Source organism: Alnus glutinosa, chromosome 8 (genome assembly GCF_958979055.1).
Source record: "Alnus glutinosa chromosome 8, dhAlnGlut1.1, whole genome shotgun sequence".
Taxonomy (NCBI): Eukaryota; Viridiplantae; Streptophyta; class Magnoliopsida; order Fagales; family Betulaceae; genus Alnus; species Alnus glutinosa.
Window position 1 is genome coordinate 28,929,732 of NC_084893.1, and position 128,634 is coordinate 29,058,365.

Genomic DNA, 128,634 nt, shown 5'->3' on the forward strand with positions numbered 1-128,634 from the left:
CTCATTTCATTCTCCAACGAATACTGATTTAAGCATTGACGATCGCTGCTTGTTCGTATTTTTTACAAATTTTCTTAGCGTGCGATCAATTGATTGTTCAGGCCTGTACAAATTTCAACCCTTCTTCGAAATTATCGTACAGATTGATAAGTTGTGAATCCCTTGAGTTTTTCTAATGAATTTGCTTAAAGAAAAGGGGGTAAGTTACCACAAAGGCTATGAAGTCATTATGGGCACACAAAAAAGCCACAAATATTACATAATTGATAATAAAAGAAAAAGAAAAAAAGTAGAAGAACTAAATTGTCTTTTAGAATAGTCTCCTCTTTTTTTTCTTTTTCTTTTTTTGCTTTCTTAATTGGCAAGTATATGCTCTCCGACTGGCTTTGTAATTGACTGTAGAATAATTCAAGTGTAATTAATTATGAATACAAGTTTTTTCCTTTAAAAAAAAAATTACCCAAATTCAATGAGAAGGAAAATCATGGGCACTATGGTGAATGAATGAAATTCTTTGCTGGTATGCAGGGGAGGCCAGGGCCTGTTTTGGCTATACGTTGGGGTCTCCTTAAAAGAAGCCAAAAAGAAAAAAGGGAAAAAAAAAAGGACGCTCTCTGTGAGCAAAATAGAGGGAGGAAAATAAAAGGCCTCACTCTCCCACCTTTATTTTGATCAACTTTGTCGAGGGAGAGAGACAGAGAGACAGAGAAGGTGGTGTAGAAAGTAGCAGAGTTTTGAGTCAGTGACCATGTCTCTGGGGTACGCAGAGAAGCTTTCGTTCATAGAAGATGTGGGCAACGTTGGAATGACGGAGCATTTCGACCCACCTCACGTTTTGCAAGAAAAAGTGGGGGGTTTTTCTTTTCTCTTTGCCATTCACATTCTTGCTCTTTTAAATCATCTTTTGTGCTTCTGCTTTGCATGTTGTTTGTCGTTGTGGTTTGGTGGCTTTAATGATCTTGTGGCACTGTCATACCCCTGAATGTAACTTGGTCTTCTGTGCTTAAACTTGGCGAAAGTGTAGTTCCTTTTTTGCGCTTCTGCAATAGCTTGCTGTGGGGCTTTATTCTGTGTGCTATTCTGGCTAGTTTCATGAGATCTCATATCTGGGTTTTTCCATTCATATCTACTAGAATTGGATTTCACTTGATTTGTTGCTGATTAAGCTGAAATTTGTATGCTCATTACTGGTTTAGCTACAATAGATATGATGGTTAGGTAGCAATTGTGGTTTATTTGTGTGACATTGTTGATCACCAACATTCTTCTTATGGGAAATTGCAAGGGTCACGTTCATGTCTCTGGGATGCCAGTTTTTTTTTTGATAAGTTAACTCCGCGATAGTTGAAGGATTCTGATGGAATGAACAGTTTTGTGGGACTTTGGATGTTTAAGAAATACATGCCTAGGATTGTGGCATTTATAATTGAATTTTGTAGATAGTTGAACAATTTTGCGCTCCTTTGGTATTTACTTTAGGTATATCAATCCTGTCATGAAGATAAAAGGAGGGTAGTAGTGATTAATCATCAAGTATGTAATAGAAAGATGACTTTCTTATTAATGAAGTGAAAAAGAAAAAAGAGAAAGAAAAAAAGATGCAAAAGAATTATGGATTTAGAGAGGTGGGATGAGTAAAAAGGTTTAATGATCCTACCCCAACAGAAAGTGGTTGGATTTAAGAGAAGAAAACATCTGGCGTGAATTGTTCTTTTAGGTGATGTAGGGAGAGAAATATGCATTTTTGTTTTTTGACGACTCCAGATATAGTTTTAAGCTTAGGATTCTAATACCTGTTTTCCCCCCTTTTCATCATCTTCTTGGCAAACAAAAAACCCAGAGGACTCTCAGAATGTGGGAATATCTTTGTTCTTCCTCCTTCAGTTTTAATATTGATGCAGCTGTTGGCAGATCTAGTATGATTTATATTCTTCCCAGTAGGAAATCCTTTTTCCCCCCTGATTACTTTCATGCCAAGAGGAAGATGTTATGCTTTCTAGCTGCTAATTCAGTTAACCTTATTTCAAATTTCTTCACTTATGTGTTTTTGGTCCTCTCAAGGTTTTCTTCCTGTGTATATTGAAATGAAATTGCTGAAGTCTTTATTCGTTTTCTAGTTATGCTAATCTCAACTGCTTTTTTTTTTCCCTCTCGACAGATTGAACGGCTTGCCATGATGATAAAAAAGGTTTGAACTTGCAACATGTCACTTATCTCATTGATGATAGATAAGTCCTTGTTTTGAGATTTTATATTGATCGGCCTCTTTAAGTCATTTGTTTCTACTTGCAGAGTAAGCATCTAGTGGTGTTTACAGGTGCAGGAATATCAACTTCTTGTGGTATACCTGATTTTCGAGGTCCCAAGGGAATATGGACACTTCAGGTGAAAATTGCGAATTCATATAGCCCAGGCCCCTGGAGTTTAATGAGCCCCTTCTTCTTTTTGCAAAGCGCATTAGTTTAACAATCCTTCCTCCCCTGCCACAAAATTGCTTCTATTGAACTTAGAAAGGGCTATTTAAATTTAACAAACAGCTTAGTGGAGTTTTTTAACAATTAATTTTGTGTTCTTAATGATCCACAAGTGATGATTTATTTTTTGTTCTTATTGTTGGAGTGTTAATTATTAGCTGATGAGCTGTCCAAATGAATTCTATGTGCTTGGAAAAAACTAAAAATGGAAAAAAAGATGAACACGGTCCTTTAATTTGTCAGCCTCTGCCATTCTTTATTGTAGTCGCTTCTTATGTCATGCAATGTGCACCTTACCACCATTTGTTTTAGCAATCACCAAAATAATTATCCCATTGTAAATCCCTTTGTTTTAGCAATCATCAAAATAATTATCCCACTGTAAATCCCTTTGTGTGGTTCTTCATCCTGAATTATTGTTACAGCGTGAAGGCAAAGCCTTGCCTGAAGCATCACTGCCGTTTCACCGTGCAATGCCAAGCTTGACCCATATGGCTTTGGTTGAACTAGAGAAGGCTGGTGTTTTGAAGTTTCTTATTAGTCAGGTATGGTTACACGATTTCATTCTTTAGCTATATACTGATATTATCCCACTGGGAGATTCTTTAACTCGAACTTTGATTGATGAGTGCTTAATCTAGTTTCATTCTCCTTCAAATTTTTTCTTTCTTTTGATGCTCGCCTGAGCCATAACTTCATGCTATTAATTGTTATTTTTGAGAATATTTTTGTCGTCCCATGACTAAAATGGGCTGAGAGGAATGTTCATGTATTTTTGCTATTTGGAACAGCTCAGACATAATACTGACACTATGTTTACATTCTGGGTTTTTGCTCACCTTGGGTTGGCATACATAATTCTTTTCTCAATCATGCTAAGTGCAAAATAATGTCAAATGGCATAAATACTTCATCCATTTCTCGTGTCTTTTAGCGTTGCATTCCGTCATATGAGTCATTATGTAGCATTATATTAAAACATATGAATTTTTACTTTTCTGATTTCATCTCTTACAACTTATTGCATTTAAATGCTAGAATGTTGATGGCCTCCATCTTCGGTCTGGAATTCCAAGGGAGAAACTTGCTGAGTTGCATGGGAACTCCTTTATGGAAGCTTGCCCTTCATGTGGAGTCGAGTAAGACTAGATATTTTGGTTGAAACTGATTTCGTAATTACATTGTGTCTCCATTCTTTGAATGTTTCTCCTTTCTTTATTTGGGGCTCATTGTATTCTGCTTAAGTTGATATTTGGTTTGAAAAAGTAGTCACTTGTTGATGCTCTTATTATTATATTTGGAAATCTGTCTTCCATTTGTGAAGTTCCAAAATTATTAGCGCATGTCTAGGTACTTGCGGGATTTTGAGGTGGAAACTATTGGTTTGAAGGAGACATCAAGACGTTGTTCTGATGTAAAATGTGGAGCAAAACTTAAGGATACAGTTCTGGACTGGGAGGTACTATATTCTTTATTTTCTTTGTTGCATTTTAGTTGAGGTTCAAAATTAAAAATTATAATTGGTTTTTAGTGGGTTGCTTGGTTATGGCTTTTCAAACTAATTGATTTGTTTGTAATGCAAATATATTAAATACTGGGAAAGGCATGTTAGACATAGATCTTTTTAGGTTTCAAGGAATGTAAAATCTAATCCAAATATGAAGCAGTGACCTCAAATTTTAATATTAGTAGACAATGGAATGACCTTTTTCAACTGGTTTGAGACAAAATATCTTGTTCTGAAGCTGGATTATGGGCCAACTTAGTTCAACTTCAATCCCCTAATATCAAATAACCAAAGATTGATTATAATCGTCATGTTTTATGCAGGGAAGCATTCTCTTCTTGTACTTACTATATGGAGTAGTTTCCCTAACTGCCTATCTATGAAATTCATGAGTAACAGCTTATTTTTGGACAGTCACAATTCCCTTTTGGTTAAGCTTTGCCATTGTGCCATTTCTTTGAAACATTATAAAAGCTTTTGAGGTCAGAGCATGAGTAAAAGTTCATATTTGATTCTCCATTTTTTGCCTAACCTATGAAATCTAGTTTGAGATACATGAAAGTAAAAAGGTTGCCAAAGTCCCATTGACATCTTTCATTCCTGAAGCTCTTTTTATCAACCTTGAAGCCAATAAAGCATAATTAGTAGTCTGTATTAAATGCTCTTTTCCCATCATTTTAAATTTATGTAAAGGTTTGTATAATATTGTAGGTAGGAGAAGGATGAAAGAGTTAGTCGTATTTTAGTTATTGAATGGAGTTGTTCATGCCACACTGGTTGTAAAATTATTATCATGTAAAGAGGAATTGAACTTATTATTTTTATATGAAGTGACAATAGTATACTATATCATGTATAGGAATGGATAGATGTTTTGGTTCGACAATTAAATCATTCTGAGAACATTCTATAGCCAAGTTTGAAGAAAAATTTGGACACTGGATACTCACTATGCTTGCATCAAGTCTGTATAGCATTTGTTTTGTGGTTCTTTTGCAGGGGGAGGTTTTGTGTGTTGACCCATCTAAAATAATCTACAGGCTAAAAAATAGGGAAGGAAATTGGATGGCACCAATGGCTAATTTTTTTAATTTCTTCAAAGCACATTTCGCTGAGAAATCTCTCTCTCTCTCTCTCTCTCTACAGGATGCCTTACCCCCAAAGGAGATGGATCCTGCTGAGAAGCACTGCAGGATGGCTGATGTTGTATTATGTTTGGGGACGAGGTAAGAGCACGGTTCTTTACTTGACAGTACTACATTCTCTTTTTCATTCTCAGCTTGTCTTGTATGAGAAATTCTTAAAGCTGGGCCCCATGATTGAAGAGCCATTGAGCCCCTGTTCTGAATCTTTTCAATTCATGTTTTGTTTTTAATTTGTGTGCATGATTTCTCCTTGCAGTTTGCAAATAACTCCAGCATGTAACCTTCCTCTTAAATCACTCCGTGGTGGGGGAAAGATTGTAATTGTGAATCTTCAGGTACTTCTTCTTTGTTCCAAATGGGTTCACTGCTTACTCAGACAAAGAAAAAAGTGCATTAAAAGCTCAATTACTTCCAACTAAAGCTCGAATGTTCTTGAGTGGTTGAGGCTTGCACATATAAACTCATCCTAATATTAGTACCTCAACTTTATTAATATTTAATAATAAGTAGTTATTATCATTTTATCGACTCTGGGTCAAGTAGCAATTTCTTACCAGCGCTCCTAAAATTATCTAGTCCCACAGTACTGCTCCTGATAGCATTAGATGACAGATCAGTATGTATGCATTTATCTGAAGGTTTATACTGGCTGACGGTAGGATAATTTGATAATTTTTTACTTTAACTTATGCACCGTGTAATTCCTTTGCTAAAATTCTAAAACCCTTAATAAATCTTTTTCCTTCTTGTTCAGAAGCCAGTTCCAGATATAAGTTAGTATAATGTGCAATATTGAATTGTTACTCTCTCTACTTTTTCCTTCTTGCCCGTTCAATATCTTTGAGATGGCATTTTACATATATGCTTAGCAATCTATACTCTAGTTGCCTAAAGTGTGTTTTCTTCAACTTCACAGAAAACTCCTAAGGACAAGAAAGCAAGTATAGTGATCCATGGGCGTGTAGATAAGGTATTGCAATTTGTGTCTTTTGAGAGCAGAGAGATTTTTCATGTTTGTTTCTCCCCTGTGGCTCTGAAATAGTGAAAATAGCATCAAGTGGCATTGTTTGAAATTTATTTTACCTGGCTGAGGTTCTTTTGCCCTCTTAAGTCTGTATATAGGATGTATGTCTTAGACTTCAGTCTTGGTAATAAAAGTATATTTTATTTAAAGTTGGGCAGGATCCGTACAATGTAAATGTATTTAGATATTAATTTCTCATTATCAGGCATATATTCTGGCTTGACTTGGTCTTCTGCTATATATAATTTATTTATTTGAAATAGAACAGGTTGTTGCAGGTGTCATGGACTTGCTTAACCGGCAAATTCCACCATTTGTCAGGATTGATCTTTTCCAGGTCATTCTTACTCAAGCCTTGAGTATAGGTAACTTTATTTGGATTTGTAATCGCTATTCTTAAGGATACATTCAGCGACATGAACATGTGTATTACATATGTGAAGCAGATCTATTATCTTTCTAATGGGACCATTTTTAGGCTAGTGTCTAACTATGACAAATTTAAGTGGCGGCGATGGGCCCAACCGTCTGCATATTTTACTGGATGAGTAGTTTGACCTTGGCTTCACTATTAGATTTGGCGGTGAAGCCGATCCCTGGCATTAGGGTGTCTTGCTTTTATGAGCCTGTGTTTTGTGGCTCATTTTCTAATGCATATCCCATCATGATGAAATCTGTCTCTTTCTCATTGCGTTTCTGTTTCAACAGATATAAGAACTTCATTTAAAGACTTTGAACCAGGACCTTTAGGCCTTTTTTGGTACGAGGAATGGGTATTTCTTTAGGAAAATGAATAGTTCTTACTGGAAATGGAGGAGGGTGGAATGGGTATTCCTTAGTTTGGTAACAACACATATGCTCTAATTGGAATTGAACCAAAATTACTAAAAAAACTCACATTATTTATTTTTTTAAAAAAAAACTATACATTTCAAGGGTTTTTTTTTTTTTGGAAAACGTTGTCTATTCCTCTAGAATAGTTATTTTTCTTCGTAAGGAAATAATTATTCCCATAGGAATAGCTATTCTTAGGAATAGGCCCTTACCAAATAAAAGAATAATTTTACCATTGGAATAACCATTCCATTCCAGAGGCTATTGGCAGCATTTTTCTTGTGCAATATTATATATATATATTGAATTAACTTATGTATCCTGTTCTCTGTCAAATCAATTAACCCCGTGTGTGAGAAATGGTTGTGTTTCCTTATGTTATCCATAATTCTAGTTCCTAGACATTATTTTGAAGCACAAAAAGCAAGGAGTTACAGGACTGACTTCTAATTATTTGAGGATTTGGTCTTCTACTTTTCTTATATAGTCTGCCTTCTTGGACTACAGATAAAAAATATGTGAACTGGACCCTCCAAGTAGCAAGTATACATGGACACAGAGCTCTATTGCCATTCGTCAAATCTGTTGAGGTGATTTTTTATGTTTAGAAATTCATGCTGCTGTTCATTTCCCTTGAACAAGAATACCCGTAGTCTTTGTAAGTTTCTGTGGGAGTCCATATTTTAACAACAAAACCAAGGATGCAATGGCCTCCACAAGCCCATATTTATAGTTTATTTGAATACATACTGCAAGGTTGTTTGCTTGTCATTATTAACAAGAAATCTGTTTTAGTAATTTAATTGCTTTGATATTTTACAGCTTTGCCTCTCCATGGTAATCAAATAAACTGTAAAATTGAAAGGCAATGACCCTGGCTTTAAAAAATTGACTAAATCTCAAGAGAGGCCCACTTTTTTAAGGATTTTCCCTAGTGTAGCAATAGGGTGGTTATGATATCCCGTGTCACATGAGATATTTTAATTACCAAGTCATTTTGTTCTTATTTAGCCACATATTCCAACTGGGGTTAACCTTTCTACTGCATTGCATCCAGGTTTCTTTCTTGGACAAGCAGGATTATAAAGCAGCTATTTTACATGAGCAACCATTTCGGCTAAAAAGGTGTCCAATGCTTTCCCACGTTGTGTAGTACTTATTGTGCTGGGTTTTGCCAAAATAAAAAAGAAAGAAAAATGCAGATGAGTGCTATTATATCGATACTTGGCAATTTTGAGTGCCATAATGTTTTCTACTGTATATAGTTTCCACCAGGGATTCAAAAAATTGAGGTAGATGGGTGATCTTATATGCTTTTTAGCCTGCCATAAGCTTTCTGTATCTAATGTAGAGTTTCTTCAAAATGAGAAAATTTGGCATCATGGAACTTATTGTATATGATCTGTAAATGATGCATGATCCTCGCCAGTGACTTGGATTGTAGTCAAGTTGCTTGGCCTTTTATGAACAAAATGTGAATGGTTCGAATTGTTGATTCTTATTTCTGTGAATTCAGCCTGGAGATAGGAGTAATTGAATGGGATATCTCATAGGTTAGCAAGTGTGCTATCACTGATCGGTTGGCTAGGCATTATTTAATTTGTGCTTCTTCTTTTTCTTCTTACATTGTTGTTATTGATATGTGTTAGGAGAACCATGCGGACGAAATCATTTGAATTGGTTTTAAGACTCAATTTTGGTGGTGGTTGTGGCTGTCAGTCTGTTGAAATTAATATCCCTGTTGATTTTAAGGTGAGAAGCCAGATCTATTCTATTTATTTCTTCATCTTTTATATTAGTTTTTTTGTTGGTAATTTTGTACACATGCACTCAGTGGTACATGATTTTTCACTTGCATGATAAATCAATGCTACATGATTACAAGGCACTTCTTCGGTCTAGATAATGTTTATATTTCAGCAAACTGTAAGCCATTTTCCGGCTTTTCAGCTATAATATTTTTTGACCACAAAAAGCTTTTCCTTTGACAATTTTTCTTTACGCCAAGAGCAGGAAAATGTAGAAAACATTTTCGAAAAAGAGTAATTCTATACATCAACACTCCCCCCATCCAAAGAAGCATTGAATTATATGTTAATTACAATTAGCATGCATAAGACAAATATCTTTTTTGTATTCACAATTTGCAATTGGCCAATCTAGTTGACTATTCTCAAGCATGCTACAAATAAATTAAATTATTTTGAATAATTTCTGAACTATGCCATGCTGTTCATTGCATGCACATCAGCCATGCTTTTGTCGGCAACTGTTAGTTTATGCTCGTCTCTCAAAATTGAGTAATCATATATGAGAAAGGAAATGTGTGTGTGTGTGTGTGTGTAGACACACATACATAGACATGTTTCTACATAATTCTGTATGTACATTAACACATAGCAGAAGAGCAGATGATTTTCTATATGTATGTTGATTGACCTTTGACCAAGGTATTCTAGGTGGACTGAATAAATACTCATTTGTTCTCAAATTTGTACCTTGTCACTTTGCAGGTTTCAACTGACTGTTTTAATCTTGAAAAAGAAGCTGTGCTTCAAAAGCTTAGCGACACGGCAATTCAAGATTTATGTTGCGGGCAGAATGCGGTTATTGAGAGAAACACTATCTTGACCCCGAAAAGTGAGGTTACTGTCTATGCAATCGTAACAAACATTGTTCAGCACAGTAAAACCTCCAAAGCCTTAGCTGATTCTCTCAGTAATGGCAATGTTAAAAGGCGAAGAGAAAGTTTAAATGAGACCGGAACATCTAGGAAGCGGTCGAAAGGGCATACGCGCAAATTTAGATCTTAGAGAATGTAAGGTTGTGATTTGGGTTTTGTAGATATGTTATTCATTAAAACTAACAAAAACTATAGTTTGACTCTTAATATGCAGGGACTGGGTGAATTTTGTTAGATACTGCACACAGTCTCCCCAGCTATATATGGATAGGGGAAGTGTTGTTGGTTGCTGGGTTAGCATAATTTACTTTTTTAAGTCATATTTTTGAGATCATTAAGTGTTCCATAGTGAGCATCTCCGATTAGCTTCTCTATCTGTCTCTCTCTCACTCTCTTCCTTTATTTATTTATATATGTACGTTATATTAGCACACTAGAATCTGTACGTAAATTGCTTCTTCAACATCTTTTCTGTCATGAAGAGCCACACCTTAACCCTCCCTGAATGCATGGCTTTATTTTGATTATTATTATTATTATCTCTTTATCAATATGACAATATGTGATAAACAAAACATCAGAATGGGCTCAATTTCAAGGGGCCATTAGCTCAGTCTCTAGATAGGATACCCACTGTTTCTCCCATTCCAACTGGTTCCCCTTGGTAACTGCCTTCCTTTTTAAGGAATGTATCCTACTATTACCCTTATGTGTTCTGTAAAACATTGTATAGGATTTTGTTAGCTCCTCTCCTTCTGTAGTTCAAAATCTTATTTACCTCCTATTCACATGGTCATTTAGTTATACATGACCTATTGACCTTAGATTATTATGTTCTTTTTGATCTACAAGGGCTATGGCCCCCATAGTTTTTAATTTTTTCCGTAGTTTATATATATATCTATAAATGGTTTAAAAATTAGATTTGGTCTTTTATTCATATTTTGGCCCCCTTCTGATGAAAAATCCTGGTTCCGACCCTGTATACAAAGGACTAGTCCGATAGATTATACCAAATTCATATCCCACTATAAGAAAGGTTAATAAATAATGCTTCCACCTTTATGATCAATCCGGGAGAAGTGAATTTAGATATTTATGGACTAAAGCATATTAGATGTCAAAGTCTACTACATTTAATGAATTAATATTTAGATGTCAATATCACAATTCTACATCTCAAGAAAACTACAAGTTATGGTAATCTCGTAAATATGCATAAGATATAGTATCATGCAAAAATCACAAGTTATGATAACAAAATATACAATATGTTAGCACGTGAGAATCACATATTTTAAGAATATATGTTAGTTTAATAGATTGGGTTGAAATAATGGAAGAAAATTTTGTCCAATAATAATATAAAACCATCTTGAAATAAGCAATATATATCCAAATTATATTGTCAATTAAAAAAAATGCATGAGTTATCAAGTTAGGAGTGTTCGACATACCATTTTTGGTTTGGAGTAATATTAGAAACCACACTTTTATTTCATCGTATTGACGTGTCAGTGCCAATCAACCTTTGAATTTATCCATATTAAAAAAAATAATCTGAAGGTTGATTGGCACTGCCGTGTCAGCAAATGTGTGATAAAAATGTGATTTCTAGCATTACTCTTTGGTTTATCATGCTACGTAGCCTTAAATTTTTATTTTTATTTTTATTTTTTAAAAAAATAATAATAAAAAAAAAAAAAAAAACATGCAAAGGGGAGAGGAGATTTTACAAATCTTATGGGGCAAATTTGAAATCTTAGAACTTGAAGTTAAAAATGGTAAATTTGTTGTCTCAACTCAATTCATAAATGCATTTTTATTACTCATAAATGTACAGTTAATCATGGCAAGTGAATTAATGATTCTCTATTGAAGATATTTTACAAAGTAAAGAAAAATTGGCATGAATATATTCGTGGAAAGTAAGATAGAACATTGATTGCAAAGGCATTGCAATAATCCTTGTGAAAAAACGAGAAATTATTTATATTTTGAGCAATATTCTTTCTCTCACATGAATATTAGATCCATAAGAATTACTATCATCACTAAAATTCTTTTTTAGATAACTAAAATTATTCTTTCTCTCACATGATATCTCATTTGCTTTCTCAAAAAACGCTTATATATATATTTAGAGCTATTTCTAGTGTTTTTCTGAAGTCATTTTATGCTGACATGACACTTTTTTTTTTTTTTGATAATAAAAACAGGGGAGAGAAATCAAGCTGTATTTTTTTTATTATTATTAAAAACATGGTGTCATGTCAGCATAAAAAGACATAAAAAAAAAAAAAAAAACTAGAATGAGCTCTAACATTTCACACACACACGAACTGTTACAACAAATATTTTCAAAGAGAAGTAAAAATTTATGTAGTTTCAAAAACACATGAGATATCAATAGCTTCCCATTTTAGTTAATGATTTTATGACAGGTTTATCTAGATGTGGAAATAATAATTAATAACCGTTCACTTCAAAGATAAGGATAAATATATATATATATATATATATATATATATATATATATATATATATATATATATATATATTTGCTTGAGTACTTGGGAACCAATTATGAAAACTCATGAAATATCCTTAAGTGTCATACCTTCCCAGAAGTATTAATTATATTACCATTTTTGTCTCATCAGGCTAAAGTTCTACACAAGCTAGCTCAGCTCCCTCATTCTCATAAATACCCTTGCTAGAACATTTTTCCTTGGCATACTAAAAAGAAAAAGAAGGAAATTAATAATTTGAACACTGCAAACTCTAGGAGTATTGCATGGGCTGTAGTTGAAGAGAAGTCTAATTCAAGGGGTGGTAAAAGAAATGAAAGAATTACAATACATAGGGAGAAAGAGAATTAACAACTAATTAAACCAATAATCATGAGGTGGGAAAAATATTATATATAGAATTTTGATGAACATATCTATGATTTTGAATGACTTAATTTTTGAGATTCGCAAAGATTCAAGTGAAATGGAAATGATTTATTTTATGGTTCAGATCTTATTTTTCTAGCATCTAACGGCGTACATGATGTCATGTCATTTAAAATTTTAAATGATGTGACACCATATTCAATATGGGTGGCAACATATACACCACTAAATTTGTGAAAGCTAATTTAAACCATAAAATAAATTATCTCTTTTTCACCTGCTCGATCTGAAAATAACGAAAGAGATCACACCTCGCTACATTTAAGAATGGATAGAGATCCGATGCAATACCCCTTCCCTATTGCAGTACAACAAGGCATGGGTATGTGAGTGTACGTAGGAGAGGGCGACCCCCGCCTGAGCAAGTGGGGCGTTCCCTTGCACTCACAATCTCACATATCCGATCCATACCTTATTGTAGTGCAACAAGGCATTGATATTGCACTGAATCTTAATCCTTTAAAAATAGGAAACAAAATCAATCTATGTAGTTAACCTAAATTATAAATTGATCGTAGCGGTATAAAAATCTCGTGGTAGATCAAAATAACAATTTAGTTCATGCACTCAAATTCTGTCTATGTGTCACGTCAATACCAATAAAATAAAGTGACACTTAAATATCGTGAAATTTAACATAGCCATAAAATGATTGATTTCCATATACAGTCTTCATAGGTATCATTAACTAAGATGCAATATTAGTGCGATTTAGTCACCAATGCCCTCGTATTCAAGCCAATCTCTTAATTGAAAGGCCAACACACGGTATTGACCAGCCTGTCCAGCCACCTGTTAGTCCCGGTAAAGGTAGCCTCTTGGCCAATCGCAGAAGCTGCTACAACCGGCAATACTGGGTTCCTCGTTGAAAACGCCGGTGTGCCACTTGGACTCCACCACCACAACTCTATAAAACCCCATTGGAGTACTGGTCCAGTGCCCATTCAAGAGACAGGCTTTGGCAACAAGCTAGCAACAACAACAAAAAACACAGTTCTTTTTAGAGAGAGAGAGAGAGAGACGACGTCAGAAACAATGGAACGTGGGGTTGGGTTCCATCGCTATCGCAGGCATGCAAAATCAAGCCCTGGTAAAGTATACAAATAATGCTTTATTGGGTTTCTTCTTCGACCTTTTTTTTGGTTTCCTTTGCTAGCTTGATCAAAGACATATATATGTAGGCCTTCTTTCTTGTTTTTTTTTTTTTTGGTTTCTTTTTAGTATGTATATGTTGCATGCATGGAGGATATAAATATTTTATCTGAAAAAAATTGTTCAAATGGCCTTCTCTGATTTTTTTTTTTTTTTTTTGGTGCAGTATATGAATATTCTTGCATTTTTAGTTAGATTCAACCTTGGTTTTTGCATGCAAATGTATATTCCGGCTCGATCTCCTCTTTTAGTTTTGATAAGAAAGCTCCATTTTTTAATTTCGTTTGCTGTTTGTAAAGGATCTATATATATATATATATATATATATATATGCAGCTTAATCTTTGATCAAGGTTTTAACATTTATTTTTTCTATATATATATAGAGAAGAAAAGAAAAGGAAAGAGGAAGGGTAAATTAATCCATTATTTTGGCCACCTTTTGACCATATCTTCTTGTTTTTCCATTGACTATAAGTTCTATAACGCTTGCTCGAATGGTTAGTACTGAACATGGTGTGAGATGAATCATCGATCTGTTTGTTCTATTTTTCCTTTTGAATATTTTCAATGACGTGGCATGCATGCAGGACTTCCCTGCAGGTGGGTCCATCCTATTTAGCCAGTCCTGGACAATAGAAATGAAAAATTAAAAACCATTTGGTTCTTTTAAGCCCTATATATATATATATATATATATATATATATATATATCTTCCATTTCATATTTAAACAATAATAATATCAACAACAATTATATGATGAAAAAATAATTGGAGTTTTCTCTCAACCTTGCATTCTTCCCCAACTCAAACTCGATCAGCTATGTCTATTGCTCACCTCCACCGAGTTTTATAACATTTTTTGCTTTCTTTCTTCTTTTTTTTCTCTTTTTAAAATAATTAAAAACATTAACAAATAACTTAAAACACAAAACATTTTAAACTATTTTTATCATATCAACACTTTTTTTAATTCAGTTGAAGAAATTAATATCCAAGCTAGCTTGTGTCAGTAATGGGAGACATGGTGCTCACAAGGCTAGGGTTCAAAGTTCGATCAATTCAAACTTTGGTCTCATTAAAGATGTGAAAAAAAAGAGAAACCTGGAGGAGAGGAAACGGTTCTGACTGGGAGAGAGAGAGAGAGAGACCCATTTAAGACTGGTTTAGATTACCAAGCAGATTATATTATATTACAAATTACAAGCAAAGACCATCTGAACAGAACAAGAGCAGTGAAAGCACTTTTTCTCAGCCACGGTGGCACGTGGGTCATGCAAGGGTTCTTCCACTGGGAATTTGTCTGGTTTCTGGCTTGTCTAGAGAAACAGACAAAGTTTTAGCAGAGGAGATGCTTCTCTTATAAATGCCTGGACCCTTTTCGTTTAACTCTCTCATTCTTAACTCTGCCACCTAGCAAACCCCACTCCTTGATATAATTACTACCCAATTCCCTTCTTTTCTAATGGGATTTTTTTTTTTTTTTTTTAAATAATATTATTCTTTACACTTATTTATTACATATATTCTATGTCAGCTTTAATAAATATGTGTGAAGAGAGTACCACTAATTTTCTTCCTTTTTCGGTTTCTTTGGGACATGAATAGCTAGGCTGAGGCAGTTTTTCCTTTCTCTTTTTCCTTAATCTTTTTGTCAAACACTCGATCGAGACGACTCTAATATATATGAAGCCATGCTTAATTTTGTTTCTTTTTTATAGCAGCTGTAAATAACTAATTCTTAAATTATTTGTTTAATGATATTAATTAAGTAATTAAATTCATTATAATCCGATAATTTAGCATGGTATGATAGCAACCGGTCTTAATTAAATAAAACTCTAACCTTATTTATCTCTTTTTAAAGTTAAGATTATATGTATTAAGTATCATTTATTATGAGGAAGTATTAAAATGTTTTTCCTAGTAAGTTATAGGGATCGGGATTCTCTCCATTCTAAATCTATTTAATGGTCCAAATTAAATTTCACAAATTTGATAATTTAGACTCTAGGGATAAGAATTGAAGATTCATAGATGGTTCATGTAGATATGAACAATTTTATTTTTGTGTTTTTACAAGCATTTTTCAAGATAAAAATTTCAAGCAAATTGTTGGTGATCCGATATTTTCTTTTAAGGAGTAACACTCTTATATTAATATATATTATTCATTTCAGCCTCGACCATGGTGTTACCTAATGACTCAAACGGCAACACTCCAAGCAAAAACGACGCCTATATCAACACCAACACCTGTAGTGATGATCAGCATGCCTCGCAGCCATGCATGCAGCTGGTGCGTGAACAAGACCAATACATGCCCATAGCCAACGTGATTCGTATCATGCGCCGCATTCTACCGTCCCACGCAAAGATCTCTGACGACGCCAAGGAGACAATCCAAGAGTGCGTGTCGGAGTACATCAGCTTCATTACCGGGGAGGCCAACGAGCGGTGCCAGCGGGAGCAGCGGAAGACTGTCACCGCAGAGGACGTGCTTTGGGCGATGAGCAAGCTGGGTTTCGACGACTACATCGAGCCGCTCACTGTGTACCTCAACCGCTACCGTGAGGCGGAGAATGAGCGCAACACTTCGCGTGGGGATCAGCTGCTTTTTCTTAAGCGTGGGATGGATATCAATCATGGCCCTATTGGGATGCCGCCGCCTTATGGGTCTGGGTACCCTATGGGCCATTTCTCCGGGATGCTTGATGCTGCTGCCTCAATGGGCGGCGGGTACTATAGGGATTTGCCTGGCGCCGGAGCCTCCTCCGCTGCCCAGAATGCTTTGGCTGGCTTTGATCCTTTTGTTCAGTTCAAATGACCAGGACTAATCCTGGGTAGCAATTAATCAGCTATAAGGACTTATTGTTATATGCATGCTATTATTATAGTTTATGATTTTTCGATCGATGGCTTTCAAGTTTCATCCCATGACATATTTGGCTCTCTTTGCGTAAGGTGTCTTTTGGCCATTTTTGGTCGTGTGGAAAGAGTCACTCTCTGCTTTCATCTCTGTTTAGAGCTAAAATGGAACTCTTAATTTTTATGGGGCTAAAATGGTTTTGAACTTTTGCTTGGCCAAAAGGCTATCAATTTTTGATATGATCTGTTAACTAGACACGAACCAAATATGAAATTAAAAGGTTAGAATTGAAAAGTTTAACCCGTTTAATTAAATGGGCTAAGCTATATATGGTTGATCTATATAGTCTTATACCTACGTCTTGAATGCGAGTTGAACCCAACACGCAATATTTAAAGATATCAATTTTTTACACACAATTAATAGGTTAAGATTGAGAGTTTTGACCAATTTAATTAAATAAGTTAAATTATGGCTAACTTACATAGTTTTATATTCGTGTCTCGATACGATTTAAACCCGACACTCTAACACGAATTGTCACTCCTAAGTTGGCCCTTTTATAAGAGGGGTAAGTAGGTGTTCCATAAGAAACTTTTAAATGGGTGTATTAATATTCTCAATTACATTGAATCTGTAGTTCCTGCATTAGATTACCATCGAGCCCTGACGAGATTTCAGCAATTTAAGTGGTTTGACTACATTTTTGGACGGGATTTCACAGGTTAAATTGCCAATTACAATAGACAAGAAAATGGTTTTAAGTGTAAGTAAAATCGTTGTTTACTCTTTACAGTAAGGTATGAATGAATCGCCCAGACACCGAATTCTTCGTCTCGTAATCAATCTCTTGGAGCTGAAAGAGAGACTACAAAGATTCTTTCTAAGAAGATGAAATAGGCTTTGTGTTAATCAAATAAATTCTAGAATGCCCTGCAGAAGGAAGGCACAGGATACCCTCGTGTAGGCTTGGAATACAAATCCTGTCCAGTTAGCTTGCACATGGAGTCAAGTACAAATGTTGTTCCCTTATATAATCTATCACTTCGTCTACTGTCAGATATTTTATGGACAATCCCCTTGAAATGCAGTCCCTGATATGCATTTAAATTATAAAAATTTAAAACAAAAGGAAAGCCACGTTAGATCAGCCGGTGTTAAATGGGTGTGAAAATGAGCATTACTAAAATTTATCAGTTTGAATCCCCTTTAATATTGTAAATAAACAAATACTGTTTACCTTACTCTTGTTGAGCTGATTTGATTTGGTATAAGCTCATCCACGACTTTAATGTTACCCTGCAAAAACAAATCCATGCAATATTAGAGTCAATGCGTTTAGGATGGACCAACAACCCTTGGAGTGTGTAAAGCAGCCATGAATTAAAACAGTTCAGTCAAAAAAAGCCTCTAGGGAAGGTCCTATGCGCCTAGGTATTCAAATTCTGAAGACAAATGGAAATTTGGACCAGTTTAACCATTTTGGATCATTTCCAGAATTTGGTTAAATGCAAAAATGTGGACATTTTTTTACATGCATGCAACAAGGGACATCCATAGTAGTACAAAGTTCAAACAACACCCAAAAACATGGGAATGAATCGAATATTCTGGTTACCCTGCATTCATTTAGAATTTCATCATCAGAAATAATTTTCTCAACATCTTGTCCTTCTCTGCGAATGCAAACCACGCCATAATCGCTGCATATGGCCCTGACCTGGAGAACAATCACAAGATTTGTAGATAATTATAATCTATTACAATGAATGACAGATCAATTCAAAAAGGCTTGACCCATATCCCCTAAAGACATCATATCTACATATACCAAAGAACTTCAACTTCTCCATAACTATACAATGCATTTCTGTTCAAGTATACACTCCTAATAATGAAGAACATTTAAATAAATCCTTATAATCAAGCTTATACACTACCTTTCTATGTAATTTGCATTTTGAGATTCTCGTAAACTAAAGAACTAAAAACATCCATATCTTATGACGGGCATTGTCTTCTATAGTAATACAGTAGTCTTCCAATATCAAATGGCTCAAATGAGATGTTTATCTCATGATAAGCGCCTACTACATATGAATCATTATATGTTGAGAGTATATACCTGGTCAGGAATCCAGACTCCAGGAATGCCAAAAGAATGGAGCAGATCAGAACCGCAGACAAGCATAACCTTAAGGGATTCTACAAGGAGCAGGAGAAAAACAAGTTAATTTTTCCATTTAAACAAAAAATGAAATGCTTGGGACCCAGGTCAGAACTGATATACATTAAAATGATCAATCAAAGACATTAAATACAAAAATAAAGTCAATATCAGTAACAACTAATATATTTTCAATCCAAGGTCGATAGGAAGCTACCCCATTAGGGATTGCATTTCCCTTCACCTCCCCCAAATCCCTTTCCTCCCATCGGTTGAACCCAACTTCCAAGACCTCTTCCTTTTAAGGGCTTTTTAGACAACAGATCCCTCCATGTAAATCCAAATTTAAATTGATAAAGCATTCCTGATAAAGTTCCTAATATAACATTAACAGCCATCCAATTTTGTTATATGTAAATGTGCATGTGTATATGTGACAGAAGGGCAATATTCAGGAGGATGTAATCACAATTGTGTAGCCTAATCACTCAAAAGCAAAGAAAATATACCACTTTTTCTTTACATACCTCTTGATACCACTCCACTCTCGCATAAAATGCTCTTCACTCTAGATAAAACAGTTAAACTGCGTTGAAAGGTACTTTGGCTTGCCTGTAACAAGGATTTAGAACTTCCAAAATTAGATTTCAAACTTTGCAAACATGATGAGCTAAGACCACAGTAGACTTATACGCTTGTGAATGAGAACACAATATATCAGAATGAACCACAATTCTATTGAATCAAGCATCAGCGCTAAATTCCAAGAAATTTGTAACAATGAACGTGAGGGAGATTAGGAGAGAGTAATTTACCTCCCATGGATCAACCATTACAAATTCGGAACTTTTGCAGGCTAGATGACACAGCTGTATACGATGCTCAGCAGATAAAAGGCCCTACACAAATAACTCATGTGACTGCTTTGTCAGGCCATGTTGATGTTTGGTCACAGAAAAGTAGGGGTATATCACTTAACAAAGGCAGGATGATGGTCACTAAAACATAGAATAACTTAGTAGAAACAAATTCAACCAAGTAACCGATGCAATGATGATATGAGATAATTGTCAATCATGATTCTAACAATGATTGTTTAGTATCAACATCCTCTTCCATGGGAAAAAGATTTTAAGAAAACAAAAGGAAAAGATTAAAAAAAAAAAAAAAAAAAGGAAGCTAAAGGAAGAAGAGGTTCTCCAATATGAGTAATTTTCTGTTAAAGAAGTCCACTGAAAGCAGCACTCCAATTAGATAAGGCTCCACAGAATTACTCCAATTAATTTGAAAAGTACCTCTTCATGTTTGCATTTGCGAGTGTGTGTGTGTGTGAGCGTCAGTATGTCTATAAGTGTGTCAGTTTTAATTTCTCTATCCTGGAAAATGGCATGCATTGGGATGGGGAAGTTAGGGTTGTTGGACTGTTTAAAAAAAACCGGAATAGAAATTTATGAGGTCCTGGAGAAATTGAGATTTGTAACAAACTTCCTAATATGGCCTTTTGCTTTAATGGTTTAGAATATGTTGTGTAAAATGTGCATCACTATCCATTTGCTGATGAAAGCTCCTTTTACAAATTACGTGTCCATCAATATGCTAAAAAAAACAACATACCTCTTTCTTGTATGCATCATTAACGGGTGACATATAACCTCCAATAACACAATAGCCTTCTGCATTCAATGCATCTCTTGCCAGCTCTAAGAATAACATTGAAATTAATCAAATTGACGAAATGCCTACGAAAATAATAAATTCCACCAAATTCAAATATATATATATATAGTACTGCTAATACTTCCCACAAATTTCATCATTTGTTAACACGGATTTTAGACATAAGCTCATCCTGTCCCAACTAGCAAGAGCTTAGGTCAATAATGGTATGCATGAAAGAGTCAGTTTATAAGAAATGGAGGAAGATGTCATCTTGCTAAGGCATCATAGTCTAGATAAAAGGGGAAAATACTTTTATTATTTCGAGAACATGTTTTTAGCAACAAAGACCTTCGCTAGCCAGTAGCCAACTCAAGACAACAAAAGATAGAGAGGTAAGCATGTGAGTTCTTGTTTCATATGTATGAAATAATATCTAGAACTGCACATAACGAACAGATCTGCTCAATTATTGTCTTTGAAACTACACTCTTGAAATGCTTAATAGATGACTTAGCATGTAATGCCACTAGTAATAATTATGAGTTGTGTTCAAAACTTCGGACATACTTCTGATTAAAATATATTTTTACTTATGTTCCTGCCATGAAGCCATCAAAGTCAATGAGGGTTCAAATATGCATAAATAAGATAATTCCAAACATGATTTGATCCATAAGTTGAGTAATATTGGCAAAAAGCACTGCAACTTACATAATCAATACTTTGTCATCAGCAAAGTATTACAAGTGCATGTTTTGTAAGGATAAACCAGTATGTATGTATTTATGTGTGTGTGTGTATGTTTTGTTATAACAATAACTAACAAAGTTGTACATTTACGTTTCCATCTACGCACAAACCTAAATGGTTGTCATTCAACAGTTGGCTTAACCTTGTATCAGCTAAATTATAATTCTCGTTAAAAAAAAAAAAAACACCTTAACTTGTAAAAGAAGATTCACAAATCAGCCAATGAGCTCTAGTTCATATGGCACCTCCTCCTCTCATAGAACAATGGAGGGTGAGGCCGTGGGTTCGAGACCCGAATTACTGATCCGCAAAAAAAAAAAAAAAAGAAACAGAAAAAAAAGATTCATGAATCGTAGCCTAGCTTGTATTTCTTTTTTACTTGCCCAAGCTTGATTTACATTTCAAACCGGTATAAAATTGCCATGAAAGCAGCAAGAGTATCAAAAGCTTCAAAAAATCGGGTTGATTTAGTTTCTCTCTTGCCTGATAATACTACCACTAAAACCCATGATCCATCTCCCAAAGAAGGGTCCAATTTGCATAAACATAAAACAGGAAACTATGACCACCAAAATTAAGAGACAAAATTCAGTTACTCAAGAACTTACCAAACATGCGTAAATGCATGTATGTAGGAGGATTGAAGCTTCCGTTCGCTACTAGAACTACATATATCTTCTCCCTAAGTTTAAAATAGTTAAGTTACCACATTTTTACAGAAAAAATAAAAAAATAAATAACAATCAAATCATACAAATAGAATTGACATCCATTATTTACGTTAAAACAAGGTGTATATCAGTATATGTATTACTAATTGTAACAACATAAATAATAATAAAATAAAATAATTTTTTTTCCCTGTTTGGGAATCTGGGTGTCCCAAAAAAACACATATTATTTTCTTAAATCAAATATGTAATTGAGACAATTAGCAAATGAAATTATTTCTTGTTTCAAAAAGTAATTGACCATGTAATACTTACTTGGCTGTGGTTCCTGAAGAAGCGTCCTGATCAATCAATCCTAAAGCTAATTTGGAGAACGGCAATGGGATATCCATGAAACCTATGAATACAACAGTCAGATTTGCAGCGAGTCTAAAATTCAATGTGGAAGGTGGAAGGAAAAGAAAAGCCAACATACCAGGACGAGAGAGAGAGAGAGAGAGAGAGAGAGAGAGAGAGAGAGAGAGAGAGATATTTGAGATGTGGGAATTGGAATGTGTATGTGGGTATGTTAGAGAAAGAGCCAGAATTGGAATTCCGCGGGGAAAGACCGCGGGACTGTGACCGTGACGGACGGGAATAGAGTGAGGGAGACGGCGATGGACCGAGTGACGATCACCTGCGGAATGTTAAAATGAGTTAAAAGTTACGCCAATTCTAACAGGCCACGTCACCAAAAGCAAACTAAGAAAATGAAAAGCCGATTTTCCTATCCCAAGTCATGCACCAATCATATTATGAAATAAGGTAAGGTTGAATATAATATTTTAATTTTTTTTGACATAATATTGTAAAATTTGTAAAATAAATAAAAAATAAAATATTGTACAGTTTATCTTGAAATGTTTTCTTGGAATTTTTTAAGAAATCCATTGTCATTGAATGAGATATTTGGACTCAAATTCCATCTATATTAGTGGAGAGTCTATGTAATTTACAAAATGATAAACTTATAATGTACCAAAAAACGTCACAATTTAAATAAATAATCACATTAATTAAGGTTGAATTATAGTAGGTTGGCTTGGATTAAAATGCTTCCCCCAATATATAGTGAAAGTACATTTCCTCTCCTTTAACAATCAATAAATTTGTAATTTTCTCTCTAATTTTTCAATTTTTGCAATGTTTTTTCAATCTATCAGTGTGCTTGCAATGTCCCCCATCAGTGCCTAAAATTACAAAAATAAACCTAATAACAATTTTTTAAAAAAAAAATATTCGTTTTTTCCTTTATTTTTTTTACTTATTTATTTATTTATTTGTTGTAACCTTGATGATAGATCCAGGAGGATATTGCAAAAATTAAAACATTAGAGGGAATATTACAAATTTGTTGATAATTAGATAGGGTAAATACTGTTTCTCCTAAAAATATTTATACATGACTAAGCACTAAGCAGGTTAAGAACTCAAACATGAAATTAGCATTTTAAGATATCTTTGGCTTAAATTTGACCAGCATAAATCCCATTGCTTCAAGGATGAAAAGGACAGAAAAAAGAAGCACAGAAGGAAACAAAGACCATCCATGCAATTTTGCTATTACATAGAACTTTAATTCAAACTGATTTACAGTAAAAATCCAATTAATCAATAAGTATTTTATCAATTGATATAAAATATAAATATGACCTAATACCCTGTTGCTTTGGTTGTTTAATTAGTAGGATATATCACTGTATAGTCGGACGTTTATTAACCGTTAATAACTGCTAACCGTGTAAATATATGGGTAGGTAATTGGCCTTTTCAAACCAACCGTCCAAGAATTGTATAAAACAAGCTCTAAAAAGAGGTCAAAAATACTAAAATAAGCCCAAAAGACCCATATCTTACATGTGATTATCGCGGTGCAGTTTAAGCATCAATAACCAATAATCGACAGTGATGATAGTTGGTAATCACTCGTTTAGTTTCTCAAAACTGTTAATCGCTTAAGACGGCGCAGCTACTTGTTAGAGATAATAACTAGTTACCATCACCGCCTATACAACCCTAGTAGGATATATCCTATATCGATCCCATTATTATGACTAATTAGGTTCACGAGGGCAATCAAGCTAGATCAATTTATGTCAAATTTGGAATAAATTAAGTTTGAGGAAATTCTTTTAACCTAATATATTAAATTCCTGTATCCTCATCACACTTCTATCACACTAGGTTGATGTGATAGTTCTCATCAGCCCTTATAATTTATTTATTTTTATAAATGGCTAATAGGTACAATCACATCAATCCAATGGAATAAATGTGAGACGTAGATGTAGCATATACATTACTCTAAATTGAGATATTCACATGCTCTAAGAATTCATGTTAATTGAATAGATTGAATTAAAAACAAATTATCCAACCCGATTAAATGATAATTTTGTCATTGAAAGATTATGTTGCCAAAAATTGAAAAACAAAGGCCCTAACTGAAAATATGTTTGCAGAAAAAGGATCCATAACAACTTGAAATAAAAAAGGGAAAACTTCACAAAACTTTCATCAATTTCTACTCGTTTTGAAACCACCCCTTAAAGTTTAAAGACTCGCAATTTCAACCATCGAACTAATGGATGCCTTGCAAATGACAAAAATACCCTTATTATTTTTTTTTTTCATTTAATAAAAAAAAAAATGATTAGCCTATGACTTTGGGTTACCTTGTGACCCAACCGTGGGTTAATTTTATTTTATTTTATAATTTTTTTTAGATTGAAATTAAGGGTAAATTTTAAATTTTATAAAAGTTTCAGGGGCATAAATATTATTTCACTCATTTTGTCGTATGACCCTAACGAACAATTGAGGTATACTGCATTAAATTAGAAGTTTGATTTCAAGTAACCTCAATTGTGGGTCAACTTTTTTTTTTTTTTTTTTTTTTTTTTTTAAAAAAAAAAAATTTTAATTTTAAAATGGATAATTACATCATTGGTCTTTGAGGTTGACCTAAATTACAAATCACTCAATGTGGTACAAAAAGTTAATGGAGGGTTCCTATGATAAACTATAATTACGAATAATTCCCTGAATCCGTTTTGCGTCTACTAAGTTAACAGATTTAGTTAGTTTGACACGTTATACCCAATAAGAAATTGACATGTTTCTATTACAATAAAAAAAAATAAAAAATAAAAAATAAAACTTCAAAATTATTTTATTTTATTTTATTTTTTAAAATAGAAAATAGCATAGGGGTGGTTGCCGGGGGTGGCTAGGGCACGTTTTGGGGGTGACGCACGTGTTGATTTCCTATTAGGTATAATGTGACAAACTAACAGAATCTGTTAGCTTGGTAGATGGAAAACAAGTTCAGAGAGTGATTTGTAATTATAGTTTATCACATGGATCCTCCATGAATTTTTTTGTACCACAATGAGTGATTTGTAATTTGGACAAATTCCAAAGACTAATGATACAATTATCCTATTTTAAAAATTGAAATTAAGAGTAAATTTAAAATTTTATAAAAGTTTAAGGGGAATAAAGGTTATTTCACCTATTTTGCCGTATGGCCATAGCAAATAGAGGAGATACATTGCATCAAATTAAAAGTTCGAAGGTTGGAATTGAGAATTTTTTTGAATTTTAGGGGCACTTTCAAAATTCCACTCGGGGTTTCGTGATGTTAAAAAAAAAAAAAAAAAATCCAGATTAACTAGAACGTAAAACTTTTCGTACCGTTCCAAAATTTGAAATCCAAGCCGCGCTAGAAGCCAGCCCCGATTCCCACCGTTCATCGCAGACCCCAAAGCCCTCTCTCTCTCCGAGAGTGATTTTCATGGATATTCTCTGAAGAAGAAGAGGAAGAAGAAGATGTCGACGATAGAGAAGCTGTTCGTGCAGATCTTCGAGCGGAAGCGGTGGATTATCGACCAGGCCAAGCACCAGACTCATCTCTTCGACCAGCACCTCGCCTCTAAACTCCTCATTGACGGAATTGCCCCTCCTCCCTGGCTCTGGACCCCTCCGCTCCACTCCCACACCTCGGATCCCAATGGTAATTTCACACCTCTCCCTCAAAGCTGTCGTTTCCAATGCATTCAGCTTCTTTTGAATTTTGTTGTGGTTTTCTCAATTTGTTGGATAGCGTTTTTTTTTTAATCAAAGTAATTTTCGGATTCACTCTGGATTTCGTTAAATTTTTCTAGTTTCATTATTTTATAGAATTGTTGTTTTTGGTTTCGAATTCACTGGGAATTGTTCGGTTAGCGTTTTTGCGAGCAATTTCTAATGCATTGGAGAGAAAAAAAAAGTTGCCTTCAATCTTTCTTTCAATAGGAAGCAGAAAGAGATAGAAACCAGACAAAAATAGTTAGACACGATTTAGTGGAGGCTTCTGTGATTTGGACTTGGAAATGTACATTTTCTTGTTAACCAAACAGGGTTTAAAAAGTTCCGGCATTGCCGTCATATAACATTTATTTGCTATGTTTCACAATTTTTTTAATTTGTAGTTAGATAACTTTTAATAAAAGATTTGTTTAAAAAATGCCGGCATTGCTATCTAGATATAACATTTCAAAATTTAAGGATAGTCTTAGCGCGCTATGAAGCCCTAAAAGATTGATTATATGGCTTCGTTACTCTGGAGTTTGACTGCAGTTGAGAAGTGGACTCACAGGTTATATTGCCATAACATTATTCTATAGCTCAAGCTGGAATTACATGAAATAGTGTTCACTCAAAATTCTTTGAAGATACGTAATTCAACTAATACGGAACCTTTTCAAGAATGGAGTTTATGAACAATATTAAAACTAATGTAAAGATTAGGTATCAGCGTTAGAGAACTAGATGTGCATGGCTTCAGTACCATGCCATGTACAATTTCTTAAATTACCTAGAAACGTAATGTTGGATAATGGTTTTGAAAAGTGTTTTTTGGTTTTGATTTGAAAAAGTATTTTGATGTGATATAAAGGTGAGAAATGTTGTTTAGCGGGGTCTATATTTGAAAAGTATTTTGTGTTTTTAACTATTTGTTAATGATTTTGAGAAGAATGGGTATTTTGTTTTGAAAACAGAAAAGTGTTTTCAAAACCATTACCAAAGGAGGCCTTAAAGTCCATGGCTTCATGATGATCATTTTTGTCATTACAGAGTTCAATAAAGAAGAGCTCATTTCGGGAGTCTTGCTTCCACATCCACAACCCGTCATCCCTTATTCCAGTAGTCACTGCTCTCTGTACAACAAACCGGTTTTTGCACCTGATAATGGAGAGTTACCAAATGGTATGTGTATGCAAGTTCATGGTCCAGACAAAGGCCTTGATGCTGGAGATAGGCCATTGCCTTTGCCGCAGTGTTCTGTCAGTGATGCTGGATGTGCCTTTGATTGTGTCCATGAGCTGGATCATACTGCTGTCTCTCCTCTAGATCGGGGGGATGTGGGAATACCAGAAATTCACCATGATCCAGCTCTATCACTGGCAAGGGTTCAAAGGTCCAAGTCAAGACAAAGGGCTATAGAGTTTCGCAATAGTGGAAAAGCAGCCAAAAGCTGTTCAAGGGATGAGAATATTGTTGATACTTATGCTGGTGGAATTTCAGGGTCAGCAATTTCTTCCCTCCAGAATGATCATGTTGGTGAGTCTGTGTTTGTCAATCCTGTCGATACCGCTACTGATAGTTGTGCAATGGGAGAAGTAAAAGTAGGTGATTGTCAGAGCAAGGTAAATGGTAACGATCTTTACTCGGTTAGAATGACAAGATCTAGAAGCTCTAGCCAAAAACTCAGCACTTTGAATGTGGGTAACTCTTCTTATATTTCAGGCAAAGATGGTGGTATAATTGCAGATTCTATTGACAATTCAAATGAGCAGTCTAGCCATGATAATGAACTATTGGAATTAATTGAAATTTCTCGTACCATGAATGAAAGTAATGGAGGGACGAACGCAAAAAGAGGAGATGATCAGAGCAAGGACATGGGAAGCAATGATTACCTTGGAAGAATAACAAGATCTAGAAATTCCAGTCAACTGCCTAACCGCATGAATAAATCCACAAAGCTGGATAGCTCTTGTGACAATGACAAGGTGGATGGTCTTAGCAATCCCAAGGACCGTTGCAACAGTGTAGATAAGTCAGTGGAATTGGTCAAACCCTCTCCTATCACTGATGACAGTTGTGGACTGAAAGAAAAAGTGGTAGACCACCATAGCAAGGAACAGGAAAGCAATGCTGATTTTGGTAGAATAAAAAGATCTAGAAGTTCTTGCCAGTCATTCAACAATTTTAATGGTAGCACACAGACTCAGTCTGTTGGAAAATCCACACAACTGCCTCAATCCCCAAGTTGGATTGGAGGAGATGCTGCTTTTCAGAATGTACAGGGCCCTCAAATGTATGAAGTAGGGTCCTTGCCAAGTCAAGAAGATCAATATTTATGTGGGGAAAATGCAAGAGGACACTCAAGTAAGGGGAATTCTGAAGTGGGACATGCCAGAAATTTAGAGTCAGAGGCTATCAATGGCATTAGAATAATTTCAAAAGCTGTCTACTCCAGTATCTCTGATCAAAGAGTTACACAGTCCAGATTTGCTGCTTCCAGCAATTCTAACAAAGTTCAGGGTACTCAAATTTCTGCTGGAAGGTCTTTGCCAAGTCAAAAGGATCAAGAGCCATGTACAGTTAATTCAGCATGTTATTCAGACAAGGAGAATGTTGCTGATGAGTATCCTGGTACTAACATAAGGGGAGAAACTAGAAGTACCATTGAAGGAATATCAAAACCTCTCAACTCCTCCCAGGCGTTGGGTTGTAGAGTCACACGCTCAAGATCAAATGCCTCTAACAAGCCTTCACTTGCACAATCTTTAAAAGGGTCTGAAGAAATTGACGTTAAGAAAGTGTCAGGCTCTAAAATAAAAGTCCTGCCTTGTATTAGCAACAGTGACACTGCTGATGTGGGGAGATGTGCTGCAAATGTTGCAGAATCTGAGGTCGACTCTGATGAGCATGTTGATGCTCGTTCTGGTTGTCCTGGGCCTAACTTGGATGTCGCTAGCCTTAGAGTTGGATCAGAAGCTTTAGCCTTGAGACCACCCTCTGATTGTAATATATTTGTGAAGCTCAAGCAACCTAATTTTGATGATGTGGAAGAGTCCAGTTTGAATGGAATTTCATGTCCTACATCCAAAAAGGAAATACAGGGAAGATCATCTGAAGAGTTTGCTGATCTTGCAAATTTAACGGATAAAATAGCATCTGTTAGTTACCAAGCTAAGTGCAGCTCATCCCCAGAGAAGCCTTTGCTGAATGAGCAGGAAGATTTGTGCAAAGAAAAGGAACCTCAGAGATTTTCATCTGAAGTCCATGTGGAGACATATGAAGCCAGCAGAAGTGCAAATGGAATTGCTGTACCACCAATAAAACAAACATCTGAGGTTCCTAACAAAGAAGTTACTCATACATTGCTAGAAAGTGACAATTACAAAGAGCAATGTTCTTCGGTAGATCATTTATCTATCTCACAAGTTGCCTGTGAAGATTTGCTTGGAAGGGTGCCAAAACTAATGGGGTCCAACCTGTCAAATGTTAGTGCTGATAGAAGGACGGATCTTTCCTTGAAGAAGGTTGTTGTCGAGCATGATGGTGGACAATCTACCAAATTGGTTTCCGAAGACAGTAAACTTGACAGTGACCTCTCTAGTGATCCTGGACAATCAACAGATGCTGATTATGGTATTATTAGTGGATCTGGTGTTTTTAAAAATCCAGATGTAATTTTAAGAGATTCTACGGTTGAGCTTCCTTTTGCTCTTTCGGTGGATGAAACCAAGGGTAATTTGGTGCAGCAGATCATAGATTCAGGCATTTCTCAGAGTCGAAATACGGACTCCTTAGGGAGATGTATGCATGAAGAGAAACATGTAGTCTGTTCAAAATCAACTGAAGACCATATTGCAAAGAATGCCATGCCAAGAGGAAGTTTTAGCTTTGGCTCGGAGGATTCCTGGCCTCAGCAGAAGCGAAGAAAGATTGAGGGTCAACTTACTGACGTCCTATCTGCTTCACCAAGCTTGAGAGAGGAGGGACTCAAATTGATCAACAGGGATTCTATACGTGAAAGCCTGAATGGTGCAGAAGATAATCCAAATGCTGTCCTAGAATCTCAACACTTATCCTTATCCGATGAGGAGGATGTTGCACAATTAGACATCAGTAAGATCCTGCTTGAAGAAATGCATCAAAATGAGGAAGGCCACATGATAGAAGGTTCTGAATCTTCACCTAGGATGCAAGTTGAAGAGGTACTTGTTTTTCTGTTGTACATTCTGAAACTTTTTAGGTTGCTTTATGTCAGGTCAGCAATTGCAGAGAAATGATACTGAACCAGGCCAGTGTTTGATTTGATGTTTTGATGGTTGTTTCAATGTCATAGACGAATACCAGGTTAGGTAGGTCACTTAGGAAATATTGACCTGATCAGATGATCTCAATCTTTTAGTTGAAACACTCAAACTTTGTAGTCAGCCCTTTCATTGTTTCTGGGTTGAGGAAATTTCAGCTTATATTTCTGAAAATGTCACCAACACTTCTTGTGTTAGTGAGGATATTTACTTCCCCCCTCCCACAAAAAAAAAAAATATTGACAATTTAGATAATTAAAAGTTTACCCATAACCTCGACAAAGGTGGTCAATGAATCCAAAAACCTCTGAGAGGACCAAAAAGAGCATGGGTAGATGCGGTGAGGAAACACATGGCTTTAGCTAGAGCTGAATGGCGAAGAGGATTCATGTCTCAACCCCCAGTAGTTGGGATTATGACTTTGTTTAAGTTGATATATTTATCTGAAGAGATGGTTCACTCTAGATGGTAGACTTTCATTTTAGTCTGTCGTATAGGTAGATCTTAAATCACCAATCCACGTTCATTCCTAGTATGAACCAATTATGAATGGATGGAGTTTGTTTGCCCAAATTTTGCATGTCTAACTCTCTGTTTTATGGTAAGTGCTCCCAGGTTCGAAACATAGTTTTTTTTGTTGTTGGACTCCACAGGTTGCTTTTTTGCTTTTGTTAGGGCTATTCTGATGATATATGTTGAAAAATTGTCTGACAGGTTGTACATAGCGTCGAAGGTAGGAGTGGAAGTGCAAACACGCCTTTCACTTTTATGGATGATGGGTTAAGGGTGTCCTTTATCTCAAGTTTAATTAACCGGGCTGCTGGTGATTCTCAAGGTTGTTTCACAGAGGAAGTGGGAGCGGCTGGTCCAAATAGCGAAATCGTTGATGCAGGGATGCAATGTTTTGTACAAGAGAACGAAGTTCCTATGCATCTTGAAGATAAATTAGGACTGGCAATTACAGAACATTTTTCTTGTAGTGAAAGAACCCTGCAAAAGAACAGATCTAATTTGGAAGGGAATGACAAATTTTTATGTTGCTCCGTTGGTTCTCCACATAGCCAATCCTTGGATTTGACTCAGGCTGATGACGCTATGCCTGTGCTTGAGGGGTTCATCATGCAAACAGATGACCACCCGCCATGCATTTCTGGGGAGGGAATTGGCTTTGACAAATTCGACCTTTCAGAAACTGCAATAGAACGTGCTAGTATTCTGGAGCAGCTTTGCAGGTCTGCTTGCATGGATACCCCATTATCCTGTTCTTCAACCACATATCATTCGCACACAATACAAAGCCTGTATCAGTCTGTTCCAAATGGGCTTCTAGAGGGCATGGACTGGAGAAGCACTTTTTCTCTGAATGATACTGGCAAGCAGCTTTCTAGTAGTTGCTTGAGTGAGGAAGTTGACTGTTTTCATGGAAGGTCCTATTCTGATTGCCTACCGAAATCTAGTCATCAGTCTACTTGGAATATAAGTAATCCTTATTCATCTCCAGTTGGGAAATTCTGGGATAGAATCACATCAAACTCTGGCAGTTCAGAGAAGCGAGCAAGCTTAAATCCAGAACTTCCCTGTATTAATGAAGAAAATGAGAATGCAGATGAGGTAGCTGAGACTTTCCCAGAAGGCATTTGTTCAGAAATGACTACTAGCTCAGTAAAAAGAGAACCACTTGCTGACATTACAGAAAATCCAAACCCTCCTGCATCAGTTTCCGAAGGGGTGATAAATACTGACAGATGTAGTCTAGATTCTGTTAACACAGAATTTAGCTTTACTGGGACTCATACTAGGGTAAAACAGAAGCTTGGAAACCAACACGGTTGTGGGAAAAGATACGCAAATAAGGCAAAAGAAAACCAGAATGTATCCGTTGGAGCAAATGGTGTAAAGAGGGCCACAGAATCATATCATAACAGGTTCAGTAAGCCTAGATTACCTGGAAAAACCAGTATGAGAAAAGGGGGCCCTAGTTACTCAGAGAGAGAGTCCAAGCCTAACAATATCATCTCCAATATTACTTCTTTTATTCCACTTGTTCAACAAAAACAAGCAGCTGCTGTTGTCACAGGTAATTTCTTCTTCCTCTTCTTTTTCACAAAGAATCACTTTTTTTTTTTTTTGCTGACAAGTGGTTACCCAAAAAAATTAGATCTCCTCATTTTTTTTTATCTGGATACACACACATCCTGATGCTTAAGTTAATGTATAGAAGATTCCAAATTGATTTTGCCTGGAGTACATACTGTTCCATTGATCACACAACTTCATATTGGCTACCTTAACCGTGACCATAAGAAGGTCTGAGTTTTCAGTTCAAACTGCTTTATTGAACTGAATTTGTGTGGTCAATTTGATTGCTTGTGTTTTTGTTTCCTAAGCAAGGTTTATGCCATTAAAGTCAGATATTTTTCTATTTGTATCTCTTGATCTCTGGAACTGAAGAGCTGTTACCAAGCTTGATCCCCCCCCCCCCTCTCTCTCTCTCTCTCCCTCTCTCATTATCTGTTTATTTCCTATAACTTTTCATACATTGCATAAATCAGGCTATATAGAATTCTTTGCCATTCTCTTTATGTTGTATCAGAGAATTGGATGCTGATATCACTATTCTTAAAGATTAATAAATTTAATGTCAGAAATCATTGATGAAATCGAGTATCCTAAAATGGTGAAATCTTGAGAGCCCTGGAATGAATCGTTTGAACATTTTTAAAAATGCCTGACTTGAACACTTAGTTTGACTTGAAGAAATGCAATTTTTGTTTTATTTAATAATGGGAAAGTATGCTGACACGGAATCCACCTTTTATTGCTCATATGCTTAGTAAAGGTTTCCTCTTCAAGTTGTCTAAGAAGCTGTAAGTGCAACTTGTGCATGTCTCTGATCATGGTTTTTAAGATTATGGTTGCAATGAGATTCCATCAGTTCGATTATACTCCAGTGTGTGTTTGCTGAAAATCCTGTTTTTTATTTATTTTTTATTTTTTATTTTTTGTTTATTTTTTAATGATGACATGGTATATTGAAACTTCTTTTGCTTCCTCTTAGGGAAGAGAGAAATCAAAGTGAAAGCCCTGGAGGCTGCTGATGCAGCAAAACGTCTTGCAGAGAAGAAAGAGATTGATCGTAAAATTAAGAAGGAAGCTTTGAAAGTTGAGCGAGCCAGATTAGAGCGGGAAAATTTGAGGCAGTTGGAGTTGCAGAAGAAAAGGAAAAAAGAGGAGCACAAGAAAAAAGAGGCTGATATAGCAGCAAAGAAAAGGCAGAGGGAAGAAGAAGACAGGAAAGAAAAGGAGAGAAAAAGAAAGCGTGTGGAGGAATCACATAGGCAGCGGCAAGAACATGACAAGAAGTTACGTGGTGAGAAAGAAGAAAGAGAATTGAAATACCAAACAAAAGTAAGATGCCTTATGCTCTTACACAATTTACTATTCTGTCTGCTTGCTGTTTTAGGAATAACATAAATTACTGGTTTGTCTGCTATAGGATACAAGAACAAATGAGAGGAAGGAATATAAGGACGAAACAGATAAGTATAAAAAGACGGAAAAATTTAGGGAAGCTGACAATCTTGGGAAGGTTTCAGAGACTGAACACAGGACTACCAGGATTCCATCAAGTGACGCCAGCAAAGTGAGCACTCTCCTTGAGGATTCTGACTCTTTGAATGATGGTGGCAATAATCAGAAGGTATTTTGTAGTATTTTTTCCATAATTTTTTGCTATAGACTTCTCTGCCTTCAAATATAATAGAAACGGATAATAGATGCATTTGATTCTGAGGTACAAATCAGACAGCAAGCAAATCTGTCAGATATAAGATGTTAGAATTTCTCTTGTTTGTCATGCTCGTGCTAGACTACTCTTCCAAGTAAAAGAACTTCATTTTGGTCGAAGTTTAAATAGCTATATAATTGTTAATCTCAAACACCTTGTGAACCATTCTTAACATATTTTGAATATATTAAGTTACATGTACGGCCTCATGCTGATACTTGCCACATTTTTTTCAGGTAACGAGCAATTTGGACAAAGTAATAGAAAATGCAGTCTTGATTGCCAACGCCAATCAAGAACAATCATATGATATTTCTCCGTACAAAGTTTCGGATGATGAAGATGAAGAAGAAGATGATGTACCAAACAGTAAACCAATTCCTTCATGGGCCAGGTGTGTAACTCAATTTTGTCCTCTTAAATGAAATATGGTCTTCAAACCTCAAAGCACACAAATCACTTAACATGCATTTGCAGCTGAGCAACCCTGTGATGATGATTCTTTCTGCGTGCCTTGGCAAAATGTTGACAAGTTCGTGTCTTCTCTTTTGCAGTAAACATTCCGTGGCTCAAGTTGTTTCTTCGCAGCAAAGAGTAAACCCAGAAGCCATTTTTCCCCCAGAAAGCTTTTGCAATATAGCTGAAGGTAATATCTTTTTCAATAATTTAAAGCTACGAATCAGCTATCTCTAGACTGAAAAAGAAATATATGCTTCTGTAGTGCTGTTACCTCGAAAGCATCAGCTGAAGTAGCTGGCTAGAGAATGGAGATGGATTTAAAATATGCACGTCTTCAGTCCTCTGGTATGAGAGATTTTGTCAAGAAAAGGTGTGGTTCCTTTAGATTTGTTTTTCATTTTCTTTCCCTCTGGAATGGAGCATCATGTCTGCCTTTAGCTTTCCTTGTCTTCACATTAAACAAAACACTCAACAAATTAATCTACTTTTTCCCCTTAATGTGGCAGATTTCTCAAGAACATGCTGTGGAGAGTTTATGAACAGGTTATTTCTCCAGCCATTGTTATATTAGACCTTTAGCAATCTGACCGTAATTTCTAAGTTCCATGAAATGTTTCATAGCTGCCAAAGCAGCTAAAACGATTCTGGCATTAGTCCTCCTGCATCCCCTCCTTGCTCAGCACTTACTCTTCTAATAATAAAGTCCCAGTTCCAGCAGTGCTACGGATTCTAGATATAATTAGTTTCTGACCTTTTGATGTACCTTTATCTGTTGTTTCCAACAGTGGCTCATTCTCTAAGGGCCAAAGCAGGAAGACATTAGTCCACATGGAATTGTAAAAATAGTGAGTTTCTATGTATTTTATTATAACCTCTTCTTTAATGGAAATTGAAATTGTCTTTCCAGAAATTCAGGGAGCCTCAAGTTGTTTTAGACACAAGTATGAACTTATTAGAAAGGTGAATTTGTTGAATGGAGTTGGACAAGTAATCTTTGGTGGATTATTTGCACTCAAGTACAGTGAGTTTGAGTGCAGTATTCAGTGGATTTATTTGTTAGAGGATATCTCAAACCTTATCAACAGGATAAAAAGATTAGATAAGGCATGCGAGAAGCTTAGTTGATCCTTTTGAAGTTTCCTTTACTTCTTGTAAAGATGTTTTCTTGCTTGTTTTCTCCTTCGTTCCTATGTAAAAGAGCAACAACCTTTTCGAATAAGAGTAATTCTAGGAGTAGTATATTAAGTGTCCATAAAAAAAAATGAGATAACTTTTAAAATTACTATTGAGCGTGTAATTGATCAAATAATAATTTTGATTTTAAAAGTCATATCATTTTTTGATGGAGACTTAAAATTATTTTGTCGTAAAATGGTTTCGGGGAAGTCATTTTTCAGAAAAATATTTTCCGTCGAAATCATTTTTCGGTGTTTGGCGCTTATGGAAAATTACAAATATTTTTTATATTTTAATTTAATCATATTAATTAAAAAAAAAAATTATTCACAAAATAAAAAATATTAATATAAAATAATATAAAAATATATTTTTATATTTGCCAGATTCAAATTTCGGCAAAAATTGTCGGAATTTGGCCATTTTGTCGGATTCCAGCACAAAACGGCCGGATCCCGGCCAGTTGACCGGAAGCCAGCCATCTTGGCCAGTTTCCGGCCAGCTGGCCGGAGATTCGGCTAGAACGGACGGATCCCGGCCAGATGGCCGGTGATTCAGCGTTTTGGCCGAATCCGGCCAGATAGTCGGAGATCTGCCGCTCCAGCTAGATTCCGGCCAATCTGGCTGGAATCTGGCACGGTATACCCGGAATCCGGCGACATCTGCCGGACGTCGCCGGATTCTGGCCTAATATGTCAGATTCCGGCACCGACCGGAGTCGAAATCTGACTTGTTGAAATTCGGCAATAGTCCGCTGTTTGAACGTAAAGGTCGACTGCATTGTTTAAAAGAGAGTTGACTGCATCTATCATCTACGGAAAATGATTTACGCTTTCCGAAATTTATTAAGCATTTTTGGTCAAACATAAATCATTTTCCGGTTGACCATTATTTTCGCCCTTACCAAACACCGGAAAATATCGAAATCATTTTTCAGAAATCATTTTACATCGAAACAAACGGAACATTAGTAATTTTTCTAATAGTAATGATATGTATCATACTTTTATCCTGTTTTGTTAATGTGGTACTGCTAATCAGAGGACTAATTGTCAGTACACAAAAAAATAAGATAAAAATGAAATTTTTAGCATTTCTCTTTCTTTAATCCTGTCTTGCCCACTAAGCTGATGGTCTTATTGTGGTAAGAAGAGCCCCTATTTAGCTAATCTGTTTCAATTGAAAACTTCTTAAACACATTGAATAAGTTCGTTTTTTGGCTTGTAGGAAACAAATTAAGTTTATGCTTTTCTAAGAGAAGTTAGGGTTTGAAAAAAAAAATTGATATAAGCCTTAAATTGGAGCAAAGACATATATATTCTAAAGACATCAATTTAAAAAGACATTAAATTCTACAAATTCTAAAAAAAAAAAAAAAAAAATTGTATATGAGAATCACGTATTCTAAAGGCACAAATCAATTTAATACATTAAATTAAAAGAAATTCTTTTAACTCAATTTAAAAGAAAACTTTGTCATTTTGAGCTAAAAGATACAATTATGGCACCCGCTGAAAATTTAGACGTAAAAAGTGTAAGATTTAGGATCTGGATTCTCAACAATTTTGTAGCAATCTAAAATAGTAAATATGAAAGAACTCTAATAAAACTTTTTTTATCTGAACATGAGGTGAACTGCCTGAGATATGATTAGACAAAGGGATATGTTATTTTTACACTCGTTTTACATCTCTTCTTAGTAGCCTCGTCAAATTTGACTAGCCAAAATAATTAAAAACTAATTTTCTCTATTTTTTTCCGTCCATTTTTTTAAAGCACTCACAATAACGTCACCATTTTAGCTATTTACTATTACTATTACTATTTCATTTAAATAATATTTTTCAAAATGGAAGGTGCGTGTGATAGCTGATGAGGCTGCGGGAGAGTTATTTTGGACAATTTTACCAAATTGGCTCACTGAAATAACAAAAAAAATTATTTTATTAAGGAGACAAATAGCAATATGTATCGATGAAAATGAAATCTATATAGGGCCGGCTGGAGCATTAGGCGGATTAGGCGACCGCCTAAGGCCCCTAATTTAAAAATATTAATAGAGATTTATTTCTTAAAAAAAAAAAAAATTTAAGACCTTAAATATGATCAATACACTTAAATAAAGTCCCAAATCTTGGTAAAAATAAAATTAAAAAAAGGCAATAATATAATGCAGGGCCTAATTTAATAAGGGCCCAATTAATGAAGATTTTTTTTAAGAAAAAAAGTGCTTACAAAAAGACAATCATCAAAGCATTGTTTTCGGTAATGCCCCCAGTTGATGCCTTAAAATAGCTGCCTAGGGGCCTACTCCAGTAAAAAAACTGCAGAATAATAAAAAAAAATGGTAGGCCTTAATTAATTACCAACGACTTGGGAGATATGGAAAGTCTAAATTGAAGGCCTTTAATTTTTTGGATGTCTAATTAACAATGACTTGTGACTTGTGAGATATGTAAAGTCTCTACATTAAAGGCTTCAATTTCTTTGAACATTGACGTTCAAAATAGAATTAATGAGATATGAAAGCTTCTAAATTGAAGGCCTTAATTACTCGCATTAAAAATTGAAAGCTTTATGTTCAATGTTCAAAAAATTGAAAGTCTTAAGTCCAACATTCAAGAATCAAAATAAGATGAAAAAATAAAAAATAAATGTTAAGAAGATTAAAAGTCTTTAAGTTTCAATTTTAAATCCTACTATTTGTAAGTTTTTATTTTTTATCTCAATTTCCCTATTCAAGTCTTATTTGAATTTGAATTTTTCTCTTCTCAATTTTCATTATTTCCCAATAGCTTATCATTCAAGTCCTAAAAATCATTCCATATCTGATTAGTAATTACAAAACAAAAATTAATTACCAAAAACTCAATTAATCAATTGCATTAATTTTTTTTATTCGGTTTTAGAAAATATTCTAACACTAATTTGTCTTTCTTTTGACAAATTAAGTTTTACCATTCTATTTTTTAAATTAATTATTATTTTATTATTATTAGTTTTTAAAAATGCCTCATTTAAAATTTTTACCTAAGACCCCAAAATATATCGAGTCGGCCCTGAATCTATACACCAGATTTAAACGTATGTAACGGCTATATGACGTGTGATTCCATTATTGTCCCTTTTGAAATACAGGATTTGAATTTCGGACCCGTGATCACATGGCCAGATGGCCTCCTCTTCTTTGTCATCACCGAATTCAACAAAGGAGCCCCGACCCAGTCTCCTAAGCGGCATGATCGTACTGAGAAGTGAGAATCTTTCCATGTTGCCGTTTAAATTCCAGCTCCATTATCTGGCCCCCCAAAAAAAAAACTCACTGTCCATAATTACGAACTTTTGTGAAAAGGTCAAAAAAATGGTGGAATTCAGTGCCACATCCACATCGCCACGTGCCAAAGGTATAGACTAGCTATCTCTACTTGTGATGAATTCTATAGTAGCACTAAGATAGCAATGGCTCCTGCTAGTGTACGTATTAATTGGTTGAAGTCTAGGAACGTACCCTCTCAGATGTAGAGCAGAAATTATGTCTGCTCTACATGCTGCAAATTTTGGAATAGCAGGGGGTTGATCTGATAATGTGTTTGAAGGGGATTCTCTCCGATCCAGGCTGTTCAAGATCTCAACAAGCCTCCCCCTCACCTTCAAAGCACTGGGCATTTTGTGGAAGCTGCCCAACATTTGCTGGGGTCGTCTCTAAACTCATCTACCATTGTGCATTGTCTAGCGAAGGAGGTTGCAGTTATAAGTGTTGCAATGCAGTTTGGTTTGAGGATCCTCCTCCTTTAATTTGTAATCTTCTTTTTAGGGAATGTTTTGTCCCTAGACCTTAACCATTAGGTCGTTTTTATCATCAATGAATGGAAGCAGATTCCTTTTTTTTTTTTTTTTTCAAAAAAAATTATATCATATCATGTAAATTTAATTTATCATATTTAAATTATAAAAAAGAGTAAATATTGTTTCCTAATTAAGTTGCCTTCAACTGACAAGTGGGGGTACCCTCCTTATATTATTGACTGAGATTCAAATCCTCTAACTTATTTAGTGCTTAGGGTACAAGACAATTGAAGAGTTCAGAGTTTATTTGTGGGTTACTGCAGCCTAATTTTGAATATTTTTTTAAAAAAAAAAAATTAATTGTGCCTACAAAATTTTCTTCTTTATATAAAGAAACAAATATTAAAGTGATAAATACGGTATTACTAAGATTGATAAATGTTGTCGATAAAAACTCATTCATCTAATTTAGAAATAATTGCTAAGAAATTTAAGAAAATCTACTTAAAAATATCCTAAAAATTCAAGAACTTCTTAAATTCAGAAATTATTATTATTATAATACCTGACAAAGTTTTCACTCATCATGATGATGCCAGGTGAGACCCACACCTTAACCCCATATTCTGCCTCTAAATCTTTGACTCAGTCCTCAAACGGTGCCGTCCCCACGCATGTGTTAATAGCCGTTACAAGCCCTAATATTCTACACCCTTTTCAAACCACCGACGCGCCCATTTTCTTCCCGTTTACACCCCATTTTCCAATTTTTCCCACCCACTTTATCCTCTCTCTCTCTCTCTCTCTCTCTCTCTCTCTCTCTCTCTCTCTCTCTCTCTCTCTCTCTCTCTCCTCTGTATTCTTTCTCTAATAGTAATAGTTGAATCTCTCTCTCTCCAAGAACCCTTTTCCTTTTGTTCAAGCTTGGCTCAATGCTCTTCAACTATTGCTCCACAACCATGCTTCCAAGAAAGCTTCTTGTTTTCTTGACGACATTCCTCGTTGCTGTCTTCACCTTTTCAGACTCTTCTTTCGCCGCAGCCAACAATGTCAGTCTTGATTTCCCATATTTCACGCTCCGGAACCTCACTCTCCTCGGCGACTCCTACCTCCGAAACGGAGTCGTCGGGCTCACCCGAGAGCTCGGCGTGCCGTCCTCCAGCGCAGGCACCATGATCTACAACAAACCCATCACGTTCTTCGACCCGGAGTCGAATGTCACGGCTTCTTTCTCCACAAGATTCTCCTTCTCCATTGCCAACGTCAATCCGAGCTCGTTCGGCGATGGATTAGCATTCTTTCTCTCGCCGGATAACCAGACTCTTGGCAGCTCGGGAGGGTACTTGGGCCTTGTTAATGCTTCTCAATTGACCAAGAACAAGTTTGTGGCAATCGAATTCGACACCCGGCTTGACCCGCACTTTGACGACCCGAGTGGGAACCATGTCGGGTTGGACATCGAAAGCCTTATTTCGATCAAGACCGGCGATGCAATGTTGCAGGGGATTGATCTCAAGAGCGGGAATTGGATCACAGCTTGGATTGATTACGCGAATGCTAAAAGAAAGATTAATGTTTTCTTGAGTTATTCAAGCTTTAAGCCGGAAAAGCCAGTCCTGAGTGTGGATATTGATCTCTCCGATTATCTCAAGGCGGTTATGTACGTGGGTTTTTCGGCTTCGACGGAGGGGAGCACTGAGCTTCATTTGATTGAGAATTGGAGCTTTAGTACTTCCGGGTTTGTCCCGGCGAGGCCAAGATTATTAATTCCTCACAATGTGTCCGATAGCTCGGTGACGGTGAAGCCAGCAATTACTGTACCAAGTTCTGGCAGTAAACATCACAAGAGGATTGGTTTCGGTTTGGGGATAGCCGGTCCGGCCTTCTTTTTCGTGGTTCTTGTGGTTTTCGGTTACGTCTCGGTCAGGAAATGGAGGGGCATCAGAAGACAGATGAGCTTCAAAGCAGAGCTGCTTGCAGGGCCAAGAGAATTCAGTTACAAAGAGCTGAAGTCAGCCACAAAAGGATTTCATTCCAGCAGGATTATTGGCAATGGGGCGTTTGGGACAGTCTACAAAGCCCTTTTTGCCTCACCAAAAACAGGAGCGATTGCTGCAGTGAAAAGATCCAAACATTCCCACGAAGGTAATATTAAACCACCGCTTGTCCTAAAAGTTTAAACTGATAGAAATATATGAATTTAATCATTTAATTTATATTCTAACAGGTAAGACCGAATTCCTTTCCGAATTGTCTATTATAGCTGGTTTGAGGCACAAGAATTTGATTCAGCTCCAAGGTTGGTGTGTTGCTAAGGGTGAGTTATTGCTTGTTTATGACTTCATGCCTAATGGGAGTCTTGATAAGGTGCTGTACCAAGAATCTGGGCAAGGTACTTCGTTGAATTGGTCCCATAGGCTTAACATTGCGATCGGATTGGCTTCTGTTCTGACATATTTGCATCAAGAATGTGAACAGCAAGTCATTCACAGAGACATAAAGACAGGTAATGTGTTGCTGGATGGGAGCTTTAATGCGAGGCTGGGTGATTTTGGATTGGCAAAACTCATGGATCATGACAAGAGCCCTGTCTCCACGCTTACTGCTGGAACAATGGGATATCTTGCACCTGAATATCTCCAGTACGGGAAAGCAACTGAGAAGACTGATGTTTTCAGCTTTGGGGTGGTTATACTTGAGGTGGCTTGTGGAAGAAGGCCAATTGAGAGGGAGCCGGGTAGTCTCAAAATGGTGAATTTGGTTGACTGGGTTTGGGGATTGCATTCTCAAGGAAAGATCATTGAAGCAGCTGACAAAAGATTGAATGGGGAGTTTGAGGAGGAAGAGATGAGGAAGCTGTTACTGGTAGGCTTGAGCTGCGCAAACCCGGATAATGCAGAGAGGCCTTCTATGAGGAGAGTCCTACAAATCCTTAATAATGAGGTGGAGCCACTCGCCGTGCCAAAGCTTAAGCCTAGTCTCACTTTCTCTTATGGCTTGCCTTGTCTCGATGACATTGTTTCAGAAAGTGACGAAGAGAGCGATAGCTCCATCTCATTGTCTGAGGTTAAAGTTTGCTGAAGGAAGAATTCCTCTTGTCTTGTGCGAGAGCCCCATCTCTCTGTATGATATATAGTTCGATTCTTTCATTCTTTTAGCTCTATTGTAGTAGTATATTGTCATTCTGTAGTTTCAGCAAATACAGGTTGTAGGAGTTCACTGGCCTGAGTTCAAAACTATTCCATTGAACTTTCTTTGTTGTCTCTGCTGTATCTCTGAGACAGACGCAAAAAACTTCCTCAAATGTTTCAATTGTGAGTTGGTACTCTGCCGTAACTCATCCTTGTGGCTATGAAATCATACAATGCATGTTAGCGACCACATAAATGTGGCAAATTTTTTCTCCAAACTGGATTGCCGGAAGTTCTTCCAAAGTCCAACCCAGTTTATAAAATTGTGATATATATGTTCATTTAGCATGTGAAAGTACATGATTTTTCGATAGTATTGAAAGAGTTTAGATAAATTTTATTAAAAAAGCATAACTCTATATATCCACGTAAATGCTCTTCTTTAAAGTTAAAAACGATATTATTTCCTATTTCTCTAATAGTATGTTTAACATTGTCTATAACTTGTATCAATATAAATATGTGAATCTCACAAGCGATTTCTTTTTTTTTTTGGAGATTTTATAATGTAACTGGAGCCAGATGGATCTTCGAATGCTGCTCTGTCTCACAATGGGAGATCGAGTCTCTTTTGAGCACCAATGTAAAACACTAAATTTCTGTATGTAGCTTTGAAGTCATGCCAAAGGAGATATACGAGTTTATTGCGCGTGTAAGGATTAGCAGAGAATTTCAAATCAGATGTATAACTAATTGATTCGAGTTCCTCTTTTGCTCCAAAGGTTCAAGTTCCTAGCTTCCTTTATAGTACTGTTCATAAATCTACAAAATTTAAAGAGAAAATGCTACGTACACTTCTCAATTTTTTTTCTTCTAAAAATTGGTTCAAAAGTGATGTGTCACCATTTCATAGATATAATGGGAGGGATGGTAACACATTATTTGGGAACCAACTTAATTTTAGAGAAAAAATTTAGTAAGTGTCGTAGCATTTCTCATATTGGCTTTGACGGTAGTTAGAATAAGTATCTGCTGGATTTGAGTCCAGGAGTGCAGGGTTAGTAAGAAGAGTGTTTATTTGTATTGAATACAAAGACTGACCTTTGTATTGGAAATGGAGGTGAAGTTATTTAATATATATGGGATGATATAAATATAAAATGGTTGGTTTGATGGAATAACAACTAAAACTCATAATTGTAATCTAAATTGCTCATAACTCCTACTTGCCACCAACTAATTAATGATCTTCATCAGTATAAGAACTAATTACAGAGAGTGCTCATCAGCTATAACTCAATTAAGCTCCAAAATCAATCTACTCTAATACCTATTAGAGACAACAAAATATTATTCTTATTTCCTTTTGATGGAAAAACCCTTTGAACAAAGCAAATTAATTAAGACACACCAGAAAGATCTGCAATCAGGACTCGCAGCCTTTGAGGTTAGTTTGTTAAAATCAAGCAAAGGTGTCTTTGGCTGCCAAGCCTAGACATGCGGCTTAGGATGCCCCTCCCTGCTCGCATGTGAACTGTCAGATCCAGCATTCAGTGTCATGGTGTACAAATTAATTAAGCAGCCACCTTGGATCCTTGTTCAGTACTAGCCCCCTTGTACATGTGAATCATGTGATGTAATGGAAACTTTGTCCAAAGATTAAAATAATGATAGGTTTGTATATATTGTGATATCAAATTTAAGGTTCAAAATTTACCCATTTCATTACCAGTGTTGATCTGACCTATTTGATGAGGATCAGAAGGTGCTGGACCACGAAGGAGATAATGAGTACACAGTGTACGTAATGGAAGTGATGGTGACAGAAGAAGAGAAAGCACACTCCCAACAAAGACAAAGACTCTCTTTAGCCAATGGCGGGTTGTGCTCTCTCTCTTCTGTCAACATGATGCCTCATATATGGCCCGTTTCCGCTCGTCCAGCCACCATCAATGCCGGCCATTGCATGGATGACATGCATTAATCTTCTTTTTCACAAACAATCACTGAAGTGGAAAGCCATGAAAAATGCTTTAGTAATATGAGATCACATGCATGCTTTTATAATGCACATGCATACATATATGTATCTGGCTATAAACCAATCGAGCATATGCATGTTTCCATATAAAGGAATTGATTGGAACAGAGATATTAACGTAAAAGCTTGCGTGTGGATAGAAAATTTCATCATGGGCAGAGTTTTCAGGACACTTATAATTATGGCAAGAAAGACAGAAAATGAAAAAAAAAGAAAGAGGAATAGTACTGTGCCTAATGGGGTCTTAGGATCCATCAACACCATTCATGAATTGAAAGTCCCATCCATAAGACACAAGAATTTACACGATTTTCCTAGCTAGTATGAGATACGTTTATGGATGAAAACAATACCAACTCGAAAACCCAAAGCTCCAATATATACAGAAGTGAAAGATGTTTTTATTTTATTTTTACTCTTATTATTTGGCCCAAACATATAAAAGCTAGAGAGCAAAAATAATGAGATTATATATATATATATCACATAGACTTTTCTTTTATCCTTCTCAAGTGTAATGGGGCTAGCTAGGTCTTGCATGAAGAAAATCGGCTGCCTTTTTTCCCCACTTGTAGACCTACTTGAATATATATATAGCACATAGACTTTTCTTTTATCCTTCTCAAGTGTAATGGGGCTAGGTCTTGTAGAAAATCAGCTGCCTTTTTCCCCCACTTGTAGACCTACTTGAAAAGTAATAATAACTGGGCTCAACACACTCTTAACAAACTGCATTGTCTGGACACAACTACTCTAGGATCGTTCACTTTTTGAAAAGAGAGCTCTTTACATGGAGGGATTAAAACCACATGCATCCTCACTCTTTCTTCTTTTTATATACTATGATCTACGCATAAATCAATTGGCTCTTTCATACACATATATATGAGATAATATATGTTTAAGTAATTGCTCTAAACACAGAGATGCCGCGAGAAAAATTTGTAAAATAAAAAAGGAAATAAGCATCAACTTGCCTTTGTATACGGCTGTTCGAAAATTCTCCCATGAAATGATTATTCTCAGACCACAGAATATATATAGGCTGTGAGTTATGACAGATTAAAAAAACACACACTGTATGGAGAGAGAGAGAGAGAGAGAGAGAGAGAGAGAGAGAGAGAAATTGGGTTCAAAAAAACAGAAAGTTTCTCTTCCATGAAAGTATGATTTGTGAAAGAAACACATCTTAGATCGTCTGAAAGGAAAATGTATATATATATATATGATTTTAGTTAAAGAAGATGAAGCTGAGAGAGAGAGAGAGAGAGAGAGAGAGAGAGAGAGAGAGAGAGAGAGAGAGAGAGAGAGATGGCTTCATTAAAACTTAAGGTTTCTCTTCCATGAAAGTATGATTTTGTGAATGAAATACAGCTTGACATTACAAACAAGCTTTTAAGAGAGAGAGAGAGAGAGAGAGAGAGAGAGAGAGAAACGTAGAACTAGCTTAAAACTCTACCACAATAGAACAGTGAAGAGGCTCCACTTAACTCTTATAGAGACCCTGGCCACCGGCTATAACCCACCATGCATGGACTTGACCGGCTAGTGGGAGTAAAAGTGGTCCTCTAATTTGTTTATAATTTGGCAGTTTCCCCTACATTTTATTAGAGAGCCTAACTGGTCGCTGTCACATTTATTTACCAAATAACCAAGAGTGCATTTATCGAGGCCATTTTCGGTATGAGCTGTGAGTTGGGGTGTAAGATGAGCTCAACTTCTCATAAATTCGGTTCTACTTGATCAAACTTGATTTGGTTTTGATTTGAATAATAAATGAGTTATTCGTGAACACAACAATATGTTTGAATATAAGTCGTTTCACCAACCTCGTATTCATCATGATAAAAAGAAAAAAAGTAAAGTGTGATCTAACTACCTTATTGTTTTCTGGCTCTGTTTAAATCAGCCAGATCGATAGTTTTGTGATTGATTGCATTTGACACTACATTAATTTTATAGAGATTTTAAATTAAATTACAAAACAATTACTGTTTGGAAATGAATTTTTAAAAAGAGAAGTACTAAATTACGATTTGAAAACAGAGAAAAATATGTATTTTCAAATCGTAGGTAAGAGGGTACATTTTAAAAAACGCACTAATTTAAATGTCATTGTTTTGAAATCACGCGTTCTGAAATCGTAAACTCAAACAAACCCTATGTATTAGTTCTCAATGTTTAAGTTCAAGCCCTAGTTAACATGGTTCACGGATTTATCTTTCTATAGCCTTAACATATATATATCCTTTTCGATCAACTCTACGCGTTCGTTTGGTTTAGTGGTTTTCGAACAAGCTAAGCTAGCGGTTTTGCTTGTGTTTTATAAAAATGTGGACTTTTCCAAGTTTTTAAATTGTATCAACTTGCCTGAAAATTATTATTATTTTTTAAAAAACCATCATTTTTTTAAAAAACGCAAAACGCACAATACCAGATTATCACCCTTAATTAACATATACCCTTTTCAAGTTTTCACTAGGAGAAAAAAAGGCATCATGAATTAATAACTAAATTTAGTGGGGAAGGGTGACCGTCTATAGCAGGTAAATCCAAAAAAATAAATAAATAAATAAATCTTGATTTGCAGTGCGACACTGCGACCGACCTCTTTCACGCGTGCCATGGGCCGGGGGGCATGGATGTGGACGTCTGATTTAGGGGATGGGTTTACGGTTTACCCTTGGATTGTGACATCTGGAAGACATGCAGTTAGAGACCTCGATTGGGCCCCACTTGAGTGTAAATTTTTTTTTTTTTTTTGGAAAAAAAATATTGATGATGACAAATGGCATATATATATATATTTATTTATTATTGAGAAATTTAATCCTCGTTAATCCTATTTGTTAGGTGAAATAAAAAGAAGTCACATTTCATAATGTATTTAACGGGGAACACGTGGTGAATATGTTAGCATGCTATTCAAAAAGATTAAACGATGTGGTATTATTTACACCATTATTAAATGTAATTATATTAAATTTCGATCATAAAATAAATTCTCTCAATTTCAAGGGAAATGAAAATGATTATTGTTCAAGTTGAGATAAATCATTTCATGGTCAATATTTTATTTTGTTGCATTATATCTAACAATGTATATCATGTCATGTCATATGACAACATATTCACGACATAGCATCATATGCACTATTAGATTCAACAAAATCAAATCTTAACTATAAACGAAGATCCTATTCCGTCTACGTGACACTCAATTTTCATAAAATGTGAGCTGTCAAGTGAATTTGTAAGAAGTTAGCTATAAGAAAAACTGTATATATCCTAAACATTTTCCTAAAAAATTTGAAAGTATGTCAGGTTGGAGATAGACAATTAATATTAAAATAAAAACGTTAACCAACAATCCAAAATACAAAACAATAGGGGTGGGAAAAAGCCGGGTTGGCAACGAGCGGGTTGGAATTTGAAATTTTCAAAGCTTATTACCACATTCCAACTTGATCCGATCAGAATTTAGAAATTTGTTGGCCAATTCCAATTTTTAAGCAGTTGGAATTAGTATTTTCAGCTTGGAATTTTTGGGTCAACTCGGTTTCAGGCGTGCTTGCCCTTCCCTACAAAACATTACCTTTATGTTACGTCAAAATATTTTTTTTAATACAAAATAAAAAATAAAACAACCTCTAAAAACGATTAAGAAACGGAGCCATAATATTCCCTATCTACAAATTATCATATGTATTGTGAAATAAAAATACTATTTTGTAAATTGCTATACGACTGTCATACAATTGAGATAATGTGATAACTAGTAAAAATTAGCCATTGACTTTTCTTTTTTTTATAAGTCATTGCTAGCTGAAGCTGATTGATTTCTATTATCACGTTATCTAAATTATATAACAGTCATATGATAATCTACTAAATAGTATTATTCATCGTAAAAATGGAAAGAAAAGCATCGGAAAACATCTATTCTATCAACTCATCTTTGGTGTGACATGCATCCAGTTTTTCAAAAGCACTCGTGGAAATTCATAATTAATGCAAAGACGTAATAGAATTCCAATGTTGCCTCTCTTTACGGCCGGGGAGCCAATTACTATTGGGTTGCTAAAGCCCTTTTCTAGAAAGGTCGGCAAGTGCATATAATATTGTGAGTGGGATTTGGTTCATTTTGAGACCAATTCAAATAAGAACTCAATGAATGGAAGACAAAGATAAATGCATAACACAACCATATATCTTTTAGGTTAGGAGGAAATAAAGTGAGGCACGTACGAATTTTGGAAGAAAAACAAATCATATGTTTAGATTACTACGATTTTTATTATAATTTCTTTATAAATTCATGTGACGCTCCCCATAGGTATATATCACGTAGTGTTACATGGATGGAAAAAAAAATTAAGCTATAATATTTGATAGGTAAGTTTAGTTGTTTAGTGATTGACGTGGCAACTGTTACGTGAACTGTCGCGCCAGCCAGTTTATAAATGACTTATAGTAAAAGTTGTACTACTTCTAACAACGTACGCTACTCTGTAAGTGCCTTCGACTTTCAACATGAGAAATATCACGCTTGATTTCTAGTGCTAGAAAGTGGCATAGCAAAAGAAAAATAAAAGTAAAAATTAAAATAACTAGACTGTAATTCCACTTCCATCATCTTAAGGGCCAACTCAATAGGTACGGAGGTCACTTAAGCCACTGCCTAAGGCCCTCAAGTGAAGAAAAAAAAAGCGCCCCAAGAAGAAGAAGAAGAAGGCCCTAAATATTAGTCAATGAAAATTACGAGGGCATTTTGTCTCTCGTTGCGTTGGTGTTTCGACGCTTCGTAACCTATGCATATTTTCTTTATGACAATTTTGTATTTTAGCCATTCATTTGTAAGCTTGTAAGGGATTTAGAATCTATAACAATAAAACCCAATAAAAACTTAATTAATGATTTTTATCTCATAAAATGAGAAAAATGAATCTTAAAGAAAAAAAAATTATAATATGAATTTTTTTTTAAATAATTTTTAAATATTAAAATAACTTACTTAAAATTATAGCCTTAAAGACTCAAAATGACCCTTTGAGGTTTTTGAAATACCATGCGCCTTGGTGTGGTCTCCCATCGTCCTCGATGGAAACACAAACTTCACACCTCATTGGATTTCACAATTAGATGACATGGCCAAATATGAATAATGAGATCATGTCGGATAATATAAATAGAAAAGAGAAAATTATGAAGACAAAAATTCCCTATTATATTCATTTTTTATGAAGTGGTTGACTTCTTTATATCTTAATTGCGGACAACTTTTCCTTTATTACACACTTCAAAATTATCTCTAAAATATTGGATTGATTTTAAGAAAGTAAATCTTACTGCACTTATTTTTTTACAATTAAAAAAAAATGTTTCATAATTATTATAAAAAGTATCTAAAATGATTTAATTATTTAATAAATTCTAACAAGCTATGTGTAAAAGTGTAACAGAGCAATTTTTAGAGATTATGTTTTTATCCTTTCAAATTGATGCGGTTTTTAAAAGTATTATTGGATTTGAGATGAATTAGTATTAAATTTTGATTCAATGGTGATCTTAAAAGCCACATCAACTTTAAAAAGATAAAAATATGATCCTTGCCATTTGTAACACTCCGGTCCCATATTAGAGAAATGAGTAACCCACATAAAGTGTGTGGTTTATAAAGATAGTCATGAGTATTAAGTCCCACATTGCCTAACTATTAAGTGAAACTGAACTTTATAATAAATTTTAAATTGACTAATTCTTTTGAAATGATAACACAGATGTGGTTATCGACTGTTCAATGGGCAACGAGAAATCGATACGTATGCAATGTAGTGACGCTTAAATCATCACTAATTGATTCATTTCTTTTTATATATTTTTTTCATTTTTTAAAATAATCATTGAATATGTGAGAATCATGTGTCCGGCCTTTACATGGTTCTCCACGTATTCATAATAATTTTGAAAAATATTAAAATAAAAGAAATCCCAAAAAAATGATGTTAAACACGTATTCATAAAAATGTATCACGTGAGAAGAGCTAGCGTTGCAATGGTGTCAGAAACTTTGTTGATGGTTACCGATGGATTGATTTAACCAAATATAAAACGCGTTCAGGTACGTTGATTCACATCATCACATGGTTACCTTAATATTTCCTCGGTCAAATTGATGTCACTGTGGAAAATATCACAACCGTACGTTACGTGCAATCAAATCGATTGATCTGATCAATTTTTTATTTTATTTTATTTTATTTTTTTAAAAAAATTTTTTGAGAAGATTGATTTGATCATAATAACGGGCCGGGGACTCACCAATCTCAATTCCCAAACATGCACGCGCAGTGCACTTTTACTATAATTTTTTTTTCTTCCTTTTCTATATATATATAAATTGACGTTACAATTGATATAAAATTATTATATCAATTATAACCAAATTTAATTATTTAACTATTAACGTAAAAAGTAATATATGAATTATTACATCAATTTGTAAGAAATTTACAATAAAAATTTTATCTTAACAACACTCAACTCCATCCATTTTACTCACTAGTCACTAGAATAATACGTTCATGGTCCTACTCTCTTTATTAGCGTGCTATATTTATATTTTGAGTGAGAAAAATGCTGTACACACTCAAGTGTACATTCCATCCAAAATCATCATTAAATTTTTTAATAGATTACTATTGAATACTTTTGAATATAATGGTAAATTTTAATACAGTTTGAAGTGTAAGAGCAAGAGTATGTGTAGCATTTATCTTTGAATAATACTAATGATACTACAACTTCTGTTATAAAGATATTTCAAAAAAATTGACTTATTAATATCTTTTAATTATTTTACCAATTATAATTAAATTGTCACTTTAGTAATGACTTTATAGTAAAAATTGTAGCACTCCAAGCATTAATTTTCCCTACATTTTTTTTAGTGTATTAACATATATATGGCTTATTTTTCAACACTCAAGTTTATAATTTTCTTCTCTCTAATATGATCTATTTTTTTTATCCTTAATTAATTATGAGCATTAATCAATTCCTTTCCAAAACTATATATATGTTTCTTGACATTAATTTCATGCATGTGGAAACTGCTAGTCAAACACCGTACCATTTATTTGTCATAAAATCCAATTAAATAATATTTCCATTTTAACCCCTGTAAACGTCTCAGAGACTTCATGCATGCAGAGCCACAAGAGGCAAATAATAATAAAAAAAAACCTGCAGATATTTAATTTCCTCAATGCGCATTATCCAGGCCAGCTACGTACGTACGTGCTTGATAGTTGATATTTCCTCAGTCGAACAAAAGAGGAATGATCGTAGCCGTTCAGTTGATCATAGAATGTGGGGACTGGGGACCACCACGTGCATCCAAGTGCCCCCACGTACGAGGTGGTGGTCTACAACTACTACTAGTACTAGGTTTAACTGCACCACCACGTACGTACCCCACCACTTCTCACCCCACGTGAGCAATAACTTACTAAACTGCCACGCCACTTAATTCCCTCTCTCTCTCTCTTTTTTTTTTTTTTTTTTTTTTTTTATTAATTACTTCCATTTCGCTGAGACGAGCATAATATTATTGGAGTGGTACTACGTACGTACGTACAATGGCTTCCTTTTCAGTAACTGAACTCTTCAACCATGTCATGTTTTCGACATTTTTTATCACTTTTGTTGCTGTGTCTGTGTCTCCGTTTCAGTTCCAAGTCGGCGGCGAGAGAGGTTGGATCAATCCCGCCGGAAATGAGACGGCAGAGGATTACAACAAGTGGGCTGAAAAAAATAGGTTCCATGTTGGAGATGTTCTTCGTAAGTTTAGAGCATCATAATTAATGCATGGTTCCTAGTTCTTGAACAACATTTTCGTATCAGATGATATTACATGTCAGTTTAATATATTAGTTTAAAATTCATGTTTTTATTTTATTTATTTATTTTTCCAGGTTTCAAGTACGAGAATGACTCAGTTCTGGTAGTGAACCACACAGATTACAAAGAGTGTATTGTGTCCAATCCAATCACTAAATTTGAAGATGGAAATACAATTCTACGTATTGACCGATACGGGTTTTTCTACTTCGTGAGTGGGCAGCCCGGTCACTGCAACGCCGGTCAAAAGCTGATTATCCGTGTGATGGTGCAGTCGGCGGAAGTTCATACCCCGAGGGCTGCACCTTCACCTAAAGAAAATGGCGATTCGGGAGGTGATGGTTGGGATTCTTTCAACTGGGGTCCACCTTCACTGAATTCTACCATCAAGTTGGCTGTTGCTTCATACTTTTTAACTATTTTGGGGGGTGTGCTGGTTATTTTCTATGTTTTCATGTAGGATAGGATATATGACCATATAATATTATGGTATTTCTAGGAGATTAATCTGGTCATTTTCATGCTTGTTTTCATCCTGTTTAATTAGTGGTATTGTAGTTGACTGATATTGCCTTATGGACTATGATATCATGGCCTTGTTTGGAAGCAGTTTTGTTTTTGTTTCAGTTCAAATTCATATATATGTAAATTTAAGATTCGGTTATATATATGAAAAAATTCAAAGTTTTACCCCTTCTCTTTTTTTTTTTTTTTTAGTTTATGAAATCCGTACTTGGTACAAACTCCAAACACTCAAAACATCCATAATAACTGCATGATTTTTCCATTTAACCGAATAGTTTTCCTATTGTGGTTATAATTTGGACTAATAGTTAGGAGAAATGATAGAATTGAATATCTCCCAATTTTCTCCTGGTGTTCTCTTAGAATGGCATATATGCAATTTTTTAATCAAAAAAATTATATCTGTGCCATTCCAGGAGAACATAAGAAAATGCTCTAACATTCCTCAATAGTTAGTGCTGCAATTAATGAAACTATCAATCTAAATAGTAGTTAAAAATGTGGCAAAATGGTCGGGCGCCACTAGATTTAAACAGTAGTGAAATATTGTTCATACCTACCTCCTCTACTTGGAAGGCTGAAATTTTTTTAGAAGTGCGAACTTCTGCAGCTCGAAGTGGCAAAATGGATTGCCTCCTGATTCTGTTTGAATGTATTCTCATAATCTTCTCCTCCCTTTTTTTTTTTTATAAAAAGAAGAGGAAGAAAAAAAAAACAGTTAAGAACAAAAATATAATCTAGGTTTTGAATTCACAGTATCATTACCACTACACAAGATATCTTTCCATCTACATGGTGGTTTCATTGTTACAATGAAACTGTGAACCATTTAGTCGATGTATCTAAGTCTCGATCTGCTTGCAAACCCTTAATGTTGCTCAGTTGCTCGTATATATGGCTTTAAAGCCAAGTCATGGCGTAGACGCATTACCTATTAGTAATCGATAAGAAGTTGTGTGTTGATGATAAGATGAAATAACCAACGAACTCTTAAATTGTGAACTTAATTACATCAAAAAGTCGCATGACTCAAAAAGTAACTACAATTCTCCTGATTAATTACGATAGCAGGCCCCTCCCCGGCCGGAGAGCTTCCAAGACAAGGGGGCGGTGGTCCACCATCCACTTTCGAGATTCATATTGCTCAATCGATCTCTTTGCTAAGTAGACTCACTCTAGCTACCGAGGGGTAACAAAGGTTGGAACTATTCCTGCCAAAAACAAGGGACCTACTTCTCCTCCTAGGAGTTGGCACTTAGCAGGTATGATAGAGTCCTCGCTAGACATGCTCTTCCGGCACTTGAATCCGCGCGGATCACATCTAGACAAATAGAAGTAAGGCGGCGAACAATGACAAGAAATGTGCACTGCAGTGGAAAAAATTGAAAAGGCAGTATCGATGCAAATTCATAAATTCATTTCCTTTTCTTTTGCTGCTTGTTACATTTCTAATGCTAACATTTGTATCACTAAAGATACATTGCTTACAGGGCAAAAAGGTATAAATACATTGAAGTAACAGATTCAGCCTCTTATGCCGGAATTACAAGTTATTAGCTCTAACCTGATTGGCTTCGGCGGTATATAAAGAATCTATGATCTCATAATGGCCAGATAATATATCTTTTTCCACTTTGTGCTTGGAATTTTCGGTAGATTTAGGAACATTACTTATTTCTTCGTCTTCTCTAAAACTTTGATTTTCTTGGCTCTCCCCTGCTAGCTTGGGTTCTATCACTTCAGTCTTCCATTTAATACCAACAGCCTCTGCCTGATCGGCAAACAAGACTTCAGAAATGGGTGAGCTGCAAATCTCTTTATAAATTTCATAACTAGCGGCACGAGTGTTTCCACCTTCCAAAAGTTTTGCAAGAGGATGCAAAACTGAGATTGGACCATCACTTCTCTCTAAAGTTTCCTTGAGAACCAGAAAGTCAGAGACAAACCCTGTCTTGCTGAATTGAACAAACACTGCAGATTCATCCAAGTGGTAGACAGAAGTTACAGAGGTTGGGCCGAAGACTTTAGAGATGCATTGTCTTATCTCCTGTGCCTTGAGTTTGGATGGGAATCCCCAGATTAAAACAATGTTCTCAAACAGAATCTTTGAGTATTGCTTTTTGGGATTCTTAGTTCCCAAAGGCTCTTCAATCTTACCAGTACTTAAATCAATAATGTCTCCATTAGTCCAACTGAGATATAAATGGTTGATTTGCTTACAGAGCTTTTCATTATGGGCTAAATTTTCAGACGGTGAATGGAGTTTAAAATCAATGCCTAGATGACTGCAAGCCTGGGCAAAGATACATCCTGTCATAAAAGCATCATACCCAGCTTCATGCTTGGCTCCAGCGTTCCAGTTGGAGGTCCTGCAAATATGTTCACTAAAGGCATCAACTCCTCAGCTTGGACAAGAAAGACAAGTAGGAGGCACAGGACTTCATTATTTGACAAATGATGCCAAGATGAAACGGCAAACATTTTTTACTCTACTGTTTTTAAGTCTTGAAGAAAAGACTAGTGTATGACACACATGGAAGCTGCATGTGCCAACTATATACGTCTCATAAAGCAGATATTAGTGTATACCATGTTTAGGTAATATTATGGTAACTTGTTGCAATCAAACAGAATAAAGCACGACCAAGATATACTTTTAAGGGCAGAATTGCAAGTGAACCTCATATCATCCACTTGAACCTCCACTTGCACAGGTTGGAGAAAAGCCAGCCCCTTGCTTTCAGAACCAAGAGCAATATGTGGACACAAGCGGGCAAATGCTGAAGATAGTGATGTGCTGGACTTCTTCATCCGTTGTTGGAGTACATAATTGGCATTCAAGAGTATTTTGGTGTCAACAATGTGGGGAAAGTACTTGTTAATGGAGGAGACAAATTCTTCCGCAGTCAAAGGAAGAGGACCTAAGAATTTGCTGTATACATGTGCAATATCTGCATAATGGAAAGAAACCATCTTAGTAATACTAAATAATTGTAATAACCTCTTCATGAAACTTGGAATGACAGTTGTACCAAGAAAGCAATTGTGACCAACAATCAACTTCTGCTCTGAGGAAAGGAGGTCAATAACATGGCGAAACCCAATTGCAGATTGGATTTTCAACTCTGCTCCTCGGCGACGCTCATCTTTCACCTCTTTCTGCAAAAGATTAGGATACAGAAAATTATAATTTCCTGCGAGGTGTATAAGATTACATGAAAATAGATTTAATATTTCTTTCTCACTCCAAATCCACTTTCAGCACCATCAAGACCATACATGAGATGCCAAAATCTATGCCTCGAGACTTCATATTTTCAATATTATCTTTTATTTTTTTAAAATCCGAAAATCTTAGCCAGTCCAAACTTGAAAAGACTAAGACCTCCTTGAAGGGAAAAATAAATTTAGATTACAGTTTTAGTAATTGAAAACAATTTGACCAAGTCAACCTATTAATTAGTCTTTCATATCAGAAGAACATTTGGAAACTTTAATTTCACATGTACGTGTACATCACTAGATTTTTCCTAAGGACATATAAACTTATCTTACCATAAGCAAGTCTATGTCATCCTTGGATTCTGTATACACTACTAGTTGTTGTGAGCATAAATTCTCACCAGTCACACGAACATAAGTAAGATCTTCGAAATGCTTGTTAATGACCTGCAAATTTTCAACTTCACATTCAGCAAGATAAGGCCTTGTTCAAAAAGCATTCTATTCTTTTACAATTTTTTTCTTATAAGTTAAAAAATTGACTAAAAAAGAAAAGAACAACAAAGGGTTGCGACCCAGTATACAAGAACTATAAAATAGAAACACGCAAAAAGAAAAGCTAACATCTAAAATACAAAGGATTCAAAAATTCCCATGACAAAGAAAATAGATGAGTGTTAGTTGTAAATTGCAAACCAAACTTAGATTTAGAGAATAAAAAAGGGGTTACAGTTTTAGAAGTCAGGCTCTTGATAAGTTAAAACGCATTAGCAGATCTTATCAGGCTATAAATATATAGAATCCATATGCATGCAAATCCTTGTAGATTACCAGTAAACACTGCATAAGACAAAAAGACGTATTACACAGACTCATAGCAAAGTCTTGTGTGTATAATGCACCAAGAATAATGTATTAAGAAATGGCAAAACATAATTAGGGATCAACTTTCAGTCCTGCTGAACTATATCAATCATCCAAAATGCTCTTACTATCTTGCATACTAAAAAAAATTAGAATATTGAGTTAAGAATTTTAATGTCTTATACATCAGTTATTAGTATTTTAAACTGGCTGAGACAGAGCAGACTACAATCTGTAGAAACAACATTGTGTTTCTCAAACTGTTTTCTGGAGACTGGAGTTGACAAAACATTTTAGACTTACAAATCGCATCTACAGTTTTTTTTTTTTTTTCTACTTACTTATCGCGCACAGAAAAAAAAGAACGAATTCAAGGATATAACAAAGGAAAAACAAGAAACATTTGAGATGGTATACCATGCCAGATACATGTAAATTTTTCTATTTTATGTCATGCCTCATAGTAAGCATGAGAACAACTAAACACAGTTCAGACTTCCTAATGCCCAAGACACACCTGCGCGCACGCGCACAACCCTTGGGCTATGCTTGGGAGAAGCCTAGAACTAGGTCTGTCGTGTATAAGCTGACTGATTTAATTGTTACTTTGTTTTTCAGGGAATATACAGCTCTACAGAACTCCAACTCTGCATCAAAACATGATGCTAGAAAACCAAAAAATTCAAAATCAGGCAACTCACGAGCTTAAATTGAGATTATAATACCTTACCCATTGAATTAACCTAAACTGATGAGAAGTAAACCCAGTCAGACTAAGAGCTGGACGCATCTTAAAGAAAATGGTTTGAAATTGTTGCTTTGAGTCAGTTGAGTTCCACTGAGGTTGGAACCCTCCATTTCTATCCTGTAATAACCCATCGCGCCATTCGCTGAATCTGTTCTTAATTCGTTCACTGAACAGAATGTCAGCCATGCGGTTCAATTGTACATCTCTAACTTCTTTCAGGTTACACCATGTTTCTGATAACTCATCCTCGTATGCCCCATTCAAATGTCTTTGTGCTTCATGTTCTTGTCGTCTGGATAAATAAGATATTCCTGAGATTATCCAAGATTAAGTTCTCAAACCGAAAGCATATAAAAGGCAGGATGAAATAACAAGGTAGAACTACATGTCTCGTTGGTATGACATAATACTCAATTAAAGAGAACATAGCTTATCAAGCTGCCGCAACCCCCACTACCTCTGCAGTTTTTCCATCTTAGATCTTGATCAACAATATTATAACTGGAATTATTTTTTGGTTTTTACATTCAAACCCAAAAGTTGAAGCTATCCTTGGCAACATTGAACATTTAATACAAACATAATGGGTGATATTGTATTAGTCTTTAAGGCACTCTATCCACATTCAAACACAAATTCTTTACATCACAAAAATAATGAGTTAAGCAACAAAGCATGTGCACCAATTACAAAAAGTAATAACAGTCATAGCTTAAGGTCCAAAGGCAAATACAAAAAGGCAAGATAAAACTACCTTCATGTATGCATACATTGAAATCAAACTGGTATCTAGCTAAGAAGTCAATGGACGTGGTCTGGCAGAGAAACTCGAAAGAAGGGCCATCGACCGGCAGCTCGTGACGCTGAAACACATAGAAATTGTGCCTGTGAAAGCACATAAACAATCTGTGTCAATTTCATCAACTATTATTTCTGAATGCTAAAAACAAACTAAAATGAGCTTGCCATTCCCCAAACCAATGCCCTAATTTCCGTGCAACGTAGTAGAAATCATTATATCTTGCTCGGTTCCTACACTCCCTTAATCCATCGAACCTAAAATTTATTTTCTTTTCCGAGCAACCAAACAGAGCATATTAAGCTGGGCGCAGAACTTACGGGTGAGCGACGAAGGAGTTGGTGGAAGGGTCCCAGCGGAAGGGGCAGACGCCGAACTGCAGGACAGCAAATTTCTCGGCGGAGTCCTTGACCTTGAGGTAGCGCACGTCGGAGCGGTCGAACTCCAGGGACTCGCGCCACGGCGCGCTGGTAACGCCGCTCATCTCCAGGTCGATGGCCACGAAGTCCGCCGCCCGCACGTGCCGCCGCAGTTCGCCCAGCGCCGGCTCGAAGTTCGACCTCGTCACGTGCTTCAGAGGAAAGGCGGCGCCGGAGGGTTTATGCGACGAGGTTGAGAATGGGCTGGCTAAGGCACGTGAGAACGCACGTGAGAGTGCCCTCCTGGTGGCACGGTGGTGCGTGTTCATTGCGTGTTAAGGAGCGCGCATAGTTTTCTTCTTCCGGTGCTGAACGTGGGGTTTAGAGAGCAGGAAGATGAGTTTCTGTCACTTTGGGAAGCTGTACACACGTCGTCGTTTCATGGCATGTAACTAATATCTACCACTAACGTCGTCGTTTTTTTTTTTTTTTTTTTTTTTGGAACATAATTAAATTTTCAAATGATTTCAATTATTTCATTTGATGGAGAAATGAACACTATATCTTACATTGAAACTCAGTCATAACTCGGTCTCAAAATCAAACAATTAAAAACTAAACCGACAACAAAGTTTTCTTTCAAATTAGATTAGAAAAAATCTTTTTTTTTTTTTTTTTCAATCTATTAAATTGATATTTATCTTTAAAATATAAATTCTCACATGCTTTTTCAATAGACTAGTTAAAACAAATTTTTCCAACTCAATTTGATCGAAAATTTGTCCAAGGAACATAGAATTTCTCTATATAAAGTTTATGCCTTACCTTTTTATAAATAATGTAGAATAGTTGAATTTTTAAAATAACACAAATATTCTTGCCATGCATTAGCAAGGGCTTCAAGCTAATGATTACAAATCATGCATTCTATAATCAGACAAAAGGAGCTTCAAATGCTCCTCTGGTTTGACTCATCCATATACACACTTTCCTTGCAGTGCCTCTTGTATATAAAATACAAAAAACTAAAGTTAGAAGTCATATTTTTATCCTATAATTATCCAACAATAATGACGTAACAATCCCAACCAGCTCTTGAAAATTTTTTTTAACAAAAATTGATCTAAGGTTGATTGAGACTCTCATGTCAGCATTGTTGAATATTTGTAGGATAAAAATGTAGTTTTCAGCATTTCTCATTGGAACCATGTTGAATCAAACAGGCCTTAAAATTTGTTCCCTTCGCTTGTCTGTACTTGGAGTTCTTGTTTTATCATGGGTTTGGTTAAGCAGCCCTGCCTCGAAAACTGAGTGATTATGATGAAGGTTGTACTCCACATGAATCCTTCCAATGCTTGGGGAATCCAGGAATATCAGCCATGCAGCAAGCAGAAGAAAGGGTCTTCATAAAGGGAATGGAAACGCCCTAGAAAAGAGGATTGCATGTGCCTGTGAAAAAGACAGATCTCCTATGAAACTACAGTAGCATTTGGATCCAACTTCAGGAAAAGCCTACAGGTTGAGATTATACTGCGAAACATATATGCTTTCATATAAACAGGATCATATTCTTAATCTAATAGAACTAAGTAACACATTTATAAGCAGCATTAGGTACATACTTTTTGTTGTGTGCAGAAAGAGGACTTCTTCTGAATGTGAGATTTATCCTGCAAACGGCAGAATTGGTCTCTATATTTCCATTGTTGTCAATATTTGCAAGAACTAATCTGAAATAGATGTGCTGATATGCCAGGGTTACTATACTTACATCTGATTTATAAATCTCGAACAAGACGAGCGGCAAAGGCCCCATCAAGCGAATGTTTTACTGGGTTGGAGAAATAGAAACCACGTTCCGTTACAAAATCAGGTGGTACATATCTGTCAACTGGATCCATGGAAAATTCCTGAGACCCAAGAAAAATTATAGATAAGAAAAATAAGTAAAGAAATTCTTTAACCAAACTTTTCTATCAAAAAATAAATGCTCATTGTTCATTTTCTGTTGGGTTACAAAAGTATATTTTGAGTTTGATCAATCATCCCAAATATCTAAGGAGAATGACATTAGTAAAATATATGTGATTCTTCTTCAAAGCATTTGGTTTTCAAATCAAAAATAGATTTGCTGGTAAGTTCAATATCATCCTTTAAGAGTATTCTTCTACGGGACAGTTTGTATCCTACTTAAGAGAATAAGCTCCAAATATGACACAGCATTTAAAAAGATCATGTGAAAGACCTACTGGATGCCTGAGAAGAAATGCAGCCACCCTCTCTTCATTCTCTTCAGGGTCTATGGAACAGGTACTGTATATTAAAACTCCCCCAGGCTTTACCAATCTATAAATGCAAAATTAAACCAAGTAAACAAGAACACATTAGTTGATCAAAGGATATGAAAATCTGCTCCAATACACGCTGCGTATGATTATTGTCAAAGGTTCAGGGTGGGGGGGAGTTGAGTCTGCTAGATCCATTCACAATTTGAACTTCATAAATCTCTAAAGTTTATTCAACAACAGGGCAAAAGAAGCTTGAGGGTTCAACCTTGCATAAGTCAAATTGATCTTCAGCTTTCATGAATTAATTTCAACTCTAAATAAGCAAAGCACAACGAAGAGTGAAGTTCAAAGTTTGGAATTGTTTAACATTGGTAAACATAAGAATTTAACTTTTAGAATATATTAAATATCAGAAGGAAGGGGCTTTACATAATTTTCTCCCAATAAGCAAGGTTCATGTTGGCCTGAACAAAAACATGTGTTTTCATGTTGGTGCTGTGCATCAATTAGAGAGAGAGAGAGAGAGAGAGAGAGAGAGAGAGAGAGGAAGAAATTCTGGTCATACACAGATGCTGCATCGAAGAGCCCATCCTGTAAATTCTTCAGTTGTTCAATATCCTCTAATTTCCTGTTCCAACGTAGGTCCGCTCTCTTCAAGAAAGTCAAAGAGGTAGAAATATTTAGGTAGTGACAAGCAGTCAACAATTAGAAAAAATATTAGAAACTAGAAACAAAAAAAAAAACACATGGAGATACACGTGGTTCTTATACTACCTTTGAGAGAACACCCAGTCCGGAACATGGAGCATCCAGCAAAACCTTATCGCCCTTCACTGGATTTTTCTCCTGTAAAATGAAAAGAAGAAGAAGAAGAAGAAAAACAGCATGTGAGAAATTGCAGGTTCCAAAAGAGATTCCAGATTTACATAAGGTCTTATGATAATTTACAGCAAAGGTACGAAGATCAGCATGGATGGTGGTGATGACACTATCTACTTGGTGCAACTTGGCTGTTTCTTTAACGATTCTCAACCGGCCCTCGTTTATGTCAATCGCAGATACCATACCTGAGACACCATGAGGCATCTTCATTATCATTCATAATTGCTCCAAAGTGTAGGTCAAGAAAATAAATTTTAAAAATCATTGTCTTTTAGGGCAAGTTATCCCACCATTCTGATGAAAATTAAAAAAAAAAAAAAAAAAAATCCAATTATCATCAAAATAAGATTTTAACTATTTTCTTACTGCAGCAAATTATAAAACTATCAACAGTCAACATAGCCAAAAAAAAAAAAAACAGATTATCTGAAAGCTGAACTTGAGCTTTAAGGAAGCTATCTTCCATGTTTAAATGGTTTTGGTGTCATCTATGCCCCTCATTTCACCACAAAAGTTCGTCCAAGCAGTCAAAAGCATGAACACAACATTCCATGTCCAATTGAGAGAATGATTGCAAATCTCTCATGAATCCTCTAAGGAAAAGTCAGATTTTTAAGAAGCAAACAAAACTTTTTATTTCTGCTTTCTGGAAAGTAAGTGAATAGCCAGCATCACATATATTTAAGCCAAAATAAATATTTTAAATAATTCCTATGTAGCAACAAAAACTTCAAACTGGCCAATATGACTTTTCTTGAATTGAAGAATACCCTGGCCACTTAATTGGGATGCCATGTAAAGAGTCTTTCCTCCTGGAGCAGCACAACAATCAATTATTCTCTCACCCGGTTGAGGATCCACAACAGAAACTACCATTCCTGCAATGAGATTGTAATATAGTATTTTGAGACATAGCAATATACAAACTCCAACATACTTTAATTGCAAAACTAAGGCCCAATCCTTAAATTTTTCCCTACACAGTGCCTGAGAATTGAAACAAAGTAGTGCATGTTTTAATAAAAATACAGAAAGTGTATCTATGATTGAATCAAAACAGAGTCTATCTAAATGTGTAAACACGAGCACTGTTGGTCTTGATGAGATTATCAGGCACCCATTCATCTAACGAGATCATCATATTGGCCAAGGCCACATGTCCATGGAAGAAAATATTTATGATTGTGGTGGAAACCATAATTTCACTCATGCCTAAATGAAAGTTATGGTAAGATGACCTGCGCTCTCGTCCTGAACGGAACATAAACCATCTTTGAGTAAGCCAGCTGTTATGACAACCTGAAATGAAGAAATGTACGTGATTAGGAAATAAAAACATTGCTGTTGTGCTGAAGAAATTGCAGCAACTAGCAACTGCATGGTAACAATCCTAGTCGCCATCAACTTGACAATGTAGCAGGGAGAGGACTCTTGGCCTCCATTTAAATAAATGTATGGCTGTTTAAAAGAAACCATATATTGAACTAATACCTGTAACCCAGTTTTAATACGGACAAAATCATCCAAATGCAAAGAAAGCTCATGTGGAACCTGAAGTTCAAGAGAAGAAAATCAATAATAAGTATGTCTAGCACCAGGCACTCCAAGACAAGTAATAAAATATAAAATACCATGCTCTCTATGAGTGTGTGTTGCGTGTGCGTGTGTGTTGGAGAGAGACAGAACAGGTCCCAAAATGAAGATTTAGTAGTTGTAAATCCAAACTTCAAGGAAAACAGCCAATCAAATCATTAGTCAGGGGGTAATGCTACACAAAGTGTTTTTCGTAAAAGCATTAAGGGCCTTCAACATTTTAAAGGAAATGTAAAAAAGCTAATCAAGCACCTTCAACAGATTAAGCTGCATTACAAGGTCAGCTCTTGAAACGCCTTTCCCACTGTTTGCCCTGACATTACCATCAAAAGAGGCAGCTAATTATATCTGGTTTCACTTCAAATACTAAGCAAGAACAAAATATTGCAGCAAAAAAACCTCAGGCTGAAACTGGGATCACTGTTGTTCCAGGTCATCAATCTAATGGTTTCTTCTTGCCCAACATACTTCGTCCATCGCCTTACCATCCACTAGAAAGGAGAATATAATGAACACTAGGAGAATGCACATCTATTTTTATTAGCTTTTCACTTTAGAAGAGTAACATACCATTTTTATCTTCACATCTTCACATTGTTTAAAAAGAATAAGTTTGTATGTTGTAGAATAAAGAATGCTTCTTACCAGCATAGAAAATAAAATAGGAGGGCACAAAATGCCTGGGTAATTAATTATTGAAATTTGTTCCCAGAACATATGAAGCATTGTGTCATTCATCTGGAAGACCCTTTCAACACTTTCTTGTGTATATAACAAGGAATGTCGATCATAGAGTTAATCCAGAACTTGGGCCTTTTGTCCAATGAATTGGTCTCCATGAATGTGGTTTAAAAGTATGGTAACTTTAAAGTTCAGGTTAAACTTCAGTAGCTTGCAATATTTTTCTGACTTAAGGAAGCTAATAGAAGTTTACAACCAATATTTCAGGTACAGCTATAAAGTTAGCCAGCAATAATTTTTGTTTCCTCTGGAGGTATTAAATCCTGGAATTCTAAAGAAAACTGCAAACATTCAGCTGTGTTGATACTCGAGAGAATATTATAATGGTAAAGTGTAACTCCTCAACAGCAGTCCCTTAGATAAATCAGGCTGTTTATTTACTAGGTGATGATCCCAGGTTATATAGCATTTAATAGAAGTGGTAAAAAGTTGCAATTTGGACTTACAACAGGATGAGAATACAGAGTAGCAAGAGCACGTGCTTGTGCACGTTCATCACCCTCCACTTTGGGTAGAGGAAGAGAGTTGCTTTCCTGCAATGCAAAGTTCAAGGGATTCAATAAATTCCTCACAGTTACCACATAATTATAACATATATGAATTGACAATGGCAAACCTTCAGCAAAACAAGCTTCCGCAGAATCCCATTGACCATGTTACCAGCACCAGGTCTTAGGGCAACCTTTGCAAGCCTCACATTCTGCAATTATATTTAAAAGAATGTGAAAAGAAAAAAACATTTTCAGAGAACATTTAAACCAATAGTTACATCGAAAAGAGTGAAGATTAGGAAGTCATAGGGATTGGAGTGAAACTAGGCCACACTCAACTTGACATTAATTTTTCACATTCAAAGGTTTGAAATTTATGATAGGTGCCACATAGGAGATCTTCATATCAAATCAGAATGGAAAATCATGAAACAATCAGATCTTTCACAGAATTCACTAATCACCAAAAAGCATGGGCAAAGAACAATTGATTTTCATGTATTATTATTGAATCTAAGTCCTAAAAACCAACACCCAGCACACACTATCACAGCAAAATGCTCAGTCTACCTATACCAACCTTTCATTTTTTAAGAAAGAAAATGATAAAACAGATATATCCAAGCAATCTAATCAATTATTGCTGATATTTATCTATAGCTAAAATAGATTAGAACAACCAACTGCAAAATTACTACATATTATCTTATCTGAAGTAAATAATTAAATGTAAGCAGAAATACCTCATCTACAACAGCATATTGTGGCATATCGAGCTTGACAATCTCATAGAAACCTATTCGGAGAATCTGGAAACAGAGATTAAAATTGCAAGTAATTGGGATACTTATAAGTAAAAGATCACGATGTCCAAATATATTTCCAAAGAATCTTGGGAAAGGTTTGGATTCACAGATGCAACCCCCAATGTGATTCAAAAGCATTCAAGCAGGAATTCTTTTGAAAAATACAGATGAAAAACAAATGTAAATATTATAAATGATTAGTATGTGTCCAACAGTCCAAGTTTAGAAATGTACAAATTTATGATCGATTCATAAAATCAGCCTTTCCATGCAAGCCCACTCAATTGTACTGTAATATTGCCTGTTATTACACCATAGTTGACAATGCATGCAAACGAGCCAACAAGAAGAAGCAAAAATACCTGTAAGAGAAGAGGCTCCATTCTTCTAAATGTGTTCTCATCATGGCATATAGAACAGATCAAAAAATCAAGAAATCTCCTCCAACGGATGGTTCCCCCAACAATATCTGTAACCTATATTATTGTTGAAGACAATTTAAATTTTAAATTTTTTTTATATAAAAAAAAAAAAGAAAAAAGAAAAAAGAAAAAAGAAAAAAGAAAAAAGCAAAGGTAGAAATGGAAGAGTTTAGCGCCATGATAGATTTTGCTGACTAAAAGAGAGTATTATGATCTCACTTTCACTCAAAAACATCTATGCAAAATGAACCCTTGACATATGATGTCAAGATTTTCCTGCATTATTCCTTGAAAAACTGAAATGAGATGAAGAGACTGTTGATGGGATAACTGTGCGATAAAAATGTAGTATATAACATTTCTCAATTTTGAATATTATTAGATTTTTTTTTTTTAATACAAACAACAGATGAGGGATTGGGAAATAACCAATCTAAGATCCCGGTCATCTAACCCCCGGGTACGAAATCCGAGAGTTCTTTCAACATATCCCATCTCATTATCACCAGAACCCTTCCCTTTCTCATTCAAAAGGTCAGCAAAAGCACCACCCAGCTCTATTCTCATCAACCTCACTGCAGACACTATATAAAGCCAAAAACAAATTGACATGAGAAATCCAAAAAAGCACATAGATCTGACAATTATTCTTATAGCCTATTATAACGCACTGCTTATGTGATATTCCCAAATTTAAGCGCCCTTTAACAAATTATTGATTAACCTCAGGAAAGCACATAACAAAAACACCAAAATTCAATTCTATCATACACTAATAGTACAACATATACAGAGACACACATAGAGGATCTATAATTACCTGCCCTATGGGGTGAGACCTCCGAATTAAGCTTCTGGGTCTTGCTAGAGGGATTGTGAGAACCTGAAAAAGAATAAAGAATTTTTCATGTCAATCACTGTAACTAGAAAGTAAACTAGAACCGAGTTAAACAAAAGTTACACTCACATTATTAAACACACGCTCCCCCTGATTTCCGAGTTAAAATACATATATATATATGAGCCACAAATAAGCGCACCGGTGGATTGCCCTCTTTTACAATAATGCCTATTGCTTTCCATCGAACCTATTCTCTCCTCACACTACCTCAGAAACCAAACGAAAAAGAAGTTCACTTTTTCTCAATTAGCATTTAAAAAAAAAAAACCCACCCTCCATTGGATGCTGAGAAAGAAAACAAGAATTTTTGAACCTCTACTTAGCGCAATGGTAACAATTACACTCATTTGACTGGGGTCTTTTTCTTTTTTGGTTTTCAAAGGGAACCTTGAATTTTCTCAGGAACCAAACGGGGAGGTCTTAGCTTTTTACCTTTCCTAGGATTGTAAATGGGAGTCTTCGGCTCCCGGGTTCTCTTGGCGAACTTCAGTGGCTTTGGAGAACCCTTGTGGGTCTCAGCTGCAGAGAGACTTACACTGAGGGACAGCACGTGAGCCATTGTTGCTCAATGCTCCAACTTCGACGACTCCTAGAGAAAGCGGTCGTGTTGGATAGTATGCCAGCAACTGCAAGCGTGCACAATAGCTTGTTAAAATTACGAAAGTACACCCACTTTAAGGGATAGATGATAGTGGGTTCTGTTTGGGAATTGGGTTTACTCTGCTCGCCCTATGGGACAGGTTTGCCCTCCACAGTCCACACTGTGTAAAGGTACCTTTTTTAAGGCCCTTCTGCCTGCTTTTGCCTTCCCTCTCAACTCGATTGACTGAATGGCTGCGTCGACTGTGGAAGTACCAGTCTTCACAGACACTGACTTGGGAACTCACATAGCAATGGCCGTCCCTCCAGATATCACAGCAAGAGATTTCAAGAGTGAGCAGAAAATCTCACACCTATCGTCCTCTTTTTATGAACTCCTTTTCTTTTCTCCTCATCTATAGTTAAAAATCAGTTCTTTATGTCAATCTCTGACATTAAAATACAATAACTGAAAATCCATAAGGTGAATTGTTCTGGGTGGTTGCAATTTTTGTTTCCGGATGACTTTTATTTTCTTAAAATGCTTTAAGTGTTTTTACTTGGTTCTGGATTTCAGTTATTAACAAAAAAAATTCGGAACTCTTTAATCCCCCCCCCCCCCCCCCCCCCCCCCCCCCCCCCCCTTTCAATGTTTATATGCTACATTTCATTGGCCGATTTGTCTTCTAATAATAACAGTTTCCTCATTTGAATCGGCTAAGATTTATTGGTTTCTAACATTCCATTAAAATGCAAACAGTGGTGCCACAGGCTCAGGTTAGTTGTGGGCATTGGTATACGAGTAAATCTTTTTGAAGAATTACTCATATGAGGCTATTTACTACCAGTCATTTTCAGCTGTTTGAGGTTTCATCTGGGAGATCCTATTAATGTGTTCTCCTTTTGTGTTTGTTTATCAGATCCTGAACCTGTATACTATTTGACTAATTTCTTCTTACAATTCATGTGTTGGGAAATGTCATTTAAATTTGGTGCAGCATGTAATATCTGATCTTAGATTATCTGCCATGCTCTAGATTATGGAATAACAAATCGTCCCAAATCTGTATGTAGGAGAAGCTGAAAGAGTGCACTTCAATTGTTTCCCAAAATCTGGAGAGATCATGATCTATGGGTTAATGGTGCCTTGTTATTTTCCATTTTTCTCAGTACTCATTTCTTGTTTTCAATTATGTTGCTGAATTTTTTTTATTTTTTTTAGTGATATTCTTTATCATCAGGGATGCTTCTAATTCCGTTATCCATCTTCTAGTAGGTGAAGCGAAAATCTTGCCTTTACCATCTGCCTGAGTCACTGCCTATAAAGTATGCTTTCCAGGGTAAGAAAGGAGCATGGTTTCTGCATGTTCAAGCAAGGCCTTTGAGTAATTTAAGTGGGTCGGATCTACCCAAGGACGTGGCTGGAAAATTTGTGCAGCATATGTACAATGGTAGCAAAGATACTGTTTATTTGGAACCACCAAACTTCCTTGCAAGCATTGGTGAGACTGAGACAAGAGGAGGAGGTAAGAGAAGGAGTTCGGGAAGATCAAACTGCCTTGAACCTTTTCGACAAGAGCTTCTCAGCGCTGTCTCTCTTCCAAAGGAAAAGACAAATAAGAGAAGGAAGAAACTTCATCATTTAGAGTGCACAGCAAGTGAAATAAAGAGGGGATGCGACCGTGGAAATAGAATTCCTGCTGTTGTTGCCAAAGAGAATTCTGGCTTTTGTGCGTCTGCAGATGAAGTTGAGCCTAGAGAAGGATTGAGTTCCAACCCAATGGTGGAGGCCCCCAGTGAGAAGTCATCAGAAGTAATATCAGTTTCAGGTATCATCAAGAGATACTTCCCAAGCTCCAATGAAGTGAGCAGTTTCGGCAGCCCTTTAAGCTTTGATGTCAATGTCACACACAGAACATTTCAAGGTCAGAAGGAAGAACAATTAAATACTATAACAGATGATAAATGCTCAAGCATACAAGTTGATGTCCTCCCAGAGTTTACAGTCAAAACACCCCCAAGGATCTTGACACCGCCGTTGGTAGCTGCCCGAACTCCAAACTCTTTGAAGGCTAAGCTTGAAAGATCTCGAGTTGGGAAACGCCTCGTTCTGGCCTCATCCAATCTTAGGATTTCTGGGAGTAAGCAAAAACCTGCAATTTCTCTATGCAGACTCAGAGGTGAAAAAATGTTAGAACCCAATTTCTCTTCTATGATTAGAAATTTAGTCTTCGAGATGAGCGACAGCGATGATTGACATTACTTGGAGGCCTCTTGGTGGACCATGAAAGTTATGCATTAAAATGTCGTGCTCACTGGGGAGGAGCTACTCTGAAGCAGCCTCGTGGTTGGCATAAGCTGTCTGCTGAGCAAGTGACAACAACGATGAACAATCAGTAATTCCTATAAACCTGGACAAACAACTGCTCACTAACAAGCAGACTTATGATTCAGGTTGAGCAACAGCAATGGCATAAACTATATGTACCTTGAAAAACGTTTATGGAATGACGTGACTCGTGATTGAGGTTGATCAGCAGTTTTTGAAGGTGATCTCTTATATGAAGATGTCGGTACAACTGTTGTCTTCAATATTTGCATTGCTGGGCATGCCAGGAATAGATGATAATAGCAAACAGCTATACTTGAGAGTTTTCTGAGGAATAGTCTTCGACAAATAAATGCATACTGGAGGAGGTAATTAAGTGATTAACTTTCAAGTTGCAGTCATACTTTTAAAAAAAAAAAAAAAAAAAACCAAAAAGTGGAGCTTGAGGAAAGTTGCTTTTGATTAATGTATTGGTTTTTAACACTCAAGGATGTGCTGCAAGATGGCAATGTCTCAGAAATTTAGTTTAAATTTTCATTGTGTTAGTTCTAGTAGCTTTGGGAGACAGAAAGTATTTCAACTAAATGAAGTACTCAGCCATGAAGCTTCTGCTTTCTGTATTCAACTAAATGAAGTTAATGCAATGTTTTATCTATGTTGATTATTGATAGTTTATTAGTTTATCATTGCTGTAAATCAAGTTTCCTTGGTTACTACTATGTTCAGCTGTTTGCTTTTAATTGGCATCAAAATTTCTTCTCTAGAGACAATCCAATTGAAATCTAATTTTGTCCAAATTACATAATTTTTGAGATTGCATGTTATTGGCCAAAAGATTATCTTTCATCAAGGCAGGCTAGAAGGGGCCAGAAGAAATAAATCATTTTATTTTAATTGTCAACCTAGCTCCTTTCATTTAATTGTCCTCAAGTTAATGAATTCCTTTGTTGATATTTCTGCAACATCATAAGCAGAAAACAAAACCACAGTTTTCTCAGTTTAAATACCATATTAATGATAACACGTTTTCTTCTAAACTAGATGGAAATAGATTCATTTAACTCAATTTATTAAACTGGCATGTATTTAAAATGCATCTGAGAATCGCGGGCTCTATTAAAAATTCATTTTAAACACACAGTAGTTTAATAGACAGATTAAAAAAAAAAAAAAAAAAATTGTCCCAAATCTGGTTTTGAGATTACTTTCCCACCCCAAAAGGAAATGAATGCAGTAAGCATGAATTGGACCCAAAGAAAGGAATAACCTGCTTTAATTCGCATCCTTTTCCTCTCACCTTTTCCCCTACGATGAAGGGAAAAGAATTCTTTTAAGGAATCTGGTTTCCCCAAAGGAGCAAGAAACTAGTGGCTTGGTTGAGAAAGTTCCGAATATTTTATTAAAGCATGTCTCTTGGTTAGCTGTATCTTATTGACAGCCCAGTGGTAATTAATGACAACTTTTAACAAGCAGTAGTTGATTTTCTACTGAGCAAAGTAGAATAAACTATTGAGAAGGGATCAGTACACAACAACATTACACAATTTGTGCACAACACAAGACACATGGGGTGGATCCTACTCATATGGGTCTCACCCATGTGTCTTGTGTTGTTCGCAAATATTTTTCCTAAAATATTTACCTGTTTTTTTTCCTTTTCTTTTGGCTAATGCTATCTTTTTTTCTTTTCTCTTTTTTAAGGCAATAATTTTTTACACAACTTTCAAACTCGACACGGAATTAGAAAGTCATAGTTGAGTGGTTTAATTTATTTAATTAAATAAGTCGGGTTAAGATTAACTTATATAGTCTTACACTCATATCTCAACTCGATCTGAATCCAACACGTAATCATAAATTGCCGCCCCTAATTTTCTATCTTACAATACTATTGTTTTTGTATTCCTTTCTCCCATGGGGAGTTTTGCATGTGTGAAAAAGGGATGAGTAGCATTATGAATGTAAAGTAGTGACTTTTTTTGCTTTTTTTGCTTTTTTTTTTATTTTTTTATTTTTTATTTTTATGAAAAGACACAAACCATAACCATTGGCATTATGATGTACAAACCAAGCCACTAAAGCTTTCTTCTTGATACTAGAATGATTTCTTATCTTTAACATTTATTATTTATGATAACCCCTAAAGCTTAATATATAAAAATTCTTTTAACATGAGCTCTTCCTATTATTCTTGGACATTTGAAACGCAGGCATGTGATGCCGTCTTGAGCTTCAAGTTCAGTACTGTACATGCATATATTCTGTCCTTTGAAGGCTCTCTGAGCACTTAAAGTGGCTCATGCATTTTAGAATATTGCATGGAAAATGATTAACCAAAAGCTATTGTTTCTCTCTTTTATTTTTTCTGGGTTAAAAATAAAGAAATAATAAGAAAATATTATTTAAATTGTATAAAAAAAATAGATAATCGGGTGAAAATATATATTTGAAATTATTATATTTAAATATATATATAAAAAAAATTATTATTGGCCTTCTCTTTGACTTGAGATTCATTGATTAACCTTTTTCTTTATTATTATTATTTGTTATTAGTCATGGAATAAAGGTGCAGTGGGCCTTAAGCCCTTTAAAACTTCATCGCTAAGAAAAGGCCACGTTGATGGATATTTCAGTTTTTAAAATGCTATTTAAAAATAAAAATAAAATAAAAAATAAAAAATCTGACACAGAAGGATAAATTATCTAAGATGAATTAAACATCAAATCTTCTTCTTACAAATTATGAGAATATCATTAAAACTGAAAAATCAATAATATAAATCTATTATTCATCGAATTAATATTGCTACTATGTTTTTTTTTTAAATTAAAAAATAAAGAAAAACAGGAAAGTAATATTGCCACCGTGCCATGTCGGTATATATAGCGTCACATTATTTAAAATTTTAAAAGACGTGGTATAATAATATATATTATTATATATATGAAATCTAATATAGACAATTAAGTAAATTATATATATGAATTCACAAAAAATTAGCTTTATTATAGGATTTAATTTTATCTCAATATTGAAGAGATCAAGTGAAATGGAAAATATTTACTTTTAGGCTCTATATGTTATTTTGTTGCATCCAATTGTGCATAGAATATATTTTTCTCCATTTAATTGAGAGAAGCCATTTTATAGTTTAAATTTTTGGGTAATTACCTTTTTCCCCTATGGACTACCAAAAAATGCGCGATGCCCCTATGAACTACCAACTCGACCAAAATAGAGCATTCAACTACCAAAGACAACCATTTCCCCCCATTCCGTCAGTCAAATGGGTTAAAACAAACGGTCAACGGGTCACGTGATCGTCACACGCCATTTTACCCTCATTTTCTTCATCTTTTCCCCCCATAAATTACCACCATCTTCCTCTTTCCCCCCCCATAAACTACCACAATCTTCATCTTTTCCCCCTATGAACTACCACTATCTTCCAACATGCCCCCATGTAAAACGGGACATGACCCATTGACTGTTTATTTTAACCCCTCTAACTGACGGAAGAGAGGAAAATGGTTGTCTTTGGTAGTTGAATGCTCTATTTTGGTCGAGTTGGTAGTTCATGGAACATCACGCATTTTTTGGTAGTTTATGGGGGAAAAGGTAATTACCCCTTAAATTTTATTTTGTTTTATTTTAACAATATAAACAATGCCACATGGTTAGGGGTGGAACTATAATTTTAGGAGAGAGGAGACAAAACTAATTTCAGGGGATCAATTTCATAAAAATACCTAAAATTTATAATAATTTTTCAAAATTTTGTGACATTTTTTAAATTTTGAAACTCTCTAAGGCTAAGAGTGGTTCCGCCCTTGCACATGATAGATATGTTGTCACGTTATTTAAAATTTTTAACTAAAATTGTATCGTATACACTGTTTAGATTCAACAAAATTGAATAATAACCATGAAATTACTTATTTTAATTTCAAGTGAAATAAATAGAATCTTTGCCTATAATGTAATCGTATAAATTTAAATAAAGTAACTATATATACATTATTAAATATGTAAAATTTAATCCAAACCAATAAATATATGATCCTCTCCATTACACCTATTCCAGATTTAAGAAGCTTTTCCTTTTCCTATCCTTTATGGATTTTCTTTAAAAAAAAAAAAAAAAAGAAAAAGAAAAAACCCACCAGCTGGTAATTTTAAGTGTAATTATAGAACAGAAGAATTTACAATTTTTTTTCTTTTTTTTAAAAAAGAAATTTAATTTCCCCTCTCTCTCTCTTTCCGAATATCTGAAGTTTTGGTGTGCAATTTCTCTCTTCTTCATCTTCACCCACATATATATATATAAAAATAGAACACTTGGTTTCTCAGTTGCATTTCTTCTCCAATCTCTCTCTCTCTCTCTCTCTCTCTCTCTCTCTCTCTCTCTCACAATCAAAACCCTAATACCCGATCGCAAAAACCTTGAAATCCTCTTTGTTTTCGTTCCAAGTCCGTATGATTGTTAATTGGAATCATATTTCTAGGATCCGATCGTTGTGAATAGTGACCAAAAGCCCTACTTTTTTACTTTTTACTCTTCGATTTCGAGGTCTCTGACTCTTCGATCGATTCTCAGTTTTTGAGGATTTGATCGGTTTCTCCAAGCGGTTTCGGTTCGTGAAATGCTTTTGATTCCAAGATGAAGTTGAAGAGGAGGAGAGCATTGGAAGTGGTCAGCATATTCACCAATGAAAAAAATATTCTATTGCATAAATATTTGCTTCTATTACAATTTGTTTTTTACAATCTTGTTCGCTTTTTTATACGCTTTTCCTGAAATGTTGGAGTACAATTAGTGTGTTGGTATTGGGGTTTATGCAAAATAATTTCTTTGCCCTAGCGTTCTTTTATGTTTGTGATGATCTGATTGTGATTTTGATGGCTTAAAGATTGTTGTTTTACTGCTATTATGGTTGTTTCTGTGCATTTGGTTGTCATGGTCTGTTTGGTTGCTTGAGAAATTCCTGGGAAGAGGTCAAGAAAATAGTGTATTTTCTTTTTGTTGATTATTGATATCTGTGAATTTGAAAATATTCAGTTTATTGAACTGAAAACTATTGCTTCACCTGGGGTTTTCGTTCACATGGGAAAAAAATGCTAAGAGCTTAGTAAATTTGGTTATATTTAATTCCATACTAACCCATTAGGGTATAAATGTTTAGAACCATGATTTTTGGATCATTAGTTGCTTAAGTTGAACGAGTCTTCTCATCTTTAGAACACTTGCTGATTATTTATTGCTCGTTGCCAAGGTTGGATTGTTGTTCAATGAAAGAACTAAATGGCCCCATGATTTATGAAATGAAGCCGTTCTCTTTTCTTGTTGCTTAGAAACTGCTGGAAAATTGGAAAAACAAAAAAAAATTGAATATTTTGATTGCTACTGCTAGCAGACATGCCAAAAGAAAAAAGAGGAGAAATTGTTGTTAGGATAAGGTGAAATCAAGAAAACCTGATTTTTGCGTAGGACATTTAATATGTTCTTATGTCAGAATAAACAAGGTGCATGATTTCATTTTTGTTTCAATTTTAAATATAAATCATTACTTCTCAGTTGATAGTGGAAAAGCCTTTTAAAAGATCTGGCAATGAAAGTTTTGTGCCTTTAGGTTTTAATACTGAAAAAGCCTTTAAGGATCTCTGGCAGTGAAAGCTTCGTGACTTTAGACTTTGACGTTGTGGAACCATTTTTAGTGGTAGGCAAGTGTTGGCACAGGGTATATAATTCAAAAATTGCCTTTTTAATTAGTTGATCTTTAATTTGTTATGAGTTTTATCTTTAATTTGTTATGAGTGTTCTTGATCTTAAATTTGTTATGAGTTTTATCTTTAATTTGTTATGAGTGTTCTTGATCTTAAATTTGTTATGAGTTTTATCTTGCTACAATGTAAATATGTTATCCAGTACCGTGGTGATGCCTACAAATTTAGTAACTATACTTTTTCCCTATAATTTGTCTCAGCCTCCAAAAATTAGATCCTTCATCGATAGTGTCACTGCTGTTCCACTCGAGAATATAGAAGAACCCCTCAAAGGCTTTGTTTGGGAGTTTGATAAGGTTCCTTTTTTCACCTTTCATGTTATGAAGTTGCGATTGCTGTGTTGCAGTTTGATTTATGTGTATCTTGGTCGTGCAGGGAGATTTCCATCATTGGGTGGATCTTTTTAATCATTTTGATTCATTTTTTGAGAAGCACATCAAAGGGAGGAAGGATTTGCAGGTTGAGGATAATTTTCTGGATTCTGATCCTCCCTTCCCAAGAGAAGCCATTATTCAAATTCTCCGTGTTATAAGAATAATATTGGAGAATTGCACAAATAAGCACTTCTATAGTTCTTACGAGGTATGTTTATTTTCCTCTTTCAGAAATATACTTGTAATTTTTATTTCTTGGATTAATACTAGGTGGTACAATTGTCAATTCATTTGTATTAGTGTGTTTTGCTTATATTCGTTGCTTGGCAATAACTGCTTTGATTATGTTGTTTAGGAATTTTCAGAGTTTTCATCACTTGAAGCTTTGTTCTTTTACCTTCCCATAAATTTTACACTTTTGGTTTGTATGAAATTGCAGCAGCATCTTTCTTTACTGCTTGCTTCAACCGATCCGGATGTTATTGAAGCTTGCCTGCAGACTTTGGCTGCTTTTTTGAAAAAAACGATTGGCAAGTACTCCATCAGAGATGCTTCTCTGAATTCAAAGTTATTTACTCTTGCACAAGGTTGGGGGGGGAAGGAAGAGGGGCTTGGATTAATTGCAACTGCTGTGCATGACGGTTGTGACCCAATTGCTTATGAGTTGGGTTGCACGCTTCACTTTGAATTCTACGCGTCCAGTGAGTTGTCCAGTGAACTCCCTGCCACAGAACTTTCAACCCAAGGCTTACAGATCATTCATTTGCCTGACATCAATACTCGCGTAGAGACTGATCTAGAGCTTTTAAGCAATTTAGTTGCAGAATACAAAGTACCTACCAGTTTAAGATTTTCTCTATTGACAAGATTGCGGTTTGCAAGGGCTTTTGGCTCTATAGCTTCTCGGCAGCAGTATACCTGCATTCGATTGTATGCCTTCATAGTTCTTGTGCAAGCAAGTGGTGATGCAGATGACCTAGTTTCTTTCTTTAATACTGAGCCCGAGTTTGTCAATGAGTTAGTGTCGTTGTTAAGCTATGAAGATGCAGTTCCTGAGAAAATTCGGATTTTGTGTCTGCTTTCTTTGGTTGCTCTTTGTCAAGATAGGTCTCGCCAGCCTTCTGTCTTGACTGCTGTCACATCTGGTGGTCACCGTGGCATCCTATCCAGCCTCATGCAGAAGGCCATTGATTCTGTAATCAGTGATGCTTCAAAGTGGTCTGTAGTTTTTGCTGAGGCGCTTTTATCTCTTGTCACTGTTTTGGTTTCGTCATCTTCAGGTTGCTCAGCCATGCGCGAGGCAGGATTTATTCCTACTCTCCTACCTCTCCTTAAAGATACAAATCCACAACACTTGCATTTGGTAAGCACAGCTGTGCATATTCTAGAAGCTTTTATGGATTACAGTAATCCAGCCGCTGCCTTGTTCAGAGACTTGGGCGGTTTGGATGATACCGTTTCTCGTCTGAAGGTGGAAGTGTCACATATAGAAAATGGTTCAAAGCAACAAGGTGAAAGTTCTGATTGTAGTGGGAGGAGTAAGGAAGTAATTGCAGGCGCCTCAAGTGAGCTAGATGACATGCAGCCTCTATATTCTGAAGCATTAGTTTCGTATCACCGGCGATTGCTGATGAAAGCTCTACTGCGTGCTATATCCCTTGGAACTTATGCCCCCGGAAATACTGCACGTGTTTATGGCACCGAGGAGAGTTTACCGTATTGCTTATGCGTAATTTTTAGGAGGGCAAAAGATTTTGGTGGTGGGGTGTTTTCACTTGCAGCTACTGTCATGAGTGATTTGATTCACAAAGATCCCACTTGTTTTCCTGTCTTAGACGCAGCAGGTCTTCCTTCTGCCTTCTTGGATGCTATAATGGATGGTGTTCTCTGCTCTTCTGAAGCCATATCATGCATACCTCAGTGTTTGGATGCTTTGTGCCTAAACAACAATGGTCTTCAGGCCGTTAGAGACCGCAATGCTCTGAGGTGCTTTGTGAAAATATTTACTTCAAGAACTTATTTGCGTGCACTTACTAGTGATACCCCAGTATCCTTGTCTAGTGGACTGGATGAACTAATGCGCCACGCTTCCTCATTGCGTGGGCTTGGAGTGGATATGTTGATCGAGATCTTAAATGCCATTTTGAGAATGGGATCTGGTATCGATTCTTCTTGCTTGTCCACTGATCCTTTGTGCTCCTCTACCCCCGTTCCCATGGAAACTGATGGTGAAGAGAGGAACTTGATTCTTTCAGATGATAGGGAAGCATCCAAGATGGAAAATTCAGAGCAGACCTCTGAGCAATCTGCTGATTCCTCAACAGTTAATATTGAGTCATTCCTCACTGACTGTGTGAGCAATGCTGCTCGTCTTCTTGAAACAATTCTTCAGAATGCTGATACGTGTCGTATATTTGTAGAGAAAAAGGGGATTGAAGCTGTTCTGCAGTTGTTCACTTTGCCTTTAATGCCTCTTTCAGTCTCAGTTGGTCAGAGTATCTCCGTCGCCTTTAAGAACTTCTCACCACAGCATTCTGCTTCTCTTGCTCGGGCAGTTTGTTCATTTCTGAGAGAACATCTGAAATCAACAAATGAACTCTTAGTTTCAGTTGGAGGGACTCAGCTTGCTGTGGTTGAATCTGCACTGCAAACAAAGGTTTTGAGAAATCTTTCCAGTCTTGAAGGCATTCTGTCTCTTTCTAATTTTTTATTGAAGGGGACTACTAGTGTGGTCTCAGAGCTTGGCAATGCAGATGCTGATGTGTTGAAGGATCTTGGGTGCACATACAGGGAAATAATCTGGCAAATTTCTTTGTGTAACGATTCCAAAGTGGATGAGAAGAGGAATGCTGATCAAGAACCTGAGAGTTCAGAGGCAGCTCCATCAAATGCTGTTGGAAGAGAGAGTGATGATGATGCAAATACTCCAATGGTGAGATACATGAACCCTGTTTCTGTCAGGAATGGTTCTCAGTCCTTGTGGGCTGGAGACCGGGAGTTTCTGTCAGTAGTTCGTTCTGGAGAAGGTTTGCACCGTCGTAGTCGACATGGGTTGACACGCCTAAGGGGAAGGACAGGCAGGCACGTGGAGGCTTTGAACATTGACTCTGAAGTTCTGTCCAATGTACCAGAGACATCTTCCCAGGATTTGAAAAAGAAAAGTCCTGATGTTCTTGTTTTGGAAATTCTTAACAAGCTTGCTTCAATGTTCCGCTCTTTCTTCACAGCTCTTGTCAAGGGATTCACATCGCCAAATCGTCGTAGAGTTGACTCAGGGTCGTTGAGTTCAGCTTCGAAGACCCTTGGAACTGGCCTGGCAAAGGTATTTCTTGAGGCTCTTAGTTTCTCTGGGTATTCTACTTCTGTGGGGCTTGACATGTCATTGTCAGTAAAATGTCGATATCTTGGAAAGGTAGTGGATGACATGGCATCCATAACATTTGACAGCAGGCGACGTACTTGTTATACTGCAATGGTTAATAATTTTTATGTTCATGGTACCTTTAAGGAGCTACTGACGACATTTGAAGCAACAAGTCAGTTGCTGTGGACACTGCCATACTCTATCCCAACATCAGGCATTGATCAAGAAAAGGCAGGTGAAGGAAGTAAATTGTCTCACAGTACATGGCTGCTTGATACATTGCAGAGTTATTGCCGTGTGCTCGAGTATTTTGTTAATTCTTCTTTACTTCTATCTCCGAGCTCTGCATCCCAAGTGCAGCTTCTAGTGCAGTCGGTTGCAGTTGGTCTTTCAATTGGGCTATTTCCTGTTCCAAGGGACCCAGAAGTCTTTGTTCGTATGCTGCAATCTCAGGTTCTTGATGTGATACTTCCTGTTTGGAACCACCCCATGTTTCCCAATTGTAGTCTGGGTTTCGTTGCTTCCATTCTTTCACTTGTTACACATGTGTACTCTGGTGTTGGAGATGTGAAACGAAATCGAAGTGGCGTTGCGGGGACTGCAAACCAGAGATTTATGCCCCCACCTCCTGATGAAACTACTATTGGCACCATTGTTGAGATGGGCTTTACAAGGGCAAGAGCAGAGGAAGCACTGAGGCGAGTGGAAACAAATAGCGTTGAGATGGCCATGGAATGGTTGTGTAGTCATGCTGAGGATCCTGTACAGGAGGATGATGAACTAGCTCGGGCACTTGCTCTGTCGCTGGGGAGTTCGTCAGAAACATCTAAAGTTGATACTGTTGACAAGTCGATGGATGTCCTGACAGAAGATGGGCATATGAAGGCACCCCCTGTGGATGATATTCTTGCTTCGTCAGTGAAAATTTTTCAGAGCAGTGACACAATGGCATTCCCGTTGACAGATTTGTTTGTTACACTTTGCAATCGGAACAAAGGAGAAGACCGTCCAAGAGTGGCATCTTATCTTATTCAGCAGCTAAAGCTTTGCCCTTTGGATTTTTCTAAGGATACGAGTGCATTAAGTATGCTATCACATATTATAGCATTGCTTCTTTTTGAGGATGGAAGTACACGGGAAATTGCTGCAGAGAATGGTATTGTATCTACTGCAATAGATATTTTGACCCACTTTAAGGCTAGAAATGAGTCAGGGAATGAGCTTCTGGTCCCAAGGTGCATTAGTGCTTTACTGCTTATCTTGGATAACATGTTGCAGTCCAGACCCAAAAATTTTTCTGAGAGTCTGGAAGGAACTCCAGCAGGGTCTCAGCTGGATTCGTCAGGAGATCATGCTTCCTTTTCAGATCCTGCATCAGTTCATGAAAGAAAACCAGTTTCAGATGTCCATGAGAAAGAATCTGGTGCACCATTTGAAAAATTATTGGGGAAATCGACTGGCTATTTGACTGTTGAAGAGAGTCATAAGGTGCTACTAGTGGCTTGTGACTTGATAAAACAGCATGTGCCAGCAGTGATAATGCAGGCTCTTCTGCAATTATGTGCTCGCTTGACGAAAACACATTCACTAGCTTTGCAGTTCCTTGAAAATGGAGGTTTGGCTGCTCTTTTTAGTCTTCCAAGAAGTTGTTTTTTCCCTGGATATGACACTGTTGCATCTGCTATTGTCCGGCATCTCCTTGAAGATCCTCAGACACTGCAAACAGCTATGGAGTTGGAGATACGACAAACTTTGAGTGGAAATAGCCATGCTGGGCGTGTTTCTGCACGATCTTTTTTGACATCAATGGCACCTGTTATCTCTAGGGATTCTGTGGTTTTCATGAAAGCTGCTGGTGCTGTTTGCCAGTTGGAGACATCTGGAGGTAGGTCCTTTATTGTGTTAGCCAAGGAAAAAGAGAAGGAAAAAGACAAATCAAAGGCATCTGGTGTTGAAACTGGATTATCTTCCAATGAATGTGTCCGGATTTCTGAAAATAAGATTCATGATGGATCAGGTAAATGCTCCAAAGGCCACAAAAAGATCCCTGCCAATCTCACTCAAGTAATTGATCAACTTCTTGATATAGTCTTGAAATACCCTTCACCAAAAAGCCTAGAAGTTGGTGTGAATAATTTATCTTCTATGGAGGTTGATGAACCCGCTACGAAGGTAAAGGGTAAATCAAAGGTTGATGAGACGATGAAATTAGAGTCTGAATCTGAAAGATCTGCAGGACTTGCTAAGGTAACTTTTGTCCTCAAGTTGTTAAGTGATGTTCTTCTGATGTATGTACATGCAGTTGGGGTTATACTTAAACGGGATCTAGAAATGTGTCAACTCCGGGGATCTAATCCATCAGATAGTCCTGGAAATGGTGGTGGAATACTTCATCATGTTTTACATCGGTTACTTCCACTCTCTATTGATAAATCTGCAGGACCTGATGAATGGAGAGGCAAGTTGTCTGAAAAGGCTTCCTGGTTCCTCGTTGTTCTGTGTGGTCGTTCTGGTGAAGGCCGTAGACGAGTAATTAATGAACTTGTGAAAGCCTTATTCTCATTTTCAAACTTAGAGAGCAATTCTACTACGAGCATTTTGTTGCCAGATAAGAAGGTTTTTGCTTTTGTTGAATTGGCATATTCTATTTTGTTGAAAAATTCATCCTCCAGCAACTTACCTGGTGGTTCAGGGTGCTCACCAGACATAGCAAAAATCATGATAGATGGAGGAATGGTTCGGTGCCTAACTAGCATTCTTCAAGTGATTGATTTGGACCATCCTGATGCTCCTAAAATTGTGAATCTTATACTTAAGTCTTTGGAAAGTTTAACAAGGGCTGCCAATGCTAGTGAGCAAATTTTTAAATCTGATGGGATGAACAAGAAAAAATCCATGGGGTTAAGTGGAAGACCCGATGATCAGTTAACTGCACCATTGGCTGTTCAGACCATGGAGCATAATCAGACTACAAACGAACAGGAGGAACTCAGAGATGCAGAGGGGAATGAACAACAGGATCATGGAAATTCTCAAAGTGAAGATAATCATAATGCAAATCCTAATGAATCTGTGGAGCAAGATATGAGAATTGAAGTGGAGGGGACAATGGCTACCAACCCACCTGTGGCGCTTGGGATGGATTTCATGCGCGAGGAGATGGAAGAGGGTGGTGTTTTGCACAACACTGACCAAATTGAGATGAATTTCCGTGTTGAGAATAGGGGAGATGATGATATGGGTGATGAAGATGATGACATGGGTGATGACGGCGAGGATGATGAGGATGATGATGAGGGGGAGGATGAGGATGAGGATATAGCGGAAGATGGTGGTGGCATGATGTCTCTTGCTGATACAGATGTGGAAGACCATGATGATACGGGCTTGGGAGATGACTATAATGATGAGATGATTGATGAAGAGGATGATGATTTTCATGAAAATCGTGTCATAGAGGTAAGATGGAGGGAAGCCCTTGATGGGTTAGATCATTTGCAGGTACTTGGGCAACCTGGGACTGCAGGTGGTTTAATTGATGTTGCAGCTGAACCTTTTGAAGGAGTTAATGTGGATGACCTTTTTGGTCTTCGTAGGCCCTTAGGTTTTGAACGCCGTCGTCAGACAGGTAGGTCTTCCTTTGAGCGATCTGTTGCGGAAGTAAATGGTTTTCAACATCCTCTCCTTTTAAGACCATCCCAGTCAGGGGATCTGGCCTCAATGAGGTCATCAGGTGGGAATTCCAGAGATGTGGAAGCTTTTTTGTCATCTGGGAGTTCTGATGCAGCTCATTTCTACATGTTTGATGCTCCTGTTCCTCCATATGATCATGTCCTAAGGAGTCTCTTTGGTGACCGTTTGGTTGGGGCAGCACCCCCACCTTTGACTGATTATTCTGTAGGTATGGACTCCTTGCAGTTACCTGGACGAAGAGGGCCTGGTGATGGTCGGTGGACTGATGATGGTCAACCACAAGCTGTTGCTCAAGCTGCTGCTATTGCACAGGCAGTAGAGGAACAGTTCATTTCTCAATTGCGCAGTATTGCCCCTGCAAACAGTCCTGCTGAAAGACAGTCCCAAAATTCAGGAGTGCAGGAGAAACAACCAGATGCCCTTCAATCCAATGATAGTCCAGTAGCGGCAGAGGGTGCTAACACCCACAGTCAACAAAGTGAAGGGCAACATCAAGAGAATGGTGATGAAACCACCCATCAAGAAGTTAACACAATGGTTGATAGTGTAACCTGTGGAGAACAAGTTACTCCAGAATCCATTCTTGAACATCCAGGCGAATGTTTACAGGCACATGAACCTATGACAATCCAACCATTTTCACTGAACACTACACCAAATGGGAATGATAGCATGGAAATTGGTGAAGGAAATGACACTGCTGATGAGCTGGTAGGGACAATGCCAGGGTTTGTCAACTCATCTTCAGACTTTCAAGCTGATCTACAATGTGATGGGGGTTCTGAAGCACATGCAAGTCTCCATGATGTGCCAGTTCAGGCCACTGGTAGTGGTGGATCTTCAGGAACAGATGACCAGGCCAGTAATCTAGGTCTGGCAATTTCTGGTTTGCAGACACCTAATCTAGATGATTTTCATGCAGCTTCTGTTCGTGCAAGTGTTGATGTTGATATGAATAGTACTGATGCTGAAGGAAATCAATCTGAGCAACCTGTGCCTGCCTCTGAATATGGTACAGACGAGCCATCATCAAGGCAAAACACACTGGTTACTCTGGACGCTGATCAGGCTGAGCAAACTAGTATGAATAATGAGGTGTCTGGTGCTAATGCTATTGATCCCACCTTCTTGGAAGCACTACCTGAAGATCTTCGGGCAGAAGTACTAGCTTCCCAGCAAGCTCAGTCTGTTCAAGCTCCGACTTATGCACCACCTTCAGCTGAAGATATTGATCCGGAGTTTTTAGCTGCTCTTCCTCCAGATATTCAAGCAGAAGTTTTGGCCCAACAAAGAGCTCAGAGGGTTGCGCAGCAGGCTGAAGGACAACCAGTTGACATGGATAATGCTTCAATCATTGCTACTTTTCCTGCTGATTTGCGTGAAGAGGTTTGCGTCTTTAACTTTCCTTTTCATACAAGTATCGAGTTGAGATAACTGTTTGTCTTTTTTATTCAGTTCTTACATCCTCGGCTTTTGCTTGTTTCAGGTACTTCTGACTTCATCAGAAGCAGTTCTGTCTGCATTGCCCTCTCCATTACTAGCTGAAGCACAAATGCTAAGGGACCGAGCAATGAGTCATTATCAGGCTCGCAGCCTTTTTGCAGGCAGCCACAGGTTGAATAATCGGAGGAATGGGTTTGGTTTTGACAGACAGACGGTAATGGACAGGGGTGTTGGAGTTACAATAGGCCGGAGGACAGGTTCTACCATTGCAGATAGCTTGAAGGTGAAGGAAATTGAAGGTGAGCCACTTTTGGACGCAAATGCGTTGAAAGCTTTGGTTCGGCTCCTGCGGTTAGCTCAGGTAATGCCACGTTCTATTCTATTGGTCATTTGGCTAAATAAACGAATTTAGTTGGAGATATTTGCGTTTTCTTTACCAGATTTTCCTGCAAAAGTGGTTTTTTTTTTTTTTTTTTTTTTTTCAAATAAAAGATGTAAAATGTATGATAGTTGAAAATAAATATTAGCTCTACAATAAAGAAATCAACAGAATCTATGTTGAAGGTTGGTTCAATTAACGGAAAAAAACTTACATTGATCTGGTAAAGGAATTATTAATTCAGTTAGTATTAGGTTGGACTCTGAACTGATGATTTGGACTTTATGTATCAACTCTTGTCGTGGACAAATCCTAAAGAAAAATTATGTGAGGAAAGAGGTCAAAATTGTTCTAGAATCCAGAATGCCTATATTCTTGATTTTGATGGGAAATTTCATTATTTTTCAAAATTCTGTAAAAAAGTGAGCCTGACTAAAGATGGTACTGCAAGTTACTTGGCAATGAGATGTGTGTGTGTGGGCGCACTATATTATGATATCTGTCTAATTGTTTTCTTTATGTGGTTAGCCCCTTGGCAAAGGCCTCTTGCAGAGACTCTTGTTAAACCTATGTGCACATAGTGTTACAAGGGCAATTCTAGTGCGTCTTTTGCTTGATATGATGAAGCCTGAGGCTGAAGGTTCAGTCGGTGGATTGGCAACAATTAACTCCCAGAGGCTTTATGGTTGTCAATCAAATGTTGTTTATGGTCGATCCCAGTTGTTGGATGGTAAGAGTTTCATCTGATGTTACCAGAACCATCTGCTTAATTTTTTGTTTATGTATTAATTTTTTATTGTTAATGCTATCTCAAATTTTGTCCCTTAACAGGTCTTCCTCCACTGGTCTTGCGTCGAGCTTTTGAGATTTTGACATATTTGGCTACTAATCATTCTGCTGTTGCCAATATGTTATTCTACTTTGATCCCTTACTTGTTCCAGAGCCTCTAAGTCCTATATGTATGGAAAGCAAGAAGGATAAAGGCAAGGAGAAAATTGTGGAAGGAGGATTTGCATCAAAACCTTTGGGGAACTCTCTGGATGTGGATGTTCCGTTGATACTGTTCCTGAAGCTTTTGAATCGACCGCTTTTTCTGCGCAGCACTGCTCACCTTGAGCAGGTAGATCTGATGTCTTGGTCAAGTGATTTCAAAATAGCTTAGGCCACAATCTCTCTATTTCTAATTATATATTATTATATTAGCTTGTTCCATAATCTTGTTATAATTAAATGTAATAACCTGGAGTCCATCTTGTTTTAATTTTTATATTTTTTTTCGCTATTTTTTTTCTAAATGCTGCAGGTCATGAGTCTACTTCAAGTAGTTGTTTATACTGCTGCATCAAATTTAGAGTACCAGCCTCAATCTGAACCAGCAACAGCGAATTCTCAGGATTTGCCAGTCAATGAAGCTTCTGGTGACGTCCAAAAAGATACTCCTTCAACGGAACCAGAGTCTAAGCAAGAGGATAAACATGCCAGTGCTGAGTCATCCACTTCAGATGGAAAGAGGAGCATTGATACATATAATATCTTTTTACGATTGCCCCAATCAGAACTTCGCAATCTGTGCTGCATTCTTGGTCGTGAGGGGTACTTTTAATTCTCTGAACCTTATGTCTGGATGGTTTAGATATTCTCTTTACTATTTATTATTTTGTAGCCTGTATAACTCTCTTTAATGTCCTGCTAACCATTAGGATACTTGCATTTCACTTCATCTATGTATCCGCTTCCTGTCTTCAGTACTCTCCTTTTTAATTTTTCTCTGCTACAGCATTCTCCCTCTCCTTTTTCCCCCCTTCTTTTTGTCTTAACTCAGATAAATGAGTGACTAACCTGTTCTATTAACTTACTTAGGCTTTCAGATAAAGTTTATATGCTTTCCGGTGAGGTGCTGAAGAAGTTGGCCTCAGTTGTTGCACCCCATCGTATGTTATTTACTTCAGAGCTCTCTGAATTATCCCGTGGATTGAGCAGTTCGGCTGTCGATGAGCTTGTCACTCTGCGGAAAACACACATGCTAGGTTTAAGTGCTGGTTCCATGGCTGGTGCAGCAATCCTACGTGTACTACAAGCACTTAGTACACTCACTTCACCTAGCATAAATGAGAGTACAGGACTTGAGAGTGATGGGGAGCAGGAGCAGGAGGAGCAAGCTACTATGAAAAAGCTGCATGTCGCACTTGAGCCATTGTGGCAAGAATTGAGCGACTGTATAAGTGTGACTGAGACACAGCTGGGTCAAAGCTCCTCTCATACCATGCCAAATGTAAATGTTGGGGAGCATATCCAGGGGACCTCTTCTTCATCTCCTCTTCCTCCTGGGACCCAGAGACTCTTGCCCTTCATTGAGGCTTTCTTTGTTTTGAGTGAAAAGCTACAAGCAAACCAGTCTATTATGCAGCAAGATCATGCCAATATAACTGCAAGAGAAGTCAATGAATCTTCTGGGAGTTCAGCCTCTTTAATCACAAAGTGCAGTGTGGATTCTCAGAAGAAGCTTGATGGTGCCATCACATTTACAAGGTTTGCTGAGAAGCACCGACGGCTTTTGAATGCTTTTATTAGACAGAATCCAGGTTTATTGGAGAAATCACTTTCAATGCTGCTGAAGGCACCAAGGCTGATTGATTTTGACAATAAGCGAGCATATTTCCGTTCAAGAATTAGGCAGCAGCATGAGCAGCATCTCTCTGGCCCATTGCGGATAAGTGTGCGGAGGGCTTACGTTTTGGAGGACTCATACAATCAGTTGCGGATGCGTCCCACTCTGGATCTAAAGGGACGATTGAATGTGCAATTTCAAGGTGAAGAGGGTATTGATGCTGGAGGTCTGACAAGAGAATGGTATCAATTACTGTCAAGGGTTATATTTGACAAGGGGGCATTACTTTTCACTACTGTGGGAAACAATGCAACGTTCCAGCCAAACCCCAATTCTGTTTACCAGACAGAACATCTTTCCTACTTCAAGTTCGTGGGCCGAGTGGTAATTTCTTTGGGACCAGTTCTGATATTGGTTATATATATATATATATTGTTATCATAGATGGTTTTTGCAACTGTAGTCCAAAGGTTTTTTTACATTTTTCTCTGAATTGTTGTGCAGGTTGCAAAGGCATTGTTTGATGGGCAGCTTCTGGATGTCTATTTTACTCGATCATTCTACAAGCACATACTTGGTGCCAAGGTGACTTACCATGATATAGAGGCTGTTGATCCTGATTACTACAAGAATTTAAAGTGGATGTTGGAGGTCAGTAGGTTCATATACTAACAATCCGGTGTCTTTTTATTTTATTTTATTTTTTTACCCTTGTGGTTCTACTGACATTTTGCTATGGCTGTTCTGTTTGGAATATCACTTTTTGTCTCATTTTCTATATCTGACCTTTTTCAGAATGATGTGAATGACATTCCTGACCTGACATTTAGCATGGATGCGGATGAGGAAAAGCATATCCTTTACGGAAAAAACGAGGTATGTAAATTACAAGTTATGATCTGTTTCTTAAATTGTATAGAATTTGGTTACTCTTCAAGCTGCTTTGCTTTTGTAAAATCTTCAGAACTTTCAATCTGATCTTCTTAAGACTGAGTAATTTTTCAAAGATTACATCAAGTTGTCTGAAGTAAGATCTTTGTTTATTGTGGTTTTTTTTTTCTTGAAAAGGTTACTGATTATGAGCTTAAACCCGGGGGAAGAAATATAAGGGTTACAGAAGAAACAAAGCATGAGTATGTTGACCTTGTTGCTGGACACATCTTGACAAATGCTATCCGTCCTCAAATTAATTCCTTTTTAGAAGGCTTCACTGAATTGGTACCACGAGAACTTATCTCTATTTTCAATGATAAAGAGCTTGAGCTACTTATAAGTGGACTTCCAGAAATTGATTGTAAGTTTGGCTTTCCTATGCGGTCATTGAATATTTGTGGTGTTCTTTTGCTTTTACTTAGAAGTATCTGATTGGTGTCATTGCTTTTGCAGTGGAGGATTTGAAGGCCAACGCAGAGTATACTGGCTATACAGCAGCATCTAGTGTTATTCAATGGTTTTGGGAGGTTGTTACGGCTTTCAGCAAGGAAGATATGGCAAGACTACTGCAATTTGTCACTGGAACTTCGAAGGTAACTTATTGCACATACATGAAATGGTGGTAGTTTGATGCACAACATAATATAAGTGGACTCATATGTTTTGCACTAATGTGACTCTTATTTTCACCCTCCCCCCGGGTTTCCTTTCACTTTTAATATTTCTAAAATACTCCTTTGCAATAATGCTAGACGTCATTGATTAAGATGTGATGTTATGCTTTAGCATATGTTCTTTTGCTGTCCCCTCGACCAATCTTTTGTTTTGCTCTGTTTTTATTTTTTTTAATTGTCAATCTTTCTTTCCCGTGAAATCTGACTTGACAGTGTGGGTTCAGTTCCAAGAATTTGTCTTTGAATGGCAAGGGCAGAACTTTTATTATTTCAATTTACTAGATTTTTATCTTGTTTGGGTAATGCATTGACTTCCGGTTGTTTCCTCATCTGAAATGCAATCCTTTTAAGTGCTGTGAATTTTGATTCTCAGCATTGGTTAGCCAAACCAAGTAGTTGGAGCAAGGGTTTGTAAAGCTGGTTTAGGGTTTTTGTTTTGGTTGTAGTAATTATGAATTGTATGTTTGATTTTAGGCCACTACATATTTATGATAATTCAGGTTCCTTTGGAGGGTTTCAAGGCTTTGCAAGGTATTTCTGGTCCTCAAAGGTTTCAGATTCACAAGGCATATGGAGCTCCTGACCGGCTGCCCTCGGCTCATACATGGTCTGTGTAAAGATATATTACAGCCTTTATCTTTTGTAGCCATATGGAATCAAAGTGTCTGCTTTTTAGGGCTTAAACTAACTAATTCACTTTTCCCTCCTTCGTTCTGCAGCTTTAATCAGCTTGACCTTCCCGAGTATACCTCAAAGGAACAGCTTCAAGAACGCCTGCTGCTTGCTATCCATGAAGCCAATGAAGGGTTTGGCTTTGGTTGACCCTAAGTTTAACGTGATATTGTGGCCCCCGCAGTGCCAGCAATCTGCCTTTAAAATTGCCATGTACATGTCAGTTAGACATCCTTTTCCATTATTCCATCCTTTAAAATTTCTTATTCATCATCTACTTCTACTGCTACTATATTATTTATTCGAGTTTTTTGGTGTAACAAGCAAGGCGAGTTCTCTACAGAATCGCTAGCATTTTCTGGTATTGGACATTGAGGTCCTAGAGAATATGTCAGCGCAATAAAATTTTATTTTAATATATTTTTGTGCTTGATTGAATCTAGAAAACAATGAGTGGAAGGAAGGGTTAGGTATTAAGATTGCCTGGGAAGAAAGCTAATCTAGCAAAGACAGTTTATAAATTTTCTTTCCATCTTTCTGTTTAACAACCAAGTGGAGCAAAATGCTGAGTATACATAAATCCGGCTGTGCATGCCTGGTGTGTCCAGAATAGGATCCTCTCCATATCTAAGTGAAATCTTGAAATGGTGTGTTCTTGATCTGTAAAGCGTGTGTTGATGGTTTTGATTACTACACCATTGCTCTTATTGCCATTTCCTTTTGTGGTGCAGGTAAAAGAGACTGCCCCAGGTGGACAATAAAATTCAGGAGATGGAAGGCCAGGAGCTTTCTTGAAAGCTTTTTTTTTTTTTTCCTCTCTCTTTCTCTCATTGAGGCTGGCAATCAGTTATTATTATTTTTATTATTATCAATTCAACAGATGATAATTATGCTTTTGCGGAATGGTGGGCTGCTCAGCAAGAATTGGCTAGAAAATGTTAATTCTTTGGATTCTTGCCTAGTGGGGAAGTGTACAAAATGTTGATGGACATATATTTTCATTGTTCATAGTAGGTTTTTTGTTGATAGAGTATTTAGCCTCGAGCTTTATCCTTTATAGAGCCTTATAAATTAGTTTCTGTAACCACATAGCAGGGTATGTATTATGTATATTTAATGACGTAAATTGTAGACAGGTTCTCTCTTCTCTTCCTTTTGCTTTACTTGAAATAGTGTTAATTAAATTTTCTCAACTTGTAGCAGTTTAAATCCATCTAAAGATTATGGGGACATGTTACTTCGGAGGACTTTGCGTTGTAAATCTTTTGAAACTTTTTTTCTTTTCATCAATGAATTATGAAAGCCGTTGTACTTTTTACCACTGGTTGTATATTCATTGTTGGGCCATGTATTTTTCTCGTTTTTAAAAACATGTTAGCAGTGTTAAGACGATTTGTAGCACATGGCCCACCTCGTACCTACTGCCGGTGGACCTCAAATGATTTTGAATTGGCTGATTTTTATCAAATTGCCACATTGATGTCCTTCATTATCTTACTGGATTGGGATTTGGTGCAATGCTTAGGGGTGCTGCGTCGGGTTCAATAGCTCTTCTCTGAACTTTTTTTTTTTTTTTCATAAAATAAACTGCTCATATCTCGAGCACACTACACAGAGAGAGAGAGAGAAAAAGAAAAAGAAAAAAAGGGCACTGTGAGTGTCACTAGGGTGGGTGGTTGAGCTACCTTGTTGGAACAAACAACTCTTTAACCGATGACTCTTCTGAAGATGTAGAGTTAGTTTGTGATTCTAAAGATATAGAGTTAGATCTTTTCTATCTTATCAGAAGAGTAAAATGTTTAATTTATATTACTTTAGTCTCTAGAGTACACGGCTGTTTGGTCCAGTCCTAGTTGATCAATTTAGAGAATGTAGGAAACTCCCATAGAATTTAGAGAAGTTTGAAGGGGTTTGAATTCACCACCATTGTCACTTTGGACAGAGATAATTTTAGTACCAAAATAGGTTTCAAATAAGTTGTTTGAAACGAAGGAAAGTAGGACAAACAGCAGACTTTGATTCAAGAGGATATAACCATGTGTATTTGCTAAAATCATCGACAATACTCAAATAAAAACGATTGTTGTTTACAAAGGTTTGAAAAGCTGGGCCCCATACATCAAGAAACAACAATTGTAAAGGAATGTTGGAAATAAAAGGACTGCTACTAAAATGAAGACGATGGCTCTTTCCCTGCTGACATGGAGAGCAGATGGAAGAGATCTTAGAGGAGGTCACGGGCAGTTTATTTGACTTGATGACTTGACTGGTGATAGGAGACGCGGGATGGCCCAATCGAAGATGCCATTGGTCCAAGGAAATTCTTTCACCAATGAAAGCAACAAGAAACTTGGAGGAAGCTTGATAGGTTGGCCATGGATAAAGTCCGAACTTACTAGGGCCTCGGAGGAGGAGTTTGCGGGATAGAAGGTCCTTAACATAAAAATAAGAGGGATGAAACTCAATAAAAACCTGGTTATCTAGAGTGAATTGATTTACATAAATCAAATTCTTTTGTATTTGAGGAACATGAAATAAAGATCTCACGTCAAATCCTGTCTATCATGCTCGCATTAAGCATATAGAAATTGACTATCATTTTGTACGGGACATGGTTGCCTCCTTAATGTTCAATTTATCTCCGGAAAAGACCAGCTTGCCGACATTCTCACAAAGCCTTTGGCTGCCGCCCGATTCATCATTCTCAAGACCAACCTCAACTTTCGGTTGCTTACAACATTGAGTTTGAGGGGGCGTATTGGAACAAATAACTCTTCAACCGATGACTCTTCTAAAGATGTAGAGTTAGTTTGTGATTCTATAGATATAGAGTTAGATCTCTTCTATCTTATCAGAAGAGTGAAGTGTTTAATTTATTCTACTTTAGTCTCTAGAGTACACGGTTGTTTGGTACAGTCCTAGTTGATGTATACTTGTATTTCTCAGATTGTTCTATATATATTCAAGCTATTGCTCTGCACTATAGAAAGGTAGGCAGCATTATGCAAAATATCTTTAAATTCTATACCATATAATTAGGTTAACTACATTTTACCCCCTTTAAACATCATTCCTTTTGTAATGTTCCACTTCCTTTAATGTTTTAATTTTTTTGTAAAGTCCTCCCAAATTTATTATCAGGGTTACAATGTCCTCTTTCTGCGACAAAAATAACAAAAATACCCTTTATAAGAAAAAAAAAAAAAAAATTTACTTTCTCATGATATATAAAGAGAAAGTGTTGCAGGACCCGAGCATCTTAGGCTGTGGGTCCTACCCACCCGGATTATGGGGGTTACGCAACCCTTCTCTTCTCTACCACCTGAAGTTTGTTTGTTTGTTTTGTTTGTTTGTTTTTTTTTTTTTTTAAGAAAAAAAATTTACCGCCATCTTACGCCATTCATTTTATATCATTTTATCTCACTTCTCCCGCCTCTTCACTTTACTCCCCGCCTTCTGCTTTTTGTGCACCTCTCGACTCTCGTGCGATTTCTTCATTGAGTGCGATTTCAACGGAGACTCCAGCTCGCGCGTTCCAGCTCTGCCATTGATTCGATACTGCTCTCTCTCTCCGTTGCTTGGGTGCTTGGGGTTTAGTTCAAAGTGGTATGGGGCTATGAATGGGATTAGTTCAAAGGCGTATGGGGTTTTCTTTAATCCCCATTTACAGCTTGATTATAAAAACCCAAGAAACCTTAACGAAGTTTCTTTTGTTGGCGGCGCTGTAAGGTCATAATACTTTTCTCTTTCACTTTGTTTCCCATATTTTCGTTTCAATTTTCTCTCAATTTTTCTATCTATTTGTCCATCTGTCTCTCTCTCTGTCTGGTTGCTGATAAAACTGTCGTTGGTTTAGAAAATTTGAGGAAAAAAACCGGTTTTTTGCAAATTCTAGGGGTTTACGTTTAATTTTTGGATTTGACATGTTTTAAGATCTCTGGGGTTTGACGATCTCCAGAGCCATCATTGTTTGTGCCTTATGAGTTTATTGATGTTTCTTTGTAGGAGTTTCTTAGATTAAGTTTTATTTGTCTGCTTCGAGTAGCCTCTGTTTGGTTTCTTAGATTTAGTTTTTTTTTGTGGCCAGAAGAACATAAGGAAATGTTTGTTCTTTGTCGAATGCAGAAAAAAAAAAGAATCTAATTGAATTGGTTTTTTAATTTTGACAAAACCCATTGTCAAAAATAACTTCGTTGAAGAAAAATAGATGGAAGCCAAGAAGTAGGAAAACCATGTAATCTGAGTTGGTACACAAGAAGTAAACCTTTCTTCTGGCGGTCTGGCAGATAATGCCGACATTGGACTTCCATTACAATTGCAGTTGTAATACTCATGATTCAGGTACTTTTTTAAACTGCTTCAGTCCCTTATCTTGTTGTTCACATTCTATATGCCGTATCCTTCAGTTCTGTTTCCTTTTAATGTGTTTCTCATTTCCTTTTTTAACTTATCATCCATTTTTGTTTATTTTAGGTGATATGCACTGTGCTTCATGCTTGAATATCATGGGAATTATAATACCCTGGGTTTGATGATAGAGGGTTGTACTCTTTGATGTGTTGATGTTGGTTCTTGAAGCATTTAGATACCATCGACATAAGATCAACATACAGGCATATACTTTTATAAAAACAATTCAACTTACACTGAAAGTCATGTAACTTATGCTGGCAAAATTAATTCGACTTTCTTTATGTGGTTACCCCCTTGGCAAAGGCCTCTTGCAGAGACTCTTGTTAAACCTATGTGCACATAGTATTACAAGGGAAATTCTAGTGCGTCTTTTGCTTTTTGTGGTTGTCAGTCAAATGTTGTTATCGTCGATCCCAGTTGTTGGATGGTAAGAGTTTCATCTGATGTCACCAGAGCCATCTGCTTAATTTTTTGTTTATGTATTAATTTTTTATTGTTAGTGCTATCTCAAATTTTGTCCCTTAACAGGTCTTCCTCCACTGGTCTTGCGTCGAACTTTTGAGATTTTGACATATTTGGCTACTAATCATTCTGCTTTTGCCAATATGTTATTCTACTTTGATCCCTTGTTCCAGAGCCTCTAAGTCCTATATGTATGGAAAGCAAGAAGGATAAAGGCAAGGAGAAAATTGTGGAAGGAGGATTTGCATCAAAACCTTTGGGAAACTCTCTGGATGTGGATGTTCTGTTGATACTGTTCCTGAAGCTTTTGAATCGAAAGCTTTTTCTACGCAGCACTGCTCACCTTGAGCAGGTAGATCTGACGTCTTGGTCAAGTGATTTCAAAAATAGCTTAGGCCACAATCTCTCTATTTCTAATTATATATTATTATATTAGCTTGTTCCATAATCTTGTTATAATTAAATGTAATAACCTGGAGTCCATCTTGTTTTAATTTTTATATTTTTTTTTTATTTTTTTTTCTTCTAAATGCTGCGGGTCATGGGTCTGCTTCAAGTAGTTGTTTATACTGATGTATCATGCTCCTATATCTGAAACGCTTTATGTGATGTATGCCCTTTTAAGTGCTGTAAACTTTGATTCTCATCATTGGTTAGCCGAACCAAGTGGTTGGGGCAAGGGTTTGTAAAGCTGGTAGGGTTTTTGTTTTGGTTGTAATAATTATGAATTGTATGTTTAACTTTCTGTTATGTGCGCATGCTTTCTCATCTAAACATTCTCCTTTTTTTTTTTTTTGCTCTTTTTTATCTCTATTTTTTCTAAGCCATGAGTATCTTGGTTTAGATTTGTTTCTCACCAACACTGCCAAAATCAGAACTAGAAGATGGGGCCTTACAGCAGCCAGTGTCAAGCAATAAGGAGACATCTCTTCACATGCTGCTTGTGGGGGAATCCATTTTGGGGATTAGGGTTTTTATGAGCACTGAGCTCTGTAATGCTGTCCACTGGTTGGGAGGTCAGGACAAAAGATCAGTGGCACATGATAACCAATCTATAAGTTCTCTCAATGTACATTTTTTCAGGGTCATGATTTTCTTTTTTTTTCTCCCCAGGTATTTTGGGAAGACCAGGATTGCTTGCAGTACAGATAGCAGCCCAAAAGAGGTGGATGAAGCAACTTTATGGTAAAAGAATTTGGCCTACTAGGGAACCAGAATAGTGGTGTGTCTGAAATTCATTGTTATTATTATTAAGAATGGCTTGTGTAGTGAGCCTCAGGCGCCCCTCAATGTGTTGAATCTGCACCCTCTAATGGAAGCAGGAATTTGGCTGTGTGTCATATGACTTGTCCAGGTGTTCCCTTTTACAAAATATAATGCATTGCTGCTGCTGTGTCATACAGAATCTAATAATTTTTACACTCAAGGCCTTGCTTCCACATGCAAAAAAAGGGTCATGTTTGTTTGTCTTTATTCTCTTTTGTTTTCTATTCTCAAGATAAATATATTAAAAAACAACTCAAAACACATCAAACTCATCAAAACAAAAAAGCAGTATTTTTTATTTTTTATCATCTTTTGTCACGTTAGAATACTCTGAACACAAAAAAGAAAAAAAATACCTCCAAACCCTAGAAAGGTGGGTTGATATGAGAAATGAATAGATTGATGAGATATAAAAGCGTGTTGATGTGATATAAAAGTAAAATTAATTTTGAATTTATTGCGAGTGAAAAGTAAAGAAAAAAAATAATGAATTTGACTCTTTTTTGATAGAAATAATAAAAAGAAAAAAAAGAAAAAGAGTGAGTTACCAAGTGGGTCTAAATTTTGGAAATCTCAATCTTCCAAAAATCACATCTCTCTGCAAGGACAAATGTTTTCAGCAATACCAATAACCAAGATCAGATTCAGCCATGATTAAAGGTGGCATATTTTAGACTGTGAATGGGATAATGGGATTGAAAAGGAATAGAAGATGAGCCGAGCCCACCATAGGCCTACATGGCCTCCACTACAGCAAGAGGACTGAAGCCCACCACAAGAACTAACCCAATACCTACCAATATCTTCAAACATTTACATCCAAAAATAAGAAAACAACTAGCCGAATCACTCTTAAAGCCAATAGGCATAAGAAAACTTGTGTTCACAAAATCAAACGGGGGATGGGTCAAGGAGATGACCGAATGAGAGAGTTCAAGGGTTATAAGGAGGAACAACCGGTTCCCGTTGAGACTCGAACATGTTTTTCTTGTGTCGTGTTATAGGATAGATGTTCCAATTTAAACAAATTTAGTTTCAACTAAAACACGATCCAAGCCAAACTCATAAAAAATAAGACACATACTATAAGTTGGATTTGAATATTTAAAAAATAGGTTTTTGATATTGGGCAGGTCAAATGTCGTCTGTTTTTGACCCTCAGAGCAAATAATCGACTCAATGAACACCAATTAAGTAATGTTAGACCTACGACTTTTTTATAACTTGTTGATATGTGTTAACACACGACTAGAACTATGTCCGATATTAAAAAAAAAATCAACGCCCTAAAATTATATGCTGACGTGTCAATAAGTTTGTAAAGAATTTTTTTGTAAGCCCCTTCACGTGATCCTTAGGTCCCCCTGTTGGTAGAGGATGTGAGTCACTAACTAAAATAGTTGGATTAATTAATATTAAGACATCGAAAATACAAACCGTGGAAGCACTGCCAGCAAGCCAATGTGCTCACTGCCTCGGCGCAACCCAACAGGTCCCCCGATCACTCCGTTTGCCAGCTCACCACCCCGTTCCGTTATTAATTCTCTCTTTCTGCTATCCACGTCACGGCTGATGCTGACTAACGGCGACGTCACACCTTTCATGTCCCCGTCAAACAAAACGCCGTTGGCCCGAAATATTTCTCCGTTTCACATGGTTATAGAGGCCCATTTCTGGCCCAACTCACAAAGCTCCTCATCACCACCCCCCCCCCCCCCTCTCTCTCTCTCTAAAAGACTCGTTCTCTGGTTTTTCTTGCTTTATAGCTTTGTAGTCTTTTTCTTTTCCCGGAAAAGTTTCTCTCTCGCTCTAGAATTCATGTCGGTACGTAAACTCGCTCTAAAAATAGTAACTTTTTTTTTTCTTTTTTTCTTTTTTGTATTAAAAGTTCTTCGTTTTATTTCCTGTGATGCTTTTTGTGCTCGATTCGATTCGATTGTTGATCGATTTGAGCTTCAGTTTCGGTTGTTTGAGATTGGTAATGGATTTGATCATTTGGGTATTTTTCATTTTCTTAATTTAAGGTCGAAGGCGTATTTGATTAATTATGTTAAATTTGGAGCAGTAATTCTGTATTTTCTCTGATTTTTTTCCAATTATATTAGCTGGCGGTCGTCCATGAATTATAAGTAAATGATTTGTGTATTTGAATTTGGATTAACTGTGTATTCAATTTCCTGTTGTTGGAGGAAATGGAACCTTCTTGTAGAGATTTATTACACAAATGAAGAGAAACCAAAATCAAAGCGGGCATGAAAAGTGTGTAGAATGTTTTTATAGAGAAAAATTTGTTTTTAGGAAAAGGAAAGATCTTTTGGGTCAGTCTCTTTGTGTCTGTGTTTTTATGTGAAAAGGCCTCTGCCCTGCCCTCCCTCTCTATTAACGAATTAATTAGAGAATCTGTTTTGCTATTTTGAGGAGCTTTGTATTGATCTAAGACATGTCTGCAACATCGTGTGGGAGCTTTGTTTTAATGTATGTTTACCTGATTAGGAATGACTGACTAGTACTTTTGAGGTTTTCTACTATGGTTGCTGTATTTATTTTATTTTTTCATTTTGTATATGGGATTTCTTTTATTATGTATGTAATTATCTAACATTCATCCCCTCCACTCCCATCACCAGTGCCAAGTTGATAAAAAAGAAAATGTATCTTTGCTGACCCAGCAAATCCTTAGATAGTTATTGGACCGCAAAGCTTGTGCTTAATTCTGTGATTTGTTATCTTTGGTCTTTATCATGAATTTGGTAAATTGGGAATAAGCTGATCTCGATCGATTACATAATCTATAAGTTGCTACTACTTCTTTCACTTATCTTTTCTTTCTTAGTTAGTACACCCGAACAATTACCAATGATATTTGGATTCTGGAATGGACAAAAATGACTTAAAAGACATGACAAACAACAAATTGCCATGCGTATTGAGAAATATAGTTGTATGAGCAGTCCCATGACACTAAAGTCAATGAAAATTGCGTAATATCTTGTTTAAAGATTTCACTTTGTGTCAGAGCTGAACTAACCTGGTTATTTCAAGTATGCATTTACTCAAAATCAACCCAAAGTGTATAGTGGGAATGTGCTGACCGCTTAATGCATTGAATCAAATGAAATTCCAACTTATTAGAGTTTACCTAATCAAGAGGGTGGATGTTTAGAATGAGGTGAATGTGCTACCTGGTTGGACACCTTACAAAGTGTATAAAGCTGTAGCTATTCTGTTCATTGTATGACTGCTCAGTTAGGCGAGATGACTTATACAATATTGAGAGGACCTGTAAGAATGCCATGTATGAGGTATGCAAAGCTTTATGGCAGGATTATGAGGAAGTATTGGAGTGTTATGACTGACCAATTAACATGGATTAAAGTAAGGATATAGCAGAATGAACGTGTGTCTTTTTATGTACTTGATTGTCTAGAATCTTGGGGTTTTATACTGCTTGATTAAGGTATCTGTCATATGCTTTGCTTTTACTTATGGATGAATGCATTGAGTATTTAGCTGCTTTCTTGGGAAATTATCAATTAGAAGCCTATTCAAGACTTTGTTATAGCATGCTTTTCATTTGGTAACTGGTTGTTTGAATTGGGGTAATCAGCCGCATAAAGAACATATTCAAGCTTTATGTATAATTGCATAAGGGTTTAATTCCTTTTTCCGAGTTAATTTTCATTGCACCATTAGCAATATCATTCTATTGCTTTCATATATATGCTTGTTTGCATCTTACTGTGTTTTAGTCCTCCATGTTGGATGGAGAATGCTCCATATCATCAGTTTTCCCCCTTAGTCTCCAAATATTTTCATTATTTTTATTAATTATGTTCAGTTCTATCAGAGGACAAGAAAATTACTTGGGTTGAATTATGTGGCTTTTCTTTCTAATTGTGATAGGGTTATTTCTATGTTCCATTTCTGAAGTTCATCATTGGAAGGAGAATGAGAATTTTAGTACTTCCCTTTTGGGGTACATATTTCTCAATGACAATTCGCATAACGTTTTGTGAACATGGTTACTTATTTTTTGTTATGCGGCTGTCCTCTGCCTTTCACAGTTACCAGAATCGTTAATAGGAACTTTTTACCTTCCTGTTTCTCCAGCAGGACAAGGGTCGACCGCTGCCAAAATTTGGTGATTGGGATGTCAACGATCCTGCTTCAGCTGAGGGATTTACTGTGATTTTTAATAAGGCTAGGGATGAAAAGAAGACGGGTGGCAAACCAGAGTCACCAGGAAAGGGTGATCCTCAAATTAAGCCTGGAGTGGATCCTGGCAAGCCTCAGCCTGTAAGATGCTATTGGACCTATATATATATTTGCTTTCTTTATTTCTAGGACTTGAAAAATTGTTTGAGATTGATGGGCGGTCATTTTTTGCCACCCACTTTTTGTATGCTAATGTGTGATATGTGGATGATTAACTGATTTTCAGAAAAAATGGTTTTGCTGCATTCAAGACCCACCTACACAATCCTGATAAGTTCCTTACTGTGTGAGCGCTTCAACATAAGAGAGCATGTTTTTCTGTAACTAGCTCCACCATATTGCCCCAAAGAAGATGGGAGCTGTAGAGCCATGGTGGCCTCTGCTGGAATTTAGTGTGTGCTGTAAAACGATTTGTGGTGAGGGAATAGGTAAAGAAGACAAGTACTTATTGTATCTATATGCACTGCTGTTGTGGTTTATTTATTAGAAGCCAAGCTATTTCTTCCCATATGTGCCTTGTATTACGCTAGTGCTGTAGAGCTTTGCTTGTGATGTCTTTTCTCTTGTTATTTGTATTATCAAATTGGCCTTGTTCATGATATAATTTTATTTTATTTTTTTTATCTTTTTATATATATATATAAGTAATGCTTCTCTTTATAAAGCGTAAAGGGAATAACCCCCACTAATGATTAAAGAAGAACAGAAATCTACAAATACAGTAAAGTTAGAAAAATGTGAGATATATATAAAGCGATTTCGCCATGATGTTTTTGAGTTTTTCTATGGACTTCTCATGATCTTCAGAACACTTTGCATTTCACTCTATGATTTTTATTTTTTTAATTTTTTAACGACTTTTGTGTGGGGAGAACAAATAGTTCTATGAACAGGGGATTATGGTGCAGAAGTTAATGGAAATTAAGTAGAAAAATTGAACTCCAAATACGTCATCACCACTATTTTGCGAACCCTTAGATTTTAAAAATTAGAATTCAATTCTTATTTAGTGTTCGAATTTCGAGATTTGACTTTTTAAAAAAAATTAAATAAAATATAATTTATTTTTGAAAAAAATAAAATCAGAATCATATTCATTTTTTAAAATTCTGTTATCTAACACTTATTGTCTTTACATTGTAAAAATAATTTAAAGTGGAAGAGGAAAAAGATGACCTTAGCATAACAAAGAGCAGCACAAAGTGTGCTACTCAAATAAAAAACAACATTACGAAAGTGTGCTCACGTGGATTAAGCACCAAGTTCTCTAAAATTAGTGATTTTATTTCTATCTATCACTAGTAAAGACAAACCAAAGTGCTTTGCGTGTATTTTATGCTACTTTCAGGAACGAACAAAGTTTTTTTTTTAAATTAGATTTGAGAAATTTTCTTCAACAGTCTCTAAATTGACCTTTATTTTAAGAGAAACACAACTTAACCCAATGAATTCTCTTGTTCTCAAAGAAATGAGGATTTAAATGGACAAGAGTTTTGATGGAGGACTAGCTCATTTGAGTTGAGTTTTTCAATAATTTAAGGTTTGAAAAGTTAAACATTGCATTTGCTAGGTTATGGGCCGGCAAGCACACGTGGCCCACTCGCAACCCAAAATCAGCCCGAGTGTATTCTACGCACATAACAGGGAATCACTTCCCAGGCCATTATCGTACTACACGGATATTAAACTATTATATGAGTCACGACTTAAATACAGCCCTAATTTAAAGGGCAAACCGTGCTTCAATCAAGGCAATCGTGAGATGAATCGCACGTTAAAGACAAATCATAGTATAAAAACTGACGAAAAACAGCCGCAAACAAGTCATTATAAAAGGCAACTCATAATCAGGTAAAATAGATTTTTGGCCCTCGCTCAAAATTGTGTACCTAAACATTTTTCTTCTTTCATTCTTCAAACACTTTGCTAACTTATGCATAAGTGTTATTGCCAACTTATGCAAGAGTTATTTCCACCGGTACCCTCTAACAATCGGTGTTCGATACGAGAAAACTGTTCTAACAGCCTTAATCTTCTATGGCTTTTTGCTTTGATTAGGCTGGAGCAGACACAAAACAAGGCAAAGCCACAGCTTTGCCCAAAAGCTTGTGGCACGACTTTTTACTTGGACCTATCAACTTTTCTACGGTCTCTAGGTCTTGATGAAGTTCATGGCGTAATATATACGAGAGAGCCAAAAATGGGCAGCTCGCATTAGCCAACATAGTCGTTTGTTTTCTGGGTTCTACTGCACTACTGTGTAGGGTGAGATGGATCCGTGTGAGAAGCTACCCTAACGAAGCCAGCAAGCAATGCTGCCTAACGAGCTTTGGAGATGCTACTACAGACTCAACACTCTGGAAAAACATGTGTGCTCTACAGTTCTTATTTATGCCCTTTCAACTTCTTCAAATACACATTGTTTCTATATACTAAAAAATGAAACACACATTTCTACCGCCTTGTTATTTCCACGTGTCATTGTTGCCAGTCACAGACTAGCCATAGATTGGTCAAAATGGCAACTAATCTAGTTTACCCACGGTTGAGCTGAAATGCATGTATTTGTGCCTGCTGCCAAAGAGTTAACAAAGCGGTCTCTATGCTTGTTTTGTCCTGGAGTGATCACAAAAAGGCAAACAAAAGCCTCAAGGAAGAGTCTGGCTTCATGGTTCTACAAATTGATAAATATCCTATGACAATTCCACATCTAAACTCTGGATGTCCCAAGCTTCCGCTCAAACAGCCGGCGCAGAAGGTAAACTTGGAGAATGCTAGCACCAATGAGTGCTGCTGATTCAAAAAAGGCCTTGTGAACAGCCCTCTTGCCCATTCCTTCATTTACTGCAATTCCCATTGAGACAGCAAGGTTAGGTTAGGTTATGAAATGAATGACAAACTAATTCTTTTATAAGCACAAACTAATGCTTGCGCAGAGAGAGGGCGATTCCATGTTCATGCCAACAATGTGTGCACGTGAGAGCGTGTGTGTGGTGTGTACAAACTCTTAACCAAACCGATTAAAATCATAATCTATTCAAGTCAGCATTTTTTTTTTTTTTTAAACTCAAAACTAAGAAGATTTCCTTACACAGAACCTACAATATGATGCAATCCCATGAAAGAATCAAGTTTGAAGACCTCCGGTTAGTAGGAAACTAAGAGATTTTTTAATATTGTGAAGGGGCATGGCAGATATGATAATCAAGTAACTGGACTAGTCAGAGAAATCCTATTGTAGCAATGAACTATTTGTTGGATGGAAGGCAGAAGAAAGCCAAAAAGGGGGTTCATTTTGCTCCGAGAGGTTAAAGGTTCAAAAGGTTTAATCAGTTGGAAGAACAGATCTGGCATATATTCCTTAATTGGTTTGAAGCCAAGGGTTCTTAGCATCCAAAAGTTTAAAGGAAAAGGTGATTTCTGAAGTCCAAAGGGAATGAATGAGGAAAAAAAAGACACAAGCATCAAACCATTTTAGGACCGAGTTTTCCTTCTATTCAAAAGAATTCAGAGTTTCAACTTATACCTGTTGCCTGACGCTCAGTCTGTGCCTCTAGCCAATGCTGTTCAAACTGAATATTGTAAAGAGCTTCCTCCAACTTTGATATCTGTTCTAGTAAGGGGTTAAAATGCTCTGCAGGTATGCACAAAGCCAGTGAGTCCAAATTCATAATTCAAAGGGATTGAAAAAAACCAAAAAGGACTGAGAATATTGAAGAATGGTTCACCATCTTTTGCATGCGGATCATAGTATGTAAAATGGCTAACATGTATATCAAAGTCGATTGTTTCATGATAGGGAGACTTGTTAGTGAAGCAAAAACGGTGGAGTCCCTTATGATGAGCCACAAACTCAAACTTCTCACTTGTCTTGTCACGAAAATCATGAATCTGATCGCCAGAAGGTCCTTTCACCTGAAGATTTCGACAAAGTTGTAGTATAACGGTAGCTTTCACAGCAAGAATAAGAAGCAATAGGGGATAAAACAAGGATAAAACAATTAGACTTATCAGTTTAATAACAAGAAAACATAGTCCAGCTAACACCCATTTTGGCAAACATCTCACCGTAATGATTACAAATTTACGACGACATGAAAATGAATGCTTTCCAGTACCAAGTGATCAAGAGGGCACAAGAGGAATCGATATGCCATAACTACATTTACCAAAAAAAAAAAAATGGAGGACTTAACAAAACCAACAAATTCGAGCAAAGAAACATGGAGCTTACCACAAGATCTATGCCATCTTGAGCATAATGCCAAGCTCCATCAACCTTGATTACAACAAAAGATACATGGACCGTATCCCCTTCATATTGGATATCATGAGAGAAGCAGTCTTCCCTGTCAATCACAAACCTAATCCCAAACACTACTTGCATGGTCGACAAAAGAGCCAGCAACACAATAAAAGCAAATTTTGGTAACCCAGTTGCCATCTGTAGATTACAAAGTGATATATCATTAAAAGCGTAAGGCGCACCCGGGAGGTAGTTAGGAGGAGAACGAAAACATATTATACAATGCATCAAACGAAGAGTAGTAAAATTAACTTCAAGCAAACTTAAAAACGAAAACATATCATCATATAATTTTCTCCAAGATTTACAAAAAACCATCTATTGGCATAAAGGAAATTCTTCTGTCTTCTCTTGTAAGTTTTCCAGAAACCATTTCCACCGAGACGAACAGAGAACAGAAAGAACAGTTTTTCCCAGAAAAAATTTCCAGACACTATATTCTATTCAATATATTATATAAGAACGTAACCAGAATGACCCACAATTAGCAATGCGGAATCATATAATTCCAATCACAAAATTGAACAAATAGATCGATTTTTCATAATAAAATCTAAGGAAAAATAAGAAGATCTCATTTCATGTACCGTTTGGTCGCTAAGAAAACAAATGAAAGTAAGAGAAATCCCGAGAAAATCTTTAATGTTCAACCCATCCAGGAAAAAACCATTCTTCTGGAATTACAAACACCCAAAATATTGGAGATAACAGTACAGCTGCAGCTGATCCTCATCCATAAGTCAAATTGAAAGCCATCATAGATCATGAGATAAGCGAGGATAACAAGGACCACTGGAAGATAACATTTCTATTTTCAAAAATTTACTTGAATTTTTCTTTCCTTTTCATTTGATTTCCCTTGCTTTCTCAGCAACCAAACAGAGCATCACGGAATCCAACCAAAAAAAAAAAAAATACAGAATTTGGTCAAATTGAGCTGGAAAAATAAATTATAAAAGGCGAAAATTTATTTACCTTTGAATTTGAACTATCTGATTAAGCCCAAAAAGGAAAAAATTTGAACAGTCTGATCTGATAAGCGCTTTGAGATTTTTTTCTTTCTTTCTAAGGAAGTGCTTTGAGATTTGTTTTGTACTTCTAATAAGAGATCGAACAGTTTGAGATGGTCGAGGTTTAGGTTGTCGACAGAAAGGGCAGTGATTCTCTGTCTCTCGTGTGCAAAGGGACGTTTTTGTAGCCGTATGATCAGACACGTATTGTATGATCATGTGGGTCACGTGGTTAGGGTGTAGAATGGGTCAAGGATGGGATAATGGGCTTCTATTGTTTAGTTCGTTTATAAGATATCGTGTCAAATATATTATCAATAAAGATTCGGGTTAAGTGAGATATCCAAATAAATCACAAATTAAATAAATTTTTTTTTAAAAAAAAAAAAAAATCAGTCTATTAAAATAACACGTGTTTATAAAATTAAAAATATATTTGAAACTTACATGCATTTTAATTACATGTAAATTTAATAGACTGGTTTTAAAAAAAAAAAAAAATCATTTGGCCAAAATATTTAATTCAAAAATTTAAGTTTATAAATTTACGATTTAATATTTATTTATACTGTGGAGATGTTTAACCATGCCTAAAAAAAATCCAACAAATATCATCCCACGGCTTACCAAAAAAAATTATTAATAAAATATTATCAAGTTGCATGGCCCTTTTTTAAAAAAAATAAAAAATAAATAAAATACAAGATGAATCATGTAGTTTAAAACTCCATGCGCCGTAAACCGGTAAACATAAGTGACAAATAACTCATCACTCTAAATTTTTGTTTGATACTTCCATCAAAATTTTAAATGGAAGTTTAAAATAAAAAGTTATTTAACAAGGAGTTCTAAACCATTTTTTATACTTAAAAAAACTTATTGCAAATGAGTGTAACTACGTGGACGGATTCGTAATCAAAACATTTTCATGTCTCGGGAATTTTTGACATACCAAGTCATTTACATTTTAATTGGTGGAAAGATGAGACATGATTGGAATAAATTGAGATTCACAATTTTTTTGTAGACGTTAGAAATAAATAATAATAATAATAATAACTAACGAAGTATGCTTTGTATGAGAATGGTTGAGAAGAAGCTATTTATATATATTGGTTATTTTCAAAGACCTTCACAACTTTTCCCAGCCAAAGTTATCCCTTCCTTAATTTTAAGCACAAGTCGATCTCATTCTTCCACTGTGTGGATAAATAAAAGAAAATTACAAAAGTTTACCATGTCTCCTCCTGATTTCTTCATGAATTCGAGTGTGTAATGAATTTTCTTGTTTTTGGGTTATAGAAAATGAATGAATATTAAGAACAAATGGGTTTATGAACTGTTATTGAAAGATAGAGATTTGGTTGATTCGAGCTCAACCAAAAGGCTCCAAAAGTTTACAATCTGAAACAACATACTAGACATTCGATATCAGCAAGGATAGGCGTTATTACTGCTCAAGACTTGATTGTACAACTCTTCATATTTCAAATACTATGCCCAACGTCTCCTTCCAATGTATCTCTGCACATTCATCTTCTCTGTATCTCCCCAACACTCTCCTCTGCACTTTCTTCTTCCTCCATATCTTATTCCACTCACTTGAGAACACTGACTAAATTACATGGGTATTTATAAGCTACAATAGATGCTTCCAGTCTTCCAATATTTGATTCACTCATTTACATTTTATGTGACTCCCACGTGACAAATAACTCCTAAAACAATTATTTTAGACCAAATAACCTTTTAACTTTGTGAATCTAGAATAAAAATTAAAAATGAATATTACAATAATGTAAAACTGATACAAGCAAGTAGGGCAAATGCAAATGATTTGACTGCTAGGGAGCTTGGTATCTTGCCCTTGTCCTTCCTCAGGAAAAGGGCCTGATACAAAGGCAAGTTGATGAGAACCAGAAGCCCACACAGAACAAATTGCAGAGTCATGAGACCCTTACCCATGAATGCTTCTTTCACCACCCCAACAAGGCAAAATAAGTTGAGCAATGCAAGTGTTGATAATATGGTGAGCATTGGAGAGGAGATTCCAAACTCCATTATATCTTTCTCATATCTTTGGGAACCTTCTTGGTCAGCAACCTTGGCTGAGATTATGAATGCTGAATCAGTAAAACCCAGTAACTTTAAGATGGTATCGATCACAGCAAATAGATAGGAACTTGTTCTCTTGTAGAGCCACATCCTCTGGTCATTCCACCAACCTTGAATCGTGCCACCAGACCATAGGAACTCGGCAAAGCCATAAATGTGCTTGACAATTATCACATATGCAAATGGTAGGAACCATAGGCTCGAGATCTGCAGAAATGAAAAAACAAAACTTTATCACATACATTTCATTAACAAGTAACAGCTATGATCTCCTAGAAAATTAAAATATGCTTAAGAGCTATGACTTAAGCATTGGAGTTATCCCTCGCCAGCACCGCAATAGGCTCCATTGCTTATGTACAGTTTCTCTCTTTTGCAAATGCAATTTGGTTGTTGTTCGAGACAAGGAAAACTGCTCTAACAATATCTATATAACGCATCCACATGTTCATATGATGCAAGGAATCGTACCTGTGGAAACAAGGAAATGCCTTTTAGGAGATAAAGTGAAGGGATGACAGAGTAGTATAGTACCGCCAAAGAATTAGGAGCCCAAAGGCAATAGACGCAATATCCCAGTCTAAGGCCTAAGCTAATCTTTCCATGTGCAAACCATGCAGGACTATACTTGGATAACAAAATCTGCAGATCACCTTCGGACCATCTCTTATGCTGCACAAGTACCTCAGGGAGTGTTACTGGAACTACACCTAAGAAAGCTTTCCTTGATGGATTGAAGTAGACTGATTTCCATCCCCGGCATTGGATTGATAAACCCGTTATGACATCTTCAACCGGACACCCATATAACAAACCCATCTACATTCAAACATCAGTAAATGAAGCCCACTTCAAGAATGTGACGAATGATGCCTCACACAAGATTACACGAGAGAGATCGAATGAAACAAGACTTAAAAAAGATATATATACAGTGCATGGTGGACGCTTGAAATGCATGCGATAAGAGAGAGTTCGAGCTTAGACAGAAAGTTACATTCTAAGCGCACGAGTGCATTTGGCTATCTGATTTCGCAGACTAAAAGTGTGATTTTAAACTAAATTACAGAAAATATATCGTTTGAGAGTGTATTTTTAAAAAATTACATTTTGAAAGCCTAAAAGAAAAAAATATGCGTTCTCGAATCGCAAATAAGATGATGTGTTTTTAAAAACACACGATTTTAATGGCAAAATTGCGAATTGTGATTTTTAAAAACGGTTAACGTGTTTTGAAATTGCAAATCCTAATGGATCCATAATCTTGTGCGACATGTCTTACATCAAAGTGTGTGTGTGAGAGAGAGAGAGAGAGACCTCTTTTCCCCATTGAGTGTTTTTGTCATAGGTACAGCTTGCAAGACCCTTTAATTTCTCTTCTAATTCATGTACACTCTCTTCCCTTCTTCTATCATTTGCGCTAGTGCTCCAATCACCCTTATATCCCTCATTGAACTTCGTACCACATAGAGTGTCTCTTCTGTGAAAGCATCCAGTACCAATATATAGAGGGCCTCCATAACCATCCAAACCATGGAATTCCACCTTCATCACCAACCATTAGCAAACTTAATCAACATAATATCAAATTTTACCAATAGGATAAACACATACTGCCTAAATAATTATTTGCTTCCATAAATATTTTCTCACCTCACCAATCACCCTCATTGAAGCACTGTATATTTCATTCTTTGTAATGTTCTCATAATTCTGTGGAAACTGCACGAAAGCAATCTCATTGCCCTTCTCTTCATCCATGAAAAAGCAAAGTGCATCTCTCACAGAAAGTGAATTGTTTGAGTACATATCACAGTCCACATTAAGAATGATCGGCCCATTGCTAATCTTTGATGACACTCTTATCTGCACATTGATGAAGCATTAAATGGTGAGCAATTTACTACATATTCTTTGAGGGGGAAAAAAAAAAAAAAATCATTTTGTCTGCAAGAATGTACATTACCAATGCATTCATAGCTCCAGCTTTGAAGTTGTGGTGATGCTGGGGTCTCTTCTCCCGAGCCAAATATACCAGAGTTGGCAACACAAACCCATATTTATCTGTGGCATTGGGATCTCTCCCATCAATTAATATCTGCAACAACAACAAAAATCAATTTTAAACACTAAAAACAACAATGGTTTCCTTAAAATTGCTTGTTTATAGTTCTACTAGACTTGCATACTCTAAAGAATGACAGATAGTTCTGGTTTAGCAAAGCTAGAAAACGTAATGTGATGCAGTAAGGTACCTGAAGAATTGTGTCATGGTCACGTCGAGAAGAATATGAATCCCACTGAGAGAATTGTTTGTGTTTTAAGCGAACTTCTTCAGGGATTCGACCTATCTTTGCTGCATTTTCGATTCGGCTCTCCATTTCTCCATATAATTTCTACAAGAGGACTAGAGATTAGGCAGCCGTTACAATGACCAATATGTCAAAAATTCAATCGTGTAACATCCTCCCGTAGCTCATCAAAAGATATGGAGGTCCCATGACTTCAAAATCCAGATGTTGGTCGTGTTAAATCACTAGTTATCCCAAAAGCTTTAACTTATTAGAAGAGGTAAATTTAATCATTTAATCAATACTTTAAAACTCTCTGTCACCGTGAGGGCCTCACATGTGGGCTCAAACCCTATTTTAATAGGTGAGGCCTAACACATGGAATATTTAATTGAAATGAGAGGTAAATGACGGAGTTAAGGTTCGAACTCAGAACATTTGGCTCTGATACCATGTCAAATTACAATTTGTCTTAAAAACTTAAGCATATAGGAAGATGTAGAAAATTTAATCATGATTAATCAATATTTTAACAGGTTGGACTTTAGCTAAGAGCTTGACTTTAGATGTTGGATGCTACATCACTTTACCGACCACCCTTCATTTGAAAACATGGACCTTTTTTATTCTGGATAAGTGCATGCATATGAACAATATATTATATACATTATCTTCTGCCGAAATAATTTTTTACCTTGATGATGGCCAACTCTTTAGCTTGATTAGCATCGCGTGGGGCATCCCTTGACATAAAATAAGCAGCTGGTGACCTTGGCTCCACTTTGAAGTTCTTGCAGAATGGTAGCCAATGCTTGGCAAACAGAGAGGCTTCTAGGAGAGCATAATAGGTGATATCTGACCCACCATCATCTGAAAGATACACACTCAGTTTCTCCGATGGATAATCATATGCCATTACCGATAAAACTGTGTTGACCACCATCAATGGTGGCTCCAAAACGGGGTCCGCCGTGCACACGAATATGTCTACCCCCGGCATGTCTTTTCCGTATCTGTTTCCCAAAACATTCATAAATTAAAAAAAATAATTACTAACTTCATGGAACAACATATGAACCAGGTTCATCCTCAACTAAAATATTCATCGACATTGTAAATTGAAATGGGAGGATTCAAACTCAAAAAACCTCTGAAAAAGCCTGTCCTTGAAGGTGTGTCTGTAGACACGGTTCCAGCGGTGGGCTTGAGTGAGAACCCAGTAAAAACCGAACCAGAGCTCAGCTCCAAGCAATCCAATCCAACCCCATCTGCCATCTTCACCATTTCTTGGTATATGACTCACTCTGTAAACCCAAATCAAACATATGCCCACAAACACAGACACTGCAAAAAGCCTGTATATGACTCTGCCTTTAGCTCTCCTTGTCTCAAACAATGGAAAATACCCATTACTTCCCATCTCTCTCTCCCCCTCGATCTGTCTCTCTTCAGTGCTTTCTATGATCAGCTGCGGATATATTGCGGTGGCGTTTATAGTACTTTAAGGAATCTTGTCGTTTTACCTGCTACAGACTTTGTCATAAATTTAATATCTTTGGTCAAGGATGATGTCTTTTTCAGATTTCAACAAAAGACGTAGCTCTTGGTTAATTATTATTTATAGAGAATATTTAGAGCTCCACGTTCATGGCTGGTCACTGCTTTACATATAGTAATGATATTTAGTACACAGTGTATTACTGTTATTCAATAAAAGCTTATAAAAAGAAGAAATAATGGCTGATTTTTTACTGTAAATTATCTTTCATCCTAGAATTTGGCATTGATTCAAATAGTGAATTATTTTTTTTTAAAATATTATTTGAATTTTGCTATCATTTTTGTAGTCAACTTTTTTTTTTTTTTTTCCATTTACAACTTTAAATAATAGGAATAAAGTAGAAACATGATTTAAATTCAAGATCATACGTTTTAATATCATGAAATGGATATTTAACAAAAGAGATATGCTTATAGTTGGAATAGGTTGTGTCGATTACTGTTTGTTCTTAATTCTCTTGGTCTCATCACCTTCTTCAGAAATTGTTAGAAACCAAAATAAATATGAGAAGGACATACGTTGAATTGCCATTAGGATTAATTATGGAGTAATATTTCTTATACAATTCTAACAATTTTTTTTTTGTTTTAAAGATCAACCATTAAATATTTAAAATCCACGTGTAAGAGTTGTCCGAGAATCATTACTCTTAACTCTATGAATGCCGTAACTCAGTCACCAAAGCATATAATGTGTGATAAGAGTGAAATGATGTAAGTATAAATTCGAATTTGTTGCATAATTAATCAACTTTTTGTTGAATCTTGGCCGTAAAATTGGATTCTTTAAGTTTTAAAAGTATTAATTAAATAATTAAAAACTAATTATTCTTTATCAGCCTAAATTTTTAAAATAAATATTAATTTAACAAAATATTAAACCCAACGTCCAGAATTCAAATCTTGATTTATTCTCAATTTTAATTAAAATAGACAATGTGTTATTTAGCCCCATCGTAGCACATGCTACTTGTTAAAATAAAAAATAATAATAATAAAAAAAAAAAAAAAAAAAAAATTTACGTGATTTGACTTAAAAACATTTCGATCACAGACAAATAGGAAAATAATTATTAATTCAATTCAATTATTCAACTACATAGGGTGGGGAAGGAAGAGGTGGTGCGGCGCGTCAAAAGGCCCTCCCTCACGCAATGCCGCATTCCCACGACTTTTGGGGTTATTTTTCACAAAAAAATAAAAATAAAAAAGGTGGTTGAAAAAGAACAAAAGCCTCCCATTTTGATCGTCAATGTTTCACGTGTGTCGGCGGCTGCAGATAGGAGCTTGCTAGATAGGGCGTCGGTGCTGTAGTTTACATTTGCTATAATTAAATGGGTGGTCGGGATTTAACAAGACAATTTTAACTCAAAAGACGCAAATGTTGTTTGTGTCCTTATCTGGCTACAATAACTCTACCAGAGAAAAGATGGCTCCTTTACGGCATCTCGAGTAGCCTCATCAAATTTTATTCACTAAAGTAATTAAAAGTTACTTTTCTTAATTATGGTGAGCTACTTTTTTAAAATTTTTCTAATAGCCTCATCATTTTAATTATTTATTATCACTATTCTATTTAAATAATATTTTTTTTCATATTTCTTTATTCTTTTTCTATTTAATCTTTTTACAAAGAATCATTCGAATCCATGAAATAAGGACATTATCGTGTGAAAGAAATGGGAGAAAAAAATGAGAGAAAAAAGGAAAAAAAAAAATGTGTTGATAATGTGAGAGAGAAAGGTGAAACAAAATTTGGTGAGTGAGAATTGGTGAGTAATTTCACTCATCAAAACTTTTTGGTTAAAATGATGAGGCTCTTTAGAATAATTTTTTAATGTTTTCATCAAATTGACTCACCAAAATAACTAAAAAATTATTTTGATACTGGCTTCTTTCTTCTTCCCCACTAAGCAACAAATATTTGTGCATCTCCATGGATTCAAACTCCTTAGAACTCAAAGCGTTGTCCTGCAAAGACATCTCCTTTGAAAAAAAAAAAAAAAATACCACACCTGGCTTGTTTCTTCTTTTCCACTAAGCATCTATGTGCTTCTCTGAACCTAGTTGTCTACACTTGCGCTCAGGCCTAAAGTCTGGTGGGGGTGCAGGGGACCGATCTATGTGGGAAACCAAGCTTGGCCTCCGTCTTTAGACTGCTGGGTCTTCAGGTGAGGCCCTCCATTCCCACCGCTCCGCTCACTAGCTTGAATAATCTTTGCTGCGTGGAGGTGGTCATGGGATCTAGCTTGGAATAGCAGTCGGCGCAAAGAGAATGAGGTTGCATGGGTATAAGAATCCAATGTTATTGAAATGAATGCTAGTGTTGCTACTTAGACTCACGGCAAGCTTTGAGTCCATATATCTTTGCTTTTCTAAGATTGGGCTCTATGCATCTATCACCTCTGTAATTGATCGAGTTGAACGATCTGTGTATATCGGTGGATAAGACAAATTGGGCTATTCACGTTAGACATTGCTCGAGGTCACACGATTTCAAGCTCAAATCACACTAGCGAACATATTTTTTGGATTAGCATGGCTCAACTGATCAGGACTCTTAAGGGAAACGTGGCAGTTCATCCGTTGCCTTCTCTTCTACAACATGTCGCATCTTTATTATTTGTCAGAGTGCAGACATCATAGGTTGTTAATTATGCGGCATCAAGGTTTAATTGCCTCCATTTAGGATTTCCATCTCATTCTCCGTTAGCCGGAGTTCTCTGGTGCGGCTGATCCTGCTTCCGCTCAAGTTTTTTTTAACAACCATATATCTCTGGCTATTGAGACGAGTGCATAAGCTAAGACTTTTTGGAAAAAATTGAATGCTTTCAGATCTTTGTAGGACAACACTTTCAGTTAAATTCTAAGGAGTTTGAATCCATAGAGACACACAAATATTTGTTGCTTGGTGGGGAAGAAGAAAGAAACTGGTGGTGGTATTTCTTCAAAGGAGACATTTTTTCCGGTGGAGTTAGCGTAGCCAGATAAGGATATAAACGGCGTTGGCGTCTTTTGAGTTAAAATTGTCTTGTTAAATCTTGACCACCCATTTTATTACAGCAGATTTGGTGTAGTTTCGAACTACAACACCGGAGCCGGATCCGAGCTCGATAGTATCTGATCCCATTCTCTCTCACCTGAGTTGATGGCAGCAAATGACATCAAATGACATCAACTTGTACCCTTGCCACATCACCGTTAGGACAAACAGTAGGACCAGTGGACCACTCTAACAACTCCAATGAGGGGGGGAACATTTTCCGGCTACTATATACCAACATCACAACCACATCTGCCACAAGCCCATACATGATAGATCGTACTAACAAGATATCCCCCAATCAAATGGCGCTCTGTACGTAGCTCAGGTTTCTATACCCCATCCCATATCGTAGAAATAGTAGTTCACTGTAACAAGTAAATTTCTAAGCTCTTCATTACTTTTTTGCTTTCCATTTCATCCAATAATCCCTTACTGACTTAGGTATCAAAGTGCAATTTGCTGGTACATCCGACAAGTCACCTCTGCTGTTTTCTGTCTCTCCACAGGTCTCCTTGGTTGGACTACGACCAAACAGTCAACTGTGCTAATTATAGAAAATATCTTAATTTGCTTTGTTAAGGAAAAACAAAGGAGTATTAATTCATTATTGATCCTCAATCATATATGACTTGTGAGAAAACAAAGAGGTATATAACGTGAGCAAGTATTGTTAGGAGTACTACAATTTTTACTGTAAGTCTCTTATAAATTAACGTGATAATTCACGTGATATTTATTATCGGCAATTCTGATGATACTCATTTTCATAAAAATAAAAAGAAAAAACAGAAGCTCTCTTTATATTACATTAAAAATGAAAGGCATTGAACAAGCCAGTGAAGCTAAAACGATGGACTTGAACGTAAGCGAGGAAGGTATACGGCCCTTATCATGGCGGATGAAGAGTGCTTTGTACACAGGTATATTGACCATGACTAGAAGCACGTCAAGAATAACCTGCAGAATCAACCGGTCCAACGCCTTGAACTGATCCAATTCCATGACAATCTCTGTGATTCCCCCACATAAAGTGAAGAGGTTTAGCATTGCCAGAGTTGCCACAATGGTAGACATGATAGATGAGCTTCCAAACTCTATCACCTCTTGCTCGTACCTCCTTGAGACATCCTCTGTGACCACCTTATCTGTGATCACAAATGTTGTTTCAGACAGCCCTAGTTGCCTGGAAATGGTATCAATCAGAGCGAAAAAGTATGAAGTAGTCCTTCGGATCACCCAAATTCGCTGTGAGTTCCACCAAGCTTCCAGTGTATCACCACAGCTCAGGGCCTCAGCTATACTGCAAGCATTCCTGGCTAGAAAAACATATGCAAAAGGCAGAAACCATAGGCTTGTAACCTGAAAATAAGAGACGTACTGATCATATATACATATATATGTATACGAACTCCCTATATATATTGATTCAAAACGTATCTTCTGCTACTCAAATGGTAGAATAAATATTACATTGGTAGAAATCAAAAAAGGAAACTAGATCACTTAAAATAGGAAAGAAACTATCTTAGGTAAAGATAAACTAATTATGGAAACTGGAAACTAGACATGCGAAAGATGCATCTCAGCTGTGATGATCGCACTTGTGAGCATCCAAGGGAGCTCGGCTGCAAACTCGTCCGGATGTGGCTACGACTGAGCCTTCGAGAAGTCTCCCAATGTGACTCGACTTCAACATCGGACAGGACTGCGACCGAGGGTACTCTCAGTGGCTCAGTTAGGAGCACTCGGTTGCAACCCGCGTCCGAACAGTGTTGCGGCCAAGTCTTACTGATTACTGCCTCCCACTAGTCTTGTCCTAGGGTTGTGCTACATCACTTTCACTCTGCTTGACTAGTTGTTGGGTAGTTGCTCACTAGTTTGAGTTTTGGACAAACTATATAAATTGATCATTCTGAAAATTTGTGTTTAATTAATAAATTAATCTGAGGGGATTGGAGATGCATGCATATATAGAAATATGTCTCTAAACTATGGGCATGATATGCAGGAATTCTTGCTCATATGACATCTATTATGCATCAATACATAAGAAAAAAGAAAAAGGAAAAGGAAAAGATTGAAACCTCAGGGAATAAGGAAATGCCACGGAGCAAGCAGAGTGGAGGAACAATCACATAATAGAGTGTTGGCAAAGAAATTGGAGCCCACAAAAGATAGACACAATATCCCATCTGGGCCCCCAATTTAATCTTCCCATGACCATATATGAAGGGGCAATACTTGGAGAAAAATATTTGAAACATGCCTTCACACCACCTCTTGTATTGGACAAGAACTATATCTAAGGTTGTTGGAGCAATACCCAAGAAGGCCTTTCTATCTGGATTATAATAAAGTGATTTCCAACCCCTGCACTGGATAGCCAACCCAGTTACAATGTCTTCCACCGGGCAACCGTATATCAACCCCATCTGCATAATTCAGAAGTACATTTTCAAGATCAAAAGTTCCATACATATATTCATTGATTTACAGGTAGTTCAGTGCCACATACCTACGTCCACCGATATAAATAAGCTCTATTTACCTAGCTCACAAGTACAAGTACACAGAGAGAGAGAGAGAGAGAGAGAGAGAGAGAGACCTTTTCCCCCCATTGAGTGTCTTTCTCATAGCTACAGTTTGCAAGAACTTTTGATGCTTCTTCTAATTCATCAGAAGTTCTATCTGCATTCTTTTTGGCTTGATCTGTTTCAGATTCTCCTCTATAATCCTTATAGTACACCTTTCCACAGAGACTTTCTCTTCTATGGAAACATCCAGTGCCACAATACAAAGCCGCACCATATCCTCCCAAACCCGCAAGCTCAAACTACATATATATATAACCAAGAATAATTATGGTAAATTTTCAAGTATTGATCAAAACAAAGGCATATATATATAGTTCCTGAACAAGAACATCCATAAAGATCGTAAATTACCCACCTTATTAATTACTGAACAAGAACATCCATAAATATCATTCTTGGTGATATTGTCAAAATTTTGTGGAAACTGCACGAAAGCGATTTCATGGCCTTTCCTTTCATCCATGAAAAAACATGCTGCTTCTCGTATTGTATCTGAATCATTTGCATACATGTCACAGTCCAGGTTGAGAATCAAGGGGGCATTGCTTATCTCTGACGACACCCTTATCTGTACATTTGAAAAATGTCTTGAAAATACTAGGAAAATATATGTATATATATATGCTCAAACGGAACAACCCCATTTCTTATTTTACATTGAAGAGAAATTAAAAATCCATGTAAGGAAGCTGAAAGCTTATATATATATATATATACCAGTGCATTCTCAGCTCCAGCTTTGAAGTGGTGAGGCCATTGGGGTCTCTTTTCTCGTACCATGTATACCAGTGTTGGCAATCGCCCTCCATCAATATCCACCACAGTTTTGTCCCTTCCATCAATGATAATCTGAGAAATAAAAAACAAAAACAAAAATGAATGGATTAAGAAATGTGATCAACTAATTAAACTAAATTCTGAAATTATGGTGGACAATACATACAATATTATACAAGAAGATTTACCTGTACAATTGACTGATGATCCTGCTTCGTCACTTTAGAGTTCCATTCCAAAAATCCTTTATGATGGTCCCTTACTTCTTTTGGAATCTTGCCTATTTCAACAACTGAGTTGATCCGATTTTTCATCTCTTCGTATAGTTTCTTAAAAAATAAATAAAAAAACATTAAAATGTGATTCAATGGATCTTGTCACCAAGAACAATCAGCCATATCTCAGGTGTCATGCATATATATACTATATATTACTTCATGCCTCAGTGCCATATATGGTTTGGGTACTTAAGTTTATAGGCACGTTAGAATATTAATTAAATTATTAAATTTATAATTATTTATCAGCTTAAGTTCTTGGGAATAGTAGGGCCCCGACTCTTCAATTTACTTTAATTTCAATTAAATATTCTATAGTTTAAACTTTTAAAATGAGTGATGATTTAACATCACGCATATCTACAATATATTAGTTCACACCTAATGCCATGGATTGGGCATTTAAGTTTTATACATTATGGCTATGTTATAATATTAATTTTAAAATCGTTAAAGTTATTATTTCCTATTAGCTTTAATTTTTTAAAATAAGTAACGATTAACATGACATCAAAGTAGATGTATTGAGGGAGTGATAAAATATTATTTAAATATTAATTAAATTTATTATTTCCTATCAACTTAAGCTTTTAAGATGAGTTGTAATTTAACATCATGCATGCATGTATACATACTATAAAGTAATGCGAGTTAGAAATCACATTTTTATCTCACTTTTACTTTACTGTCATGACAATACCAATCAGCATTTGATTTTTTTTTTTTTAACAATTGTTGATCCAATGGTTGATTAGCATTGTTACGTCAGCAAAGTGAGATAAAAATGTAGTTTTTAACATTTCGTTATACTATACATTAGCTCATGCTAATTAAAGACCAAACGATCAGTAATGCTACACACTTTCATTCTCATCTCACGCTCATCCTACCGGCCGGGAGCCCTTGGATCAAAATTCGTTAAACATGCCAGGCATGCATGCATGAACTTAATTACCTTGATGGCCAACCATTCTCGAGAAAATGTGATGTCTTGGAAGTTTGAATGGTGGGCAAAGTATGCTGCAGGAGACCTTGGTTCGACCATGAATTTTCTGCAGAAGGGTACCCAATGCTTATAGAAAGTAGCGGCCTCTAGGAGAGCATAGAATGTCAACTCCGACCCACCGTCATCGGAAAGATAGATGCTCAACTTCTCTGGTGGATAGTTGTAGGCCATGGCTGATAAGACGGTGCTGATCACCAACGTTGGTGGCTCTAGCTTGGGGTCTGCCGTACACACGAAGATGTCTACACCCGGTAACTTCTCTTCATATCTTACGTACGACACGCAAACAAAGTATTAATCCAAAATAGAGTTATTAATTATTTTTTACTAATTAATAATTTAGCATAATTAATTAAATTTCTGTACGTCAGTAAAAGAGTCAATAGTTTGATTAGTTTCCTTACGTTTTCTAATGTCACGGGGGACTAGGGCAGGTCCAGAACCCAACAAACCTTTACGCATCTCCCTACATAAACTATATATTATAATATATAGTTAACGTTTTGCCAGCAGACAAGCTTTTTCTATTTAATTAACCAAGAGGATAAATACAATCTTTTGAGAATTTAAAAAAAAAATAAAAAATGTACTCGTTATTATTATTATTATATTGTAAAATAATCATAGAACGAAATTTTAAAAAAAAAAAAAAAAAAAAAAAAAAAAGAAAAAGAAAGAAAAAGAAGAAGAAGAAGAAGAAGAAGAAGAAAGATGTTGAATGAATATAGGTACGGGATAATTGCAACATTGATATATGGGTTAGCATAAATTACAAATTACTCATTGTGGTTTAAAAAATTTGTGAAAGGTCCTTGTGGTAAATTATAATTACAAATCAGTTTCTGAACACGTTTTACATACACCAAGTTAACAAAATTCTTTAGTCAGTCACGTCACACCCAATAGAAAGCTGACATTTGTCCATTACAATAAAAAAAATCTAATAAAAATATAAATAAATAAAATAATTTTTTTAAAAAAAAAATTACTGAAAAGGTGGCTGGTAGCCATCACTTTGGGGTTCTTCAGTATTTTTTTAATTTTTGCTAAATCACACATTAATCAAGACTTAACTTGTCCAATATTTAATAGATTCATAAAAACTTGCCCATTTTTGCTAATTCAAATCAGGCAATTTTTTCAAGACTCGTGGCCTACAAGTCATAGAGAAGTAATTAATGAACAAGTGTTTAATTTAGAATAAACAAAAAAGAAAAAACAGGGAATAAACAAAAAAAAAAAAACAAAAGACAACCAATAAAGACAACCAATCCCAGTCATAGTCTGATAGACATAAAAGATCTGTTGTCGAATGATGGTGGTGACCAAGTGATGGGCGGTGCGTTACACATAGACAAAGGCCCAAACAACAAAATATTCAACATTGTGGTGGGCCATTACCACGAGCCACCCTAAACCGGCGGCAACTCTTTCGGTAATTTTTTTTAAAAAAAATAAATAAACATTTTTGTCTTATTTATTTATATTTTTTATTATAATTAATATGTGTCAGTTTCTTATTGAGTTTGACGTGTCTAACTAACAAAATCTGTTAAATTAATGGATGAAAAACGTGTTCAAATTAAGATTAATTTGTAATTTTAATTTACCAGAAGGTCACTCCATAAACTTTTTAGATCACATGGAGTGATTTGTAAATAATTAATTTTAATTAAGAAAATAATTAAGCGTGCCGCGTGCGTATGTACACAAACGGGAAAGAAAAACGAAAGAATTATAAAAGAGCAGGAATTAATTAAGTTGCATAATGCACTAGCTAGTTGATGAACCGATTCACCTTGAGAGAGAGAGAGCTTGTTTGAAGGGGTGATGGGAAACAAGGTTGAGACGAACAGACTGGGTGACAATCCAGTACAAACTGAAGCATAGCTCCGCCATGAACATGCCGATCCAAGCCCATCGCCCGGCGGCTGGCTGATCTTCTGCTGATCCTGGGATGTGCGTCAACCTGTAAACCCATATCAAACATATTCCCACAAACACTGTCGAATCAAACACCTTATACGCTCCTCTAAATCTCGCTTCTTTCGTCTCAAACAATGGAACTCCGTTTTCTCCACCACCGGTACCCATAGATAGTGATACTCCTCTGTGGTGCTCGCGTGTTTGTGGGTCTTTGTAATTGTGTAGATGTAGAATCGTAGATCTCAACCATACTTATTTATAAAAATATATATATATATATATATATATATATATGCCCTTTCTTGTCAATTGTCATACTTATTTAACTATGAGCAAACCTTTCTGTCAGATAGTGGTACGTGTACAAGATTTTTCAAAAACATAATTATTATTATTATTATTATTACCAAATTGACTTTTTTTTTTCTTTTTCAATACTTCATTGATTATCATTAAGATTTCAAAGCTCCTTTAATACTCGATATCACAGCATTTAATTACTATTTGAGTCCATCATGATGATTTTTTTATTAACCATCCAATTTGCCAATGCAATGATCATAATAAAGATTGAAGAATATATTATTTGTTTTTTTGTTATTATAAAAACAAATTTTCTTATAATTAATTTTAAGTTTATCAATTTTTTCTGAATGCCTTGAATCATTATTAAAAAGATCATTTCATTTAATTCCATACAAATTTTATTCATTGAAAAATGGTTAATTGGAGTAGGAGTACTACAACTTTCTTACAAATTGACAGGACATTTTATTATTGATAAAATAATTAAAAGTATATAATCGATAAGTTAGTTACTAATTAATTAAATTGATAAGTCAAATTTTTTTAATTTTTTATTTTATTAATCATAAACTGTCACCTCAATTTGTAAAAAATCTACAAATGAAAGCATTCATGCGTATGCCCTCGACGTGATCAATAAAAACATCAATCCATATGCGTATGGCCCTCGGCGTGCACGAGAGGTTAAAGGTTTCATCTTGACTTTTATTATCTTCAATGGGGGACTGATTATTGTACTACACCCCTACAACATGGGCACAACACCCCCTCACATGAGGGTGGGGCCCAGTGTGTAGACCTCACCCCATATGAGGGGGTGTTGTACCCATATTGTGTTGGTGTTGTAAAAGTAGCATTTCCCATCTTAAATACGCCAACTAGTCAACGTCAAGTTAATTAATTTTTCCTAAGGAAATGAATTCCCACACCCTCACCTCACTCGATCAAATGAGTGTACAACCTTCAACCTTGTAACCGAACAGCCCGTAGTCGTTGTCTTCTTCCTTCACTCTCGGCAGCTATCTGCCCGTAGCCATGCACAACCAATAAGGTATCGGTAGGAGAGCTCTCCACCTTTAAGAGGAAGCACTTGTGTGAACTTAGATGAAGCGGAAGGATAGCAATATCAAGTACGAGTGTACGATGAGTAGTGGGGTCTCAAATTAAGGGAAATTATTTTTCTACATTACATTATTTTACATCAATCCTACATCAAGATACATAAGGTGTGAGATCTATGCATGTGGATTCCATTTACATGGGTCCCACACCCAATTTATCTTAGTGTAGGATTGATGTAGAGTAATGTGGTGTAGGAATAACATAACCCAAGGTTAATTCAGTCTTGACTAAACCTTTGAAATCTTAATTAATGCTATAATGCCTTTCAAATCCTCGTAAGCCAATTCTTAAGAATTTTAATTAAAAATGGATAAGAATAAGAGAAAGAAAGAATAAAAACAAAGAAGATAAGGTCCATCAAGTCGGTATTTTTTATTTTTTTTTCAAGGATAGGGACATTGATATATTTATATCCTTCAAATATATAGAAAGTTTCAATTTGATTCTTTACAATTTAAAATCTCACAATCAAACCCTCAATTAATTTTAATTTTAAAAGAAATATTTAAATCCCTCCGTTAACATCATTGATGACGTACACTAACTTTATTTTTTAACTCATGGGGCACGAGCAATTAATATTAAATCCCTCACTAACAAAATGACGTAAGGGTCAACCGAAGCATCTCTCGTCTCGATCAGGATCCTCTCTAGTTGAGAGGAACTAGAGAGGAGCCGGTCTTTTATAATCAGCAATTTTATACAATATAAAATTACAAAAATGTCCCTGAATATAAAGGACTGACTCCTTTCTAGTACCTCTCAACTATAAAAGATCATGTTCCCTCTCACCTCAAGGGGATACATCAAGGTGATGGGCCTGATGGCTCATTAATTGTGATGTATAGAGTTGACTTTATTGAAGGATTATAAAGTTGACTTTGTAGATTGGGTATAGAGCGAACTAGAGAGGGGCAGTCTTTTATAATTAGGGATATTTTTGTAATTTTATATTGTGTAAAATTACAAAAATGTCTCTAAATATAAAGGACCGACTTATTTCCGGTACCTCTCAACTATAAAAGATCATGTTCCTTCTCACATCAAGGTAATGGGTCTGATGGCTCATTAATTGTAAGGTATAGAGTTGACTTTATTAGAGTTGACTTTGTATATTGGGTATAGAGCTCTATTGCTAGGTCTAAATTAATGCTTGATGGAAATATTGGGCACACCTAGCTTCTCTCTCTATGGTTAGAATATATTAAGGGATTTTATTTCAAACATTTATCGTAATTGATTATAATCTTTGATAATTAGATTTGACAAGAATCAAATTAAACGGGATTTATTACCATATTTATCTATATCTCAATACTCTTGAATAGGAGTTTCATGTATTATGAAAAAGTAATGTTTATTGTACAACTCTAACAACCTTTTTTTAAGATTAACCATTGAATATTTAGCGCCCACATGTAGGAAAACAAATACAATGGTTGATTATAAAAATAAAGGTTAAATACCCTATTAGTACATAAGTTTTAGGCTTTATTAAATTTTGTATCTGAGTTTTCATTTGTTTCATAAGTAGTATATGAGTTAGGGGTAAAAATCCGTTTGGTACCTTTGTTACATTTTCTGTCCAAATTTTAATAGTCTGCCATGTGTCAATCGCTGAGGTTTACATGTGACATTATATGAAAAAAAAAAAAAAAAATTAAAAAAAGAAGAAGAGAGGTGCTTGAGTGGCCACCCCATGGCACCCAAAAAAATAATAATGATGGGTTACCACCCTCGTGCCCCATGGACCCCCATAAGCAAACTCTCAAAAAAAAAAAATTGTGGGTTTTGGCCCTTGGGGGTGGCCAAACCACTGCCATGTGGCCCATGGCGGTGGTTTGGCCACCCCCAACTCCCTAAGGGCCAAAACCAATCATTTTTTTTTTTTTTTTTTCTGTCATTGGTGGTGGTTCAGCCACCTCAGACCGGCCAATGAGCCACCCCTCTTCTTCTTCTTCTTTTTTTTTTTTTTTTTTTCAATTTTATTATTATTATTTTTTTTATACAGTGCCATGTGTCAACCTCAGTAGTTGACACATGGCGGATCGTTAAAATTTGGACAGAAAATGTAACAAAGATACCAAACAGATTTTTATCCCTAACACATGTATCACTTATGAAACAAAATGAAAACTCAAATATTAAATTTAAAAAGGCCTAAAACTCAGGTACTAATAGGGTATTTAACTGTTTTTTTTAAAAAAAGTATTTAGAGTTATGTAAAAGTTGTGTAAGAAACATTACTCATTGTGAAATCATCAAAGAATAAGAACTCGTTTGGTTTGCAGAATAGACCCCTGGAATTGAATGACTAGGAATAATCATTCTTATGTTTGGTATGGATCTATTCCTTAGAATAGTTATTCTCATTGGAATATATATTCCCTTACAAAGAGGAATACCTATTCCTCTAAAAAATGAGAGGAATAGTTATTCCAATGGGAATAGATTAGATTTTTCAGAAAAAACACTATTATTTTTTATTTTCTTTAAAAAAAAAAAAAAGAGGAAAAAATCGAAACCCCACCCTCCTTAACAGTGGCTAGCCGACCACCCCAATGGGTGGTCGGCCAGCCACATATGGCTCCAGGGGTGGTCGCACCACCCCCGGAACGCCTCGTGGTGGACTCCCGAAGCGTTCTAGGAGTGGTGCGACACCCTCGGGGCGATTTGAGGGTGGCGAATGGGCTTCAGGGGGTGGCCACTACCACCCCTTGGATATTTTGTGGGTGGCCGACCACCCATTGTGGTGGTTGGCCACCCTATGGTTTTCAATTTCTTTTTCTTTTCTTTTTTATAATTTAAGTTTTTTTTTTTTAATTTTTAAAATATATATAATGTGGGGTTTTTTTTAGTAATTTTGATTGTATTCCAATTAATGTATATGAGTTGTTACCAAGCTAAATATTAAGAATAACCATTTCATTCCACCACTTTCTATTCATTTTCTTAATAGAATAGCTATTTCGCAAATTAAACGAGGCCTAAGAGTAAGTAGCTGTTTAAACTTTAACCTATGGACATATATGCATGATTAATCACCCACGTACTGTCACTTGAGCTCGATTTTTCAGATCAGCTCTGCTAGGCCTAGCCAAAGCGTCACTCACAGTACTCTTCCTTGACCTCCAAATATGGCGGCCAACAAAGAAGCAAGTTATTCTCAGCAAGCTATGGCAACCCAAGTTAAGGTTTCGGGCCATGGAGAGCCCAAGATTACTACCATATTACACTCAGTACTCTCAGAGCATGATCACGAACATGTTCGCGGGGCTTCGACATCCGACGATGGCCAAACAGATCACGTTGGGGAAGACTGTCTCGACGACGGCTCCGGTGATGTTGGAGAGAAACGTCCTGGGATGACCCAACAAGCAGACCACTTCAGATGCGTCCACCGGAAAAAGAGCTCTACTAATCTACTTAAAGTTTATTTTTAGGGAATTCTTTAAATTATTTTCTGTTTGTTATTGTTTTTTATATTAAACATTAAATGATAAGATGGTAATTTTTTATTTTTTTATTTTACGATATAAAGTTTACATAAAATTCTTAAAATAATAATAATAATAATAAAAAAATCTTAAGAACTAGCTAGGATACTTGATCAATGACAAAAATTACATATGGGACAAACATGGACCTATATATGATATTGTGGCCAACCAAACGACATTTTAAGAAAGACATTCATACATCGTACGTTGATAAAGACATTGATGCGAGTTTCAATGATTTCTTGAATAGATGTGGTTACCGTTACCCCTAAAAAAAAAAACAAATTTAAGAGAGGAGTGAGCAGATTTATACCCTCTTTCTCTCCTTTTTTTTTCTTTTTATTCCTCGCTTCTTTTCTCACTCTCCCATTCTAATTTTTTCTTTTGTTTATAGATGTTTTCCGACTAGATTAACAATTTTTGCATATCCGCTATGCATCCGTCTATTTATCTTTGTGATGTGCCGTTTATCTCCTCCCTTGTCACTGCTGCTGTTTGCTGATTGTATTTTTGCTTTGAATTAGAGTTTTCTTCTTTTTAAATTGCTCTCATGGGCGATCTATGGATAAATATTAGTCAGATGTGAGGGGTTATCTCTCACGGTCTGGATAGTTAGGTGTGAGAGGTTATTTCTCACGACCGGTTTAAATAAGTTTTTTTCAGATATTTGGCTACTATTGTCTTAGATCTAATATACTCGAAGCAGATTTGCTCTTTAACTATTTTTGTACATGGATTAGCGTCAGATGAAAGTCATAAATAACATTTTATTGTAAGAATTTTGTTTATATCTATGACTATGTAATCTCATAGCATGTGGCTATGATTTTGCAGAGTTTTATGCTTTATGATGTAAGAGTTTTATGCTCGTGATCTTTGATAAATGAAATACTTAGATATTTCGTTAAAAAAAAATAAATGAAGGCATTGATGTGGCAACTGATGTCCTTAATGATTTTGATGGGAATATCTTACTTAGTATTGACGCATCCTTCTATTATTAGTGAAGTATAAGCTACATGAGAAATAATTATTGTACAATTTTGGACGTAATTTTTGTACAACTATAATTATAACTTTTTTTCAAATTAACTATTATATATGTTTTTCTTACATTTGAGTTCTACGTATCCAATGATTGATTTAAAAAAAAAAATAGTTAGAATTGTATAAAAGTCGTAGACGTATCATATCTCAAACTGCATTATGAGCTGCTCAACTTGTAGATTCTAGCGAGTGCAACTCTCTTATCGTCGATCATCGGATCAGGGAATGTTCTTACTGTCATCAACGTACAATTCCAACTTGTTTTGTAGATTGGAATTTTGCTAGTATTGTTTCTGGCATTCACTTAAATATGCTTATTTATTTATTTAGTTTTTCAAAGTTGAAAGGCTTACGTATGTTCGTATTGCTAATTTTAAAGTACATTATTTAGCTAAATAGGTTGCTTCTCACATTATATTTAGAAACATTTCTAATTGGTTTTTCATTATTTTTTCCATTCGAATTAAAAGTGAAAAATACCCTCCCCAATAGCATTTTTATCTTTATTGAATATATAAAGACATTCGCATTTCGCTCGCTTGATGTTCCATTTGCATAGGTATTACACTATGATTTTAGATAGAATTATGATAAATGTTTGGTTTCATTCTCTTACGTACACATCTCTTGTTCATCTCGATCCGTACAACAGATATGTAAAATAGTTGGGTTCCATATATATAATAGTATATATACGAGAAAATGACGCTAAATACATCTCTTACACATTTATTTTGTAAATCTACTTTTGAAGACTTAATTCTACCAAACATTTTTCATAAAGAACCCAATTAACGATTCATCATCTAATAGTGGCATGCACCCATTTCTTGCATTAGACCTAAGGCATTTATGATCATTTAACAAAAATAGCCACATAAATCCGGATGTCCATTGAGTCATATACAATCAAAATATTATAAGTAATTCTATAATAATTTCATAGAATTAATATCATGACATTTCCTAAAGTAAATACAAATGTTTAATTTTCTTTTCCTGCATATCTTTTGAAATCTCACAAATTCAATAATAAATTTATAAATTGATATATGTAAATTAAAAAATGATATCAAATACATCTCTTTCTTAAACCAAATACCTTCATAGCTTGAAAATGTCACGGCATGCATAGGAATTAGAAGTAATTCTAAACGTCATACTTATGTCCATTTTGAAATTAGAAGTAATCCAAAATTAATGTACGTGGCTTTTAAAATTATTATTTGATTAAAATTCAATAATAATATATCATAAATCAAATGTTAATTTTAAAAGTCAAATTATTTTTAAATGAATAAAAAAAATAAGTATAATGATTATAAT

At 36.0% G+C, this 128,634-nt stretch overlaps 14 protein-coding genes across 26 annotated transcripts; 8 read left to right on the forward strand and 6 right to left on the reverse strand.

The window, feature by feature from the left end:
- The first annotated feature begins 500 nt into the window (after positions 1–500).
- LOC133875482 (NAD-dependent protein deacetylase SRT1) lies at positions 501–10,035 on the forward strand. 2 transcript variants are annotated; one of them, XM_062313628.1, is made up of 14 exons: positions 501–847; positions 2,159–2,188; positions 2,293–2,385; positions 2,900–3,019; positions 3,513–3,613; positions 3,825–3,933; positions 5,128–5,207; positions 5,383–5,461; positions 6,043–6,096; positions 6,419–6,515; positions 7,492–7,574; positions 8,042–8,109; positions 8,634–8,736; positions 9,498–10,035. In XM_062313628.1, the coding sequence occupies exons 1-14, from the start codon at positions 749–751 to the stop codon at positions 9,795–9,797; spliced, it is 1,416 nt and encodes a 471-aa protein (XP_062169612.1). In that variant the 5' UTR covers positions 501–748; the 3' UTR covers positions 9,798–10,035. The 2 variants fall into 2 exon arrangements, with proteins under 2 accessions (XP_062169612.1, XP_062169613.1); XM_062313629.1 differs by having other exon boundaries at positions 788–847; positions 2,318–2,385.
- A 5,934-nt stretch (positions 10,036–15,969) lies between these two features.
- On the forward strand, positions 15,970–16,657 carry LOC133876342 (nuclear transcription factor Y subunit B-9-like). The gene has a single exon (XM_062314609.1). The coding sequence runs from the start codon at positions 15,970–15,972 to the stop codon at positions 16,606–16,608; it is 639 nt and encodes a 212-aa protein (XP_062170593.1). The 3' UTR covers positions 16,609–16,657.
- A 668-nt stretch (positions 16,658–17,325) lies between these two features.
- LOC133875250 (nicotinamide/nicotinic acid mononucleotide adenylyltransferase) lies at positions 17,326–22,607 on the reverse strand. Its single transcript, XM_062313302.1, has 10 exons — positions 22,373–22,607; positions 22,213–22,294; positions 21,835–21,908; positions 20,432–20,517; positions 19,633–19,716; positions 19,345–19,429; positions 18,776–18,855; positions 18,269–18,370; positions 17,891–17,949; positions 17,326–17,744 (listed from the first exon to the last, which is right to left on the reverse strand). Exons 2-10 carry the CDS (start codon positions 22,287–22,289, stop codon positions 17,642–17,644), a joined length of 750 nt encoding a protein of 249 aa, XP_062169286.1. The 5' UTR covers positions 22,290–22,294; positions 22,373–22,607; the 3' UTR covers positions 17,326–17,641.
- Positions 22,608–25,587: 2,980 nt separating this feature from the next.
- Positions 25,588–35,464, forward strand: LOC133875316 (uncharacterized). 2 transcript variants are annotated; one of them, XM_062313413.1, is made up of 10 exons: positions 25,588–25,951; positions 27,055–30,209; positions 31,023–31,041; positions 31,144–32,385; positions 33,367–33,716; positions 33,805–34,008; positions 34,332–34,489; positions 34,650–34,741; positions 34,817–34,924; positions 35,061–35,464. In XM_062313413.1, exons 1-9 carry the CDS (start codon positions 25,768–25,770, stop codon positions 34,846–34,848), a joined length of 5,436 nt encoding a protein of 1,811 aa, XP_062169397.1. In that variant the 5' UTR covers positions 25,588–25,767; the 3' UTR covers positions 34,849–34,924; positions 35,061–35,464. The 2 variants fall into 2 exon arrangements, with proteins under 2 accessions (XP_062169397.1, XP_062169396.1); XM_062313412.1 differs by having other exon boundaries at positions 31,023–32,385.
- Positions 35,465–40,426: 4,962 nt separating this feature from the next.
- LOC133875654 (probable L-type lectin-domain containing receptor kinase S.7) lies at positions 40,427–42,779 on the forward strand. The gene is made up of 2 exons (XM_062313854.1): positions 40,427–41,661; positions 41,744–42,779. The coding sequence occupies exons 1-2, from the start codon at positions 40,449–40,451 to the stop codon at positions 42,595–42,597; spliced, it is 2,067 nt and encodes a 688-aa protein (XP_062169838.1). The 5' UTR covers positions 40,427–40,448; the 3' UTR covers positions 42,598–42,779.
- Positions 42,780–52,328: 9,549 nt separating this feature from the next.
- On the forward strand, positions 52,329–53,050 carry LOC133874902 (early nodulin-like protein 6). Its single transcript, XM_062312810.1, has 2 exons — positions 52,329–52,530; positions 52,665–53,050. The coding sequence occupies exons 1-2, from the start codon at positions 52,329–52,331 to the stop codon at positions 53,048–53,050; spliced, it is 588 nt and encodes a 195-aa protein (XP_062168794.1).
- A 1,017-nt stretch (positions 53,051–54,067) lies between these two features.
- On the reverse strand, positions 54,068–59,517 carry LOC133876025 (poly(A)-specific ribonuclease PARN). Of its 2 annotated transcripts, XM_062314329.1 has the most exons (8): positions 59,069–59,517; positions 58,704–58,834; positions 57,932–58,260; positions 56,671–56,784; positions 56,148–56,274; positions 55,796–56,066; positions 54,680–55,484; positions 54,068–54,436 (listed from the first exon to the last, which is right to left on the reverse strand). In XM_062314329.1, the coding sequence occupies exons 1-8, from the start codon at positions 59,434–59,436 to the stop codon at positions 54,431–54,433; spliced, it is 2,151 nt and encodes a 716-aa protein (XP_062170313.1). In that variant the 5' UTR covers positions 59,437–59,517; the 3' UTR covers positions 54,068–54,430. The 2 variants fall into 2 exon arrangements, with proteins under 2 accessions (XP_062170313.1, XP_062170312.1); XM_062314328.1 differs by lacking the exon at positions 54,068–54,436 and having other exon boundaries at positions 54,514–55,484.
- Positions 59,518–59,933: 416 nt separating this feature from the next.
- LOC133874953 (uncharacterized) lies at positions 59,934–67,872 on the reverse strand. 7 transcript variants are annotated; one of them, XM_062312904.1, is made up of 20 exons: positions 67,664–67,872; positions 67,151–67,213; positions 66,760–66,914; positions 66,271–66,384; positions 65,846–65,911; positions 65,228–65,311; positions 65,058–65,144; positions 64,270–64,361; positions 64,123–64,183; positions 63,909–64,001; positions 63,769–63,828; positions 63,516–63,576; positions 63,048–63,155; positions 62,344–62,462; positions 62,170–62,241; positions 61,961–62,046; positions 61,357–61,453; positions 60,879–61,017; positions 60,730–60,777; positions 59,934–60,533 (listed from the first exon to the last, which is right to left on the reverse strand). In XM_062312904.1, the coding sequence occupies exons 1-18, from the start codon at positions 67,788–67,790 to the stop codon at positions 60,886–60,888; spliced, it is 1,677 nt and encodes a 558-aa protein (XP_062168888.1). In that variant the 5' UTR covers positions 67,791–67,872; the 3' UTR covers positions 59,934–60,533; positions 60,730–60,777; positions 60,879–60,885. The 7 variants fall into 7 exon arrangements, with proteins under 7 accessions (XP_062168888.1, XP_062168883.1, XP_062168887.1 ...); XM_062312899.1 differs by having other exon boundaries at positions 59,934–60,556; XM_062312903.1 differs by having other exon boundaries at positions 59,934–60,637.
- Positions 67,873–67,948: 76 nt separating this feature from the next.
- LOC133874954 (uncharacterized) lies at positions 67,949–70,805 on the forward strand. Its single transcript, XM_062312906.1, has 3 exons — positions 67,949–68,164; positions 68,885–68,952; positions 69,087–70,805. The coding sequence occupies exons 1-3, from the start codon at positions 68,062–68,064 to the stop codon at positions 70,065–70,067; spliced, it is 1,152 nt and encodes a 383-aa protein (XP_062168890.1). The 5' UTR covers positions 67,949–68,061; the 3' UTR covers positions 70,068–70,805.
- A 3,711-nt stretch (positions 70,806–74,516) lies between these two features.
- On the forward strand, positions 74,517–91,220 carry LOC133874951 (E3 ubiquitin-protein ligase UPL1). Of its 3 annotated transcripts, none has more exons than XR_009901412.1 (16): positions 74,518–74,836; positions 76,128–76,223; positions 76,303–76,509; positions 76,741–84,744; positions 84,845–85,162; positions 85,709–85,910; positions 86,012–86,301; positions 86,485–86,774; positions 87,042–88,173; positions 88,294–88,440; positions 88,585–88,665; positions 88,858–89,083; positions 89,176–89,315; positions 89,897–90,003; positions 90,116–90,287; positions 90,800–91,220. XR_009901412.1 is itself a non-coding variant. In XM_062312897.1 (15 exons), exons 1-15 carry the CDS (start codon positions 74,804–74,806, stop codon positions 90,216–90,218), a joined length of 11,376 nt encoding a protein of 3,791 aa, XP_062168881.1. In that variant the 5' UTR covers positions 74,517–74,803; the 3' UTR covers positions 90,219–90,289. The 3 variants fall into 3 exon arrangements, 1 of the variants encoding a protein (XP_062168881.1); XR_009901413.1 differs by having other exon boundaries at positions 76,744–84,744; XM_062312897.1 differs by lacking the exon at positions 90,800–91,220 and having other exon boundaries at positions 74,517–74,836; positions 90,116–90,289.
- A 6,706-nt stretch (positions 91,221–97,926) lies between these two features.
- On the forward strand, positions 97,927–101,047 carry LOC133875320 (protein NOI4). 2 transcript variants are annotated; one of them, XM_062313416.1, is made up of 3 exons: positions 97,927–98,033; positions 100,320–100,505; positions 100,651–101,047. In XM_062313416.1, the coding sequence occupies exons 1-3, from the start codon at positions 98,028–98,030 to the stop codon at positions 100,693–100,695; spliced, it is 237 nt and encodes a 78-aa protein (XP_062169400.1). In that variant the 5' UTR covers positions 97,927–98,027; the 3' UTR covers positions 100,696–101,047. The 2 variants fall into 2 exon arrangements, with proteins under 2 accessions (XP_062169400.1, XP_062169402.1); XM_062313418.1 differs by having other exon boundaries at positions 100,323–100,505.
- Positions 101,048–102,782: 1,735 nt separating this feature from the next.
- On the reverse strand, positions 102,783–105,864 carry LOC133875319 (transmembrane emp24 domain-containing protein p24beta2-like). The gene is made up of 5 exons (XM_062313415.1): positions 105,706–105,864; positions 104,659–104,868; positions 104,153–104,339; positions 103,951–104,058; positions 102,783–103,268 (listed from the first exon to the last, which is right to left on the reverse strand). Exons 2-5 carry the CDS (start codon positions 104,866–104,868, stop codon positions 103,135–103,137), a joined length of 639 nt encoding a protein of 212 aa, XP_062169399.1. The 5' UTR covers positions 105,706–105,864; the 3' UTR covers positions 102,783–103,134.
- Positions 105,865–107,056: 1,192 nt separating this feature from the next.
- On the reverse strand, positions 107,057–111,618 carry LOC133875318 (cellulose synthase-like protein E1). The gene is made up of 8 exons (XM_062313414.1): positions 111,295–111,618; positions 110,841–111,159; positions 110,111–110,251; positions 109,822–109,953; positions 109,509–109,721; positions 109,173–109,400; positions 108,327–108,674; positions 107,057–108,062 (listed from the first exon to the last, which is right to left on the reverse strand). The coding sequence occupies exons 1-8, from the start codon at positions 111,564–111,566 to the stop codon at positions 107,529–107,531; spliced, it is 2,187 nt and encodes a 728-aa protein (XP_062169398.1). The 5' UTR covers positions 111,567–111,618; the 3' UTR covers positions 107,057–107,528.
- Positions 111,619–115,437: 3,819 nt separating this feature from the next.
- Positions 115,438–121,573, reverse strand: LOC133875838 (cellulose synthase-like protein E6). Its single transcript, XM_062314081.1, has 8 exons — positions 121,206–121,573; positions 119,357–119,675; positions 118,312–118,452; positions 118,064–118,195; positions 117,702–117,914; positions 117,358–117,585; positions 116,837–117,184; positions 115,438–116,111 (listed from the first exon to the last, which is right to left on the reverse strand). The coding sequence occupies exons 1-8, from the start codon at positions 121,499–121,501 to the stop codon at positions 115,551–115,553; spliced, it is 2,238 nt and encodes a 745-aa protein (XP_062170065.1). The 5' UTR covers positions 121,502–121,573; the 3' UTR covers positions 115,438–115,550.
- Between the last annotated feature and the right edge of the window lie 7,061 nt (positions 121,574–128,634).

Coding starts and splice junctions, on each gene's coding strand:
- LOC133875316 (XM_062313412.1), top strand. CDS start 25,768: ATGTCGACGATAGAGAAGCTGTTCGTGCAGATCTTCGAGCGGAAGCGG. Junction 32,386..33,366: donor AGCAGCTGCTGTTGTCACAG/GTAATTTCTTCT, acceptor GCTTCCTCTTAG/GGAAGAGAGAAATCAAAGTG. Junction 33,717..33,804: donor AATTGAAATACCAAACAAAA/GTAAGATGCCTT, acceptor TGTCTGCTATAG/GATACAAGAACAAATGAGAG.
- LOC133875319 (XM_062313415.1), bottom strand. CDS start 104,868: ATGGCAACTGGGTTACCAAAATTTGCTTTTATTGTGTTGCTGGCTCTT. Junction 104,340..104,658: donor AAGATGGCATAGATCTTGTG/GTAAGCTCCATG, acceptor CGAAATCTTCAG/GTGAAAGGACCTTCTGGCGA. Junction 104,059..104,152: donor TGATCCGCATGCAAAAGATG/GTGAACCATTCT, acceptor GCATACCTGCAG/AGCATTTTAACCCCTTACTA.
- LOC133875320 (XM_062313416.1), top strand. Junction 100,506..100,650: donor ATCCTGGCAAGCCTCAGCCT/GTAAGATGCTAT, acceptor ACTGATTTTCAG/AAAAAATGGTTTTGCTGCAT.
- LOC133875250 (XM_062313302.1), bottom strand. CDS start 22,289: ATGGATATCCCATTGCCGTTCTCCAAATTAGCTTTAGGATTGATTGAT. Junction 20,518..21,834: donor CATGCATTTACGCATGTTTG/GTAAGTTCTTGA, acceptor TGTTATTCTTAG/AGCTGGCAAGAGATGCATTG. Junction 18,856..19,344: donor GAGTGGAGTGGTATCAAGAG/GTATGTAAAGAA, acceptor TGCTCCTTGTAG/AATCCCTTAAGGTTATGCTT.
- LOC133875838 (XM_062314081.1), bottom strand. CDS start 121,501: ATGGGTACCGGTGGTGGAGAAAACGGAGTTCCATTGTTTGAGACGAAA. Junction 119,676..121,205: donor CAAGCTCTCTCTCTCTCAAG/GTGAATCGGTTC, acceptor GTCGTACGTAAG/ATATGAAGAGAAGTTACCGG. Junction 116,112..116,836: donor GCATTTCCTTATTCCCTGAG/GTTTCAATCTTT, acceptor TCTTATTTTCAG/GTTACAAGCCTATGGTTTCT.
- LOC133875654 (XM_062313854.1), top strand. CDS start 40,449: ATGCTCTTCAACTATTGCTCCACAACCATGCTTCCAAGAAAGCTTCTT. Junction 41,662..41,743: donor ATCCAAACATTCCCACGAAG/GTAATATTAAAC, acceptor ATATTCTAACAG/GTAAGACCGAATTCCTTTCC.
- LOC133874954 (XM_062312906.1), top strand. CDS start 68,062: ATGGCTGCGTCGACTGTGGAAGTACCAGTCTTCACAGACACTGACTTG. Junction 68,165..68,884: donor CACAGCAAGAGATTTCAAGA/GTGAGCAGAAAA, acceptor ATCTGTATGTAG/GAGAAGCTGAAAGAGTGCAC. Junction 68,953..69,086: donor TCATGATCTATGGGTTAATG/GTGCCTTGTTAT, acceptor ATCTTCTAGTAG/GTGAAGCGAAAATCTTGCCT.
- LOC133874951 (XM_062312897.1), top strand. CDS start 74,804: ATGAAGTTGAAGAGGAGGAGAGCATTGGAAGTG. Junction 74,837..76,127: donor GGAGGAGAGCATTGGAAGTG/GTCAGCATATTC, acceptor AATTTGTCTCAG/CCTCCAAAAATTAGATCCTT. Junction 90,004..90,115: donor CTGCCCTCGGCTCATACATG/GTCTGTGTAAAG, acceptor TTCGTTCTGCAG/CTTTAATCAGCTTGACCTTC.
- LOC133875482 (XM_062313628.1), top strand. CDS start 749: ATGTCTCTGGGGTACGCAGAGAAGCTTTCGTTCATAGAAGATGTGGGC. Junction 3,614..3,824: donor TGCCCTTCATGTGGAGTCGA/GTAAGACTAGAT, acceptor GCGCATGTCTAG/GTACTTGCGGGATTTTGAGG. Junction 8,737..9,497: donor ATATCCCTGTTGATTTTAAG/GTGAGAAGCCAG, acceptor GTCACTTTGCAG/GTTTCAACTGACTGTTTTAA.
- LOC133874953 (XM_062312904.1), bottom strand. CDS start 67,790: ATGGCTCACGTGCTGTCCCTCAGTGTAAGTCTCTCTGCAGCTGAGACC. Junction 65,312..65,845: donor AATATGCTGTTGTAGATGAG/GTATTTCTGCTT, acceptor ATATAATTGCAG/AATGTGAGGCTTGCAAAGGT. Junction 62,463..63,047: donor ATCCCAATTAAGTGGCCAGG/GTATTCTTCAAT, acceptor ATGGTGTCTCAG/GTATGGTATCTGCGATTGAC.
- LOC133875318 (XM_062313414.1), bottom strand. CDS start 111,566: ATGGGAAGTAATGGGTATTTTCCATTGTTTGAGACAAGGAGAGCTAAA. Junction 109,954..110,110: donor ACCATGACACAATTCTTCAG/GTACCTTACTGC, acceptor TTGTTGTTGCAG/ATATTAATTGATGGGAGAGA. Junction 108,063..108,326: donor GCATTTCCTTGTTTCCACAG/GTACGATTCCTT, acceptor TCATTTCTGCAG/ATCTCGAGCCTATGGTTCCT.
- LOC133876025 (XM_062314328.1), bottom strand. CDS start 59,436: ATGAACACGCACCACCGTGCCACCAGGAGGGCACTCTCACGTGCGTTC. Junction 58,261..58,703: donor CAATGTATGCATACATGAAG/GTAGTTTTATCT, acceptor GGATAATCTCAG/GAATATCTTATTTATCCAGA. Junction 56,067..56,147: donor TGGTCACAATTGCTTTCTTG/GTACAACTGTCA, acceptor TCCATTATGCAG/ATATTGCACATGTATACAGC.
- LOC133874902 (XM_062312810.1), top strand. CDS start 52,329: ATGGCTTCCTTTTCAGTAACTGAACTCTTCAACCATGTCATGTTTTCG. Junction 52,531..52,664: donor CCATGTTGGAGATGTTCTTC/GTAAGTTTAGAG, acceptor TTATTTTTCCAG/GTTTCAAGTACGAGAATGAC.
- LOC133876342 (XM_062314609.1), top strand. CDS start 15,970: ATGGTGTTACCTAATGACTCAAACGGCAACACTCCAAGCAAAAACGAC.